At 33.2% G+C, this 110,746-nt stretch overlaps 1 protein-coding gene across 1 annotated transcript; it reads right to left on the bottom strand.

Annotated features, from left to right (window-relative positions):
* Positions 1 to 5,439: 5,439 nt before the first annotated feature.
* Positions 5,440 to 82,946, bottom strand: LOC132754036 (uncharacterized). The gene is made up of 9 exons (XM_060744625.1): positions 82,786 to 82,946; positions 69,244 to 69,495; positions 68,613 to 68,831; positions 67,720 to 67,843; positions 53,669 to 54,273; positions 53,087 to 53,389; positions 52,718 to 52,942; positions 7,028 to 7,187; positions 5,440 to 5,622 (listed from the first exon to the last, which is right to left on the bottom strand). The coding sequence occupies exons 1-9, from the start codon at positions 82,786 to 82,788 to the stop codon at positions 5,456 to 5,458; spliced, it is 2,058 nt and encodes a 685-aa protein (XP_060600608.1). The 5' UTR covers positions 82,789 to 82,946; the 3' UTR covers positions 5,440 to 5,455.
* Positions 82,947 to 110,746: the final 27,800 nt, after the last annotated feature.

The raw sequence follows: 110,746 nt of genomic DNA, 5'->3' as shown, positions 1-110,746 counted from the left end.
TTGAAAAAACTAATTGAAGTAGCCTGATAACTTTAAAATCTTGAGATATTCATTTTTCTAGCTTTTAACCGTTATTTAAATTCCCCTGATATCAAAACAATCATTATGAATACATATAAAACGAACAAGTAATTTGCAGGAAGAAGGGAAAAGACATTTATTAATGGCATTCTCAATTTTTACTTAATTATTCTAGTTTCTTATGGAGGCAGTGTGAGCTGATAAAACATAAACGATTAGAAGATAGCAAAACATTTTATTTTTCTGGTTCTCATATATATTTTTTGGCTCATAAATACATATTAAGTTTTAAATTATCATGAGTCCTAAATGATTAAAATCTCATAATGATGTTCCCCATATCTGTAAAAGAATTTTTTAAATTTGATTTTCAAATTGACATCTAAATTAATGGCGACGTCGAGTTTTTTATTTGATATATCCAAATGTCAGAAAAATCTAAGGATAATCTTTGTTTTTACAAGTTTGAGGTTCATTTTTCAATTATTAAAAAAAGAACATTAATATGCTAAACACTAAACTTGTTATATCACAACAAACTCCATTAAAAGAACATCGAATTTCCTTTAACAAAGTCTTAATACATACAGAATGAACTATTTGGCCGCTAGACATTAAAAACATATGCAGATCAACCATGTCAATTTGGCTACGATAATAAAACTAACTATTGCTTGAAGCAAATGCAAATTGTAAATTCAATTGCGCAATTAATGCTTTACTACAATACTTTTTTTCGCGAAATACAATTATTCAAATAAGTAAAATTAATGAAAATGCTGATAAAATAATTATAACAATTATAATCAAAATTTTTCAAAATATGTTTAATACTAAACAACAGGCAACTGTCGTTAACTCCATGACCAAACTATAACCATTGAATTATCTTAAACAAATGTGCAATTGTTACAACTTTTGCTATTTGCCTGTCACTCAAAAACAAAATCCTATTGTTTGTGAATAAGTATTTCTCAGTATACTGATGACTAAATAATGAATACATACATAAATTTGTTTTATCTGACCTTTGACCCCTGCCTGTGCTTCCCAGGGCGAAACAAGTCTGCAATAAAGGTAATCTTTTATGGCCTGATTTTATTAAAAATTGCTTTCTTTCTTACGAATCTCATAAGTTTGACCCTTAACCTATGATCTGGATATCACATGATGTACCTATTGAACGGAAGAATCAATAATTCTATACAAGATGCTTTTTAGGTGGGTCATTCCTAATATTAATTTTTTAGCAATTGTAAAACCTTTATTAATCGTTATAAATACTTCTGACAGAATGAGTTGCGCATAAAAATATTTCAACTTAATTACTTGTTTGTGGCCTCATGTGCCAAATGTCAGCAACGGAAAGGCCAGTGCAAAGGCGAAGAACAAAGGAAAAGCTTTTCAATAAGCATAACATTTGGTAAATTCAATATAAAGCAGACTTATCTACAAAATGGATTCTAAATAATAATAAAATATCCTTAAAACATTCTGATTATGGCAAAGACCCGTTCAGTTATCTTTTTAACAAACATAAAAGAGTAAAAAAATAAGATGATCAAAAAACAAAATTCAAGTATCGTGTTTAAAAAATCAGAGGTATCCAGTGAAATATAATTGAACTTGTAATCAATTTAATTTCCCACGACAATTGGGTTTAGAGATGGGATAATCCGACAAAGTGGATCTTGGACAAAATTGTTTTGAAATGAATATTACAAACGCATAGACTGAAAACCGATAAAAACACCCAAGCAAAGAAACCCTAGTATAGATACATGTAATTGTGTTTAAAAAAAAACTACCTTTTAAATATCTTTATTCCATATTTTCATTTTCTTTTCCAACGGAATCCAATTATATTGTGGGTGAATTATGTAAGTCTCAGTAACATGATGAATAAATAATTAATACATACATAAATTTGTTTTATCTGACCTTTGACCTCTGCCTGTGACTATGACCTTTGCTTCAAGGGCTTATTGTTTGGCATGTAACACTTTGGTCTCATAAAGGTAATATTTTATGTTTGGTTATATTAAATGCTTTTTTCTAACAATGTTCTTAGTTTGACCTTAACATATAACCTGGGATATCACAACATGAAACAGATAGATCAATATTTCTAAAAATATGCTTTTAGGTGGTCATTCCTATTATTCTTTTTTAGCAATGTAAAATCCTTTAATTAGCCGTATAATACTCTGAAACGTAACGAGTCGCATAAAAATATTCTATTACCTGTTGTGGTCACATTGCCAAATGTCACAACGGAAGGCCAAATGCAAGGCGAAGAAAAAAGGAAGCTTTTCAATAAGGCAATAACATTTTGGTAAATCAAAATCAAGCAGACATATCATATCTATAAAATGATTCTTTATAATAATATCCTTAAATACATTCTGATTATGCAGAGTCGTTCAGTTAATCTTTTAAAAAACACTAAAGAGTAAACAATAAGATGATCAAAAACAAAGTTCAAAGTATCTTGTAAACATTTTCAGTAAAATAAATGACTTTGTTATCAATAATTTTCCACGACATCGTTTAGTGATGGGATAATCGACAAAATTATTTTGGACAAAATTATTTTGAATGAATATTACAAAAAGCACAAAACGAACCGATTAAAAATACCCCGACCCTAGTATAAATAATTGTGTTAAAGGCTACCTAAAATTTGTTTGATTCTACATTTCATTTCTTTTCCAACGGAATCCAATCATATTGTGGTGAAATATGTAGTCTCAGTACATGATGACTAAATAATGAATACATACATAAATTTGTTTTATCTGATCTTTGACCTCTGCCTGTGACTATGACCTTTGCTTTTCAAGGGCTTATTGCTTGGCGTAACACTTGGTCTCATAAAGGTAATATTTTAATGCCTGGTTATATTCAATGCTTTTTCAACGATCTCTTAGTTTGACCTAAGCTTTATGACCTGGATATCACACATGAACGGATAGATCAAATATTCTAACAATATGCCTTTAGGTGGCCATTCCTATTATTCTTTTTAGGCAAATGTAAAACCTTATTAAGCCGTATAATACTTTGACAGAATGAGTCGCATAAAAATCTTATATTACCTGTTGTGTCTCATTGCCAAATGTCAGCACGGAAGGCCAGTGCAAAGGCGAAGAACAAAGAAAGCTTATCAATAAGCATAACATTGGTAATCAAATATAAAAGCAGACGTACCAATAAAATGATTCTATGTAATAATATCGTTATATACATTCTGATTAAGCAGAATCGTTCAAATATAAAAGAGAAAACAATAAGATGCTGAAAAAGAAAATTCATTTAGTATCGTGTAAAAATCAAACGTATCTAGTGAAAATAAATGACGTTTTGTAAAAAAAAAAGTGTATGACATCGTTTAGAGAGATGTGATAATCAACTGAAGAAATTACAAAACAATTAAAGATAAACAAAAAAGTTTCCCTAATATAGTTAATTGTCTTAAAACAGTACCTTAAGTTACATTTCAGTACTTCTCCAACCGAAATTACTCATTAAACTGGAAAAAAATTATCTGTTACAAAAAATCGGTCTGAAGCTGATCATTACAATTAGCTTATAACGATTGGTAAATTAGTATTTTTCTATAAATAAATCACCGGGATAGAATCATAAACAGCTCTAACAATAGATATTTACGGTACAGCTGATCATATTCTTCCGTAACAATAGTTAAGAATATTAATATAAGATACATTTCTTTATTTAGAGGTAAATACACGTTCGATTTAGGGCGGAAGGTTATTAATTATCAGCCTTAGAGTATTATTCATTTCAGGTCTGAGTATCAACCTTCAGACCCGTCGTCTAACGTGTATAAAGAAGAGATTAATTTTTACAGTAGAGTAGGACCGGGAAGAAATAATCGGCCCACAAATAAATAATTGTTTGATGACGTAAAATGTGACGTCATTGTTCTAGTTATTTGCAAGTGCTCGTGCTCAGCGGGCCGGAAATGATTAATGAGTTTTCTATTCAGTCCCAGTTCGCAAACTCATTACCGTCACACTGACACTCATAATCAGTTTTAATTTTGTTCCTGTATATAGTTAACAAGTGTATTAAATGATTCAAAATCATTGTGACATTACAGTCTTCTAATTTTAACCAAATTCTTTCTCATATTTTTAAGGACCTTTTCCAAACATTCATTTTCTTAAAACTTTAAAAACCTAAATGGAGATGTAATGATAATTTTTTTATTTTAAGTTTTATAGTTGCATGTGCTGCAAATGTCAGGTTTCGAAAAACCAGGTGTTAAATGTTGTGTCGCAGCTTGTAATCCTTCTGTTTAGTGTTGTAATTTCTGGGCCCTTAGTGAATACTGACTCCATTAATTTCAGCAGTTATCATTGTTGTTTTATCTCATGCATAACTGGAAAAAGCAATCGATTAAATAGTCCGTATAAACATATTAAAGCACTCGATTTTTAATTTGTTCGTTAAAAAAGTTATACATGTATACACAAAATATTGTAAAGGTTGTCTAAACAACAAACTGTTACTGTCTATCCGAGAAAAATCAATGGTTGCGTGTGTTTCTTTGCCCGTTTTTATTTCTTTAGCTGCAATAACGATTTCTGTACAGCTAAATGAAAGTGCTACTTCAATTTCCGGTCAAGTTCACCGGCGTCGCTCAAATCTACAGTCATCATTCCAACGAAATCACAGTCTTGGTCCGTATATTTCTGGGTTTTGACTTCTCAGAAGCATAAACTGATATGGTTGCATATTTTTGTGTCTTGTACAAAGGAGAATAAACACTCCAAACCTGTGTCTCACCAACATTGACTACCTGGTCTTTCTCAACATGCTTGTCAAATACATCACTACATTGGTCACCAGCATCTGAATGTATGCGTTTGCTCTCTGGGTGTTTTCCCTTTAAAAAAAATTATTTGTCACTCGCACGCCATATGTATACTTCAAGACACGTTTTGATATAATTGTCGGTATGAAGCCAAATATAACCCGTCCTCTCATAACGGTGTATGAGGTTTCTTCCGGGACAACAATCTCAATTTTCGGAAAATTGGTTTTCACGGCTTCTTGCAGCAAAACGGACTCTGAGTATCCACCAACCAATGAGAATTGCTGCGACAGGTTTACTTTTAAGTATTGTTCTAAACAAACGGTATGATAATGTTTATAGAATTGTCGAAAAAAATGACTTCATCATGTTTGCTGAAATTGCCATTTTGTTGCCGAAACTTTATCTCGATATCTTTAGCATATTGTGATTTGGAAATAGCTTCCGTCAAGTTTTTATTTGTTGTATCTTTTGAATGTTTCAATAAAAGATAAAGGATGGGAATTGTGGTTGCTCGATTGCTTGATGGTGCAATTACTCTTTTTTTCACTTCAAAAGTTTCTCCAAAATTCGAGGTTATCTTCCATGTTTTCAATTCTTGAAACGTTGAAAGAGCTGCGTACCTACCAATTCAAGAATTACAGCTTCAAATTCCTTGTCAACAGATGTTCCACCCCAATCTCCCCCACAGGCAGCATGTACTTCTTTTATTTTACCATTCTCACAGACTTCATGAATTGTTATATCAACTGTTCCACCTAAAATGAGACACATAAATATAAAATATTACAATTGGAACTTGTTCAATTTAAATACTATAACAAGACGTGGTAAATCTTTTGAATGTGACAATGAAACCAAAACAGGCTTTGTTTATATGCATGATAGCGTCTTCGTTATGTTTGATATAAACGATAGGAGTGCAGATATTCAATTACTCATAAGTCAATATTCTGCACAAATCATTTTGAAATGACAATAGCCCTTTAAAAATTTGGACCTTTCATAATATGTATATTTTTTCCTGTATGCATGATAGCAGCTCTATTTTGAAAGAAATATAGTTGAAAAAAAAACTTTCAAAGAACGTAGATCTTGAACACATTAAAATTTAGCATATTCCCCGCTACGGCCAGTTGCAGGATAACAATTGTTTTGCGTCATATAGATGTTTTACATTCGCAATTAACGGGAAGATTGCTTTTTCTTTCTTTAAACAGCCTGATACCGTCTTGCTTTGAGAAATTGTGATTTTCAGGAATGTATCACGTTTCTCGTGAATGATAATCAACTAAAAAAGGTTTGTATATATTGCAGCAGTTTCTATGCCGTGCATAAAAAAGGAAGCGCATAACATATTTACACACGCGTCTTTCTGCGTGTCGATTTTTATAAATAGGGAAAAATAAAGTAGATCAACCGTCTAAATTTTGTTTGTTTGTTTGTGTCATTTAACGCCTTTTCCCAACAGTAATTCAGTCATATAGGCGGGTAGTTTCCTAACCATCGTTCCTGGAGAGTTACACCAGTACTAGACTACCTCCCTCCCCGCTAAACTACCAAAGCATCTCCAGGGATCGAACCCACGCCAGAGAGGTAACTGGATTAGAAGTCATCGACTTTACAACCGTCTAAATATGAAAAATGTGTATTAAATTCGGGGGAAAATAGAGAAACGAACAAAAAAGACTTCTCTAAAAATGATCAAGGTCTAAGATTCTGATGTTATTGTATTCGTGAAATCAGCTAAGAGTCAGAAATGGCATCAGTTTTATATAAACTTATTCAGTGATATTTTTGACAATAACCAGAAAGCTTACATACAAAATTGATGAATGACAGTGAGCATAAACAAATAGTCACACGGTTTGTTCAAATAAAAATGTGCCAGAATTTCGGATTATTTCTTTCCTTGCACTTAAATTTTAGAATTGTTTATGTTGATTCAAAATCACTTTCGTGACATTTGAATATGAGAACATTTTACTGCATATATTCCGATTCATTATCGATTGATTGATTTTAACCTTAATACAATTTCGCAATTGACATCAACCTTTGGCCATGGAAAACCAATAAAATGGCTCAGTACCAAAAACATAAAGACCTTGTCTAGAAAAAGTTAAAGAACCAAGAAAATCGTGACCCTATTGTTTCTAATACCTCCTGCATCAATGACCATGTATCTAGTTCCTTCTTTAAAGCAAGAAATATCTTTGTCTCCTGTTTCTTTGTTCCCTGCTGATATATTTTGATGGCGACAGTATATCGACGCAGACTCCGGTTCTAAAGCTATAGTTAATCTTCTGCCTTCTATACCTGCCTGGAAGATTGAACATATTGTTATTGCAATCGCTTTTTTAATAAAGTGATAACACTGGTCAGTATCAAGGTTAAATTGAAGCCTATAGATTATAGTGTGTCTTATAAATTTACAATTTTCGCTTTCAAGAAATTCTTGAGTGACTGCAAATATACGGAAGGATACAATTCCGTTGAATATTTAATGATAGACAGATCTTTAAATCGTTTTAATTATCCAAGAATATCTCAACGAACGTTCTTTGTTGTGTTTCGTAAAGTTCGCTTCATAAAAATATTACAGTAACAATCTTTTGAAATAACATGTGCTGAAAATCGTGAAAATATTAAAAAGATAACAAAAATAGCATAACGTTAGAGTAAGAATAAGCTTAAAGATCATAACTAGTAATTAACATAATAATTGATAATATTTAAAGTTTAAGCATAGTTTAACCATAAGTGCAAGAATAAAAATAGTTTCAGCCATTTAAAAACAATGCTTCAGCAAGGTAGCATTAGCATAGAAAACGAATACTGCAGTAGTATTGTATTGTGATTTTTTATCAAACAAAGAACTCATTACCTAAACGGATCATAAAATAAACAAATGTAAAACAAGGTTATGCATATCAGAAAACATTCTTTGTCTTGTCAATAACGATCTAAATGAAAACAAGAGCACCGCTAGGCGGAGCATTATATGCCCGAAAGTATTTTTTTTTAGTAAGGATGACCTTAACCGTTGACCTTTTGACCCCAAAATCAATAGGGGTCTTCTACCCAATATGGACAATCATCCTATGAAGTTTGAACATTGTGGGCCAAATGGAACTTAACATATGCTCCGGCAACTGTTTTCAGTATCAAGGTAATAGGGACCTTCACCTTTGACCTTTTGACCCCAAAATCAACCGGGGTCTTCTACCCAATATGGACAATCATCCTATGAAGTTTGAACATTGTGGGTCAAATGGAACTTAAGTTATGCACGGAAACATATTTTTCAGTATCAATGTAATAGTGACTTTCACCTTCGATCTTGTAACCCCAAAATCAATAGGAGTCTTCTACCCAATATGGACAATCATCCTATGAAGTTTGAACAGTGTGAATCGAATGGAACTTAAGTTATGCTCTGGAAACTGTTTTCAGTTATAAGGTAATAGTGACCTTGACCTTTGACCTTTTGACCCCAAAATCAATAGGGGTCTTCTACCCAATATGGACAATCATCCTATGAAGTTTGAACATTGTGGGTCGAATGGAACTTAAGTTATGCTCTAGAAACTGTTTTCAGTTATAAGGTAATAGTGACCTTGACCTTTGACCTTTTGACCCCAAAATCAATAGGGGTCTTCTACCCAATATGGACAATCATCCTATGAAGTTTGAGCATTGTGGGCCAATTGGAACTTAAGTTATGCTCCGGAAACTGTTTTCAGTATCAAGGTCATAGTGACCTTGACCTTTGACCTTGTGATCCCAAAATCAATAGGGGTCTTCTGCCCAATATGGACAATCATCCTATGAAGTTTGAACATTGTGGGTCGAATGGAACTTAAGTTATGCTCCGGAAACCGTTTTCAGTTTTAAGGTAATAGTGACCTTGACCTTTGACCTTCTGACCCCAAAATCAATAGGGGTCTTCTACCCAATATGGACAATCATCCTATGAAGTTTTAACATAGTGGGCCAAATGGAACTTAAGTTATGCTCCGGAAACCAAATTGCTAACGGACGGACGAACGTACGGACGGACGGACGGACAGACAGACAGACGGACGCCAGGGGGTATAACATAATATGCCCTTTCGGGCATATAATAATAAAAAGTGTGTATGCATCACTTTGAATTTCAAAGGACTGGGCATTTTACTTCGAGAGAAACGAAATTCGAGTAACATGGTTCTGCTGCCATTATGTTTTTACATTCGTACATGTAATATTTAACCGTTGAAAAGACAGTTAATTATAATCACTTACAAGTACAAATTATAAATTAACAGAACAGAACAGATTTTATTACACGTAAACTGAACAGTTTCTAGTGTTTAACAATGAATAATACATATAAATGATATAATATTGAACAATACATATGGGATAAAAGAGAATGAAATAATTATGTATAACACAATAATGGATGAACTAATATTTTCATTAAGAAACAACATGCATACGTTATATCATGAAAAAAAAGCAACATGTAATTGCATGTTAAAGATTAAGAACAAAGAAAAACACACATTTTTGCATTATGTGATCATGTTTGAATTCAACAGATACTTAAAGGGAAAGTAGGAACTATAACATAATACCTTAACAGTTCGAAAAGGGAATCATAAAAATGTGAATATAATATCATTGAAAATGAATTACCATAATTCAAACAGTTACATTGGCACATTTGAAAGAATTTGATTTCTAATTTTAAAAGCGTCGGAAATATATTTGCTAAACGTTAGTAATTCTGAAACATTTTGACAATTAGAAGGTTAACAAATTTAAACATTCTTGTTTTTTTTGTCTGTAAAATTTCTTTATATATTTTTGACGAATTACATTGTATTGTGCACAAACAAGAACAAAATGGTATTCATCTTAAATTACGTTTAAGTTACAGATTTAACAATAACATTGATCTCTATATATTTGATTATTTGCGAACCTTTCAGTTTTGATACGAAGACTATGGGCTGAAAAACGTAGTGTTGTAAAAGTTATCTTATCTAATTATGGTCCAAAAACAAACGAATCTTTAATATTTTTTATAAACTAATAGAGAACTACTTCTCTCCAAAACTCTTTTACAATCCTGCCCAAATTCATCAATCAATCTCTGCTGAAATGAAATTAGGTAAAAACAGGTCCAAATCTTCTACTAATGAAGAAAACATAACTTGCGAAATTATCTCCCCTTGTCTTAGACCTATTTCTTTGATAAAACTCCCCCCCCCCCCCTTCCCCCGGTCTCCTGTCCACTTTCCCTGTGCCCTTTGACTTTGTTGGCCTATTATTCAATCATTTATTTGTTTTCTTTGAATTCCTTATCAGTTACAAATTATTTATCATTTAGTGATTAATCTGTCCGTGCTCTGTCTTGTGCCCTGTCCTGTTTTTGTTTAGGCTCCGCCTGGGTTCCTTGCCACTGGTTCTTGTTGCTGGGTCGTATGGGGGTTGCGTTCATTGAACGCCGCCTTTCCTTGTTGATCTTGTTTATCTTATTCTATTCAAATATCAGAAAAATCAGAATAACTATTACAAGACTTAACACACGATTTTACATACTGGTACGTATTTCGTATTATAGGTTACGTTTTCCCATTCACCCCACTTTTGTAAAGCTTCGACCAAAGAGCATTTCTATAAATTGAATCAAAGCAACGTTTTAAATCAATAAAACTGCAATATAATCTGTTATTGTCATTTATAATTTTTTGTATGAGAGAGTGTAAAATAAAACAGCATCAGTATTTGAACGACCCCTTCTTAAACCAAATTGTGCGTCAGATATGACGTGATTTTCATAGCACCTGGCAGCGTTTTACTAACATTGGGTAAGTATTTCGTAAGTATTTTCGTATCTTTACGCTTACGTAAATCGTAAGTGTGTTTCACAAAACGTTCGTAAGTTTTTTCTTAAACTTACGTTAAAATAGTGCGTAACTTTTCAGAATAAGTCCATAAGGAGGCGTTTTAGTAATATTTAATAACCGCAAACATTTTTAAAAAGGCTAAACTGGTATTTCGTAGAGTCATCTACGAACTCTCATGAATGTTGCTGAGCAATTCGTATTTTTAAGTGCATATTGTGCCAACGGCCATCTTTCACACCAGGGTTTCTCCCGAATTTCAATACATTTATAGAGTAGAAAGGACACCCCATATGATCCATCATGGAAGATATTGAAAGGGTTTTAGTTTGCTTTGAGAAGTAAAAAACTGTAATATCCGCAAGTGAAAATGTGGATTTTTTTTCTCATTTTTATATGAAATATTTAAGCTTATTCACATAGCCAACATTTAATAAAAATATATATTTTTTTTCTATTTAATTATTTTTATTTTATTTATTTATTTTATGTCTATCAAGTAAAGAAAACCCTTTGATTTTTAAAGATTTTACGCTGAAACATGCAAAAAACATGCGTAAGAAAGATGACACAAAAACGCCACATGCAAACAAAAGATATTCACGATTCTATCTTAGTGAAGTAATGATATCTGAATATTTGCAATAAAAAACAATTGCAACAGATAATTTCATGTACATTTTCAAATCATACTATTTAATAAACATATATAGAGGATATTCAAGTTTTTACTATAAATACAGGATTTATTTTCATCGAGTGGTATGAAAATAAATATTTTATGAGTGACGTTAGCCACGAGTTATATATAATATTTTTCATACCACAAGATGAAAATAAATCCTGTATTTATAGAAAGAACTTGAATTTTCTGTTTATTATATACATTTTTCTCTTTTCTGACATCACATTTAAAAAGAATTTCCCTTAAATTTTGTATATTGGCTGAATTAAGCCCAGCAAGACACCTGTGAAAATATGGAAAATATGCTTCACAGCAGTGAAAATACGGAAAATGAAAATATCCATTTTATTCATCAATATTTCTCAATATTTAATTTAAAAGTATATAATGAAAAACTTTTCTGAGTTTCAATCAATATTATATATCATTTATAAAATTCTCAATAAATCTACATATAGCATCAAAAGCTCGTGAAGTTGAAATAATAAAAAACACAACATAAATAACTGATTTATAATACTTTGGGTCGAGGTCAATCACGACTTAGGGCGGTATAGGGTACCAATATATTTTTGGAGAAGAAGATAGTAATTAAAAGACTTTAAGCTGATAGGAAGACTTCCATATTCGTATATGTTTTTTACTAAATCTAATTTTTAATAGGCCCGTAAAGCTACATTACCCTTTCCTTACTTAGACTTAGAGCCGCTTTCCCCATTTAAATATATTACAAATCACACCCGCCTCTAAAATTTTCGCTTTCCTGCTCTGCCATTATTCATAGATGATGTCAGTCTTACTTACGTTAGTTTTAAGTCAACAAATTTTAAGCGTAACTTTACGTAAAAACTTACGAAATTCTTACTTTTTAGTAAGACTTTTTAGTAAAACGCCTTTACGTAAAAAAATCAGACGTAAGTTAAAACTTACGTAAATCTTAGGCGTAAGTACGTTAGTAAAACGCTGCCCCGGGAGAATTTTGTATTTTCTGATCGCAAGATCAGTAAATACATAGCTAACATCCACGGTCTAACACAAAATTTCCTAACAGTCCTAACAACGCAAAGAAGTTCTCACTCAAAACTGCTAAAAAAACCAGCAATTTAAAAGAAAGAACAATTTTTTGTTACAAGTGTCCAACAAATTACTACACATTCAAACTTTAAAAGTAGCGTTGGCTTATAGAATTGTCAATAAATGCACACTCACAAATTACGCGGATGAATATGATTTTAATCAATGAAAATGCTATTTTTAGCGATGTCGATTACCGAATACTACACAAATAAATCTGACTGCCGAGTAGTTGAATATATAGTTTCTACATGTTGGACTGTTTGGGCGAGAAGATTTTTGCTAAATTATTTACTTCAATTTTAAACAACAGGTTTACCCTGAACAAAATACCTCGAAATTACCCTAACCCGAAATGCAATGGAAATTCTAAATTAAGAATGACTTGAATTTATTCAGCCTCTGTTTTTATAACTTCTCCGTGGTGCAGGGGTAACGCGCTCGTTTAATGTGTGAGAGGTCTGGAGTTCAAATCCCAGTCGAGTCAACATTTTTTTAATTCTTTTTTTTTAGTGCCTTTGTTAAGGAAATAGCCACGATATGCAAGGATAAAGTGTGGCTATCATAAAAAATGAACATAAATGATTTTTATCAACGGATAAGCATGTATACAATCATTTATAATCCAAATTTGTAATGCATGATCAACACCACACTTGTGTAATTGTCCCTTAGTATGTTATCGCTATTAGCGAAGACCCCCTCTAAAGGTATCTGTTCACACTTACTAACAATATGACACTGGTTACATTACCATGTTGATCATGTTGAGCATAATTGTTTATTATACAATAATTGTAATATCTATTTTAATAAAAAAAATACAGATTTTATGAATATTGTTTTCTTTTCTTTTTTGTGTTTTATGTGCTATTTTAATACTGAGTTTTTACGTTTACTACTATTTTAAGAATTCAATTGTCAAATTGACCGACGATTATAAGTAAAAACTTAACTGGAAAAAGTCAGTAAATTATGGTTAAACTTTTAATATATAATATTGTTTATTCTTAAAACATATACATGTACATTTGTATTTTTCTTTATCATTTTTTTAAATTATCAATCAATTGAATAATTCATAAAATCTAATTTGTAACTTTGAATAATTACTCGGCATCTTTACTAACACGAATAACAAATTAAACAAAATGTTTCAAAGTTGATAGTGTCATATTAATACCATAAAAATGTACCTTTTTTCTCAATTATTGTACATATTTATTGTTTTTATCTCAAATAGATAAAATAAAACATGTTATTGTTGTTGTTGGGTTTTTTTCGAATTGTATGTTTATGTATAATAATAATCAATAAATTTGAGAGTTGATCTGTGTTTATTAATTATTGTAACCAAACTAAGTGACAAACATTCATTTTGAAAAAAACTTATATAACTGTAAATATTTGTTCTGTTCTGTAACGATATCAAACATCTACTCCAAAACCGGGAGAGACCGGACAATAAACGTGTGGTACTATTCGCCGGTCACTAGTAAATTCCGGTCAAAATAGACCAGGAGAGACCGGGAATTACCGATAGGAATACATCCCTCTATAAATAGATTTTCGGAATATATAGGTCACCAACTCATCATTCTATTCAGCTTTCGGATACATGTACCATAATAACCCACTGTGTACTACAAAATGATAAATAAAAATACCCCGAAGAGCGCGATTTATTGACGGAAAAGGTTATTTCATTTGAAAATGTTTGCATTGCGAAATTCTCCAGTTCGCTATTCATTGTATATATCGCGACATTTCATTTTTAATTAATAACAAGTAAAATGGTTTCCTGCGGGGAACGTTTTTAATGATATAAATATATTTCATTTAACTATTTTCAATGGGGGGGGGGGGCGAGGATAAATAAACGTTTGTATCAGGAATATAGTTGACAGTAATCGATTAATATAGAAGAAGGTCTTTGGAAACTGGTGACCGTTGATGACCGGAGAAGGTCGAACATAAAACAAGTATTTCTTTTTTAAGAAAATAATTAAATAGGCCTTCCAATTTATGAATAATTCCGAGCAAAAAATAATAATAAAGTAAACACACAAGTATTTAATATGGCAGATGCCACTACGAATATTTTAATTTTGTAGATTTTCAGTATAAACAATTTATTGTTTGTAACATTTTGAGATACATATTAAAGAAACATTGATAATTTTCAAACACATCATTCAAGTTTTTCCACCTTAAACGGTAACATAATTATAGAAAATTAAAAATATCACGTAATAGTTTTTTGTTCTTAATTAGGTGTCTTTTTCCCTAGAGGATTATCCGTAACGTACCGGCAAACAGTATTTATCCAGGTTTCCGAAAAGGTCAATTAACCAATCATGTACGGTTTACAGATCACATGCTCCTCCATGTACCGAAAACAGGTCACGTGCTCCTCCATGCCTCAAAAGTTAAACGCGTACCAATACCCTGCGGTCTCCAGACCGCAGGGAATCAAGCACCCTCATACTGATCGGAATGATCGGCTTTTATTATGTCCGACTGAAAGGCTCGAGAAGTTGCTGTCGCCCTTTCTCATTCCATAAGAGGCGCCGCGCCGAGGACGCCAAAAATACAGGAAAACAAATACAGATATACAGTACGATTTAGATTGCAAAGATCAGAAAATACGAAAGAGCTTGCAGCCCTTTGATTTACATTTCAGTAACCAAATTGCTTTACAAACTTTTTCAAATGTAATATTTCTATCTAAACAATCAAAATTAAAATTTACATCATCAAAATTATGAGAAGCGTTAAATTCTTCCGCGTCAGTATGTTGTATATGATTAACATCATAAATTATGGATTCAAATGCAATTTAAAGTCTTCCAAAGGTACATCCGGGCTAACACAGTCTCTCTTATTACGAAAGTAACGCCAGCAATCTCTTGGTTTAGATTTTTTAAGTGACTCAAAATCTTGCAATCTTTTAATTCATATTGTCTCTGTTTTGTTTTGACAATGTTTTTTTATAATTTTGTTTTAATCTACATAATCCTAACCTGTCAACATCTCTGTGTGTATCATTATAAATAACTAATGCATTTCTGTACAATCTTTTTGCTTCTCTTCACTTAGATTCAAACTATTTACTGCTATCTTCTACTTCATATTTTTCTAATTTACGTGATGATGTGACATGTTTAACAAATAATGGATCTGCAACATTTGTAATCAATGTGGTAAAGAACTCAATGGTAGTATTTACATCTTCATTTCTCCCTTATAAGGAATTTATATCAGTTTTTCTGTAAGGCCTGTCCTGAATAACTCTTTATTTTCGTGATATCATTTAACATATTCAAAATTAAAATAGTTTGGCGTAGCTAAATCGATTTGACATAAAATATTGAATGTCAAAGGTGCGTGGTCACTTAATTCATTAAATGACATAATAGAAAATTTTTCAATCAAATCAAAATATTTTTCGTTTAACAATAAATAATCGATTACACTAGCGCCATTTTGATTATAACAAGTATATGCTCCTATACGAAAATCTGCGCCAAAACGACTATTTTCAATTTTAACTGAAGTTGATTCAAAATATAACCAAAGTTTTTTTAAGTTCCTTGTCAAATCCGTCCACCTTTTTCTCTAAACAATCAAGGGTATTAAGTCTTTCATCTAATTGATTTAATTTTGTGTTCATTTTACCTAAAAGGGCGACAATGTCCGAATTTGTAGGCCCAACATCATCATGACATTTTTGTTCTCCATAGTCTTAATACCTTCACATGACCTAGAATTCAACCCCTGACCCTGATCACTGTCGTTAACATCGCTCAAAATTTCGAACACATTGCTTGTCGATACATTGATATCTTCGTTATATAATACCGAGTTAGCTTTATTCAATAATTGACTGATTGAATTCGAGCCTTCGGGCGAATTTCGTAAATCTAACCTTTTTGGTCCGCAATTTTCATCGTCTCCTTCACTTCTTTTTTTCTTATTTCTTCTTTTCGCAGAGTTCATTATTATTCCATTTTATTATCTTCATAAAGCACTTTAAATTCTCACCTCTGCGGGTTCGAATCCAGACAGGGACTTTGGATTCTTTCATGTGAGGAAGCTATCCAGCTAGCTTACGGAACGTCGGTGGTTCTACTCAGGTACCCGTTCGTGCCTGAAATAATGCACGGAAGGGCACCTGAGGTCTTCCTCCACCAGTAAAGCTGGAACGTCGCGATATGACCTATACTGTGTCGATGTGACGTAAAACCCAAAACAAACAAACAAAAAACACTTTAAATTCCCTTCGTGCACATATAAAAACTGATTCACTTTCTAGTTTTTAACTTAATGAATTTCTAGATTTTGTCACAGCGACTAAAACACGTCTTCACCCTACGAATATCGTTCATACAAGATATTATTTAAAATTGAATACATATATATTAATAGTAAAACATAAACACAAACATTCCCGGCAATGACATCAAGTTAGTCAGTATTCATCAGTAATAAAGTCAAGCACATCTTTACAATAAGCACTCATGACAATTCAGTAATATAGAAACAATTATTTAAAGCTGCACGCCTCCAGATGATCCAAAATATTTCAAGAAAATCAATATTGAGAAAAATGCACTAAACTTTTAAGAAAGGTAAAAACATACAAGATCCAAGCTATATTGAACATCACTGCGGATGATCACGTGACCAAAATCGTACAATGGGCTGATAAAATGGCAGCTAGAACGCTCGGTAAAAGCAGTAAAATTGAAGTAGGCATACAGTTAACGTTAAGTTTATATGTAAAACTATGCCGCACGGAACCCCTGCATAATCAAAGCACAGAAGGCGCTGAATTTGTTTGGGTCTCAGAATGTCAGAAAGGTGAAGGTTGTGAGATTAAAAAACAATTTGTTTTTGTATAGTGCCACCAATGTTTTCCAGTGTTTTAATTGCAGTAGATTGGCTATTAGACTAATTGCAACACTGATATGCAATCCAATGTTTATTTGATTTGAACAATTTGAAAAAAAAATGAGTTTCCTTAACTGGGATTTGAACTCCAGACCTCTCGCTTCCTAAGCGAGCGCGGAAACCCCTCGGCCACGGTGAATTTATATGATAACGGCTTGAAGAAAATCATATTATTCTAAATTAGGGTTTGTAACGACGCTAACTGGTTAACTTGTTTAACACTTGTGTAAATAATCATGGCGTTTACTATAAGTATGTATATATATAAAGAATAAAACAATGTTAGAAATCTTCCACCATTCGGGAATTATTTTGCTTGAAAATTAATGCGCCTGTCATGTGACCATATTTACGCAGTGATCTCCCCTGAATTTTTCGGACTTAGTGTTACATATAAAGGGAAGTAACCGCTTCAAAAAAGCGGACTACTTTCGGCATTTGCAATTAACAGCATTAGAGTCTGAAATTTCGCTACCATTTTTTGTTTGGTCTGACGACCCAAACGAATAAAAACCAGGTACTATTCTGTTATTAGTTATTTTGTAGATCTTTCTGTTTAGGATTGAAAGTCGAAAAGTTGTTTCGGTAATGAGTACAATGGACGAACAGGTACTAAAATGCGCTGTTTTCAGTAAAAGCAACGCATTTTGAGCAAAATTAGCAATGACATTTTGTTCACAATTGCAAGTTTGCCCGTCATGATTAATTTCCATCCTTTGTAAAATTGCATAACAAGGTTGTGCATCTTTTTTTTTTTCTTTTTTTTTTTAAAAGAGTACAAACAAAATTAAATGAGCACAATGGTCGAACGATTTTATTGCCTGTCCTATTTCTTCATATTTTTCATTTAATTATGCTTGTGTTAGCTTCTTGTCTTTCAAATTATACAACCATAATATTTGAAAGTGAAAAGTAGGAAGAAGAATTAAATTAATGAATTCAATTTGCTAACTATTAATTCTCATCTCAGTAGTATTCTGCTTTGATAAAACAGTGTTAATCAGCTTAAAATCTCTTAAAATAACAAAAATAAAATACAAACATGTACATTATATAGAATTTATTTCACCAGCAAAATATCAGTTTCAATTATATACATAAAATGTCATTCCATTTTGACAATTATTTTGGAAAAAAGTCAATTTTTTGTTTTGTTTTTGTTGTTTTGGTTTTTTTTTGTATTTCAGACGCAGAAAAAGGTGTTCCTTCAAATGAAAAAGCATGTTTACGTATATCTATGGAATATATACATGTATTGTATATTCTACATTTTAATATTGCGCTTATATTATCGTTAAATACCTCATCCATATTAAGTAATTGAATATCTTACAGGAATCGGAAATCCTGATGTGTTTATTTGTCGGCATTATGGCAAATCGTATAGAAGACGATCAGATTTATGTCGTCACGAGCAGGTACACAAGGGGATGGTACCCCATAAATGCTGAGGGACATAGTTTCCTAAAATTCGGCAAATTGCAAAGACATAGGTTTGTAAATTGCATATCGTACATGAAGTACATAGTTGTCTGATATTTCAACAGACGGCTTAAGTCTAAGATGTAAAGAACACAAAGAAATGGTAACACTGTCATAATTGGTCCAACACCGTTTAACACAACATGGAGGCCATATTGACATAAATAATTTGATAGTATTTTTAAAATTCTAATGTGTTTCAGTGCAAAGAATGTGGCAGTTCGTTTGCGACAAAATCTGAACTTGGGCAACACAAGTTATTCCATAAAACCCACTCTAACTTGCAACATCTGCCTAAAGCTTTTCGAACGCGGGTAATGCTGATAGATCACCTTTCTTCCCATTCCGGCAAAAAGAAACACAAATGTACTTGTGGAAGAGCCTACATATATAGTCAGGGTTTGAGTTATCACTGATTAAAGTGTATAAGCAAACTCAATGAAAATTAATTGTTTGTTCTAGTCATTGTCACAAAAGTGCCTCTTCTTAGGTCACCAGACTTTGTTTTGGCAATATCATGATATTTTTGTCACGTGCGAAACGTCAATAAAGTTAATTGGCTGAATAACTTGTGTTGCCTAAGTTCAGATTTTGTCGCGAACTGACTGCCTGATGCAGATTTGATCCATCATGGTTATTTGCTCTGAAACAACTGAAACACATTAGAATTTTAAAAATATTATCAGATAATCTATGTAAATATGGCTTTCATGTTGTTGTGTTTAACGGTGTTGGACCAATTATAACCGGGTTTCATAATATTTGTCCTCATAAGAAATTTTGTACTTAAATTGTATCATTTTAGGAACATATGGAATGCGTTCATTTCTCAACACACAGGATACATTGTAAGCCGCTGCAAATAATAGGGCCATATATTGCTCTCCAGTATTATCTTATTTCGTTTTCTTAGTATTTTTTCTTTATGTAACCATTTCTTTGTGTTCTTTTCATCTTTTCAACACAAGCCGTTTGTAGAAATATCAGACAGCTATGTACTTCATGTATGATATGTAATTTTCAAAACCCATGTCTTCGCAATTTGCCAAAACTTAGAAACTATGTCCCTCAGCATTAATGGGGTGCCTACCCCTTGTGTACCTGCTTGTGACGACATGAAGTTGATCGTCTTCTATACGATTTGCCATAATGCCGGCAAATAAACACATAAGAAACTTCCAAATCCTGCGAAGATATTGAATAACTTGATATGGTGTGATGAAGTATTTAACGATAATATAAGCACAACATTAAAATCAAAAATATACATTGCATGTATATATTCCATAGATATACGTAAACATGCTTTTCATTTTTACTGCGTCTGAAATACAAAATAAACTGACTTTTTTCAAACATAATTGACAATATTATGTATGTAACTGAAACATATATTTTGCTGGTGAAATATATTCTACAATGTACATGTTTGCATTTTATTTTTGTATTGTAAGTACCTTTAAGCTGTTGTACACGTGTGTTATCAAAGCAGAATACTGTTAAGATGAGAATTTATAGCAAGCAAACTGAATTCCATTAATTTTATACTTCTTCCTACTTTTCACTTTCAAATATTATATTTGTATATGATTTGAAAGACAGGAAGCGAGAAACAAGCATAATTAAATAAAAAATGACGAAATAGGACAGGCAATAATATCGTTCGACCATTGTTCTTATTAAATCTGTTTCGACCATTGTACTCATTTTGTATGTTTGTTTGTTTGTTTCATTTTAGGCCTTTTTCCAACAGTATTTCAGTCACATAGGCGGGTAGTTTCCTAACCATCGTTCCTGGAGGGTTACACCAGTACTAGACTACCTTCCTCCGTGCTCAACTACCAAAGCATCTCCCGGGGATCGAACCAACACCAGAGAGGTAACTGGATTAGAAGTCATCGACTCTAACCCCTCGACCACGGAGGCGGTACTCTTTTGTAAAAAGATGCACAACTTCGTTGAGCAACTCTACAAAGGATGGAAATTGTTATGACGGGAAAACTTGCAATTGTGAACAAAATGTCATTGCTAATTTAGCTCAAAATGCGTTGCTTTTACTGAAAACAACGCATTTTCGCCCATTGTACTCATCACCCAAAACAACTTTTTCGACTTTCATGCCTAAACAGAGCTACAAAGTAACCAATAACAGAACAGTACGTGTTTTTTGTATTTTCTGACCGAAGGTCAGTAAATACAAAGCGGACATTCAATCTCTGACACAGAATTTCACGACAAACCTAACAACAAGTAGTTCTCAAAACAGCTTAAAACTAGCGATTTAAAAGAAAGAAATATTTTTATTTTGTTACAAGTATCCAACAAATTACAACGCATTCAAAGTTTAAAAGTAGCGTTGTCTTAAAGAATTGTCAATAAATGCACAATCACAAATTACGCGGATGAATTTGATTTTAATCAATGGAAATGCTATTTTTAGCGATGTTTATTACCGAATACTACACAAATAAATCTGACTGCCGAGTAGTGGAATATATAGATTCTACATGTCGGACTTTTTCGGCGAGAAGATTTTCGCTAAATTATTTACTTCAATTTTTAACAACAGGTTTATCCTGAACATAATACTTCGAAATTAGTAAGGATTACAAACCCGGAATGCAATTGAAGTTCTAAATTAAGAATGACTAGATTTTATTCAGGCGTCGTTTATATAACTTCTCCGTGGTGCAGGGGTAACGCGCTCGTCTGGTGTGTGAGAGGTCTGGAGATCAAATTCCAGTAGAGGCAAGTTTTTTTAAAATTCTTTTTTAAGTGTCTTTGTTAGGAAGTAGCCATGATATGCAAGGATAAAGTGTTGCTGTCATAAAAAATGAACATAAATGATTTTTTGATGCAACTCTACTGTAGTTATGCAAAATTCCGTATGTGTCAAACTCTGGTGCCTTGCAAGATGAATTATAGTACATAAAAATAAACTTATACAGGAAAATACATACAGATATACAGTACGATTTAGATTGCAAAGATCAGAAAATACCACAGAGCTTGCAGCCCTTTGATTATACAGTGGTTCTGTGCGGCATAGTTTTGCTTATCTAAATTTCACTGTTTAGGCCGACATTTTATGAGCCCATTGTACGATTTTGGTCACGTGATCATCTGCAGTGGTACATGTCATGTGCGGTTTAACACTGATTTGGCAATGTTTTATCACCATATTTCTACTGTGTTACTAACACAGTAAGGGCTGTTTTTGCATATGTTGACCACTTTTTGGTAATTTTCTTAGATTGTTAGTGCCGATTGCAATACGTGTTCACCTCACATTATATTACTTTTGAATACATTTCCAATAAAATATGAAAATTAACATGAATCTGGAGGCATGCTGCTTTAAACAACAATGTGTTATACCGTGAAGAATGAAAATGAATCATCAGACGAAAACGAAAGTAAATATCGTGAACCAGATGTATAATCACTTTAGTTATCTAACTGTTAAAACCAATTAAGTTCTTATACAGCTTAAAGTCACTTTAACGACATGTTTATATTACATGATGACCGGCAATTAAAATTACTATGGAACAACAAGTACAACAAAATATTACTTTAAATTGCAGAATAGGTTTGAATGAGTCTGTACATGAGGGATATTGACAAAGTGCAACATCTCTCATGGTAGAAGCAAAACAAATCGATCAACCTTCTTGAATACGCGAATGTTCAAATTTTGATTTCGGAAATAAACTTAAGTAAAATAACGAAACGATCTGCAAAAAAAGAAAACCCCTCGATTTTATTCAAAAGTATTTGTTTAAATCAATTTCCAAATAAAAGGTTTTTGCTGATGTTTGTTTGATTGTTTATTTGCGTGCTTGTTCAATTGTTTATGTGCTGGATTCTAAGTAATGATAACAATGTAAAGGTGAATACTGCACTGGTGACGAAATACATTTAATCACATACTCTCCGTAAAGATAATGTAGAACACGGTCGTGCTTATATATTGACGTTATGTCATTTACGTCATTAAATAAAGCGTTTAATTTGCTAAACGTTACACTTAAAGCGAATGAATGAAAAACTGTAAAGTAAAAAATTCTCTTTTTCGGATTTTGATGAATAGAATATTACATTCGTGTAGATTCATTACTAAATTAATGGAACTCGATGAATAGAATAGAATAATATGATGCTTGTCAGAGTCTCGCAATAATAAAATTTGATTCAACTGCTTCATTAAATTCAGTATTGAACCTAAGCTCAATATCCTCTATTTAACATATATACGTGCATTTTTCTGGCATCAGCGGGAATTTTCATAGATCCCCTGACCTTTCTTAAGATATCCTTATAGCTTCTTTACATAAACGAATACAATGTCCTTCACAGGAGGTGAGAGGCAAGTGATTTGAGGCCGGCAACTAGTATGACTCCGGTTATATATGTAGCTCCCCAGATTTTTTCTTCACGCCCTTTTTCAATTCTTTTATTTTAAGCTCCACTTTTCGAAGTCATAATTATTTCGTGGGCGTTTCCAAAGACCCACGCGTTCATTTGGTTACCTTATTGTTAAGGTCCATTTTTCAGATACTTTAACAACTATTCACACCAAACATGGTATAAATGTCGCGTCCGCTGTCAATTTTTTAAAAAACATTTTCAATTGAAATCACTTGGTCACATTTGGTACAATTTTCATGGGATATTTCTAGCATGAAGGCCTAAAATATCTCTAAAAGTTCAGGACTAGAGCTAAGATATTTAGCATAAGGCCGCTATTCCATTTATACGTGATCAGTGGTCCGCGTCAGTGATCCGTGTCCGGGCATGTCCGTGGGTATTATTCCATAGGTACGTTATTTTCTATATACTTTTAATTGAAGTATAGCGAACAGAGGATAATTATTGGTAGAATATGATATAATTTCATTCTAATACCAAAAACAGTTGTAACATCAAAGAATTAGGTAACAAACATTGAATATCAGTTAGGTTTTCAAATAACATCTCTTTAGCAACCGATGACCAGATGTTGTTTTTTTTTAATCTGCATCATAAATTATATGTTCTCCTACACTATTTTGGTGACTTCTTTAGTATTTTCTTTCGAAATCGATAAAGTATTTAATTTCGTTCGAGGCATTTTGTAGGGATGAGACATGTCAGTGACTGTCAGCGTCCGTAAAAAATCGCTCACTCTGCGAAACGTCGCGGATGCCGTCGCGGAAGCGGATGGTAAACGGACAAAAGGAATAGATTCAACGTATTCTTTGATTAGCGAATCGGTAACGGATGCGGATGACGGACGCGGACCACTGATCACGTATAAATGGAATAGCGGCCTAAAACAGTGTCTATGTCTTACATCTGGTCCAATATTCACGGATAACGCCACGGAAAAACTACGGTCTAAGGCCGCTATTCCATTGATACGTGATCAGTGGTCCGCGTCCGTCATCCGCGTCCGCTACCGATTCGCTAATCAAAGGATACGTTGAATCTATTCCTTTCGTCCGTTTACCATCCGCTTCCGCGACGGCATCAGTGACGTTTCGCAGGATGAGCGATTTTTTACGGACTCGGACAGTCACGGACTTGTCTCATCCCTACAAAATACCTTGAACTTCATCGATTTTGAAAGAAAATACTAAAGAGCTCACTAAAATAGTGTGGTAGAACCTATAAGTCTATGATGCACCAATGACAGATTAAAAAAAACAACATCTGGTCTTCGGTTGCTTAAGAGATGTTATCCAAAGACATAACTGGTATTCAATGTTTATTACCTAATTCTTTAATGTTACAACTGTTTTTGGTATTAGAATGCACGTATATCATTTTCTACAAATAATTATCCTCTGTTCGCTTTACTTCAATTAAAAGTATATAGAAAAAAACGTACCTATAGAATAATACCCACGGACATGCCCCGGACACGGATCACGGACGCGGGTCACGGATCCCGTACCAATGGAATAGCGGCCTAATTGTTCACAATGTCAAAAAACGTAGTACGTTACGATTCCAGTTAGGAAACACAAAGGTATGAGTGCAGACTCCGGCGGATCTACCGCCAAAATGTAGGTAAAAGTCCCGGAAGAGACACGTATTAGTAAGGTCTGATACGGTTTGATACAGAGCCACACGCACAGCGGATACACTACGCTCTGGAACGGTATAAGCACGGGTTAGTACACGAATCTGATACGGAGAAGAACGAATCGCCACGATTCTATACGAACCTATTATATCCGTCTACAACATCTTGCATGCTCATTTTCAAAATGGTCCCAAAAAGGAGCATCTATAAACAGCTGTGATTCTTCGTTATCCTCGGACCAATAACCTGTAAAAGTTCTTGAAACATATAGTAAAGTTCCTGTAGGACCCCGGATGCCAGCAACAAGATCGGCCATGACATGAGAGATTTATACTGGCCATGAAAGGGGGCTTTCGTAAATGCCAATTTCTAGTCCACCATCTGCTCTCCCTTCTTTTACCTGTAGTCATTAATCAAAAATGTTGACCAAAACTGCTTCTCTTTAAGGGGGCAGGGGACATATTCGAATGATGGCCCCGGTCAAATTTTTTTTATAACTCAGACATGGTGTTTTGAAGGTACTGATAACTTCTGATATTTCTCTGTCATTGTAATTCTTTCTTGTTTGTGTGTAGGAAATGAGAAGTATTTTTGTGTTTTTTACCCGAAACTAAGCATTTTGGTAGCTTTATATGTATTTCTGACTCTCCGAATGGAGGTGAAAAAGTTAAAAATCAAGCTTTGACAGTTGGCGCCAAACAAGTAAGAAATTTCAGATAAATTTTGTGAAAAATCTAAACGTATGACAGACACTTTATTGGTCATTTCTGAAAATGCCATAGCTTGCACTGCGTGTTACTGATATTTTTAAAGGAATCGGGCGGATTCTCGAGTATGCTGCACCTTCATGAAGATTGCCCATATTTGTATATTTTAGGTGTGATTTTGGCTGGGTGGGGGTAAATATAAATTGCTGTCAGTCATTTTTTGAAGGAGCAATGCATGCAAACTATTATTTTCTTCAATGTATGTCATATATCATTGAATAATGCTGTGCAACTGGTTATCTGCCTGTGAAACAGATTTTGAAATATTTGGAATTGTGTTTCTGGTCACACTGAAATACAAAATTGTTCATTTTTAGGTCCCCTGCCCCCTTAAGGAAATTTTCAAATTTATAAAATGTGTTGGAATTGAACCAAATGTGCCCATAAACATTCCTTCTACACTTATTAGTCAAAATTTGAAGTGACTGGTAGGATTTATCAAGTTGTGTAAAGTAAGTAGACTTTCAAGTCAAGGGAGGTAATAAAAATTTGGAATTTTGGCAAAAACTGTACTTCACAGAATGTGCACATTTATCAAGATTAAACAGTTATATAATGTGCAAATTGACAAAATAATGCATAATTGAGTACTTTCAAATGTTACAAATGTATATAATGTCATATAAGTCAACAGTGGTATCTTTACTGCACTTTTAGCTGTATGCCAAAGTAAATGGGGTCTGGTTTGCTGTAAAATTCATTTTGGGACATTAAATGTGGCTGTAATATTGTTTTTCTTGCTAGAATCTCCTTCCAAAAGACTTTAAATACTCTGAAAATACTTAATGGTATTTAAATGAAGGTGGAATACAGAAAAATGACCATCTCACAGGTTCCTGGCACTTGATATTAAGTAAATCATATAACAGGCATGGTCATTGTAATAGTTACTTCCCCTGAAGTAGGGTCTTTTTTTAAATCTTTGATTAAATACAAAGTAACCGCAGTACACACTTTTCGAAGTTAACGTTTAATGCGAAAAACTTCATATTTTAAGAAAATAAAAGGAAACGCTTTAATGCGGATCACATAAAAAAATCTTAAGGGGGCAGGGGACATATTCGAATGATGGCCCCGGTCAAATTTTTTTATAACTCAGACATGGTGTTTTGAAGGTACTGATAACTTCTGATATTTCTCTGTCATTGTAATTCTTTCTTGTTTGTGTGTAGGAAATGAGAAGTATTTTTGTGTTTTTTACCCGAAACTAAGCATTTTGGTAGCTTTATATGTATTTCTGACTCTCCGAATGGAGGTGAAAAAGTTAAAAATCAAGCTTTGACAGTTGGCGCCAAACAAGTAAGAAATTTCAGATAAATTTTGTGAAAAAATCTAAAACGTATGACAGACACTTTATTGGTCATTTCTGAAAATGCCATAGCTTGCACTGCGTGTTACTGATATTTTTAAAGGAATCGGGCGGATTCTCGAGTATGCTGCACCTTCATGAAGATTGCCCATATTTGTATATTTTAGGTGTGATTTTGGCTGGGTGGGGGTAAATATAAATTGCTGTCAGTCATTTTTTTGAAGGAGCAATGTATGCAAACTATTATTTTCTTCAATGTATGTCATATATCATTGAATAATGCTGTGCAACTGGTTATCTGCCTGTGAAACAGATTTTGAAATATTTGGAATTGTGTTTCTGGTCACACTGAAATACAAAATTGTTCATTTTTAGGTCCCCTGCCCCCTTTGATTTAAAAATTGGCTGTTCATTCTACAATGAGGGACAGTAGTGAATAACCTCCCCTGAGTACTCCCTATAAATAGATAGGTCCTAAGCTATTGGATTACTCGGACTTTATCGCCTATTTCTTTGTAGCAAAACTAAATTAATTAGGGCTAATTATGATCGGTTGTAATATTCAGATTAGATTTTGCAATAAGATGTAGAATCTGTTGACATAAATGAAACATTTTTTCCTTAAGGTTTACATATTTGTTGATGCATGTGTAGATAATTGATTAAGACATATCAACCTGTCTTATATAAAACTCAACGATAAAAGCAAAGGATTCCAAATATTTGGACCTACTTACATTTTGGTTAACCTCGGTTTTTATCAAGGGAAGATAATCCACTACTGTCCCCCATTACATTAATTATCGTGAATGTTTATGTTTTAGTTTTTTCAATATAATGTTTATGTTTTAAGAATAAGTTAACAGTTTGTGAATCTTGTATGTGTGTTTTTAACAAGAAGGTAGTAAAAAAGTACATGATACATATTTATCCGCACTGTTTCGTGACCGTAAAAGACCATGCTAATCCAGTCCTCTCCGTAGTTCAACGTATTACGACCGTGGCTTTCCGTGACAATGCCTTATTTATCCTTATTAAAACTTAAATACGTAGGGAAACCGTACAAAAACGTAGGTCTCCGTATCAAACCGTGGAAATCCTTTACAAGTATAGACCTTTTTACAATACGATTTTCCATAGCAACGAATGTTGCATTTCGCGCATGCGCATTCTGCGTAGGGCAGAAAGCAATAACGATGCCTACAGTTTAACATACTTTAAGGCTTTAATAGATGCTGTTTCATATTATGTCACCCAAAAAATATTTATTTTGGGATGACTTAAGGCGGTAAGTACAGAAAACGTGAATTTATTTTTTAAGAGATCTACGAAAATGTGCGGGAGTAATAATTCAATGGTCAAAACGGGCACACACATATCTTTGTTTAAGGTATCATTAGACGACTTTTCCATCAGTAATTTAAATTGAAACAGCAGGGTGTTAAAGATAAAATTTTATTTCCCCTGTATTACATAATATTACACAATTTGTATTGTACACTTCCTTTAAATAACTGGATTGGTCAGGCGGCAAGTGTCAAACAGATTGGCACCCGAACGTTTGTTCATTGAACCGGGACGTTTAAATATCATGATATACATGTAGTTAATCAGTTACGCTTATTAAAATGGTAATTTATGTAACTTTTAAATATACCGATCAATGTTTATGGATTTTGAGAAGAGAAAAATTGTGTCACATGCATAATTAAAAATAACATGTATTACGAAGAAGCGGATAAAATATGTGTGATATATTTTCCAAACAACCCATCTTAACATGTCAAGATTTTGAAAAAAAAAATCAATTTTTTAAAATCTATTTATGTGACTTAAATTTTTCTGTTTGCATCACAGGCAAATCGGTTAAAGGATAAAATCAGGCATATTGAACACTAAAAATGCATTATCACCTGTTCTGATATTTTTCTGAATGATAATTTATCTCCATTTCATGTTATATAATTTCTTTTGTTTTTAAATGAACTATTTCAACAGCAAATAAGATGACGTTTCATTTGCTAATAGATATATTTCCACATCTTCTTTAAAAAATGATCTCAGTGTCAGTTCCGTGATCGCTGGGATATACGTATGTCCCAGGTGATCGTAAATTCTTAAACAAGTATCTTATTCATGCCTTTTTATGGCATTCTTCGTCACAAAGCTATAAAGTCATCTTTTCTATATTTGTTAAAAGCTATTTTATATAATTTTCTACCGTTTACCTTGAACTAACTCGGAATTGTCTATAAACTTTTACTATATTTCTATGTAGGGCGAAGGATTTCTTGCCCTACGCAGATTGCGCATGCGCGAGAAAATTCTTATTCCGGTCGATTTTTCATAGCAACGGACCGCGTCGTAAAAAGGTCTATTGGCCTACGAATCAGTACGGACCAATACGGTTTTTGTATTTTCTGATCGTAAGATCAGTAAATACATAGCTAACATCCACGGTCTAACACAAAATTTCCTCACAGTCCTAACAAAGCAAAGTAGTTCTCAGTCAAAACTGCTTAAAAACCAGCAATTTAAAAGAAAGAATAATTTTTGATGTAGGCATTTAACGAATTACAGTGCATTAAAAGTTTAGATTAGTCAATAGAAATATGAGGTTACAATCACAAATTTCGCGGATGAATATCTTTTTTACCCAATGAAAAATGTTCGGCTATTTCCGTAAAGCTTCGGATTATCATGAATATCATTTTAATCAATGAAAATGCTATTTTTAGCAATGTCGATTACCGAATACTTCAGAGCGTAGTACACAAATAAATCTGACTGTCGAGTAGTGGAATATATACATGTCGGACTGTTTTGGTGAGAAGATTTTCGCTAAATTATTTTCATCAGTGTTAAACAACAAGTTTATCGTGAACAAAATACCTCGAAATTAATAAGGATTGCAAACACGAAATGGAAATTCTCAATTTAGAATTACATAATGTATTCGTGTGGTGCAGAGGTAAGCGGTCTAGTTGAGGGTGTGAGAGGCCTATGGTTCAAATCCTAGTCGAGGCAATTCTATTTTTTTTTCATGCAAAATTCCATATGTATCAATCTGAAACTGTTATAGAAGAAAATCAAAACGCTGTCGTTGCGTAAGATGAATTATAGTATATAAAAATAAACTTATACAGGAAAGTACATACAGATAGTCAGTATGATTTAGATTGCAAAGATCAGAAAATACCATAGAGCTGCAGCCCTTTGATTTTCGTATGGACCAGTACGTATCTGTAGGATTTAATACGGACTAGAAGGGATACGCTTTAGCTTTTTTTTCCCGTAATGAAGTTTTGTGCATGGTCAAAAAGTCAAGGATCGCCACGATATACAAGGACTTCTACGATTGATTATGGTTACAAAACGGAGAGCTACTGACCAGTACGGGCAGCTACAATCATTGCCGGAAATCATTCCTCGACTCTTCCGTGGTCGCCTCCCGTGAATATGTGACCGGGGTATATTTGAATTAGGCCGCTATTCCATTTATACGTAATCAGTGGTCCGCGTCCGTCATCTGCTACCGATTCGCTTATCAAAGAATACGTTGAATATATTCCTTTTGTCCGTTTACAATCCGCTTCCGCGACGGCATCCGCGACGTTTCGCAGGATGAGTGATTTTTTACGGACGCGGACAGGTCTCGTCACGACAAAATGCCTCGAACGAAATTAAATACTTCATCGATTTCGAAAGAAAATACTAAAAAGCTCACCAAAATAGTGTTGGAAAACCTATAAGTTTATGATGCACCAATGACAGATTAAAAAAAAATCTGGTCTTCGGTTGCTAAAGAGATGTTATTAAAAAACCTAATTGGTATTCAATGTTTTTCCTTTTTCTTTTTACCTAATTCTTTGGTGTTACAACTGGTTTTGGTATAAGAATGAAATTATATCATATTCTACAAATAATTATCCTCTGTTCGCTATACTATAATTAAAAGTATATAAAAAATAACGTACCTATGGAATAATACTCACGGACATGCACCGGACACGGATCACGGACGCGGGTCACGGATTGCGTACCAATGGAATAGCGGCCTTATAGTCATTTGGTTGAAATTTGCTCAAGCTCGAGCGTCTTCCTGATGTATGTAGTATAAACAACACTACACAAAAAATTATTTTTCTGTACACCTGGTAGCTAAAGCTTGCATATTTGACATGAAACATGTTGCAGTAGATCTTACAAAGTTTGTTCAAATTATAGTCCTTGGGTCAAAACTGGCCTACCCTGGGCGTCTTCATATGTATATGTATATATGTATGTAGCAAAAGCAAAAACTTTAAAATATTTCATCTCTATAAATATGAAAGCAAAATGATTTGATATTTGTCATGAAACATTATCTACTGAACGTTTGCAAAGATTGTTCAAATGCAGCCTTGGTGATAAATTTACCGCATATTGGAGGTAATTGACGTTTCTAATTTGTACTGTGAAACTCGGTTATAAGGAACTCGTTCGGACAATGACGCTTAGTTCGCTATATTCGAGGTTTCTTATTAACAATATAAGGGAATTGTTGTATCCCTCATGTACAGACTCAATCAAACCGAGTCTGCAATTCTCTTGTAATTTTGTGGTGATTAATGCTTCCGAGGGATCACTTTGTTTCCAGATTTTTATAAACATCTTATATATGGCGAACTAAAATATATCACGAACAGCTTACATGTTCGACAACTTAATAGATATAATTGTTATTTATTCTTGTCATTATAAATGTATAGTCAAATCATACGTTCATATACTTAAAAATTCTGAATAAGTATGTGTGTAGGTTTTTAAATTCATAAATGAAAATCCGATATATGTTTCTCACGCCATTCTTGTTATCTTTATTGAAGTCACATGCTACTTCCTCTTTTGCCGTTACAACGCACACACTAGTTCTACTTTTTTAATCTAATTATGAAATGTAAAGGTCTTGCTTATTATAGTGTCACCCCTACTGAAAGGGCCAGCCATTTCTGACTTATGAGACACATTTTGCTTGAATACCATATACCTCCCATCTCCTACCACTATGTCAGGCGCCAGGAGGATAGAAATCGGTAACCATCAATTTTAATTACCTCGCGGTCCACGAAGCGGCCATTTAGGAACGAGTGCCACGAGAAACATTCATCCTTGAAATAACGCTCCCCGTGGGGCTCGAACCTTCGACATCCCGATCCGAAGGCGGACGTCTTAACCACAAGCCCAACGAAATCGATAAATCACACATTTCATTTCGGGAACAGGTATTATTATTAAGGCGACATCAGACACTTTTCGTGGTACTAAAATAAATGTCATTTGGATATCTGGAAAAAGAGTGATCCCTCGGAAGCATTTATCACAACTTATTTAGTAATAATTGTTATTTATTTAAACTGTGTGCATTATATGTCTTTGACCTTCATAGAAAATAACATTATTGAAAAAAATGCCTTTGTAAATACATGTAAATGATTTTGAACAAAATGGTATTTTAAATCGACATATCAGAGTTATTTGTGTGTCTTTTTGTCATCAAACTTACGGAATATAAACAAAATCATCATGCCTGGGTTTCATTTTTTTTCTATCTTTTCTCAAAAAATATTACATAACGTCAAACATTTTATGCAACTTTTTTCACGATGCGAAGTCGGTGCGACCCGCATCAAACGAAGTGTCATAAATCAGCTGTCCTTCTCAGACCCCTACGTTTCACGCCAGATTAATGCATGACACGCAAATATCGCACCAAAAGCTTAAATATGCGGTTACATACTCTATCAACAATTAATGACCCAGTGATATCGCTACTGATTAGTATCATTTTATAGTACTTTTTTCAAATCTTAGGCGAAAGAATAACTCGATGAAGACTGCATAGAAATCCAATACAAAAATGCGTAATTTAGAGGAGAGTCAGGAGGGTAGAATCACATTTCGATTTTCTTAAAAATAACGTTTGTATTTTATATAACTGTTTAAAAAGTTTAAAACTTACCCTGCGATTGACCTAATTACACATTCACATCTGGTGTGATGCTTTACATTTGGATGAGCGAAAATTCATATATACTTTTTACCGATGCTCAATTGTGAGATCCATATGGGGTTCCATCCCCGTTTATATAGTGTTGAGATATTCAAAAAAGATTTACAGTATTTATATGATACTACGAGTAATATCGACTAATAACAATAACACCGGTAATGCACTACCAATTTCCCCTATTTTTGCCTCAACAGGGGCGGAGTGTTATCGATAAGTGACAGGTTGCGCGTATAGCAAAGGTATCGATAACGTATGTTTTGGACTTACTTCTTCCAAAAATAAATCACAGGTGTGTGAAAATGTTGATAATTCTACTAAGCAAAGAATTTAAAGTAATGTTCTCATTTTCTCAGATAGTTTTCTAGTAATGCTCCGTACGTTTTTTTTAAAAGAGAGATAATTCAAGAATGGGGGGGGGGGAGTTACGGCTCTTTGGTACTGAACTACGTCTCAATGCCCTCAACCACTATGTGAAGTTTAAACAAATTTGTCCAAGGGTTTTCAGGTTCAACTCCGGACAAGATTTTTCTAAAAGGGGAGATCATTCAAACACGGGGCAAAACAATGGTATGATTATTTGGCACTGAACTCCGTCTCAATGCCATCTACCACTGTAAGCAGTTTTAACAAATCATTTCCAAGGGTTTTCAGGTTATGCTCCGGACAAAACTTTACTAAGATGGGAGATAATTCAAAAACGGGGAAAATATTAGTTATGGTTCTTTGGCACTGCACTCCACATCTACCACTGTGTAGAGTTTAAACAAATTCTGTCCAATGGTCTTCAAGCTATGCTCCGGACAACGGACTAACAGACTGACAGATGGACAGACGGACAAGGCGGCGACTATATGCTCTCCCTTCGGGGAGCAAAGTAAACAATATACAGTGAAAACTTAAAAGGGCTTAAGCTTAGATATTTGGCATAAAACATTCTACTGAGTTTGGCTACTACAATTATAGTATGAAATCCAAATTTGCTTCACCCATGAGGAGAGGGGGATCATGTGTTTTCCTTTAATGTATATCAGTTGCAATTATTAACTTTCCAAAGCAACCACTATAATTCTACAGCAATCACCGACTTTCGATTAAAAGCGACAACAAGTACTTTAGAAACCTGTGGCTTATTTAGTGACTAGAGGTATCTTTAAAAACGATACCCAGCCGACTAGTGACTATTAACTCTCCATAGCAATCAGTGATTTCCATAACTTAAATAGCAACAATTGACTTTAAACAGTGACTTACATAGAACAAAACAGAACAGATATTTTATGTCTTGGTTTAAGCATAAAAAGCTCATCATCATACAACGTATACAATTACAATATAAAATAATATAAATGACACATGACACGAACATATATAATTAAAAAATAATGGTTTCCGAACTGTGAGAATGTTTTATGAGATAAGAAATTACTTGAAAGCATATGAATACATGTACATCTGTATAATATTCAAACATTTATCAATCTTAACCTAACATTATCAAAATTATAATAGAAACATTTGAAATACTCAAAATTAAGCTACAATACATTTTGTTTTATGTTCGAGAAATTCGGAAATGGATATCAATAGAATCCACAAAAAGAAAATCACAGCTTTAATTAAGACAGTGATTGAGGAATAGTTTATGACATTTTATGTAACAAATATTTTAGCATTTACTTCCCTTTAATAATTCATGATCAATAACAATAATTGAACTCATTTCTGTTTTATAAATGAAATACGTTTACTGATTTTCTACAAATTTTCTAAAAAATTCAAATAAATTTAGACTTAATTATAAAGATTATTTTAGTCAAAACATTTCATCTTGGTATCTATATTTAATTTTGCTATGTGTTGGAAAACAGACAGACACGCGTATTTCATTGTGATATACATAGAGGATATTAAATGAGTGTAGTTTAATACTTAATTTATTGAACGAGTTGAATAAAATCATATTATGCGAGCCTCTATAGTGTAATATCGTTTTTGTATTTTCTGATCGCAAGATCAGTAAATACATAGCTAACATCCACGGTCTAACACAAAATTTCCTCACAGACCTAACAACGCAAAGTAGTTCTCACTCAAAACTGCTTAAAAACCAGCAATTTAAAAGAAAGAATTATTTTTAATGTAGGCATTAAACGAATTACAGTGCATTTACCCAATGAAAAATGTTCGACTATTTCCGTAAAGCTTAATCAATGAAAATGCTATTTTTAGCTATGTCGATTACCGAATACTCCAGAGCGTAGTACACAAATAAATCTGACTGGCGAGTAATGGAATATATACATGTCGGACTGTTTTGGCGAGAAGATTTTCGCTAAATTATTTTCATCAGTGTTTAACAACAGGTTTATCGTGAACTAAATACCTCGAAATTAATAAGGATTACAAATACGAAATGAAAATTCTCAATTTTAGAATTACAATATATTTGTTTTTATTCACGATACATACGTATTACTTCACTGTGGTGCAGAGGTAGCGCGCTCGTTTAGGGTGTGAGAGGCCTAAGGTTAAAATCCTTGTCGACGCAACATTTTTTTTTTGAAGTGTCTTTTTAAGGAAGTAGCCACGATATGCAAGGATAAAGTGTGGCTGTAATAAAAAATGAAAAATGATTTTTGATGCAACTCTAGGCATGCAAAATTCCATATGTATCAATCACAAACTGTTAAACGCAGTCGCTGCGTAAGATGAATAATAGTATATAAAAATAAACTTATACAGGAAAGATCAGAAAATACCACAGAGCATGCAGCCCTTTGATTATTAAATGGCTTTATTACACTCCTGCGCCGCGGTTTATGTGATAAACATGTATATGTATGTTTCATTGGTGTTATTGCTAGTAATTATCATAGTATTATTCCTGCAGTTTGTGACAAGTGTAATTAACATAATGTGTAATAGAAATAAATATTTTTGATCTCAGAAATATAACATCAGTCCTGTATATCATCTTTAAGCGTGGACTTTAATGCCAGTTTTCAAGAAAATATATTTGTTTTCATCAAAGGACCACATTGGAAATAAGTTCTCTATTAAATAGTGAATTTTCATGGGTTATCCTGTGTTGTATATATTGTCTTGAAGTCAACTAGATCTTTGATTTAATGTGAATGTTAAGTTATTATTTTTCAATCAATTATTGTGTTACAAATAATGTGATAGATATTTATGTGATAAATTGTCTTTAATGTATTGTTATATTGTAAAAGTAATTAATGTATTGTAAAGTATTGTAAAGACAATATGTACACACATAAATAAATCAATCATTTGAGAGGATACAAATATAAAAAAAAATATCATATTAACATATAACTTAACAAATCTACATGATGAATGTACATTAAGTATTTAACAGTGACAATGATAGTTATGTAAATGAATTCTTTCCAAAAAATACCAGACACAAAAAACAGAGAAAGAGAGCAAAACTTACACGTCAGAATATTATAACAAAGTATCCCTCAATTTAAAAGTTTTCTGACAGAATACAGCTAAATTTTTGAGTTCCTTCTTACGACCAGTTTGCATTAATGGAATGAATTTAAACATACTTGTGTTGCAATAATCGTATCTTTGAATGTATTGTTTTCTTAGCTCAGAATATATTGAACATTTAAGGATAAAATGCAATTCGTCTTCTATATCATTCAGTTATGTAACAATTATATGTCATTTGATGCATGTGTGATTTGTATATTTATTGTAGTTTGTCAACCATAGCAAAAGGCATTTTGTATGCTGATAATTGCAAGTAAAATATTGAATTAAATTGAATTGAATCATATAACAAAAAGTGCACTTTCGTTCACCCTTGGTACATTATTTTATGGGACAATAGCAAGTTTTGAGTTTCAATTGTATCTTGACATTTTACTGTAAACAAAGTGTGTGTCAGGCTATTGTAGGATTACGAGTTTTATCTCATAGGCTACAAATAGAGGCTGGACGTTGGCCCAGACATACAAGAACTCCTGTTAATGACGTGTAATGTTTTAGATGATCACTGCGGCTGAAGGCCTATCTGATTTCAGTTTGACTTCCTGTTAATTTTACAGCGAAGAACTGAATATAAGATGAGTTTTCGTTGGTCAATTTAAAATCACATAATGAAATCTAGGAATCTAATTGACCATTCTGAAGTAAAATGTAAAGAATAGTTCTTTGTCATTCTAAGATAACTAAAATATATAGTTCTTGTCATTATTTCATGTAAAGGATAGTTCTAAAATAAAATGTACATGATAATTCTTTAACTTTCTAGTTAGATTGCTCAGACAATCAGATCTCATTACTAGTGAACCGTTTATTTTACGTATGAACTTACTGAGTTTAAAGTACACAAGATCTAATTTTAAATTGAGTCCAAAATAACGAGAATAATATCAGAACTTATCAGGTACCCTTAGTTTATGATGTTTAATAAGTGTCTAATATACGAGTATATATTCACGTTTTCCATTGTTATTTCATTCCAATTCATACTTCAGTTTATGCTTTGATAAGTCTACAGCATATTTTGATTGATGCATATCTTTATTACATTGCACGGTTTTCATGTGTTTTGTACTATACAGTATATTCTGTTTTAATATTGTTTCTCACTCAAGGCAGTAGTCAGGATTTATTAGGAGTTATAGTAATTCCCTCTTCCCGTCCTCCCAGTTTCTTAGAAAGGATGTTATTTCGCGGTTTTCATTTTTGTCGAGTACAAAGAATCGTTATAAATAGTTCTGTTTTCATTTATTGTTATAAATATATGTCAGTATTTATCAGGTTTATCGTTAGACGGATATTTATATGGCTTTCTGTATTCAAGAATATAAGATACTATCTACAGGATCCGGTGTTACTGTTGTTTACTAGAGGAAATTTTAGCACGATCCAAACTAGATGCATTTATTTGTCGAAAGTTGTCAAATACAATTCCTAAATCCGACTTTGTTGTTTTGGTTTCTTTCTAGTAAGATTATTAATAATATCTGTCATATGTTGCGGTTCGGACTGGAATATCCGTCCCGAGGGGACCCGCCCATTGGGCGGTAACGAGGCTGGACGAGTCGCGTGTCAAACAACAACGTCATTTTAGCGCACTTTATGAATGAACCGCGTTAAAATGACCTCGTTTTAGAATGGAAATATGTGCTTAGGATGACGTCATTTCGCCGTTGTTATTTAAGTTGTAAGTTCACACGCTATTGTAAGAAAATAGTTATTGATGAAATGACTTTAATTTCCATGAACATATATCATATTGAGGTAAACCATTTTAAATATGAAATATTATGGCAGAATATGCAAGAAAAAATATTTTTCATATGTTTGCGATTCGGATCGGAATGTCCGTCCCTCGGGAACCCGCCCATGGGCGGTAACTCGGCAAGCATCGTTACCGCCAAGTTGGCAGGTGCCCCCGGGACGGATATTCCGCTTCGAACCGCATCATATGACATATATTATAATTAAAAAAAAAACGTGCATCTGGTTAAAATAAAAAACATGAGGAAAATTAATATTTTAACACATTTATGTTTCATGCTTAATATGATCGATGATACCCGTCTTGCATTTCGTTTTTTGTTTTCTGTTTGTGTTTTTTTTTTGTGTGTGTTTTGTCTGTCTGTCTGTCTGTATGTATGTATGTATGTAGTACCATCATGGGCCAAAAGCCTTCTGGAATAAAAGAAATAAACTCTAAACTTTATTATTATGTCTTCCTACCTCGATATTAAGTTTGTATGAGGATTGTGGAATTTTGGCTAAACATTTCTATAGTTTACATATATATATTTCAATATTTTATATATATACAACGATTGTAAAAATGTGATCTTATATTCCCTCTATACATCTAACAATGATGGAGATTGAATACCATCTTTTTCATTCATTATCATACATAAATCGGTGTGAAAAGATGAATTAGACCTTTTGAAGTTCATTCCGTTCCGCATTTTATCATTCAAACGCATTGCCTTGTATATAACGGAATACGGTATTAAGTGTGGTGCTCCAATCTTTTTTTTCTAGCCTCACTCAAACTTAACTGGTTTGCGACATTGAAATAGCGTTCTTGTTTTGACTGTTTTTGCACGCGCTGATTGGCGCTACATCATGACGTCACGTAAACAACAATTTTAAACGTTCGCATAGTGTTAATTAATGACTGAATGAAAGATATTGGTGTCAGGATTTATTTTGTTAGTTGGACCATTTTCTATCATTCTAGATTGTTTTCAGAACAAAATTCGACAAAAAGTTGTTTTTTATTTATCAGATTTTTCAAATTAAATGGCGGCGCCAATGTGTCGGTTTAAAAAATACAGAGGTAGGATATAAGAACGGCGAGTGCATTGTTCTGAAATATATCAGGCTTCTGGTCTTTTTTGTTTATAGAAGAGAAATCTCCGATAGCGTTAGAATGAACAATTTACCACCTCAACATCATATATAGAATTTACTACCTCAATTACTTAATTATCATAAAACCATTTTGCATATCAATTAGAAATCTACAAAAAAAATATGGTAAAGAAGATGAACAAGGAAAGACGGTGTTGAAAGAACGCAACCCCCGCACGACCAAGCAACAAGAACCAGCGGCAAGGTGCGCAGGAGGACCGAAACAAAAACAGGACAGGACACAAGGCAGAGCTAGGACAGGAAAGTCACTTAATAATACATGAAAGGAAAAAGTAACCGATAAGGAAATCAAATACAATTGACTGATTAATAGGCCCATGAAGTAAAAGGGCACAGGGGAAGGGGACTTGAAGTACGGGGAACGGGAGGGGCAAAATTAATAAAATAAAATAAAATAGGGGCAAAAGGGAAGATACTTACCGTAGACGAGATAACAACAAGGGACACAAACAAAAGTGTCACCAAAACAGTATGAAACAATAAACGACATACATCCGAGGAACACAGAGGGGCGCCGCCTTGGAACAGTCAGCAGCAAAAATACTGCTGGGGAGTTTAAAACAGGTTATTGATGCACCAAACCTCGCTCATGGCCCCACCATGTTCCTATAAACGAGACAGTGTAAATAAAATGAATCGCCGCCGAATGAAATTATAACAGTTGTCTGGTTACAAAAGGTGAAATAAGTGAAACACTGAAATGATCATGTAGAAGCATATAAAGGAAAACCCAATGACCATAAAAAGTACTCAATGTCTTAAAGGAAGACAGAGCAATAAGGAAATCACCAACAAGGACCCGACGAAGCAAGGCAGAAGACGAACATTAAGGCAATTCACTCCCAAGGGGCTTTAAGAAATGTCCATCATAGAGTCTCAGTCTCAGTGATATGCAGGCTTCATAACCTCTGATCCCCTTTCAAAATTCTTTTTTTTTCAGTTCCGTCCATTGTTTTCTCAGTTAGGGCACACGCATTCTTTTACTTGGGGACCATACGCCGCTTTTCATGGAATGACACTACTGTGTCACATTGACGGTTCCATGATAACCGCCGTATGAACATATCTGCAGATGGTTTTAAATTCAAATTTCACCATTTTTGTGTTTATATGTTAAATTCTGCTTAAGCCGGTGCTAGGGGCCGTGGACGGTAACTTGCACTTTCCAGTACCGTCCATGAACAGGCTTAATAAACCGAGCCTGCAACATTTTACAATTTTGTCGTGTTGGGCTTTCTTTGGTGATTCTGTTTTCCACTATTTCATTGTCACACCCGTGTTATTATTCCCGTGTGGCGGCTGTAAAAAGTCTCCCAGTACATTTAATCAATGATGTTACATTTTCGATCATTGAAGATCGTTCAGCACGACATTATTGTTGTGTATACATATTTGATGGTATTTTTAGTTTCTTGTATTTGGCATTTTTCAATTTGGGTCGTTCCAGTATTCCTACTTGAATACTGTATAATCACCCTTAGGATATGTTGCCTGCTTTTAAATTTGTATTTTGACGTCTTGTCTGTGATATGCAGGCTTCATAACCTCTGATCCCCTTTCAAAATTATATTTTATTCAGTTCCGCTCATTGTTTTCTCGTTTAGGGCACACGCATTCCTTAACTTGGGGACCATACGCTTTTCATGGAATGACACTACTGTGTCACATTGAAGGTTCCATAATAACCGCCGTACGAACACATCTGCGGATGTTTCAAAATTCACCATTTTTGTATTCTGCTTAAGCCGGTACTAGGGGGCGTGGACGGTAACTTGCACTTTCCAGTACCGTCCATGAACAGGTTCAGTCAAACCGACCCTGCAACATTTTACAATTTTGACTTGTTGGGCTTTCTTTAGGGAATCTGTTTTTCACTATTTCAGATGTAATAAAAAGAGGAAAGCGTAGCGTCCAACTGTAAAAGGGTTGAACACTTGGTATGCGGTATAACCTCTTTTAATAAAACGTTTAATATTTTTAGTAAAGACAACAGAAAAATTTCTTAATAACATTAACATAAAATTCAGGCTGGCTAATCCCTTGTCACAGAAGTGTTTAAGGTCACTTCTGAATTTTGAAATTTAATCAAAGTTACGATTGTAGAATTTTGTAAAATATAATATTAACGTACGTAATTTATAATTATATATTGTAGCGGTAGCCTTGTTTGAGTAGCTTGCTAGTAATGAAAATCTAATTAACTGAGAAATATGAAACCCGTAAGATGTTGCATGTGGTACGTCTCCATCTAAATGTGGATTATTTACTATACCAAAATCAAAGTCATCTCTTTTATTATAGATTTTCGTGTGAATAGAATTGTTTTTGATACTAACATGAAGATCCAAAAAATGATGATGTACTAAAATTTCAAGAATTCGTTTTATTAAGTTTTAGCTCCTTAAGATAAATATAAGTCACCATTTGATTAAAATAAGAATTATCTAAATTACAAATGTCATCAAGGTATCTGGAAGTGTTATTAAATGATAAGTGATAATGTAAATGATGCCTGGAATATATTTAAACAGTTACTTTTATTTGTGATAGACAATATACGAGCACCTGTGAAACAGACCAGAATTAATCAGAGAACAGAACCATGGATTGACTCAGACATTATTAATGTGATTAATGAAAGGCATAAAGCTTTTAATAAATATAAATGTGATAGAAACTGTGATAATTATCACTCATTTAAGACTCTCAAGAACAAAGTTCAGTATCTTGGTGCCAAAGCAAAAAAGGAATATTTTACTAACACACTTGAAGATAACAAAAATGACTCGACCTCTTTATGGAAAACTGTTGAAAATCTTGGTTTGCCTTCCAAGAAAGGTTCATCTTCAACCGGTTCAAATATTTGTTTAAATATTGATGATGATGTGTGTTTTGAAAAAATACTTATTGCTGAATCATTTAACAAATTTTATACAACAGTTGCATGCAAACTTGTTGAAAAAGTTGCCAGAAAGTGTGCATAAATTTGGTACGAATTTTTGTTTATACTTTTTATGCAAATAAAAGTGTTTTTAAACAGTTTTTCTTTTTCCTTTGTTTCTGATAGTAAAGTTCTTAAATGCTTAACTTCATAAGGTGTCAAAAAAGCTACTGGATTAGATTGTATACCTTCACGTTTTATTAGAGATGGATCCCCAGTTATTCCTAGTCCATAAACTTATCCCTTATCCAAGGTCAAGTCCCTGATGATCTTAAATCTGCAAGAGTTGTTTCTCTCTATAAAAAGAACGACAAATTGTCTGTTGGTAATTACCGGTCTGTGGCCATTTTATATGTTGTATCTAAAATCCTTTAAAAGGTGGTTTATGACCAGGTTGCTTTTATATGCTGATGATTCTGGTATCCTTGTATCTGGTAAAAGTTTATCTGTTGTTGATGATATGGAATTGGTCAGCCAATGGTTAGTGGACAATAAGTTTACATTGCACTTGGGTAAAACCGAGTCAATTTTATGTCGGTCCAGGCAAAAGCTTAGATCACAATCTTACCTGCATATAACCTGTTCTGGTACATCCATTGAATCAACTTGATTTATCAAGTATCTTGGGATTACTATAGATACCAAAATATGTCATTTTGCTCCATGGCCGAGTCTGTTCTTAAGAAGGCCAACTCTCGGTTAAAATTTCCTTACCGCAAGAAAGAGTTTCTTACTCAGAATACCTAGAAACTTCTGGTTATGTCTCTTATTCTGTGTCACTATGATTACGCATGCTCTGTTTGGTATAATCGCTTGACACAGTCTTTAAAAAATAAGTTACAAACTTGTCAAAATAAAAGAATGAGATTTGTACTTAAGCCCATATTGACCCATCCCACTATAAGTCCCTAAGCTGGTTACCGGTCCACAGAAGAATTGAACAGATGATGTTGTGTCATGTTTTTAAGATAAAAAATGGCCTGTCTCCGGATTACATGTCTGAACACTTTATTTCGCAAGATTCCGTACATAATTATAGTACAAGACTTAGTCAAAAGGGTGGGTATTGTCTACCTAAGGTCATAGGTCGGGGTTCTAAATCCTTTGCTTTCTCTGGATTTAAATTATGAAATAATTTACCTGTAGAGTTAACGGAGATCAACAGGTTACAAAGTTTTAAGGTTTCCATCAAAAGTCATCTTATGAACAGTATTTAATTTTTTTTACTATGTTTTTACATATTTTGGCTCAGGAATTTAAATTGTCTGCTAATTATCTTTTTACAATTTTAGTAATGTGTTTTAAATCCTAGCTGTAAACAGGAGTGTCATTAACTCGAGATTTGACTGTGATATACATTTTTATTATTTATTAGTATTTTTAAACATGATTATAATTATTTAGGTCTGCTTCTCTATGTCATGCCGCCAATACAAAGGACCACAATAGAAATAACAGCTTTTTTGCCCTTTTTTGTGTTATCTTTGGTGTTGGTGAGCATGTCATAGTTTTCTCGTATGTGATATAGTATTTAACTAGAAATGTGTCCATAGGACACGGGTGCCCCCACCGCGCCACTGTTCTGTCAATCTTATGACTCTAGGTCAAATATTTTTTGAAAACTAAAAATCTTTTCCTAAGTAAAGGGCAAGAACTTAAGAAATACTGAATAAATCCACAAGCAAACCCGAAGGTGCGTAAGTACACATGCTGACCAACATTCTTGTAAACTTTCAGGCCTACAAGTGAAATACTTTTTGAGCTATGCATGAACTAGTTGAAAATTGCAAATTTATACTACTGTAAGTCAAAGGCAAAACTCTAACAAAACTGAAAAAAATCCAAATGCAAAGTCCCAGGTGCATTGATTCACAGTGATGTGAATCATTATTCCTGTAATTTAGTGATGTTGATCATTATTCCTGTAAAGTTGGTTGATTCTAACTCAAGCACTCAAGGAACAAATAACAACATAATGAAACGGTTTTTACTAAGTCAAGGGAAATAACTCTACAAATACTGGATAAATCCACAAGCGAAACCCCAGGTGCAAAACTAAATATGCTGAGCAACCTTCCCGTAAGGTTTTTAATGACTCTATGCCAAATCCTTTTTGAGTTACATGCGACATAAGTTGAAAATTGCAAAACAAATCTAAGTCAAGGGCAATAACTCTAAAAATACTAAATAAATCCAGACGAAAATACCCAGGTGCACAACTACACATGCTGATCAATATTCCTGTAGGGGCGTCCGTGGCCGAGTGGTTAAGGTCGTTGACTTCAAATCACTTGCCCCTCACCGCTGTAGGTTCGAATCCCGACAGATACTTTGGATTCTTTTATGTTAGGAAGCTATCCAGCTAGCTTACGGAACGTCGGTGGTTCTACTCAGGTGCCCGTTCGTGCCTGAAATATGCACGGAAGGGCACCTGAGGTCTTCCTTCACCAGTAAAGCTGGAACGTCGCGATATGACCTATACTGTGTCGATGTGACGTAAAACCCCAAAACAAACAAAACAAAAATATTCCTGTAAAGTTTCATGAGTCTATGTCAAATCCTTTTTGAGTTACATGTGACACAAGTGGAAAATTGCAAAATTTTACTAAATCAAGGGCAATAACTCTAAAAATACAAAAAATATCCAGACGAGAATACTTAGGTGCACAATTACATATGCTGAGCAACATTCCTGTAAAGTTTCATGACTATAGGTGAAATACTTTTTTGAGTTACATGCGACACAAGTTGAAAATTGCAAAATTTTACTAAGTCAAGGGCAATTACTCTAAAAATACTAAAAATATCCAGACAAAAATACCCAGGTGCACAACTACACATGCTGATCAACATTCCTGTAAAGTTTCATGACTCTAGGTCAAATACTTTTTGAGTTACGTGCGACACAAAAGAGAACGGAAGGACGGACGGACAAGGGTAAATCTAAATGTCCGCCACTAAAGTGCTCATTATTTTATCCTATGTTATGTTGTCAACTATGTTTATGCTTCCTATGCCGAAATAAATATATCTATCTATAACAACTTGTTGTGTATTTTCAGAGAGACTCAACATAAAGTCTTTTTCATAGCAATATAAAAATAACTCGGCGACCAGAGGTGCAGAATTAGTACCCATCGATATTCCTATGATTTTTTTTAAATAGGGTATTACCAAACCTGATATAAATATTGTCTAAAAGAAAAAAGAGTGCTCTACAAACTTCGTCACAGTCCCACATAATATACTGTTATATAATACAGTTTTGTAAGAAACGTAACTTTTTCCCGTCAAAGGTTTTCTGAATAAGGGAAATTAGTTTATCATTAATTAAATTATTTGGCAGTGTAGTATCTCTGAAATCGAGTCCGAGTGGGAGCAGTTTCCATTTTTACAACAAAAAAAATAAGAAAAACTGACTTTTGAATAGAAATATTTGAAACCAATCTAGAAAAATGTGTAAACATGACTTGGTTTATGTTCCGGTACGCTAAAAATAATTTTCAACAAGGTTTTCAACCTTACTTATTATATGTTTCGGGAAAAGTCCGTGTGGGAGCATTCAGAGAAAAACACTTATCCCGTTTTCAGGCCTAAACCAGGCAATAAATCTATAAACTATTTTTACAATTATCTCAAGTTCGTTCTATAGCCATTGTATGGTGCGTTCCATGATTTTTTACTATTCTTACTATTTCTTTTGATAAAATTGTATTTTACCTTCGAGTCGACGGATTTTCTGCAAAAATGGCCCGAGTAGGATCATTCAGCAGATGCGCGATGACGAAGTATCCTACCATTGAATATAAATATTTTTGAAATACTTATCCCCATGCTCACACTCCAAATTAGTAAAAAGAGAAGTGAGTTAATCAACATTGTTTTCGCCATTATTTTAGAACATAAATCACTTTCAAGTGAATTCAAATTCTGGGATATATTTCCCAAAAAAAAATCTTGGTATCTTTTATCAAACTTAAAACGTGTATTAGTACTACTTGCAGACTCACATAATCGTTCAATATTGTTTTAAATGAAAACAACAAAAAGGACATGATTGGAAAAAAATATTGAATTCTCCGACATCAATATTGTCAAATAAGGAAACATTATCTTCATGCGTAAACAATTCAATCTACTACACTAGTTCCATTATGCTTGAGACGGAAAACCTGGCCAGCGACCGTTAACTCTCGCTGATTGACGTAGTATCCTAAGAAATTCGAGGCATGGGATTCTCAACAGTAATTAAGTCACCAGGTCAAACTGAATAAAATCATCTTTACAACCAGTTCTACTTTTAAGATCAACTACTACAAATATTTTGCCTAGCAACTTTTTAATAGTCTATAATATCTTGTTATCTTGTTTTAATGCTACCGCATTAATACAACACTAAATAGTAATGTAGGAACAGAATATTTTGCTTCTATAAAAATCTTTTGTTATTCAAATAAAAGATCTGAGTAGGAATCTATCAATGCAGTTGAGTCTAGTGAAATTGGTGGTGAAGGTCATATTTCACATGGCCAAAATTCCATGACTGTACATCAAAGACAACACAGTAAGACACTTTGTCAAAATCTAGGCCAGCTGATATCAAAGTTCACTTTACATCTTAATATGTGCACATGGTTCAAATTTCATAGCTGCACATCAAAGGACAAGAAAGTAGGTCACAGCATCAAAATCTAGGTCACCTGATATCAAAGTACAATTTTACAACTAAAACTGTGCACATAGTCCAAATTTCATGGCTGTACATCAAAAGACAAGAAAGTAGGTCATTGTCCCCTTGGGCAAGGCAAAATTTCGACCCAAGGTTTAATTCAAACAATCTTGATACAGGTCCATCAAACAACATTTTAAGGCAAATATCTAAGCTGTAGCTTTCTCCAATTCAGAAAATATTTGTTTAAGTTTCTGTTTTTACTTTGTGTATATAATGAAAATCAATGCCACCGGGCAGGGCCAATTTGGACACCAGGGGCAAAATTTGAACAAATTTGGTAAACATCAAAGCTCTAAGCCTTGTACCTTCAGACAAGAAGATTGTTTATTTTTTTAAAATATGTACATGGTGAAAGTCAATGACCCCCGGGGCGGGGCCAATTTTGATCCCAGGGCTATAATTTGAACAATCTTGTTAGAGGTTTACTACCCAAAATATCTAACCTCTAGCCTTTGTCAATTTCAAGAAGATGATTTTTTAAGTTTTTACTATATGTATATACTTAAAAGGAAAACCTATGACCCCCGGAACGGGGCTCATTTTGACGCTAGAGGCAAATTTTTAACAACTTTGGTAGAGTACCTATAGATGATATCATATACCAAATATCAAAGCTCTAAGCCTTGTACCTTCAGACGAGAATGTGTTTTAAGATTTTACTATATGTACATATAGTGAAAATAAATGAGCCCTGGGGCTGGGCCAATTTTGACCCCAGGGCTATAATTTGAACAATCTTGGTAGAGGTCTACCAGGCAGTGCCTTATGCAAAATATCTACGCTCTAGGCCTTGTTGGTCTTTACAAAAAGATTTTTTTTTTAAATTATTCTTAATATTTCTTTTGGTTGCCATGGCAACCAGATTTCTGCATGGAACTTTGGAAGCCCTTCACCCAAGGATCAATCCTGCTAAGTTTGGTTGAAATTTGACCAGTGGTTTTTCACAATAAGATATTTTAAGGTCACTAAATAATCTATATAACACACACACGCGCACACACACACGCACACACACACACACACACACACACACTTACACACAGGTCAATCGTTATATGCCACAGTATCGCAGATGCTGCGGTGACATAAAAATATCAATATGTTATATCATGCTTTCCATTTTTTATGCTCCCCGATGGGAGAGCATATAGTCGTCACATTGTCCGTTTGTCCGTCCGTTGTCTTGTCCGGTGCATAACTTGAAAACCCTCGGAGATAATTTGTTTAAACTTCATACAGTGGTAGAGGGCATTGAGGGGGAGTGCAGTGTCAAAGAACCATAACTCTATTTTTCCCGGTTTTTGAATTATCCCCCCTGTTAGAAAAATCTTGTTCTGGACATAACTCTAAAACTATAAGAGATATCAACATTAAACTTTGTAGGTAAATAGATCTCAATGGGTAGATGTGCAGTGCATAAGAACCATAACCCTTTTTTGTCTAATTTTGGAGTTATTGCCCTTTGTTAATTTTAACGCTTTGAACTTTGTTCGGAACATAACTCTAAAACTACTAAAATTGTAAGAGATATCAACATGAAACATTGTAGGTAGCTAGATCTTATTTAGGGGGAGTGCAGTGTCAAAGAACCATTACTTTATTTTGCCCGGTTTTTAAATTATCTCCCCTTTTTGAAAAATCTTGTCCGGGACATAACTCTCAAACTATAAGGGATATCAACATGAAACTTTGTAGGTAAAAAGATCTCAATGGGTAGATGTGCAATGCAAAAGAACCATAACTCTTTTTTGCCTAATTTTTGGAGTTATTTCCCTTTGTTAATTTTAACACTTTGAACTTTGTCCGGAATATAACTCTAAAACTATAAGAGATATCAACATGAAACATTGTAGGTAAAAAGATCTCAATGGGTAGATGTGCAATGTTTAAGAACCATAAGTCTATTTTGCCCGGTTCCTTTTAGAAAAATCTTGTCCGGGACATAACTCTTAAACCATAAGAGATATCAACATGAAACTTTGTAGGTAGATAGATCTCAATGGGTAGATGTGCAGTGCTTAAGAACTTGAACTCCGCCTTGCCAAATTTTGTAGTTATTGCACTTTGATCATTTTTACATTTTGAACTTTGTCCCGATCATAACTCAGAAACCATAAGAGGTATCAACATGAAACTTTGTAGGTTGATAGATGGCATTGATTAAAAGTGAAGTGCAAAGAACAGTTACTTTGCCTTGCCTAATGTTGAAATCATTGCACTTTGAACCTTTTCAAGGGACATAACTCTGAAACTTCAAGAGGTGTACTTTCCTCTATCCAAAACCTATTCGGGGAGCATCACTTCACTCAAACCGGGTTCTTGTTTACTGAAAATATCAGATGATTATATTCTGATAGTGAAATGTATCAAATAAAATTTTCACTGTAGCCGGACTTTATCTAAAAGCGGATGCAAAGAATATCAGAACTAAATGGAATAACAGGTATAAATGCCGTCATACGTAAGTTTTCTTCTTTGGAAAAAAAGTCGATGTCATCATAAATCATGTTAAAATGTAACAAAATTAGAGAAATTTAACAGAACTATATTTTTCAAAACTGATGATGTGACACCATGATGTGAATGCGCGAACGTTAAGCGGTAAACCCAGTAAATAAATTCTTAAAATCACGAAAAGCATGAAATGGAAAAAAATATTTGTTAAAGATATAATCATTGAAATATATTTCATTCGTGAACACAGCTGTTCTATGTTCACTCATGCCCACGCCACTCCTTTAGAATATTGCATCTGGTGTTCACTCGGAATAATATATTTCAATATTATATAAAAAAAAACTATCTATGTAAACGTTATGCACAGGGGAAGTTTCAGGTGCGATGTAGGTAAAACAAATATATCATCTCAAATATTAAACAATTCTGTTCTGTCTGTTCTAATATTAAAAACTGTTCTATCTTTTTTTAACCAAATTATACAGTCTGTAGTATTTAAACAATTTTTTATTTCTTGCCTTATAGTGTCTTTTATATAAACCACAAGTCTGACACTTGACCGCTTTGACCTACGGTGCTGATATGTACAATATTAAAGTATTGGGTTTGAATACCTTTTAAGCTCAGTATTTAACGATTCGTTTTACCATGATTCAATTAGACAAATGATGTTTTTTACATAATATTTCTGAAAAATCCTTGCATTGTTTTTTTGTTCCGCATATAAGTCCTTCTATGTTCCATGATAAACATTGTAAAACATTCCCACTTGGTTCCTAACACGACTCTCTTTAAAGCTGATTACTAATGTAAAGCTTATCCATCTTAATGTAATTCTTTCCATTTCTGCTGGCTTGTTATATGACAGGGATTAACTTTCAGCACTGATCTACTACTTCTTTCTGGTACTGTTCTGATTACCACAGATCCCTTCAGTTCCTGGGCAGCTTGTCGAACCCGATCACGATCAGGGAAGTCCTGAATTTAGCGACAATCTGTTGTGTTTTGTATTTTGTGAAACAATAAATTATCCTACAGAGTACGAATAATGATTTCAAATCTTGTATTTCTGTATTCAATGCAATTTCTAAGCTTTTATTTTCGACATTTTATTGGCAAAACTATCTAACTCTTTGTGGTGTTTATTCATCGCCAACAATCTTTGACTTGAAATAGAGAAAAACAGAATCCCTAAAGAAAGGCCAACACGGCAAAATTGTAAAATGTTGCAGGCTGGGTTTGATTGAGCCTGTTCATAGACGGTACTGGAAAGTGCAGGCTATCATTCACGCCCTCTAGCACCGGCTTCAGCAGAATTCAACATATAAACACAAAAGGGTGAAATTTTGAATTTAGAAGCATTTTGAAGCCGCGGTACGCTCTAAAGCATTTACTTTATTATCGGGTTCACTGACCTTTCATTCCATTGTTTGGATACGCATGTTTGTGCTGTCAACAATACATTGAAGTTTACAACACTACAATCTAATCTGGAAAATTTATTGTCCATACTATCCAACCGTTTCATGATCATTGTCTCACCGGATGAGTCTGTCGAGGCGGTCAAATGAAATTAGATAAGTTACATGCACCAATTTGCCCCATAATTGGGTAGGGGCTTGCGCTAATATTCATAGGAGGGGGGGGGTTGTGTATCCAAAGTTCGATCAAATCTGCAATTGAGGGGTATGAGATTGTGTTTGTTTAAACGATGAGTCAGTACTAAGCATTTGTCCTTTTTCCTTGTCCATGTTTTGCCTTTGTTTACTTTCCCGCCTTTTTACTTGTGTTTGATGTTTTTCTTCTCAAGGTTTAGACATTTTCGCTTTATGGTCACATGGTCCCAATATTAACCTTTTTTCTCACCAAATTATATATACAAATTTTATAATGAAATATATTTTCTATCACACTGATTTAAAATTTCCACATAGCAAACCATGATTTTTTCAGCCACCAGTGATATCCATAGCAACTATTTAGTACCTTAGCAAAAAGTGACTTCCAAAGCAATCGTTCAAAAGCAATAAGTAGCTTCCATAGAAACCATTGACATAGCAAATAGTAACTTCCATAAAAACTGATTACGTTCAATAGCAAACAGTGATTGTAAATAGTATAGGGTGACATCCATAGCAATAATTGAATTTCAATGTATTATTGACTTTCCATAGAAACAAACCAGTCACTTCTGTAGCAAAACCTGACTTTCCATTGCAACAAATAATTTTCATTTCAACCATTGACATTCCATAGCCAGCGTCGTATACTTCAGTCAAGTTAGCATAATAACCCTCTTGATCTACTTCCATTTTTAGCCATGGTTAACCTTTCTGTTAAGGTCAATTATCTCAGAAACAAACAATGAAATTCACTTTAAACTTGATATACACGTTAAGTATCAAAACATAACACCATGTCAAAAGAGCAGATATCAAATATGATAAACAAGATCAACAAGGAAAGGCGGCGTTCATCTATCACTGAGGAAAGTGGAGCGCCCAAAATTATAAATTGATACTGCAATTGCCCAATTACGACAAACTTAAATATGCGTTTCACTCTGTCAGATTTTATTTCGACTAAGCTCTCCTTTTTTCAGATGAACCAACTACATTACACCAACCGTTTCTTTGTGCAAATTGGCCTTTTATAATTAAGTTATTTTAAACTAAGATAAAAACGTCAAAGCGGCGAGCTAATCAGATTACTTTCATCGATGGCACTATGTTTTTCTCATCATAGATATTTTTTATGATAACCACATTAATTCTATTACTTTATAAGGTCATTACCGCCCATAAATGAATATATATGAAAGGGAAAAGGCATAAAAAATAGCTCTCCTCTTGTCGAATTGAGTATATCCATTTATGTAAATACAGCGCGAAAACAGTTTTTTAAAGAAATATCAAAACAGAATCATTTTGCAATATAAATGTTTGATTGAAATAAATTGTAAATTTTCTCAATATGCATGTCCTTACCTTCAAAGCTGATTCCCGCATGAATTGTTTTGCGCCATCATTCCAAATCGCAGGCACTGTTAACACCCATTGAACGTCCTGTGTAACAATCTTAATACCAGCACGTCCTTTGTTGCAGTTTTCTAGCACATCGTCTTTTAGGAATCGAATACTCATCGCAAATACATCAATAGCAGGAAGTGATCGGCCCATTTCATCTTTCAGCATAAGGTTTCTGTTGATTTTCTGCATCGATTAAAACAGTGAGTTTATCATTTTATTTCCAAAGTAAATGAACAATATCAAATAGAATACAAATCAACAATAAGAAGTGTATATGAAATATTTAGGGTACAAACAGCTGCTGTCAGAGCTAGTACTTTTACATACCTCGCTTAGTTTTCTGTATAACATCATTTTGAATTGACGAAAGAAATAGTAAGACGTATGCATATTATCTTCTATTAATTCCCTATATCTGTTTTCAGCTTCATAGCCAAAAGCCTCCACCGTTTTGCCGTCGGGTTTTACTAGTACGCATGTTGGAGTTTTAGCTGTCTGTATTGAACCTGAATTCCAGCTGCGTGCATATATTTTCGTCCGATTTGTTTTGAATTCTTCGAAGTACGAGTAGGAACAACCTGAATACGCGGTACCAATGTCAAGGGATGCCACCATTATTGTTCGTGGGGCCTGTAATTAATGAAATTGAACATGTTTTTGGAGACAGCCCCCATAATAAATTAAACGTTCAAAATTTCCGGTCTAAATTGGGCTTTTCACACTCATTTTGAAGGTTTTTGAAGTAATTTTAACAATGATTATGGTCCATGTATCCTACATATTATTATATGTTTAATCTTCAACTACTTAGACATAAATATTGGACTTTCGAAACAAAACTTTAAATTGATTTGAAAGGAAAAAATTGCATTTTGTTTTCATATGAAATATGAAAAAATAATATCTTACCAATTTTATAAGTTGTCCAGGTGTGCGAATTTTGCCAACAATAACAGCGCCTGACATAATGTCTGCATCACTTATTTCTTTTGTATTTTGATGCAACAAATTTACTTCTTCCTGTATAACTTTGGTTTGGGCAAACTCGCCAAACACCAGGATACTGTTCATATTTTCATTTTCTAGTTCTGCTTTTATATGTGACAGTACGCATATTTTTGCCTTTTCAAGAGGGTCTATAAATTGGCTTGCAGGTATTTTTATTTTATCACGAACCATTGCTAATTCTCGAAATTTACATAAATCATCTTGAAATTCTTGTTTGGTAATATTTTTGTACATGTCTAATAGCGAAGTGGGTATTCTGAGATGCACCTTTTCAGTATGACTTGAAACATTTCTGAGCTTAATTGCAATACAATGTTTCATGTCCAAATAATCAGTAAATTCAATCGCCTTGAACTTTTCGAATACGTCTTTACGGAATACTTTAATCATGAAGTTTTCTATAGCTTCTTTGACTTGTATCATACCATCTTGAAAGCTACTGACAGTTGGGCCGCTTTTTGACCCGTCCTTTTGTTTGCAACCGTGCTTCATAATTTCCATTGTATCTGAAAACAAAAGGCAGTCGTGAAATGGTTCAAGATAATTTGAATGCATATAGCACTGATAGAATTAAATAACATAGAATATTTGAAATAAAAAAGCCCTTTACTTATTTAAACTAATGCGACCTTTTATGTAATCAGTGTAGCAAAACCACAAAACTCTGACGTCAGTTTCTGTATAATTATTTAAGACAACCATGGCTCAGTTCGAAAAAGAAATTTACTTTCACGGAAAATGGTATTTCCTCAGGAAACTGAAAGTTGTTTCACAACCATGGCTGCGAGGAAGCCAACCAATGTCTCGTTACCGAAACAAATACTGGTATTATGATTTTCAAAATTATTTGTAGTACATGCAGCGAGTGAAACAAATATGCATGCGCTTTTTGAATTTCTGTCGTAAATTTAAACATGGTTTTGATGGTTTACATAGTACTACAAAGAGAACTTAAAGCAAGTTGATTGGCATTTGCAGTAAATATGCAAACCAAACTGCTTTTAAACAGTCCAAATATTTTGGCTTGGAACTTGTAAATTGAAGATTAAAAAAACTTGATAGATTGACGCCATCAATTAAAACAATAAAGAATATTTTGGAAGGACTTTGACTTCGATAGTCCGGTTTGATAAAATAGAAAGAACGGAATCCTTAAAAATGATAATGTTGCACGCTCGTTTTGAATTAGTCTGTTTATGAACGGCCCTGAACGTGGAAATTAAACGTTTTCTCAGTTTCCCCGTTATCACAGTTACTTTGGGAACTGGTATTTAAAGAATTATACAAAAAGTGCATATTGTTACATTGCTTCTTATTCTTCCCAAAGCCTGCAACATTTTCAATTTTGTCGTTTTGGGCTTTCTTTAGGGATTCTTATTTTCTCTATTTTAGAACAACATACAACGTCTTGCACCACCGGTTCCGCCACTGAAACTGAATCACCACACATACAAAGAGAAATTGACAGTGTAAATCACACAAATGCACCACTAGTACAAGAAATATTTATCGGAAGTCGAAATGTTCATACCACACAACCTGCTACATGTACCATACCAAATGCCATCGCCTTGAATACAAATAGTCTTGTTCCAGAATCAGTTATTTCGGGAAGAGTGAACCATACAGGTATTACTCTTATTAATTTATTGGTAACCTATAATTAAATACCGGGCGCTCTCATTCCAGACAAAATGAAACAAACAATATAGAGTAATGAGTTTGTCGAACTACATAGTCTGCTGAAAACTCAACCGTCATGATGCCGAAGTCATCAGCTAAAGCTATGTCGACAGATTCTTGGATTTAAGCATTTATCATTCACATGGACATTTATGTCTCACCCCTTTTTACTTAAATGAATACCATTAGAGATCTGGAAAGAGGGTATGGGAAATTTCTAGAACAGGTCCTTTGGCTCACAAGTCGATAAAAATACCATGGGTTACTATCTATTGCGAATTTTGGGTTAAAGCGACTTCTTTGCCTCTTCGCACTCAAAACGATGATATCTTCACAAGGAACGCTTTTAAGCTCATAACAAAAGAAAGGGATGCACAAATATAAATTTATAATTGTTTCGCACTACAAACTGGTCAACATAACACAAAAGCTGTCTCACCCTCCTTCCACTGCAGCTCCATCACAGAGTAATGTAATTGAACAATATTCCTTTCGTAACAACCCCAATAAGAAGTAAAATATAAGAAGTATATCTTCAACGTTATGCTTCACAAGAAAAACAATTTTTAATTCAAGGTTTTCAATTTGGCTTCCATATCCAGCTTAAAAACAATCCTACATTTAATTTTAATGAACGCAACCATCCATCAGCTCTCTCAAACAAAGCTGATGTACATGCTAAAATAAATGAGGAACTTGAAGCGGGAAGAATCATGGGACCGTTTTTCTATTAACCTCCTAATTTAATAAGATTTCCTTTAGCATTAATCCCCTAATAAAAGAACAAAATACTTTTCGACTTATTCATAACTTATCATACCCAAATTCAATTAATTCAAGCATTGATAGTGCATTCATAGCTGTTCAACATGATAGCGTTGATGATATGGTTGCAAAGTTAATAATTGTATGGTCGCAACTGTTAAATGGCCAAAACATATTGGGCATGTTTGGCTTATTGCGATTCATCCCTCGGATCGTCATTTTCTAGGCTGTCCCTAGAATAATAATGGTCAAAGAGCTTTATTATGGGTGCTTATTTAGCATAGGGCTGAAACATAACTTGTCAATTATTCAACAGCTTTAGCAATGTATTACAATGGATAATGGAATACAACTATAATACACATATTATCTTAATTCTTGATGATTTTTTCTTTGTAGGTCCTTCGCAATCATCATTGTGTCAGAATAATCTTGATATTTTTTTACGATTTGTAAAGAGATAAATGTTTCAATTCAAATGGACAAAACACAATCCCTACCTCTTGTATTATCATTTACGGTATTGAAATAGATTCCAAGGATATGACCGCTCCTCTACCACAGGATAAAGTTATAAAGATATGCCAACTGCTTAAAGCTTTAAAAATGTTGCAAAAAAGTAACATTAGAGCAAAAACATCTCTTTAAGGCTTGCTCAATTTCGCTACATATTGTATTTCGTGCATTTTTACGGCGACTTTATGAATTGACAATATGTGTGTCATGACCTTTTTATATTAGGTTAACTAAGGAAGCCAGAGCGGACTTTAAATGTGGGATAAATTAATGAAAACTTTAAATGGCCGATGCATGTTCTTAAATGACAATTGGCTGTCTTCCGAATCCGTAAATTTTTTAACCGATGCCGCATCCACTATATATTGTGCAGGTATATTTGGTTCAAAGTGGATTGCACACAAATCAATTTGGATTTCCAGTCCTTTCATATAAATATTTTGGAGCTATTTCCAATAGTTTTTGCAGAACTTAATAAACAATCTACTAACGATCCCTACATGATGAAACTAATTCGTAGGGCTGTTTTGTTTTCACTGCGATTTAATATTTTATTACGCGCATGTTGCATTCAATGGGTTCGAAATGTTACAGCTGATCTGCATAGGAAAACAGTCATCAAATGGACATTTTCAAATAATGCAGGCTCCACATATAGGTGGGTATCATAGAACCGCCGTGAAAATGTAATTTTATTTTTAAATGACGAAAGTAAAATATGCATAGGAAAACAGTTATCAAATGGACATTTTCAAATAATGCAGGCTCCACACGTAGGTGGGTAACATAAAACCGCATACAAACAACCGCCACATAGGTGTATGTGGTCACCATAATATGCAACGTAAAATGACATTAGTGTATCTACATATATTACTAACATGTAAAACATTTTGACAAATTGCAACAATATAATAATTGATTTTGTCATGACAAAGGAGGCTGGCGGGAAGACTTTGTTGCTGATGATTTTTCTGTTGTGTCCACGCTTAAACATTACTGTTGTGTCCACATCACGTAACTGAATGATCGATAATTAGTTTTAGTTTAAACATATTTTTTCCCGAAAGTATATATAATGTACATACAAATATATAACAAACAAAACATTTTTCACAATGGAAAAGGATGAGAATGAAAGACAAGTCTTATAGAATTCTTCTCCTTTGGCGAACTATATGGTTTGTCTTAAATAAGTTTATAGTTAGTATATACTAGACAAGGGAATAAGTATTAATTATACACACATAAAAATATATATTTATATATAAACTTATATAGAATAGATTAACTACAAGTAGATGTCTAAAATGTAAGAATATATGTAAAAGAAGAAAACAAAATAGTGGAAAGGAGAAGAAAGAGGGTGAGAAAGGATTATAGTCTCAATAAGAATGGATCTAAGTAAATCTTTTCGTTTTTTCTATATAATTTTGTACATTTGTAAATATAATAACGTTGTCCTGGTATGTAAGAGATGGGTTACCATAGAGAAGTTTATGAAGGTTTGTGCTGAAGTCTTGCAAGTTAAGGAGGAGTGTTCTGCGGACGGCATCGTATGCACAGCACTCATAAAAGAAATGTTGGGTAGTTTCAATTTGCCCACAATTACACAAAGGGGTAGGAGAAATGTTTTTCAAAACCAGGTGGTGATTTAATGCGCTGCAGTTCGTTCGAAGCCGAGTGTGAAGGACCTGCAGTTTACGACTACCTGTATATTTGGTGTATATTTTCTGTCCTTGTTTAAGAAAGTTTTAAATGAAGATATTGTAGGGCTGTTTCGTATTATAACAGGCAAGTTGTTCCAATCACGAATAACTGATGGCAAGAACGAATTGTGGTACATTGTGGAATTGTAGTCCTTGATGTAATTCCTCTGATATCTTCAGAGTTTCGTAAGCTGTATCGGGATTGATCTGGATTTGGTATTAATGATGAGAGATAATCTGGAGTTTTGTTCGACTGCATATTGTAAAACATAATAAGTTTGTGTTTATATCTTCTTTCGGATAACGATTCCCAATTAAATTCTTTCTGCAGAGTATCTAGTGAAATAAGCTTGGTTGCACCAGTTGCAATGCGTGCACATTCATTTTGAATCTTATCAAGCTGTTCGAGTTCATATTGGGTACAATTACACCAAATTACTTCACTATATTCCAAAATAGGTCTAATGAATGCTATATACATAATTTCCAAAGATTTACGATCCAGAGAGAATTTCAGTTTATGCATTATATTAACCCTTTTCCAAGCTTTATCAGTTATGTATTCAATATGTTTGTGCCATTTGCAGTCAGAAAAAAGAAAGATGCCTAAATGTTTGTGTTCAGAAACTTCTGGAATTTGTTGGTTAACATATGCAATGAAGGGTGATGCTGACGCTTTCACTTTCTGGTTACAAGTACGGATTCCGATTTTGAAGGATTGAAGGTGACTAACCACCTTTCTGCCCATAAAGATATTTTTTGGATGTCAGGCTGAAGAAGTGTGGCTGCTGTGTTAGGATGTTCAACTATAACATAAAGATTGGTATCATCAGCAAAGAGGTTTATGCAAGATTCGATTTCATTAACAATATCATTTATAAAGATCAAAAATAATAGGGGACCAAGTTTAGAGCATTGAGGGACTCCTGCTTTTCCAAAAGCCCATGATGAGTAAGCGCCAGATAGTATGACCCTTTGTTTTCTATCAGTAAGGTAACTATTGAACCAAGATAACAAAGATCCAGATATACCTGCGTGCTTTAGTTTCGAAAGTAGGCCTTTATGCCAAACCTTGTCAAACGCTTTACTGATATCAAAGAAAACCACACGAACTTCAAGGCCATTGTCAAGTGATCTACAAAGGGTACCATAAATGAAGGTCAGCTGATTAACTGTAGAATCACCAGGGATAAAACCAGACTGAGCAGTAGACAGAAAATTATTTACTTTGAGAAAGTTAAAGATGTGTTTAAATACAAGTCGCTCAAATACTTTTTCTGTAGTGTTCAAAAGTGATATGGGTCTGTAGATATTTGGGAGAGATTTATCGCCCTTTTTGTGAACTGCAGTGACATTTGCCTCTTTCCATGTGTTGGAACTTCACAACATCGTAGAGAAGCATTGAATAAGTCACACAAGGGGAAAGATAGTTCATGAGACGCCTCGTGTAAAATTCTATTACTTATACCATCTGGACCTACTGCTTTGTCAACTTGTAACGAAAGAAGAACATCTCTTACTTCATGAGGGCTAAGCACAATATCGTTGAGACAGGAATGTGGTGAACTAAGGTAAGGTGGATCTCTGTTCTCATCGTTAATAGACATTTGTTCTACGAAGAAGTTATTCAGAAGATTAGCCTTATCGTTATTTAAGTAAACAATATTTCTGTTTAAGGGATCTCTCATTGGTGGAATGCTACTATTATTTGTTGATGAAATAAAAGACTCTTCCACCAGTCTTTAGACGAAAGTGATTCATTTTTCAATTTATTTGAGAGTTTACAAAAATAGTTTGACTTGGCTTCCCGTATCAATAATATTGTTTCATTACGAATGGATTTGCCAGTAATATTGTGAATTTGTCATTTTAGCTTTTTTATACAGACGTTTTCGTTTACGGATATTAACTCTGATTAAATTTGTCATCCATGGAACATCTAATGGTCTTACATTTATCAATTTGTTAGGGATGTTATTTTTAGCAATTGTTTGTATCTGATTTATTACGTTATTCGCATATATGTTAACATCTGCATCAAAACAGTTTTCCCATGCAAATGTATTTATATCTTCACGTACTGCTTCGTAGTCAGCATGTTCATATTCCAAAACAATGCGGTCAAAACACATTTGTCGCGGTTAACGGATTTTCAGAAAACCAAATATAGGAACGTGGTACCTTAGTTCTTGTTCTAGAAAGTGATCACCAACACCAGAATGAATAACATTGTTTTTGTTTGAAACAAATATACGGTCGATCAAAGAATTTGAATGTTCAGTGTAATGTGTTGGTTCATCAATTAGTTGTTCTAGATTGAATTGTTGAGTGATGGATGTAATTTTGCGGTTTGATGAATAACAGTTTACATTTATATTGAAATCACCCATAATGATGATGTCAGGTATATTAGTGTCAATGGCTAGACCAATAGAATCTTCAATTAGATTGTTGTATATGACATCTGAGTTAGGCGGGCGATAGAAGATACTAAATAGAATAGGACGATTGTTACAAAGAATCAACTTGATCCAAATACATTCTAACCTGTTTAATTCTAGATCTGTTCTACGTTTGTAGTGTATATTGTCTTTAATGTACAAAATAACACCACCGTGAGCATCCCCAATGCGATCTTTGCGTTCAGGGGAATGATACGAGGAAAGTAATAAGTCTTCTGTTGATACAGAACTTTTGAGCCAAGTTTCGGAGAAAGCAAGAATATCAAAATCGCAGAGTTCTGAAAAAAGGATATCGAGTTTATGTTCAATACTCTGAACATTTAAATGTACGAAAGAAAGATGATTTTAAATATGTTTAATTTCCGATGGGGTAGAGGTCATGGGTGAGATTGAGGAAGTAGCTGAGATTGGACCAGGATTCGGATGAATGTCTCCAGATACATGCAAGAGTACTGCTAGCCAGGAATAGTACACCAATTCAAATAGCAAAGTTAAAGTATTACTGGTAAATTGTATGTTATTATAAACTCTAGTGGTGAATGTCATTACCTTTTTGAAGAGAATCTGACGATAAACAGTTTATTTGAGGATAACCAATATAATGCATCGAAAACACAATGGGATACTACAGATAAATACCCAAAGCAAAATATGAAAAGTGATTGGAAAATGAAGTGACCTATATATTTTGTATGATTTAATGAAGGCTTCGCAAGTGTTTCGTTTCATATAAGACTTATGAGATAGCTATTATGGCGAGTAAGAACTTTTGCAAAGCCAACATTGACAACTTGTATGTACAAGGGACAGAAAAGCATAGGTATGCAGAGTGATGGATAACTAAAAAGAAATGTGGATATCAGACTGATAAAAAACATAGAGTTAGGAAAACAAAAGAAAAAGAAAGTACTAGTATAATGATCGATAATTGAAGGGGCGCCTCAAAATATTAATTTTAATCTTTTCATGGGCGACTCAAAAACATTTATCTGCTTTGAATAGTCCCTTCCAGTACTAGAGAACCACTTCTGATGTGAAGTTTATATGCGAGAGACTAAATATAATACCAACACCATATTATGAAAATGTTTTTTTTTATTTCAAACGTTATCAATGAATATTTTAAATAATGGAGGCTCCACACATAGGTGGGTAACATAAAACCGCAAAAAGCAACAGGTGTTATGTGAATAACTCATGATGCGTACCCATCCGAAATATTGCTTTTGAAGATTGTTAAGGCAATATGTCTTTCAAATTATGAGAGAAAATTGCTTGTTTGAAATGCGATATGTTACAAAATAGTTTCAGAATTGAATTAAACTATTTATGTTACAATATACATGTAGTTTTTTAAGTTTATATAACTACAATTCTACATAACATAATCCCATTGTAGTTGTAAAATATAGTACTTGAAAATCTAGAAAAACGTTTAATTGAAAACATAAAGATTGTTTTCAAATATCACCGAATAATTGATTGATTGGTATTTTGGTTTCTTATTCATAATGTTAATACAATAAAATGAGATAACGCATCTTCGAACTACAGACAGGTCAATTCAATATGTAACATTGATTAAGTAGATATGTAAAATTATTATTATGTATGAATAAACATGAAATGCACACAACGTGCAAAAACAAAATTAAAAGAAACAAATATATTATTACTGCTATGTTGCAATGCTACTTAACTATTGTTTTGCTATGCAACATGATTAAATGAATTACACCATGTTGCTTTATTGCTTTCGTTTTAGTTTTGTTATGAAAATAATTAAAACATATAGAGGATATTTCTTTGCATTGAAATATATTTCACAGAGTGAACACCATAATTATACAATATTTTCACGAATGGCGTAGCCACGAGTTAAAATAGAATAGCTGGTGATCACGGATTATTTATATTTCAATTTTATAATTATGTAACACAAATAAATTTTCTTTTTAATTCATGCTTTTAAAGTGAATTTGAATATATTTTTTATTGATTTTGCAGCGTAATGTTGCGCGCATTCTCCTTTATGACGTCAAAGCATCTTTTGAAAATATTGTTCTGATATACTTCTCTAATTTTTTTAAAGTTTTAACATGATGTATGATTGACTTTCTTTTCCGAAAGAAGCAAAATGTTAGTATGACGGCATGTATTTTTTTCCTGTTATTCCATTTATTAATGATATTCCTTTCATCCGTATTCAGATATAGTTCGGCTAAAGTAAGAATTAAATTTTCTAAATTTCAATAGTGGTTTATCAGAATATAATCATTTGATATAGCACTGGAAAGCATTCAATAATTGGAAATATTAGTTATTAAACCTTTTGCTCGAATATCTATGCTTCTAAAGTACAAAATATAGTGGTCAAAATATTTTAGCCACTAGAGGTCGAAAAGTCATATAAAAAGGGGCCTAAGTGTCAAGGGGTCTAGAAGTCATTTTAATACCAAAAGGGGTCGGTCGAGAAGTCAAGGTGACTAAGTGTCATACTAGCTTATAAAATATGTAATGAGTAGTGTAAACTGATTGAATAAATATCCTGGATTCTCTGTTGATTACGACTATCTAAAAGAAATTTAAAACGCTGAAAAAAACACCGTGGAGAACATCTAAGATCAAAAGTGTTTGAAGCGTTTCGAGCAAAATTGTTGGTAGACAGTTGGCTGATTCATGATGAATTTCACAGTTGGAATTTGTACGTAAATTACAAAAGAATGACAAATACATGTGAAATTGGCTAAACTACATATAGTCATCAAATGCAGGATCAAACTTGCCCTTCTGTAGTACATTTATCTATAATTGTCGCACGTACAATATGGCTACACAGTAATGTAGTTAATGAGTTACCCGTTCCCATCTGAGTACGCCCCATTCATGAACGGACAGCAATTTTAGCTCACTGATAAAAGCAGGCCAGACTTCACAAACGGTAAACTCGGAATGCAGCAAATTTACAAATATACTCACCATATAATATCTATCAAGAACAGTAACAGTACCGGATTATCAGATATGCCGAACATGTGTTAAATGCAAGCAGTTTTCGCAAAAGGGAGACACAAAGCGAATATTGGTCACCATACATTTGTGAGCAGACAAAACATGTTGAGAACTCGGAGTTTGGTAACCATTTTCTTTGCTATGAAAGACTTCTTAATTCCTAGTGCAAAATGATTGTAAAAATATCAGTCCTGTTGAAAAATGATACTCATTCTCAAAATCAGTATAACTTTCGGAAATTGCTATCAGACAATATGCATTCAGATAGTCAGACATGCCAAGTGGCTCACATGTATCTCGTACAAAAGATCGTACTTTGCGACGAAAACATTCCGCCAGCCCATATAGACGCGATTTGACAGCTGTCAGAAATGGGAATTCTCCTATTACTATTTATAGAAACGAAGATCACACAGATGCACAAAATCGCGTGCGCGAGATTAAATCTTAGTGCTTACATGAACATTAACGGGCTATGTAGTAAAAGAACTGACACATTGAAATCTGAGTATACAAGTACAAATGTTGCTGCAATGCAGCAATTGAGAAGCTCCGAGCAAAAAAATGCGCTCATTACAGATACCTTACCAAATTATTCCTACGCACAGGTCATGTTATATTCAGATTAAGTACTATTGTAGATTTTTTCCGAATGTTTTGTAAACCATTTTTTGCATAATTATACTTATGTACTGTCCATAATTAAAAAGAGGGGCGAATACAAACAAGACTTACAAGACTTGTAAATGTTATGTGACATGACTGTACTGAGTTTGTGTCACTACTGTAGTCCGTAACATAAGATGATAAAAATATCAAAGTCTGTTTTTTAATTATTATAATTATAACAAATATACAAATAGTAACAAAAGGGACTAATATTATAATATAATAATATTATATGCATTTTTTTCATGTTAAATTAAAAAAAAGTGCCCATGTTCAAACTGCAGATCAAAGTTTCTGTTACAAATGATGCGATCTATCAATTTATAGTGTATGCCTAATGAGGGTCCACAAAATGCAGTACGGACCCGGGACATGTCACAAGTCATGCCCTTAAAGAGTTAATTTTGAAGCACATAATGTTGATAATTTACCTTCGTGCATTACCAATCATATGTATGTATGTTAATGCTTAATGAGGGTCCATCCGCCCTTCTGGGCACAAAAAGCAGCTTTCGCTGTCGAGTACGGACCCCGGACATGTCACCATTCATGCCCTTAAAGTATGTTATAGTTCTAAAATGGTGACCTATTTGAATAAATTACCAATCATATCAATGAAATGTAACTTTATATACTAAAGTTATAATTATTTCAAAACAACCACAGTATCAACATGTTATTATTAAACATTTAGTTTCATAAATATCAATAAAGAATAATTATCAAAAGCAAAATTATTAAAGTCTTATGCCTGAAATCTTCTTTATATTGACAAATTCAATCACTAATAGTATACTTGATATGCTTTGTGTAAATATAATTAAAAATGTAATAAATTATAATTTCATGTACTACTTAAAAGAGGAAATAACAAATTTATAACCTTAGTGTCAAAAATCAGAATATTTATAGCTATTTATAGCTTTCGAATTCATGTACAGCAGAACTGCTTTTCGGTTCTCATTCATTAATATGACATGCTACGCATCACCGAAAGGGGAACCAATATAATAATCGAAAGGATTTGTTGAATCCGAATTTATTTTTAGCTGTAAATCGAAGGGATTAATTGATAAAATCCGGGTCCATGGACAAAAAAGTAAACACAAATAGCTCCGGGGCAATAATCACGCGGTCAAGTAAGGCATGCACGCAAAAATTTACCTTCTGAGTAAAATGTATGTAAATGGATTTATAAGTTGTTGAAAGGATACTATATTAGATATTTTGTGATATGTTTTAAGTTTGATTGCAGTATTCATGTCGGATAAAAGATAAACAGAAAATAGCAAGAAAAATAAACAAAAAGCGAATTCGCCATTGGATAAAAGTTGCCAAAAAGGTTAATGCAAAGTTCGTACACGTAAACTTAACACACCAGAGGTTACAAACGGGTCAATATCGGCCAATGTATTGGATATAGTGGACCGACAACAAGTCACGGTTGAAGTGAGAATTTTACAAATATGAGTACTATAATAAGTTAAATGTTGATGCTGCACATTAAAGACGCCGCCAACTGATTTGAACAGTTATGTAACAAAATCAGCCTTGACAATTGTTCTCTACTTTCGCACTTGTTGTTTAGTTAAGTTGCATATTTTTGTGGAAAAGTAGAACCGAATGCATAAATTAACAAAGTTATGCCATATTTGAAATTATGAAATGTTTGATTGTTGCGACCTGGTCGAAGCAAATTAAATTGGATAACAATTAAGTACAAATGAAATGAATGGTATATTTAAATTAAATTCAAGACAAAGACAGAGGTTCATAAAAAATATCTCCGTTGCGCCTAGAATATGGCCATTTAAATATTGGTTGGAATTGCATAATGTTCAAATGATTTCAAGAACGAACTGTTCTTGTATTTAGGTATATTTTGGTATTTCGTTTCCCAGCTGTTTGTTATTTTACATATAGCAAAAAAATATGTCTTTAATATCAAACAACAGTTATGAATAAATTGTTAAATATAGTCAATTCTTTTCAAAATTATATCATAGGTTTTTCTTATATGTATATATAGTAAAAAATTTCCTCTGAATTGACAAAGGCTAGAGGTTAGATATTTAGCATGAAGCATTATGAAGTGAAACTGTACCAGGATTGTTCAAATTATAGCCCTTGGGTCAAAATTTGTGCCGCCACCGGATCATAGGTTTCCCTTATATGTATATAGCAAAACCTTTAAAAAAATCTTTCCTTGAATTGACAAAGGCTGGAGGTAAGATATTTGGCATGAAACATTTTGTAGTGGACCTCTACCAAGATTGTACAAATAATAGCTTTGGGATCAAATTGGCCCTCTCCCGGGGGTCATAGGTTTTCGTTTTGTGTATGTAGTAAAAATTTTAAAAAATCTTCTCTGAATTGAGAAAGGCTAGACGTAAGATATTTGGCTTGAAGCATTTTCTAGTGGAACTCTATCAAGATAGATGAAATTATAGTCCTGGGGTCATAATTTGCCCTGCCACGTTTAGGGTTTTTATATGTATGATAGTAATAACTTCTTGTCTGAAGGTACAATGCTGAGTGCTTATAGCTTCGGTATATAATATCATCTATAGGTCCTCTATTATACTTGTTTAAAGTTTGCCCGTATTGTTAAAATTGGCCCCTACACAAATAACAGGATGTCTTAAGCCCTTGGATATAAATCGCGTTTTGCCCTGTTAACGGTGTTTGTGTCTTCTGCTACACAGTAGCTGCAACATGCACTTGGCTGCTATCATATGATAATACAGGTGATCACTTGTCGCTCTTATTACTATAATGTTCTATACAATTTCTGCATTTTTAGGACAATAGGGGAACTTAAAGGGAACTTATTTAAGTATGATAAACTTCTTGAAATGTCCAATATGTGAGAGAATAAACAGATCTTGTCGCAAAGCACCTTGATCTGTTTACTCACAGTATTCGGGGTTTCTCCTTAACATAACTTCTTTGAGTTGTCATTCATTAAGAATGAGGGAATGTACTGTTTCTTCATTTGATTGATTAATAAGTATGAGTGATCACAAAAATATATTACTTGTTTGATGGACATTGTGGTAGCATATTTTTCTACTTGTAACTTATTTAAAAATGCAAATTAAAACTATGTCTTCATAAAGAATAAAAGAATACCTACCACCTAGTCTAACAAAAAGGTATTTATCTTCATCTGAAAAACCATGAGAGGAAGCAAACTGACAAAAAAATGAGACTACAACTATGTCCGTGACAACAGATACCATTTTATCTTCAATTTCCGCCTGAAATTTAAGAACATGGCATTGTATTTCACATGATAAGAACAAAATTTACAATTTACTTGCAAACTTATAAGATGCATCGAGATTTATGTAAAATGTTTTACTTCTGACCGTCTTCCTTCCATGTCGTACAATGTTGCGAACTCGTGCTTCGAAAGATACATGTAATAAGAATTGATATTTTGAATACTAGTAATATTTCAATGAAAGGCACTCACCAATCCTGCGTACTAGAATAAATAAAATATAACATATTACATCTTGCAAGGCATATTTACGTATCAACTAGCTTTATGTCTTTAATGCATTCTTACAAGTCATAATTAGTATCCATCCGCCGTTTAAGGGACAGAAAGGTTATTTCTTTTGGCTATAGAATACAGACCCCAGACATTTCACCAGTGATGTTTAATTTTGAAGCACAACGTGTTGATAATTAAACTACATGGTGTTTTCACAGACTATAAGCCAAAGACAAAACGAAAGCTCCCTGCACGGCTACCATTGGTACCTACAACGTAAAGTAACTCGTGACAATACTACTGCTTAGATACGTTGCTCTCGGTTTCACTCAAGGCATCGACTATCTTTTGCCGATGTCATTTACCTCTCAACAACATTATGTAACGAGGGGAAGAGTAAATATGATAAAGCCCTTGTATAAAAAAATCAGTTTAACGACAGGTAGAAAAAACACTTTTAAACATTTTCTCTTTAGACTCAACACCTTGAGCTTAATGATAAGCAGAAAAAATGAAGACAACAATACCTTTATCGCGGCCTTTGTTATGAGATTCACTTCCCGGCTTTCTTGCAAAAATGCTGGAACAACTATGACATAGTAAAGATCTTTTTTGACATCAAATGTATACCGAGGTGAAAGTTGACGTTTCATTTCATCAATCAATGATTGAATAATCATTGTAAAGACATTTACAGCTGGAAGGCTTTTTCCTGTAACATCCTCGATAAGTACTTCGTTCTCGTCCTGAAATAATCGTTATTAATAATTGAATATCATTTAAATATTGATTTGTCACACACCAAAATCGATCTTATGAATCATACATACCGAAAGTATTTCGAAACTGTGGTTAAAATATGTAATAATTAGCAAAATATGTGAGTTGGTGAGTGAGTGAGTGAGTGTGTGAGTGAGTGAGTGAGTGAGTGAGTGAGTGAGTGAGTGAGTGAGTGAGTGAGTGAGTGAGTGAGTGAGTGAGTGAGTGAGTGAGTGAGTGAGTGAGTGAGTGAGTGAGTGAGTGAGTGAGTGAGTGAGTGAGTGAGTGAGTGAGTGGTTACCATTTGGAGAAAGGGATTTTTCAAGACTCTGTTAGACCATTTAATTAGATACGTTTTGTTATCCTACACATGCCAAACAAGTTCAAGAAAGTACATACCACATTCTTTTTTAAGGTTTTCGTCAGCAAAGGAACAATATTCATAAAGAAATATTGTTCTGTTTGAGTGCTATCATATTTTAGCACAGCCGTGTGCCCTATATACGTTTTCTTGTCATCGCCAGGCTCATAAAACAGTTGAAGTGGCATTGGAGCAGATTTTTCAATTACATCTTTGTTACTTGCATCTCCATATGATAATGCCCATCCTGTTGAATTCTCATCAATACGTAAAACAGCTATATACGATGCCTGAAAAAGTAAAATTGTTCGTAAACAGTTCATGCCCTTTGTTCAAAATAAATAGTGGCTATATGTGGACAGATAACACTGAACTAAAGAATATCGAGTGTTAGCAATCAGGGAGAAGAAGATTCGATGGTATTCCATGTGAACCAGCTTATTTGTTATTATCTGATTAAAGCTAGGCACATCAAGGTTATTATGATATGAACTTTTTAGTGTAATTCAGCTTTGTGATCGGCTATTTTCATGTTGAAGTGTCTGTTAAAAAATAAAATGATATATGGGTACTTTGTTTGTTTATTTAGGTTTAACAGCCCATTAACTCAAAAATGGTTTTACCGCCCCGAACATTATAATTGTTAACAAAAGATAATATAACCTAATAGCGGTTAGTGCAAGCTTAAAAAAATAAACAAGTTTACTCTTAGAATTTCTTTTAAATTGTCGTAAATTTGTTTTGGAAAAATAACTGATTAAAAAGTTTCTGACAGTGAATTTACTGTGTAATATCTATGACGACCTGTGCTGGAAAATGACATACAAGTAGGAAATGTTTGACATTTAAATATTCATTGCAACCTAAACGAAAAGGAGAACCATCGCCTGTGTAACTCTTGTGTGTCCTTTTCAACATCTAAGAAGAACTACATAATATTTTCTCAAGATATAGAGATGGCGACACGTTAAGGAAGGGGTTTATTTCATGAAGTTTGTTAGATATTATTTTGTCCCAATTTCATTTCTATTTAGATCATATAAGTTTACTTATGGAAAGTTAAAAAACACTATTTGATAACAGTATATCTAATGGTTGAGTATTTAAAATATTATTTAGCCAATGCATATACTTTTTCATTTTGCCGTATTTCTGTGTGGCTTTGGATAAAACATAATTTTACTTCGTTTTTAGCACCAACAAGAGTTGCTTTGGGAATAAATAATCTACATACTACTTTTTGTTATCAGTATGCTGAGAAAAATGTATGTCAAGGCGAAATTATTAGCTTTTGCTTCTGCAGTAAAATTAATGCATTATAAAGTAGTCTCATTTTAGACAGATAAAATCTTCATGTACTTCTTTGAAGTTTGAAGAAAAAATGTTTCCTGAAATATTTCAGGATTATTGGATAACTTTTTTTTTAAATTTGAAAGACTAACATTTACTTCTGGAAATTTGAAATTCCGCCATTTTGAAGGATATATGTTTGGGTATATTTTAAGTGTGTTTTTTTTTAAGATTTATTTTTACATAAAGGCCTAATGGGTTAATTATCATAATCTCACTATGATTGAATACTTATTCAATGACTTCTGTTTAATGTTAATAAAGAAGAGGAATTGTATCTCGAGTCTGAACTAAATAAAACCTTCAATAAACTCAAAGCTGTAATATATAAGATTTTAGCTTTTAGCATAAATAACATCAGATATCAAATATAACTCCATGAAAGTTTTTTTTTCAATACCAACAGGGATTTTATAACCAGAAAAGGAAAGTTCATGGCCATTATAATATTTCCGTAATCTACAGAAATGAACACAATGAATTCTTCATTTTTAAATTTACATCCATTTTCTGTTGCCCATTTTTGACTGAGGTGAAGTTTTTTAGATTTATGCTGCAAAAGAATGTTTGAAAAATTAACATAAGAAGGGTTTTTGGCAATTTGTTTTTCTAATGTTTCAGAAATATCTCTTTGTTTTTGAAGATCTATGCCATTCTTAATTTTAAGATAAACAGTGGTTAGTCTTTTTTACATTCACCTTTTATGTTTACTAGAAACATCCTGTATGTATCTCATACTTTAATTATATGTGTATTTGAATTTATATTGGAGATATTTGACTGCTGTGGCTTGTGTTTAGGTTGAATAAAATATGTAATATGGAATGTACTTGCAAGCAATCATGTATAGTGTAGAAGGAAATGCATCAGCTTTTTTAGGCAGAACTAAAATCAAATTCGGTCTTTTTCAGATCTTAAGAAAAGAGCCTTGAAAATGTTTCAGAATCTTTCATTTCAAGTAAGTATCAATGGAATATGGTTACTGCTGTTTTATTCACCTAAAACTGCCTTATCGAAGTCGAAGTATAGAGTGAGGTGGACTAGTGAAAGATTGATGCAAGAAAAAGTGCCTGTAGCAGGTGGTAAGTATGTGGGTGAATTTTTAATTAATAGACACAGTTGACATATATTTACTTCTTAGTTACATTACCCTTGTTATTAGTAGATTGGCTGCAACACTTTGGGTAATGGGCATTAAAGTCTACAAAATAAAAGGTGATGAAAGTTCTTTAACAATATTTTTCAAAATCATCAATTGTGACTGTAAAATTTCTAGGAAGATGATTATATGGAACAAACTGTTTTGGGGTCGGTGTAAGGTAACCAAAACAGCTATTGCTTGCAAGACTAATTCAATATCATCTTACTTTGATTAACATAGTTTACAACAACAATTGAAGAACCAACTGATGTCCTAGAGTTACTTGTGCAGTTCTGACTATAATGAGTATGACATTTTAAAATAATTTTTGATTATTTAGGAATTTTTTTAGGACTTCTAACTTGTCCTTATGCTTCATCGTTTAGGCATTTCCCGGTTTGAAGTATTAATTGGGTTTCGTCTTCAACCGTTCAGTGATGACAAGCCGCTCTTTTGGCGACAATTTCTCAGGAGATGCAATTTTGGCTGATGCAGCTGCCTTCTTCAGTAAACAGTTTACATAACGGAAACTCAGTTTAGGTAGCAAAGGGGCTCAAGAGAAGGAGATATACATGTATAAAATTTCAAAAGATGACAATTTACACAATAAGCCCATTAGCCACCGCCTTCTTGGATATGCATTATTTTATGCATAACATTACAAAAGGTAGAAGACAATATTATCATTCAAAGTATTTTATAAATTGCTGAATTAAATCTGCTGAACACAACTAACTATTTTAAGTGACACTATGCCAATTAAGGTGCAAACAGTGAATACTTGGGTCAAGTCGAATTTTTTTTAATTAACTCATGTTGTATTTTGATTTGCGGATATATACTTAAAAAACCCATGTAATTATGACAAAATTTATAAATAATCATTCAGAAAGTACCTGTAACCTTTAGTTGATTAAAAAAGCGGAGCAGTCTTTTTATATTTTTTTTCATTTTCTTTAATATGTTTTGTAATTACAAACCCATCAACATCACATTCTGAAAGACATAAACATGACCATATTTATACGTAAGATTGTAAGACACTATACTGGTAAAGAATATAATTACAGATAAAGTACCTCAGACAAGCGTGTTTATTGTATTTGCATGTATGTATGGCTAATTTGTTTGGTTGATATCACATGTATGTACTGAACCTTTTTCTCAGTTGATGTTTATTGATTTGTTAGAAAAGCACCAAAACAAATTAACTTCTTGTCGATTGTTTTGATCGGTTTTATTTCATCAAAAGCAGCAAAGCGGAACGTGCCGGTATTGTGCACAACTAAATAAAAACACACACATGTCACCTTTGTGCCACCGTACTCTTTCTATACATAGAACTTTTCAACCCTGATACACTGTCTGTGCCGTTTTATCTGAAAAAAATTGTTGAAGCAATGCTAGCGTAGAATTTTCAGTTCCTCTAACGTCACGAAGGAGCCTTGGGGCAATTCCTAATTTGTTTAATGTGTCCTTATAGTATGACACAATCACTGCGGGCGAGTTGTCGCTGTTTGATACTTCGAGCTATAAAATGATTCGACTGTACAGATCTCTCCTTGGATGCAGAATCAACATGGCTTGAACTTACCGTAACCATTTAAATGCAACACAAAGTTAATCAGTTCTACTCTTGTTAAATGCACCCCTCTGAGAATGACAGCTAAATCTGATTTTAACACTTGTTACTGGTGTAATAATAAACAGCCAAATTCCAAACCTCCATGCCCATTTAGAGACGTTTTTTATCTTCCGGAAAAGGGATTAAGAAGATTCTGCAAAAGAAAACATTATTTTAATACACATTAGAAAACCGACATTTTTAATTATTATAAAACAGATACACAATTGGGGAATTACACAAATACAGGCAACATATATTAGTTTCAATGCCTGTGTCCCTCGGCGTATTTTTCGAAAAAATAGGATTTCAAAAATGAAATAAATAATTTGGCGTAGATCTATCAACACATTCGAAGCTGCTAATTGATTCTATATACATGCTTAGGATGTTACCTAATTCGATTATGTGTTACCTATTTCGAAAATGTGTATACAATCAAAGGTTATGAGAGAAGGGAGCAAGCACATATGAGCAAATTTATTATATTGCATGTATATATCAAACGGAAGCCATTTTAGAGAGGATTATTCTATCGCTGTATAAGACTGGAAGCCGAATAATCAAAGTTCTTAAGGAGGCATGGTTGAATTATCTTAAGATTCCAATGCGATTCTATAAAGGATGAGACTTTTAAACTTAGAAAACAAAATGCTCAGCCTTTGTACAGAGCCTCGGAGCGACGTACACAATGTATAAATATGATATTAACATTTTGCTTGGAAAATTCTCTCTTTTATTTCAGATTGAATTATGCTTTGAATAATCAATGTTATTATGCTCGTCAAAAGCCAAATTATGATAAGAAAATGTCCAATTTTATTACACTCCTCTTTTTAGCAGAATCAAGATTAGTGAAAATAAAACATTTATTTCATTTTTTTACATGTATAGACAAAATTAAGTCTTGTCTGCAACTTGGCGTTTGTTTGTTGCACAATGGAAGGGAGTTGGTCATATGGTATTATTTTTAATATTTAACATTGTAGTTACAAGTCAGTACATTATGTCTAAGTAAATAACATTCATTCATCTTATATTCATAACAATTCAAACTTTGTACAACAATTTGGGCCCTATGAAAGCGAACCATTGCCCATATCTATCATCACAAACCATACACAACTTTTTGCTTATTTGACCGTAAAAAGAATTTTTACAAATATATCATTATAGAAAGTTATTTTTACTGTCTTATTTGATCGAGTATAGAAATAAATTGCATACTTCTGCAAACATGACATATATTCTTTATTATACGCAGTCTCATACGGAAGCGTCCTGGTGCCAATTCATAATGTTCTATAAAAAAATAAACTCCTACGTAGGAGATAAAAAAGCCTAATTAGGAGTTTGTAACTCCTACGTAGGACTTTTTAACTCCTACGTAGGACTTTTTAACTCCTACGTAGGACTTTATAACTCCTACGTAGGAGATAAAAAAGCCTAATTAGGAGTTTATAAGTCCTACGTAGGACTTTTAAACTCCTACGTAGGACTTTTTAACTCCTACGTAGGACTTTATAACTCCTACGTAGGAGATAAAAAAGCCTAATTAGGAGTTTATAACTCCTACGTAGGACTTTATAAGTCCTACGTAGGACTTTATAACTCCTACGTAGGACTTTATAACTCCTACGTAGGACTTTAAAACTCCTACGTAGGAGATAAAAAAGCCTAATTAGGAGTTTATAACTCCTACGTAGGACTTTTAAACTCCTACGTAGGACTTTTTAACTCCTACGTAGGACTTTATAACTCCTACGTAGGACTTTATGACTTTATAAGAAATGCAAATCTCAACATTCCGGACCGGTATATCGGCGAAGGAACAAGACACTTACCCCCCCCCTCCCCTCAAATCTTAAATATAGAGGACATTTCACCTTTGGTTCATACAGAATTTATTTAAGTTTGATTGTGTAGGAAGCTATAAGCTTATAGACACACTTTTGAATCCGTTCCTGGAACCAACCAGTACGTACTTAGCAATGAGTGTAAAGTTTCTTGCTCAAGGAAACAACGGCTTGCGCCTAACGGGGTTTGAACCCATGCAGCTAGCGATCATTAGGCTACTAGTCACACGGCCATGCCGCAACACTTCACCTTTTAATAAAGTGTCTCAGGTTTCTAGAGAGTACAGTGTCTTAGGGTGAGGTGTCTGTAAGCATTTGCGATGTATCCCGAAAAATTGCTTTACAGCTATTCGAAAAAAAACTTACTCGACATCAAGCATATATATCAAAATTTTAAAAGGCTTTAATGATTACGATTTCAATACGAACTAGCTGAACAAAACGAGCAATTTATCCATTTTCGGCCGTTTCAAATGATTAAATCCTTATAGGGGGCAGGGGGGGGGGGGTAGTGAAGTGTCTTGTTCCTGCTCCGTAAAGTTTAAGAAGATAACGGTTTGCGGAGCATTATACATGCATATGTTTAATAATGAATTACATTGTATATCCTACTTTGAACAAAGTTTAACCCATACATTTTGTGAACATGTGTATAATAAATATAACTAAACGTACATAATACAGAATCATCGTTTAATATATGCAGAGAATGACAAAATCATCTCTGGCTACAGACTAAAGGTATTTACTAAAGTGGCTTGCGACAATTACAACTTGACACATATGAGCCGCGCCATGACAAAACCAACATAATGGGTTTGCGACCAGCATGGATCCAGACCAGCCTGCGCTTCCACGCAGTCTGATCAGGATCCATGCCATTCGCTATCAGTTTCTCTACTTGTAATAGGGTTTGTAAGCGAACAGCATGGATCCTGATCAGACTGCGCGGATGCGCAGGCTGGTCTGGATCCATGCTGGTCGCAAATGCACTATGTTGGTTTTGTCATGGCGCGGCTCATAAAATTTATTTTCCTACATTATATGCTATCTTAAGTTATACTCTAGCATACATGTCCGTCGAATTCTGTGCTTTCAGTTCTTTGATATGTATTCTACGTAGGAGTTATAAAGTCCTACGTAGGAGTTTAAAAGTCCTACGTAGGAGTTTAAAAGTCCTACGTAGGAGTTACAAACTCCTAATTAGGTTTTTTTATCTCCTACGTAGGAGTTATAAAGTCCTACGTAGGACTTAGAAAGTCCTATGTAGGAGTTATAAAGTCCTACGTAGGAGTTATAAACTCCTAATTAGGCTTTTTTATCTCCTACGTAGGAGTTATAAAGTCCTACGTAGGACTTATAAAGTCCTACGTAGGAGTTATAAAGTCCTACGTAGGAGTTTAAAAGTCCTACGTAGGAGTTATAAACTCCTAATTAGGTTTTTTTATCTCCTACGTAGGAGTTATGAAGTCCTACGTAGGACTTATAAAGTCCTACGTAGGACTTACAAAGTCCTACGTAGGAGTTTAAAAGTCCTACGTAGGAGTTACAAACTCCTACGTAGGAGTTTATTTTTTTTATAGAACATTATGAATTGGCACCAGGACGCTTCCGTAGTACTAGTCTCATCAATACACTTGAAATACAACGAGAACAATATATAGCCATGTCCCAATTCTTTTATTTTCGCCGACTTTAGGTAACAAGTTGGCGAGTCTTTACACCAACATGCTTTTATGTGCGTTAGACAATAAGTAATAAAATAACTTAAATATTTCGAATGAACATTAAAAGAGTAGAAGAAATAATTATTTTCCTTTAAATTGAAATAATACGCATTTTAAAAATATTTTTATGGGACCTTAATGATCGTGCGATACTACAATTTAGCTGAAAATACAATCACGTATTGTTACACTAAAACATTTAAGGTGTTGTGTTTGTACTATCGTTATACAGATCATTTTAAAGGAGCTTTTCCTTGATTATATCTCATAAAACGAAAGAAAAATAACAAAGAAAACAATCTTGTTTAAAGCAAATAAAGCCCATCTTGAATATATTGGCGACACCTGGCTATGTTCGGGTTTTGTAGTAGTAAATAAGTTTTGAACTATTTAAAACAGTATACGCGTTAGACTTTGTGCAATTTCTCTTACATCCAATACATGTTCTTGATGTTATTTTTAGAACTATGTTATGATAAAGACAGTAGTACAATTAAATGACTTTTTATCGTTTAGATATCCCCTAAATCCCCGGTATACCACTGCACAGCTAGCTAGAGCTATATTTGGTATAAGTCTATGGCAAGTCTTTGGCAACCCTTCTGCCAAAGACCTGGACTTGGCGTATACTCAAATAAAGCTGAAGTACCCCACTGTCTTATATATAAAGATATAATCACTTTTTTAACGTATTAGCTATATTTTGAATTAAGATTAAATTAAAGAAATATGATAAAAAGTTTATAAATTTCACTTACATTTCTTGTCCACTTTGCAGGTAATATAGCGTTGTCACGCCTTTACGGGACCTCTAAGTTCTAAGAGCTAAGACCTAAGTTCTAGGATCTAAGTTTTAAGATCTAAGTTCTAATTTCTAACTCAAAACGGCCTCAGTGGGCTTCCGTATGTTTCATATCAAGATACTAGTTTTATAACAATGAAAACTTGACTAGGATATTCAATGTATTTTGTATTTGACTGGCTGACTCATTTATTATTTTCAAAATGTTGATGTAATTGTTTGTATTTGTCTTTTATTGATTATTGGTTCTATAGCAGCATGCTCCAGATACATGCCAATTTTTACCAAAAAAAAATGAAAATGTATTTAAAAGTTAAAATAGTTTGAAGTGAGAAAAGAAAAAAAGTTACACACTGCAACGGCACTTACAATCCAATTAAAATTACTAAATAGATGTCCAAAATTATGCAAAACAATAACCCTAATGCGTTTGTCATTAAGTAGAAATATGGTGATTAAATATTGCAAAATCAGTCATTATTCCAATATAATTATTAAAGAAATCTTGCATCTTTTTACTTTTCATAAAATCTTAGTACCTTTTTCTCAAGTGTGGTTTTCTAATATTTTGGCTATTATATCTGGAGGCATGCAGCTTTAATATTTTAGTATTTTTTCTAACTGCCCGATCATTGTAATTGATTCACGGTCTCACATTCGTTAACGTATATTTACAGCACTTCCATCTTGAAAAAAGGGTATAAAATGAAGAAAAAGATTACGGACCGCGGACATGACATCATCATCCCCTTTATGAACACAAAATAGAATTAATCTCTATGTTATTTCTATAGAGTATTAGCCAAACAAATTAATTTTAAGCCAAAAAGTACGAGTTGTGAACCATGTATTTAAAGATTTTAGTTTTGGTGGATGTATATCTTTATTTTTTTAACAAACTTCCTTCAGTATGCACTTTTCCCGGTGATATAAAAGGTTTTCAATGCACATTTAAGAAAATCTTTTTCTTGGCATGTATCACATCTTTTTACAGACAATTGGAAGCTGATCTTGCCTTCTTCAATGATGAAAAAGATAAACGCCTGATGGAGCGAGTTCAAGTGAATAAAGCAGATTCTCAATACATTTAAAGCTACTCTCCTACACAAAACGGGTCTAAAATCAACATTTGTTTACAATTATTAAATATGATAGGAGTAAAATTTGCAGTTTCAATGAGATACTGGTGTGTATCTGATCAGCTCAAAAAAAGTTTTAGTAATCAACAGACTAAGAGCTTTTTCTAGAAAGATCTTCCGTATCAATCAATCTTACACTTTCATGTGTGAAATCTGAACCGTAATGGCTATATATAACTAGGTATAATATTATCAGGGCTGAGAATCAAAACTACGTCGTATCCTACAAAATGTGAACAAACACCGCCATCTTGGAAAGAAAAACGTATGTTTTTGATTATAACTCTTTTTGTTGGATATGACTGGAAACCAGATATATGTATTAACACGCTACACTATTTACCGCTTCGTTCGGTATATTTTGCTTGCACAACTATTTTGTAAAACAAAAGTTATAGCGAACTTGCAACTCGAAGCGGAGCAGAATTTTTGTGAAAATTGTGTGGATACGACGCAGTTCATATTGCTTTATCTATCTTTTTTTCCTTCAAATCAATTGTATACTCGTTTTTAAGTTCAACATAAACTTCAAAATATGATTTTGCATCATTAACTAAAATTTCATTAAAAAGAGATGCTTATTTTCCAAGAAAATAATGTTTTTTACGAAATGATACGACGCAGTTGAAAATAAAATATGATACGACGCAGTTGTATTTTCATTGCAGGCTGCATTTTGGTTCAGCTTTTAAATTATGTGCTAGGTATGCTAATAACGTTCACAAACATTTCTTGTTTACAACTAAAGTCAAAAGCAGAGGTCACTCATTGGTTGAAAAAGTAATAAAAATTCTATTAAGGCTTTATTTTTCGGTCGCATTTTCAGTTCCTGTCATAAGCATCTACAAATTCCGAAAAGCTGTATCAAATGCAATATACATTGAAACACGTGATCGCACACCCATATGACAAAATGTTCTAGTGTTGCCTTAGCATGCTTATAAACTTGTTCCTGTGAGTTCGAAATTGGGGTGGTTACTTTTTTCATTTACAGAATTTTCATACAAAATTCAATATTCCAGGGTAACCTCTCCTGGACCCTGTATCAATCAGGAATAACCTTTGTTGTTGTTTTTTTTTTCCCTAAAAAACAAAATTAAAGAATTACACATTTTGTAAAGGTCTCTTGCTATCTGAAGAGAAGTATGCACAAATTGCATGACTAATTTTGTTACTTATAATTAGCAACAATTTCCGTCAATTCCGTTATTATGTCTTTTACGTGCAAATTTTATTGTATTCATTTTGTTAACAATCGGTGAGAACAGATGAGCTTTATTATTTGAAACTGAATGTTATATTTTTTAAAATTATATCATAAATGGTTAAGCTACGATAGATTTTTACAAGTATGCGTTCAGTCATTTTATGTTCATCGCCGCAGAACTTTACCGCTGATTTTGTCGTATTGCATTTCTTTATCGCCGATGAGAACAGGTCTACGGAATGTATTTTCTATTTTAGCACTAAAGTATCATTCTTCTCCATTTACAAACTTTAAATTTTCAAAATCGAGTTACAAATGATAAAACTACAAATTATTTTGTTAAGAAGATGTCCGTTTTGACCCAAGGGCTTTTATTTGAACAATCTTTGTAGACACTTACTAGACAATGTTTCATGCTTAATATCTGAACTCTAACAATTCAGGTTTTTTCAAAGAAGATTTTTAAGTTTTTGTCATACACATATAAGGAAAATAAATGACCCCGGAGCGGGGCCAATTTTGACCCATGGGCTTTTATTTGAACAAACTTGGTAGACATCCAATAGAACATGTTTCATGCTAAATATCTTAGCTCTAGCTCTTTGCATTCTTTAAAAGATTTTTTTTTAAAGTTTTTACTATATGCATTTAGGGAAAATCAATGACCGCCTGGGGCGGGGCCAATTTTGATCCCAGGGCTTTTATTTGAACAAACTTGGTAGATACTCACTAGAAGATATTTCATGCTTAATATCTAAACTCTAGCTATTTGGGTTTTTTCAAAGAAGATTTTTTAAGTTTTTGCTATACACATATTAGGAAAATCAATGAACCCCGGGGCGGGGCCAATTTTGACCCCAGGGCTTTTATTTCAACAAACTTGGTAGACACCAATTAGAACATGTTTCATGCTAAATATCTAACCTGTAGCCTTTACAAATTCAGAGAAGTAGAGTTTTTTAGGTTTTACAATATACATATAAGGAAAAACCTATGACCCCCAGGGCGGGGCCCATTTTAATTCTAGGAACAAAATTTGATCAACTTTGGTTTTGGACCTATAGATGATACCATAGACCAAATATCAAAGCGCTAGGCCATTTACTTTCAGACCAGAAGATTTTTCAAGTTTTCACTATATGTATGTAATGAAAATCAATGACCCACGGGGCGGGGCCAATTTTGACCCTAGGGCCATTATTTGAATAATCTTGATAGAGGTCTACTACACAATGTTTCATGCCAAATATCTAATCTGTAGCCTTTGCCAAATCAGAGAAGAAGATTTTTTTAGATTTTACTATATACATATAAGGAAAAACCTATGACCCCCAGGGCGGGGCCAATTTTGACACTAGGGACAAAATTTGAACAACTTTGGTAGAGGACCCATAGATGATACCATATACCAAAAATCAAAGCTCTGGCCCATGTACTTTCAGACAAGAAGATTTCTAATTTTGTGTTTTTTGAAATCCTTTTCTGTCCCTATGACCTACATATGCAACAGACCGGAACCATTTGAACAACTTTGAAAGGGGACCACCCAAGGATCATTTCTGTAAAGTTTGGTTGATGTGCAGTCATTGGTTTCAGAGGAGATGTTGTTTATGTTAAAAGTTGACGACGCACGACGACGGACGACGAACACAGGGCCATCACAATAGATCATCCTGAGCATTGCTCAGGTGAGCTAAAAGTACATTCATTACCCAGAACATGCAGAACCACAATTTACTTAGAGCGTAGCTAGCTAAAATAAATTCAGGTTCATATACTTCTATATTTTTTGACAAAAAATAGGGATAATATTGAACATACAGGAAAATATAAGAAATTATTTAGAAAAATTATGATAAATTAAGTAACATGGTCATGTTTAACTGTAAAGTAGCCTCCGCAATGTAAAAAATGTTATATACTGTACATGACACAATGTATTTTAATAATCAAAAGCAACAGAACATCGCTATTCACCGCAAATAATCAGGGTTTTTTATCTAGCGCAAGTGATTATTTCATAAAATAGACATATATTGCCAAAATTACCCCTGTTGAAAAGACTGCCTTACAAGCTGAACCAATATGCAGCATGCAATGAAAATACAACTGCGTCGTATCATATTTTATTTTCAACAGCGTCGTATCATTTAGTAAAAATCATTATTTTTTAAAAAAAATAAACATCTCTTTTTAATGAAATTTTAGTAAATGATGCAAAATTATATTTCGAAGTTAATGGTTTACTCTGAAATGAGTATATAATTTATTTGAAGGAAAAAACGATACATAAAGCAATATGAACTGCGTAGTATCCACACATTATCATAAAAATTCTGCTCCGCTTCGAGTTGCAAGTTCGCTATAACTTTTGTTCTACAAAATAGTTGTGCAAGCAAAATATACCGAACGAAGCGGAAAATAGTGTAGCGTGTTAATACATATATCTGGTTTCCAGTCATATCCAACAAAAAGAGTTATAAACAAAAACATACGTTTTTCGTTCCAAGATGGCGGCGTTTGTTTACATTTTGTAGGATACGACGCAGTTTTGATTCCCAGCCCTGTGCATGCCACCATTAACTTCTTCCGCCCATTTCTTTCACGGTAGTATCTGAGTTACAAACATTTAAAATCTTTCATATAAAACATGTACATATGTTTCGTATGTAGGCCTACTCATCTAAAATAAAGTCATGTTTTAAAAAATAGAATATTAATTTAAAAAACTTACCATTATCTGTTTTATCTTTTTTCAATACCTGAATTGTTTAACACAGTGCATATTGTCAAAATAAATCAGCTTATTGAGATTTTCGATAATTTTGTATCCTAGGCATTACATGCAATGTTTATGTCAAAATAAAACTGATAAACACCACTATATATGCTATATTGTAGTCCTACATTCTTCAAGGAAGTTGAATTCATATTGATCATCCGACCATGACCGACTCATAATCGACGCGAGTGAAAAATATTTTTAGTGTTCTAGCTGTATTTCTGAAAACTTTGATTAATTGCGAATAGAAGAGGAGATTAGAAATTTATTTTTTGAAAATCATGTGCAATATAGCTTGAATTACGGTATTAGAAATGTAGCGGATTCTTCATACCCACAAATGACAAATGAACATCATTGTCATTTTTATTTTACCCTCACCCCCCAGTGATTTTCCCCTTGTATTTTACAGCCGAATAAAGGCTGTTTCCCCTAGCTCAAGATAGGTATATTGTCCCCTAAAAATGCTAATATTTTCCCCTAAAACGCCTGTGCACATTCTTCACCAGAATGATGACTAAACATCAGCTTCCGAGGGATCACTTTGTTTCCCGATTTTTATATCAGTTAGAAGACAGAAAGCTGTCCGTATAGATAGCCTCTGCTAGTAGCATGCATGGTAAATTGAATTAAAATTGATTTTTCATTTAATGTATGGGTAAATTCCATTCTCACAAGTTGGAATTTGATTTTCCCGCTATATTTTCCCCTTCAGAAAGCCACAGGTTGTTTTGAAAATTGAAGAAAAATCACTGCCACCATGATCATTGTTAACCTGCAAAATCTTCACCCACTGAAAAGGATTTGATCCCAAGACCAATTGATTACAAGACAGACACACAACGAAAAGATCAACACAACAGCAAGGCTGTCGGAAATGTATGGAACAGAATTAGTGCATTTATTCAATCTTGCTTGATGATATTTGGACTTACATTATGCTTGCTTCCATACTTCTTTATGACAATGGAAACCTACGTTTTGCTGAATACAATCATGCATTATGATTACTGAATGCACTATCATGTAATTGCAACTTCATGTGTTCCTTTCTGAACCATCAAACTCACATATTTTAATATGCTATATGTTTAATTGCATCTTATTTAAGGACATCGTATTATGTTTGGTGTTTAAGATAACATTCTTTGCTTGTTCTTGATATAACTAGATGTAAAATGGTAAGTTCCTGTAAGTACCTTTAATTTGCTCTAAATCTGCCACTTACATTGTCGACACTTGTTCACAATAAATAATTGATTTTGATCAATACTTGGCGAATTTGACATGTCTTAGCATTTATATGGTTCAATATATTAACTGCTTACAAATATAAAGCAATACATGATCAATGCGCATCGAAAACGAAGATGACAACGATAGCAATATTATAGTCGCATGTTACAGTACGCATAAGCAGTTGGCGATAAGCATAGTGCGAGTTGCAATATTTTGTTTACATATTATGACAGCAGGTGTCGCTTTGTCGGTACACCTCGTTATTTTGGCACGTGAAGTAAACAAAGTTGCGTCCCCTTTATATAGGGGCGTATACCGAACAGTGATATAGTGGGGGGTGACATATAAGTGGAAGATTTTGAGAAAATCAATAGAAAACGACGCGACAGTCGAAAAGTGGTGTTTTTGAAGATTTGGCCAGCATGTGATAAAAATGTAATAGATTTCTCATATAACTCATCCTACAAGTGACAAAACACCTCTTTTGCATTATTTATACAACATTTTGAGCGTGTGCCGTAGTCGTATGTGCAATAGAATTTAAAGATATACTATATATATATATATGCTCAAAGTTGATATTTGAAAATACTGATTGTTGCTTCACAGTCTTTTTGTAATATCAAAAAAATATAATTTTGCTTCACACAAATATTTTTGCTTTAAACCCTATACACTATAATTACGTGGACAGTATGAATATAATTATATAGTGTTATTAAAAGAATATGGCATTTTTTTAAGAAAGGCACTACTTTTCTTGACCCGTAATAAGGAACGCAGATTCCTATACATTGTGTGTATTTGATTTTATTTAGATAAGACATATTCAGTAAGAGTTTAATAGATTTCAATAAATTTCTGTAATAAAAATATATTACTGAAAGATGCGCATAGTATATCTTTATGTGTGGTGGTGTGTGAGAGGTGTCTGTGACACAGTAAATTGGTGACTTATAAGCCCATTGGGCCCGTTTACTATAATTATACACATATGCTCATTATTTGTTGTTGGCTATGCACATGTCACAATAATAAAGAACTTCCTTCTTTCCGTATTATATATTGTACTGCGTAACACACCTATTCGCCACTATTTGTGACTCTGAGACATAAAATTTAATTTTACTTTTTTGTGACATTCGACCGTACCTCAGTGGAGCACCTTTAACTTTACTTTACTTTAATTTTTACTTTACTTTATATTACTTGACTTTACTTACTTTACTTACCTTACCTTACCTTACCCTACTTTACCTTACTTTACTTACTTACTTACTTACTTACTTATTTACTCAGCCCAAAGATACGTTCATGAGCTGGGATGGAATATATACGTGTCAGTTTTATGCAATGGTATTCATAGTGTACTCCCTTATCAAGCTGTCATCCAGTTTTTAAGCACCTGCCTAGGTGCTACAAAGGTCTGCTACAAAGGTCTTTTTCTAATGACTTGATTATTAAAAAGTAAAATTAATTTCACGAACCGATAAGTAAGTAAGTAAGTGAAGTCTTTATTTACTGAGGATACACATTTGGTTACCCAATCTTCCATGTGGGCCTCAACTAAGCTGGGGGTGCAGCCCTTAAGCCAGGGTCTGACGCCGCCACTGTATAACTGCCCCATTAAATAACCGTTCACGAATATATTTTTTTCTATTAGACCATGTAGACTGTATACATATGTAAAATTTTATCGCATAATCTTTTCTACTTATATTTATATTCTTTTCTGGGTAATTTTTTTATTTAGTGATTGGTACGTATTTATATATACGCAAAAGAATACCGCAGTTTATATACGGAAAATTCCGATGATAGGCGAAATGTTGAAAAATTCCGTTGATCTCGATAACCCCTTAACAGTTCACAATCGCCAGACATCGTTTAAATTGTTAATATATATTGTAAGATGATCAAACATAATCCACAAGACACCGAGCTTTATTTAGCATAAACGCTGAATAATAGAAATAAGCGTAAGCTAATAGTAATCACGCCATGCGAGCGATAAATCATATAAGTCACACTTTAACAAAATCCATCGTATAATTTTAGGTGTACAAAAGGAAGCAGGGCAAGGAATACAAATAGTCGATTTTAAATGAATTCTACATAAAAGTAATACAAAAAAGAACTAAACCGTAAATAGTTTGTATAGAGCATGAAGAAAAGTAGCTTATAATACATTAAACAGGACAATGAATACCGCACGCCCGCACATAATAATGCATTTTATTACATAAAACAGAAACAAGCTAACGTACTCCAATTGAGTAATGTTATATATCATAACTTCAATAACAAAAAGAGACAAACTTAAACACTGAAGAATAATTCAAACATGTTTAAAATCAAATGTACAACGCAATTAATCAAGAAGAACTTAGTGTGACAATACCGACGCCAAGAATTATCACTTTATTCATGCACAGCGGATAAGTGCAAACTATAACAAAGGGAAGTAGAAGCATAAATGAAAATGCCAAAACTATAAAAGTACACTCATAATCGTACTTGTATATATTCGAGTAATGTCATACCGCTTTGCGGGAAGCGTCGAGTGCAGCTCGAATCTTTTAGAAACGGACAATATCTCTCGCAGTCAGTGTTTCTTACATATGTACATCGTCGCCTCATAACCTTACGGGTGCGGATAGACTCGCCTGTGGAATCTGACGCCTTTCGGGGCTGAAGTATAGTGCGAAAGCGCTGGTGAAGCCGAGAAATTGTAGACCGATGGACACCGTAAAAGCGGTTGCTGCGCTTTGATAATACACACATTTTGATTGTAAGATAGACCAGACTGAATCTGTCGCTAAAATCTACCCAGCGGTTAATTCTTTGTAGAACCATTGCATAACAATTTGCTAGCAAATCTTTCAGTATTGTTTTGAAATTAAGCACCTTTAATAGAGGAAAAGTGTGTATAATTGATGCAATTTCAATGTGAGTTTTTTAACGATTTCTGAACAAACTGACCATTTTTGGCATAGTTTAGATATTCATTTTCCTAAAAAAATTATTGCTCATCATTGTGCTTCTAACATTTCCTACGAAAGGTGTGGGAAAAAACAATTATAATGTTAAACAGGTTAAAAAATAAGACATTTCATTTCATAAGTAACCATGCCATTGATTAAATCTGTTTTCTGTTGTGATCTTTATCCCCAAATTAGTCAATAAAGCGGCTGATAGCACCTGATGTATTTGCTGCGAGGGGCAGTTATACAAGCATAGTCTTACTAAAGCAACATTGCAATTGGTAAAGGAATCAGGAATAGGGCCATGAATTACAGATCATTAAAATCTGATAGAGACAATTAACCACTGGTTGTTGAAATAATGATATTGAACAGAGGATAGAAGTCAGAATAAACTAAATTGAGAACAACTTTATTACATTATCTAAGTGGTACAAATAAAATATACATCCAAAAATATGAATGCATGCAGTTCATTCACATGACTAGATCCTTAGACATGATGAGAGAATTATGTTTATAATGAATACCTAGAATACTATATTGCTATAAAAGCTTCAAATGTAATGACAGACAGATTACCTAGCTAAAGCATTTCAGTTTTTTCACATGATGAAAAGTGAAACTTGGAACATGTTAATTTCATTGAAATTTAAGAAGAAAATATAGGTATTTTTGTAAAATACTTAAATTTTAAAATTTCTGAGATTAAAAAAATACAAAAAAGTACTTTTAATAGTTTGCGTATTTATATTTTTTAAATAGCCTGTAACAGTCAAAAATAAATTTTAAAATTCTGTTATTTACTTTTTTGCAAAGAAACATTACAAATGGAATGGGACCATGAGGAAATGGCTTTAATAATGCAAAAACAAGCAAAATGGGACAATAAGAGAAAAGGATGGTTGTAATATCTAATCTTTTTTTACCTACTGTGACCTTATCATGAAAAAGACCAAATTAATTTAAAGCGCTCTTGCACACAGTAAATGAGAATTTTTGACGTTTTCAAACTAATATGACATTACTGAAATATGGATGACTGACAGACCAGGAATCATTGACTGTCTGTAATAGCTGAGCTTTTGCTAATGTGAGCTAAAAAAATGAGAAAACTGATGTCAAGGATGATTCAATAATATCCATATTCAAGAAAACACAGCTTTAAAACCAATTGCAATATTGATAAAAAAAGTAAACAATGTATATTTTCTATGCCCCTGGTTAAAACATGATAGAAATATCCCCAGAACCTTTTTACTCACAATAATAATACATGTAATTATAACAGCATTAATAAGTACATCGCCTTATCTAATAGTCTGAATCTTACACAATTTAATGTTGCATGACAAACATTCTATTATAAAGCTTTCAATATTTCAGTTACTTCATACATAATCAGTGTTCTTTTCTAATTAAAGCATATATACAGAACTTGCTAATATGAAAAACAAATTTGGTCACGATAAGTTTATCTCAAGTATAAAATTGCAACTTGCTTGCAATTTAAGTAATTTTTTTTTTAAGATTCTTATGCTAGAAAGTATGGTGATTGCTCAATTTTAAGTCATTTGTTAAAAACATTTTCATAAAATCGGAAAGCACACTGTATAAATGGCTTTGGTACTTCATATCAATTGTGAAATTTCTTTTATTAAGAATATACTACTGATAAATGTTTACAAAATTGCAAATACACTGTAAATCTAAAAAACAATGCTACTATAATTAAGGGTATAATCAAGTTATATAATGATTAAGACAAATGGATTGAATGATAGAAAAACAAGCAAATGTAAAATGAACAAAAAAAAATATATTCATGTAACACTATTGACCATAAGAAACAGTTAAGTCAAACAAATTTAATATAGTTATTATGCATTCAAATTTGGGTGTAGTTTCATGTTTCTTCGGAAATTGAAGTCAAAATAGTTCTCAGAAGTCAAATATTTTCTCTGACAAAAGATAGAAATGTTATGAGCATGTAAAGCTCCCACAAACTTCTGATATAACTCTAGTGCAATCACTGTTTGTCAAATTTCAATAGATAAATAATGAACACATGCAAAATATTTTATACTTTGAACTAGAATCAAAAATGATACTTTGTTTACAGTTTTTGTCGCACAATGATAATAGCATATAAATAAATATTATCATGTCACTTGTGCCTGGTTCATATAAAAAAACAATTCTAATAAAGGAATGTACAAGTTTGTTTTGCGCGTATGTTAAGAACAACTTAAGCATGTAAATAAAAAGTACTGGGAACATGGTATTTTAAAGGTATTATAAGTAGATTTCAAACAATAATAAATGAATGATTTCAAAATTTAAAGAAACAAAAAAATTGGTCAAAGAGACAGAAAAGGCCAGGTTGCATTTCTATACCAAATATCATGATGCTGTAATGTTTTGAAAAATTTACACTGACCTTTAATGTGGACACAATTTAACTAAGTCAGTTAACAGAAGTGGATGAGTGAAAAGACTTGAAATCGAATCCCACAGTATGAATCCATGTGTCAATGCTGTTTGTGCAAATATCAAGAGCCTGTGATAAGTAGTTGCTAAAAAAACTGTTACGAAAATTTCCTACCATTAATTGTTGAAAATTTAACGGTAAACAGGGCGTGGTGAGCGACCGAGCCTGAAATCAAATCCGACGGTATGGGACCACGTCAATACTGTATACCAAATATCAAGAGGCTGAGATAAGTTGGTATGGAAGACAAACTTATGAACATTTGTTTACATATATTCCATAAATAAGTTCAAGGTGGGGGGGGGGGGTAATTCTGGAAATAGTCATGCTTGTCGCACAACATATGTGTAATGATAAGAAATATTAAAAAGTAAATAAATTAATTATAATATCTCTTTAAAAAAATCCTAAGTTCAAAGGGATATTAACCTGAAAATATTGCTTTAAGAGTTATGAACCTAGTCACATAAGATGTAATTGATGATAAGGAATATGTATTTTGAAGTAAGACGATAGATGCCCTTTGAAACTAAAAGAAGTCATAGTAAAAAACAATATTTTTTGAAGTAAAAAAAATCTAAGTTCATGGAAGGTAATTCTTGCAATATTGGTGCTAGCGTTAACAACCTTGTCACATAACATCTTGGTTATGATAAGGAAGCATATATTTGAAATATGAAGTTGACATCCCCTTAAGAAATAAGATAGAGTAACCAGTAAATAATGAGCTGTCTGCTAGGACAGCAAACGCTCTAGCCCTATTCTAAGTGCTGATAGAAAAAGAGCCTTGATAATGTAGAAATGTTAAACAAAAGGGCCAAATTTCTTCCCTTTAAATCCATGTTACTGGTTATAGGGGGCAAATTTTCCTTTAAATTTCAGTGTTACTGTTATAGGCCTTGAAGAGAGTCCTATTTATGCTCTCTCAAAGAAGAAGTATAAAATTTCAACTTGTTCCTAGCAGATGTCAATAGTATAGCATGAATATATCATGAGGTGGTTGATATGCAAAACTTTAAATAACATAAAATCTAAGTCAGAAAAGGGGCATAATTCTGTCAAAATGCTTTGATCCAGTTATCTCCTCCTGTCTACAGGTTGGGGTCATGATGGTGAACATATGTGTGCAAAGTTTCAAAGCCATATATCAATGGACTTTGAATATTTGAGATAGTTACAAAAACTTTAACATAAGTTATTACACCTTACGCTGACACAGACGCCGACACCAAACACTGACGCACTGGTGACTACAATAGCTCCACTTATATTCTAATCGACGGTAGTCGAGCTAAAAATAACTTTTTTTTAGGAAAATTCTATCTTCAAGAGGAGATAAATTTGAAAATATTGGTGGAACTCTAGAGTAATGAATAGAGACTTGTCACATAAGATGTGGTTGATGATAAGGTGAACATATATTTGAAGTATGAAGTTGATCCCTTAGGAAAATAAGGAAGTAACACGATAGGAAATAAAATATTTTTTAAGGAAAATTTTAAGCTTCAAGGGGAGATAAAACTCTGAAATAGTGGTGCTAGAGAAGTATGAAAGCCTTGTCACATAAGATGTGGTTGATGATTATGGAAAACCAAAAATTTAATCTAAATAAGGGACGCGGACGCCGGGGCATCAGAAGGAGCGGCTCTCCATATACTGTTGTATTGTCTAGCTAAAAATGAAAAGTAAGAAAGTGTTTTATGCAGTAAACATAAATATAGAATAAAAAGTGATATGGCACTTTTTGTACTAAGAAGCGAGGAATGATATTTATTCTTTTTTTTCTTGCAAATTCCTAAAATCTACTAGAGTAAATGATATTTTACCGTACCTTTCTTGCCTTTTTAAATGTATGGTATGTAGCTAACAAGTATGTGCTTTAGCAATGATGTTCCAGGGTTTTCAACATGTTGGTTTACACAAAATATCCATACATATATCTAATTTCTATTATAATACATTTATACATTAAATCTTTACATGCTTTAAAAAAAAATAGAACTTTTTACAACATTACCATTAGAGCAGGATTAATTTTTTGACCGCAGTGACACTACTGAAGTTTTCCAGCATTGTATGTAAAATGATAAGCAGACTGGAAATCTATACACCATGACAATATCTATTTTTCCTTTCTTTGAATTTTTCCTTGAATATGTGACCATGAAGGCTTTGAAATTTTTTAACAACATACAATATCTGAGGTATATGCAAATGCATTTCTCTGCTTAACTTCAGCTAGAAACTTTTTAAAAGGAAAGTTTTTTCACATATTTTCCAATACAATTTAGGTAAAACATGTAGGCTGCTCATTGGCATTCAGAATGCTGAGGCTTCGCATTCAAGATTCAAAATTTGGCAGTCAAAGACTGGCGAAACATGTCTTGACATTCGGACAAGTCAGAAAATATGGTATAAGAGCAGTTGTAGAAAGAAGCGTTAAAATTCGGAAGTTCGACAGAGTGCCAATAGTTCTAAGTGTAGATGATCAGCGTGCACAATACTCCCAAACTCCATAAAGAGCCTGCCATTAACTTATGGAAATGGTAGCCTGATGTTTCATGCTACAAAAAAGTGTTTATAGCCTTGATCATTCAAACAAAGAAAAGTTCTATGCTCGACCCAAAATTCGGTGTTTCTCTTCTAAACCAAACAACATTTGCACATTTCAACATCTGTACACTTCACATATATTTGTCTTAAGGGGTTCCACTGATAGCCACAAGACCTATTAGCTTACCTTGTCCATATGGATGAGGAAAGCTCAGAAAATAGTTGATATGTACAGATTCAGGAATCCAGCGGTGCGCTTATCGGTAATAAATCGAGATGATTTCACCTACTAGTCCCGATTGAAGACTCGCACTCTGATATGGTTCGCAGAGTTAAGGACCGGCGGAGTGAGCGATATCATAGAACTACTGTTAGCATGAGCGACATTGTGTTTAGGTGGAGAGAGGTATAGACTCATGTGTGGAAAAGTGATGTATAGGTACAAGCCTCAATGTTCTCTTAAAACTTCAATATGGCGGGTATTTTATGTCTATACTATGTAATCACGAGAGATGCGATACAAATCTGGAAAATACGAAAAGAACACATGATAAGCTTTCGTTAGAATCAACTCCAATAGAACACTGGAATTAAACTGTTATGAAACGCTCTAATTACTATCTCCATCTATATTAAAGCTCCATGACATGTCCAATCAATCAAGTTAAATTCAAGCTAAGTTGATTGATCATACAACATTCAACTCGCAATTCAAAAATCATCAATCGCAGAGCAATGTAATCATCGAGTCAATGAAATCGAGTGAAATCAACACTTCTGAAATTAAACAAATTACAGTCAACATAAAAATAGAGTTAAATCAATTTCCTAGTCTGAATGCATAATTATTTCGATTTTAAATAAAAACGTCAACATTTATGGTCAATTACAATTAAAACGCTATTAACACTTTCTATAATGATCTACGTAAATAACCGAGGATATATCGAGTGAAAAAAATACGAAGTTTGGCTTTATGACTTTAAGCGAGGATTTTAGTCAAGAATATTTAATTTTTAGAGATTAATCGCCGTGTTGGCTACAGTAAAGAATGTACTTTTGTCATCTCAAAGACTCGAGAAAAAATAGCGTTTGGTTGCAGTTAAATAACATCAATTGATAATAAGTTTAGCAAATTTGATATATCCTTATTTTGTTTCATTAAGGTTTAATTTTTAAATTGGAAAAAAAATCACCAGAAAATAATTGTAGGGCTCTGATAAATTGCGTCAATTACTCGACGTATAGCGAAGTTTGTTCCATCGTCCATCATTAAAGGAAAGTTTGCATTATTCATTAATTTTCCCTTTTCACCGGTTTTTTTTTTTTTAATATTTAATTCTTTTTATTTATTTCTTTCCCTCGCGATCATTATTTATTCGATCACTGGCTTAATGATAAATCAAACAGATTAAATCATTCATCTTTCATACTCTTAAAACAATAAATCATAAGGCATGAAAATCAAGGACGTTATAACATGGCAACTTGACACTTTTATTCAAGCATAGATTTACTACGTATAAGGATCAAACGCTTGTTCGTTATACCACAATTCATTTTTTTGTTGTTGTAAATTGCGGAGCACTTTTATTGAGAAGTTGAACACACTTAGGACAAGATGTGCGGAGATTGTGACTTAAAAGTCGTTGTTTAAAGACACAAAATAATACATAGTGCATTTTCATTTCCATATAATTTGTGAAAAGTGCCTGTACGGCTAGCCAATACGGCGTGTCCTGGCTAGAACTTTTTGGCTAGCCCATACGGGTAGGTGTACGGGCTAGCAGCCACTTCCCATTAAATATTTACAACACTGTTGAACAGCTTACTTAACCTGTAGGTAATTAAATGATAATATATACATAGGCTATAGCTGCTTCTACTGGCCGCCAACAATCATTAAGTTCATTTAAATGAAGGTTATTTATAAAATACATTATAATTCATAGAATTAAGAAATTTAAACTCAGACCAGTTCGTGGAATTGAATTGAATGTATCCAATAATAGGCATTTATTCTTCAAACACGCATACTGTCAAACTCTCTCTCTGCTGTAACTTCTGCAAAATATAAATAACACAATGTGCAAAGTGATAGGAATGAAATGTGAGATTAAGTAAACCAGAGAGCTAGATTAACGGATTTTTCTGAAAACAATTCTCAAAGGTTCAAATCACGAAAACTGATGACATTCAAATCAGACCACACTCATTACTTAATTAAAAAATCATCTTTGACATACACTCTATAAACACACTAATTTAAACCAAATGCAACTCAAAATAATACTGACCAACTATCAATAATCCATATTTCAATAAATTAAGAACCAACTTTGAACTTTTTCACAAACAAAGCCGCTTAAACATAGACAAACTAGTGATATTGCGGAAAACCAAGGGAAACAACTCAAACACAAAAAATATATCAAGACACCTGAATTATCAACACTGTTAGTTTACACATCATGAAATCCAAATAAGAATTCCAAAACAGATTACATTAGGTTTAAATAATATTGGTAAGTTTTCTGTACCTACTTTTAGAAAATGATGAGATCAGCTTTCACATACAAAAATAGCGTCGAAAACTTTGTTTTGGTACTACTTCCTTACTTAAAGTTAACGCGAATGAATACTAATGATATTTTTTACTGATTATATCCTGAAAACATGCAAATAATATACGATAGAAATAAATAACACAATCAAAAATGAACTACTGACAATTCAAAATCTTATCACTTGACAAGAAAATCTATGTAACTACTTTGCGTTGTTAGGTACCCATTCTTATATTGTAATCCCGCAAATTGTGATAGAACTGTATTCACTGCTTACGCAGCGAATACAAAAAGGCTTGTGCAAGTTTAATAGTTATCACTGAATGAAAGAATTAGCACTACGAAAGTTTACTGAAATAATGAAAAATGGAATAGTTTAAATATCATAAAGCAAGATGGAATCAAGCAAAATGCAAGTTCCAATGCCATCAAGAAAGATATGTAGTTTTAGAATTTTCTCCGTTTATATAATTTCATGATACTTGTTCGGAGAGAGGATTAAAATATTGAAGAAAAAGTGAGACGGTTAAAATATTGAAGGAATTTGATTGAAACTTCACACAGTGAAAGAGATTAGCATGAGAAGTGCAGTGTACAAAAGCCATCATCAGTTTAAATGACATGGCCATATATATATATATATATATATATAATATATATATATATATATATATATATATATTATATATAATATATATAATATATTATATATATAATATATATATATATATAATATATATATATATGTGTTGTGTGTGTGTGTGATGCAAAAGTATTGACCATTGAGTGCTTTCTTGATACTGATACAGAAATATATTGATATCATAATTGATTATTTTTTCATAGTTTTGTCTCCCTTTATTATGTAATGTGTTAGAAATAGTCCAGCTAGCAGTTTCCTCTGTCAGCTCTTACTTCACCTGTTGCTTTTGTCAAAAAGGCCAATAACAGTTTGTGATGGACCTACATGTACATGTGACCTAAATATTATATTTGAACATGTATGTCATATAATAATTGTATCAACTTCTGTTAATTTACTGAATTGTGCACTTTATATTTATAAACTAACAACACCCTTCACTCTTTGAATTATCTGCACCCGAAAAAGTAAACAAGAGGGCCAAGATGGCCCTAGATCGCTCACCTGACCCATCGAACTCATCCAAACAATAACCTAGACCAAGTTTCATGACAGGTGAGTCAAAAATGTGACCACTAACGTTAACAAGGATTATACATATTTGAGCAGTGTGACCTAGATTTTGACCCCAGGTGACCCATATTCAAACTTGACCAAGAAATCATCAAAACAAACTTTCAGACCATTTCCAGGATATTTGGATTAAAACAGTAGCCACTAGAATGTTAAAAAGATTTTTCTATTTTTAGTTCCTGTGACCTAGTTTTCATCCAAGATTACCCATATTCAAACTCATCCGAGCAATTACAAAAATGTATCTAGACAAGCATCCTGACCAAGTTTGATGATACTTGCGTCAAAAACGTGACCACTAGAGTGTTAACAAGGTTTCTCCATATTTGGGCGGTGTGACCTAGTTTTTGAACCCAGGTGACACATATTCAAGCTTGACCTAGAAATCATCAAAACAAACTTTCAGACTAATTTCCAGGATATTTGGATCATAACAGTAGCCACTAGAGTGTTTACAAGATTTTTCTATTTTTAGCTCCTGTGACCTAGTTTTTCATCCGAGATGACCCATGTTTAAACTCATCCGAGCATTTACCTAGACGAGCATTCTGACCAAGTTTGATGATAATTGAGTTAAAAATGTGACCACTAGAGTGTTAACAAGGTTTTTTTCTATGTTTAGCTCCTGTGTAAGCATCCTGACAAAGTTTGATGATGATTGAGGCAAAAATGTGACTGCTAGAGTGTTCACGAACAAGTGTGGACGGACGACAGACGACGGACATTCAACGATCATAAAAGCTCACCCTGAGCTAGCTCAGGTGAGCCAAAAAATGGTAATTTTGATCTTTCAAGTACGTCCCATCTTACCATCTCTACCGGACTTTGTCCTCATATGCTGATATTTTCCGACCAATCGACAGCCTCCGTTAAGTCTCTTCGCCATAAACTTCCCATCATAACAAAAGACCCCAAGACAGAGTTACTCAAAGCGCTAGAAGCACTTGGGTATTCATTGTGTTTAAATAGATGTTAAACTCTTAAAACTTTCCGGAAGGCATTCGTGACATATATGATTACCCTTTTTTTTCCTAAAAACTTGGTTGAAAGTAAAAAAGAAAAGAAATCTTAAGCCTTCTGGGGACAACTATGCATGTTTCATGTTGGGTAAAAACGTAGTATTCAAGTTGGTTCGAAGCACAATATCAAAATCATAAGTTTACTCACCATCTAACATTTATGTAACAACACTTCATTGACCTAAAACAAAATTATATGCAGGATCTGACACAAGTTGTCATTTGATAAAACTTTTATATTAAATGGTTTTAGGATAATATTCTTAAGCGAGCCTCTGGCTCTAGTTTATACCAATGATAAAAAGTGGTAAATTCTTTTATCACATTATTAAATTGAACAAAATAATACATAAACATATTTACTGAAAATAAACAAATGCTTTAATAAAATAAGCAGCCGTTAAGATTTGAAACATAATTAAATCATTTTCAACCTTGTTAAGCTGGTAATTGGTGAAAAGAACAACAAGACGTTTGACATTTACAAAATGCTGTGCGTTACTGATCGAGCGCAAAGAAGTATTGTATTTGTTTCAATCCTATTTTTTGTTTAATCTTCAAGTCTTTTTTGGCTTGCAGCCACGGCTGCAAGCCATTTCATATGGAAAACTTGTTCCGGTTTGGTGGTTTCCTGCTTACATCTGTTGGTGCATGATTGAACGGGAAACCAGCTGCAATCGTGCCAATCGCAACTTTTCGGCCTTTTCCGTCACTCTTCGGATTAATGATAATAGCCGATGTAGTTCCGATTGCAATCGTGACAATTCGGGCGATTCCGTCATACTGCGGAATAAGACGAAGTAATATTACGGAAATCTAAGCTATTTTAGTTACTTCGGTAATCCCAGTTTGTTTATATAAATAGGATTTCCTTTTTTACTTGATTTATCGGTTTAAACCGTAATAATTATAAACGAAATGTTCCGTTTCAATTGTTTTTCAAGACGCAAAAGTTAGTTTCTTTTATAATTGTTTTTTGTCTGTATTAGTTTTATACGCTGTAGTAGTATTCAGTCTTCAAAGGGTGGTTCGCTTACCAAATCACGCATGATCGAGTTATATTTAGATCTATCCGAACTTCTTGGTGAGGTAATCTAAAAATAGCCCATGCATATCACGTGCTGATCCAAATCCTCGCAGCGGTTACTTCCCCTGGTCTGTACAGTTAAAGTAGCAAAGCGTGACGTAACAGCTGTGAGGAGTTTGGTGCTGATATCGTCTATTTGTGATCGTTGATACATGCTTATTAATTGGTACCACGTAAGTGCATTTACTTGTCTATAAAGCAAAGGAATGATTTCGCTGCGAAAAAGGGGAAATGAAATGTGCACACTTGTTTTCCTTCAGTATCACGTTAGTATTTTTACGATTGATCATTTTCTTTATTAGTTTTATACAATAGAGAATAGATTTCAAATCGTTTTGACAAAAAATATCCGGTTTTCCAAAAAAAAACCCAACTAAATAAACCCTTTATGATATACAAATACCATAATTAAAAAAAATGTGATAATAAATTGAAACCAAAAAAACACACAATTTTAAAGGATTGGGATGAAGGCACAACTGTGCAAGCCTTTCCTTTTAAAAGGAAACTTTATTCTAAATTATGATGCACATAACCGTCAGATGCGTAATCAGATTTCCTTGTACCATGTTTTTGAACATTCTCAAATCTACCGGGGTTGAACTGTTAGCTAAGGCGGAAGAGCCTCCACTTCGTAGACTGTGTAACCCAAACTTAGATTTGTCTTCCCCTATACTTTGATCTAAAGCGTCTCTGAAAATTTCTCTAGCTGAAGTGTACGAAAGTGGAGTGCTAGACTCTGCTATGACGTACCGACTGGTTTTCTTCAAATATCTAACCTTAGTAAATAAAAGTTCTTCGGAATGAAAATTGAGCCCGGCAGCAGCATAAACTTTAAAATCCAAGATACCGGACAGTGCTTTGTTTGTAATTTTGCAATACTGACCTTAGAACCTAGTTTTTTTCTGATCTGTTTTGGTATTTGTTACTTTAACACTAACATGAGTACATGAGTATCGTGCAAAGATAAATGATTCATTTTAAGATAGCTTAATTCATCATATCTAAAAACTCCTGAAAATCCAAGAATGCACATAGTACAAAGTCTAAGACTTTTCAAGCTATTACTATCACCGCCACAATGTTTCACTGCTAACTTTTCAACAACAGGTTGACAAAACAAACTTCTACGGTAAGTTGCACTTTCTAGTACCGTCCATGAACAGGCTCAATCAAACCGGAACTGCAACATTTTCAATTTTGTTGTGTTGGACCTTCTTTAGGGATTCTTTTTTTCTCTATTCTATTCTAAAGTGTGGTTATTTTCAGACAAAGTTCACGAAAAGTAAAGCTTCCACAGGGCCAGAAATTTGTCAGCATGATCCTTTGGATATAGACATTGATTTACTCGAACACAATTGGGATATGTTAAAAATAGATCAATACTTACCGTCCGTCAATTGTGTTTTTTACACCGATATGTTTATACTAGTACGACTGTCGTCGGTTGAACGTCTGCCCATTTAAATTGTACGGTGTGTTACTCCTTTACCTAAGATGTCACTAAGAAATAAGCTTACTGTGGTGTCCATGTCGGCGAATAGGTATTCAAACTTTTGTAACTTACACCATGATTTTATAAATTACCCTGCCCGTTCTCGGAACTTCTTCTCGGGTCTACGGGGGACTGGTGGGGGAACTTCTGGGGGGTTAAAGGGGTAGGGCTGAGGGTTTGGACGAGGGAAAAAGGTGTGCTTAGCGGTGCGGTGAACGCCTATTAAACAGGGGTTAGCGGCTTGGGTATGGGACAGACATTGCTTGGGGGCAACAAACAGCCCTTTAAGGGGCCTGCCTCCCTTTCATTATTGTCTCAGGTTACTGTAAACTTAATGCGTTCGGGATTGGGACTCGCCGGGGTACAGTGGGTACAGTGACCTACTTTTGAGTCTCAAAATTCAGGATCTTTGGCTAATTACTCCGTAGGAATTGCATGGGGGGGAATTATCCCACTTTGGCTTCAAAATTAAACCCCTTAAGGGGGGGGGGGATGGGGGGGGGGGAAGGGGGGCCCCTTGTCCGGGGGATCGGGCGGGGAAACCGGGCTTTTTTGGGGGGGGCAACGGGGGGGGGATAAACCCTTCTATAACTAGACTACTACTTTTCTAAAAACTTGGATTTTGGAAAAAATTTTCCAGCCCCCAAAATTTTCAAATACTAAACTATTATTTCTTTTTTATATTTCTATTATAGTACGAAAGAGAACCCCTGTTTTTTTTAAAAAAAATGGAGGGTACGGCCCTCAACCCAAAGGGGCCTTTGCAGGGCAAGAGCTTTGAACCCGAATTTCGTTTGTCCGAAATTGTACTTTGAAGATGTTTGTTGCAGACAAAATTTTGATTGATCTATTTTTAAGGGTATTAAGGATTGGAATAGTAAAATGGCTGAAATTAAATCCTTTAAATTTTCTCACCAAAATTTTATTCTTTGTTTAAATAAACAATGGAAATAGCTGTCTGTCATTTATGCTACCTGCAAAATTGTTACTTAATTTAATCTGATAGTTTGATAAAAGAACAAAATAAAGATGCATAAACAATAACAAAATGTAATAGCGCCAAAACATTTTTTTGAATGCCTTTTTTAAAGGCTGCTCAACCGTAAAAATAGCATAAAATACATATTATTGATTGAATCGTTAAATTGCAAATTTGTTAAATAATAAACTTTTTAACAATTAAAAACAAAAAATTTCCCCAACTCGAAATGTTTGTTTTCAAAAATTTCTATTTAAATTTTGTTAATGATAAGGGTTTCCAAATTATGATAACATTTTATGATCATTGATCAAATGACAATTAACGTATTTTCATAAGAAAACGAATGAAATGATTCTTAAGAGATCCAACAGGAAAATTTTTGCCCATTTAACATTAAGTTTTGTGTCACTTTTTTTCCCAGTTTACCAAAATATTCATCACCAGCTTTACCTCAAGTCTTCTGACAACTGGAAAATTTACACAGCTGATTTAATTTTAATACAAATATAAATTCTTAAAATATTTCAAGTTTAAGCTGTATCTGTCATTCCAACTAAAGTTAAAAAAATTCTGACTGGCTGGTGTACTTCGTTAATCGAAGATAAAAAAAATCGCAAAACATTATTTAAAGTTCTTTTAAAGATAAACTGTAAAGTTTGGGGTTAATTAAATTTTCAAAACAAAATTTCAAAAATTGTAACAACACCAGATTTGTGGAACCCGTTTAATTACAAAAGATGAGACTTTTGAACTACGGGTTAAAAGATTGTTCCAAAGGTACGAATCTTGTCAGAAAAACGCTTTGTGATCTAAGAATGAAATTGTTCGTTTAATGATATGTATAGAGACCTACAATGTAAACTTAAGACTTTTGAAATGCCAAAAAAAATGTACCTAAACACTACCTGCATTGAAGGGCTCAGCCCCTTTAAACTGAACATTGGCTGATTGTAAATCCACTCAATTCCTTTAATGAAATTAACTAAAAATATAATAACTACAATAAAAATGATTCTGTGTTTGCTATTTAATGTCGAAGCATTCCCAAAATTACTTTAACTTTATTATTTCAATGGGGCATTATCCAGAGCCAATAAATGATATATCGTTAAACAAATTTCAGGTAAAATGTTCCTCCTTTCATTGAATAAGTTTAATAACCTATTTATATTAATTTCCAACAACCTGTTGGAAACCGGAAACTGAATAGTAATTGCAGTCTTGACCAGGCTTTCTCTCATTTGTATTTTTGTTATTTTTGATACTGGTATCCCTTAAACTTGGAATGGACTGTTCCAAATTCAAAGCTTGGCAATTCCATAACAAAAATTCTGGAAGTTTAGGGTTAAAATCGACAAATTATAGTGCCGTTCATAACTGATTCACCAAAGTGTTTTCGTAAGTATACTCTTGTTAGAGCGAAATTGTTATTTTTAACGCAGCATTAATAGAAGATCCTGGAAAACTTACATGCGCAAATTTCTTTCGGTAACTTCTCTCTTGGCAAATTTTACATTTTTTGTTTTTCATTCTCATTCGTTTTATGTCTGCACACACTTCCACTGAAATCAAAAAAAATAAATTAACTAATTAAACCCCTTTATCCTATTAATAATGAAAATGATTTTTATTCATTTTTACTAAACGCCTCAAAATAATTTTTTGCTTGTAGAAAAACAAAATATGTGTGTTATGGGTTTTTGTCCGCCTTGTTTTTCACCGGGGGTTTTTTGTCCGCCCTGTTTTTTTTACCAGAAGGGCGCGTGAAGAAAAAACGGTCGTGTAATGTTTGGTACTTTGTATGGAAAATAATGTGAAAAAGCATTTGTAATATTGCGGGCAATCAGTAATCCCCTACGGTCCCCCAAAAAAGTTTCTTTAAATTGTCTCCACTCCTGTGTTTGCCTTTATAATGAATTTGAGGAATGAAGTCTGTATTGAAAAATTCGACCACAAACATAATAAAAAGTTTTATATCACAGTAATGTGTTAAGTTTCATGCTTAGTGAAGGAAATTATGTTTTATACAAACCCTTGTCATTTTACGATGTGGGATTTTAAAGTAAATCCTAATAGGAATGAAAGGAAGTTGGAGGGAAAATACCAGTTTCTCGAAAAAAATCTAAGTTCAAGGGGGAATCAATTCTGGAAAAAATAGTCTTGCTAGAGTATTTAAACCTTCTAAAAAATGTCGGTGATAATAAGAAACATTATATGAAAGTTTTTGGTAGTACTTTTAGATAAAGAAAAGTTATTTAAAAAACACAACATTTTTTTCCCCTAAAAAATCTAAGTTTAAAAGGGAGGTAATATTAAAATTTTTTGTGCTAGAGTTATAAACCTTGTAAATGATTGGTTGTGCAGGAACTTTATTTTAAAGTTTGAAGGTAAAACACCTAAGAAAAGCATTAGTGAAAAGCTGAAAAAAATTTTAAATCAGAAATCTTGAAATTCGGCATTGTTGCATAGCACCAGAATTTTCAACATAGGAAGAAAATAAAAAAAGATGTGTAATCCCAGACTGCCATCCTACCCATATTTAATTTCATAAAAATATTTTCGTACTTTTTGAGTTATCCCTGGATCCAGTTTATGTGTTAAAATTTGCATATTTTGACTTTTTTGCCATACAACCAGAATTTTCACAAACATAGGAAGAAAAAAAAAAGAACGTGCCAAATAATCTCCTAGCCATCTATCATATATCAAGTTTCATAAAAATTTTTCAGTCTTTTTTTTGTTATCGCGGGATCCGTTTTGTGGACGGCGGACTGACGGTGACACGACTGACAAGACAGATCAGACCCAGACGGACAGAAAAAACCCAAAGAACGGAAAAAAAAAAAAAAAGACAGACAGACGGACAGACGGACGGAGGGTAAACCTAAAGTCCCTCCGGTTAAAACCGGTAGGGGATTAATAGAAAATATTTAGAACACCATGAAGAAACATGTCTGTCGGTTCCTGTAATGTTTAGTATTTTATGGACATAGTCAATGCATATAGTCATTGACTATAAACTAGACAATATTAAGTTACAGAGATCATGGGAGTAGTAGACTTGGATAAGTGTGACTATGAATTTTAGTTTTTCTAAAGTTTTACGGACTAATTAATTACGAAAGCATTTTTATGATTGCTATCGCTGGATGTTTAGTCTCTTTTTTGAATTGTATGTTTTCTTTGCAGTACTTTTACTTGATAGACTTTAATCCAAGTTTTTGCAGGAACAGAATTTTTGTTACACTGAATTTTTACTATACGGTGTGTAATGTTTGGTCTTTGTTATGACTTTGATGTCGATGTCGAATAGTTACTTCATGTATATATTTGTGAACAATGTATGATTTAATCTATATGACCTTTTCTTTAATAACGCGCAAAAAAAAATACGAAACCTGAGCTTAGTATGACAAAACTAATCGTATTTTATTGGACGATTTCTAATTTACTGAAATGGTTTCTTGTGATAATGCCGTATTGTAACATTATGTAGCAATACATGTATTATTGCATGCGTTTTTTTTACCGTGATTTATGCTATTTTTTCTTTTCAGTTAAGCTGGAATTGACTACTACATTTCATTGAGATTGTCTATTCTGGTGAATGACCAACAGGTATATTACAAATATTTGATAGATATAAACTTAGCCTAAAATAAAAGATGACCCTCTTTTAATTTGAACACAGGTATTTTATGGATTTTTTAGAAATTTTCATGGGCACTATGGGTTATCAATAGTTTTATGAAAAATTTACTATTGTATCCAGGAATTAGGGGCAAAATGAAAGACTAATTTTGACTTTTCATACGTTTAAGCTCGCATTACCTTAGATGAGCATTCAGCTTTGCGAACACGGAATGCGCGCTGTACGGACTGTGTAATGATACATGGGGGGGGGGGGGGGTGGGGGGGGGACCCTTTTTTTTTTTGATATTTGTGAGGGTATCGTTATGATTTTATTGTGCAATGATATTCGTATGTTGTCTGTATTGTTTAACACAAACAAAAAATGAGCAAACTCTAATCTTAAAAGATATACTAAATGCTCCAATATTATAATATGTGATTATTGCTACAGTTATGAAGAAGGACCAATTTTTCTTGACTGAATAGGGAATTGCAGCTTCCCTATATAGTTTATCCATTCTTTATTCACTTAGAATATCGAGTAGAATTTTTTATAAGATTTCATAATGTTCTGTGATAAAATATTTAACTTCGGATGAGTAGTATCTTTAAAATAAGATTATATCGAATTAACTAGGAGTAATTTAATATTTAAAGTACCTCTCTTGTATTTTGCTGCGGCGAATGATTTACGATTGTGGTTTGGTAAATTCTTGTGGAAAGCCCAGCACTGTTCACCACAGAAAATGTCCCAAGCCACAATCATTCAAATTGTGAGCTTTCTTTGAATATTCGATTGGTACAATTGCACACGTGTTAATATGTTCTCAGGTCCCCTCAAGGGGCTTCCGCAGACGATTCTGTCCATCCTTCGTCATCAATCTGCTTTAGAAGATCTGACTCGTCGTCGGGAATAGGTCTCGAACACTTAACATTTGATACGTGTAGGAGTCGCTTACCGAGGATAGTCAGGGAGTTTGGGGAAACTAAAGTTTCTTCAATCAAAGTTTCCTGGTTTGATTGTAAATATCATTTTTAACCCGTTTCAAATGCTCTATTACTTTTTATCATTTTATAGTAAGACTGTCTGTAATTTGAACGTTTTACGCAGTTTGGATATCAAAACAAACGAACTTCCTATTAATTTAAGGTACTATCAGATAAGTTGTATTTAATTTTAGGGTATATTACATTTTGTATGTAAATACGTTTTCGTTTTTGGCAAGTATACTGATTTTTGAAGACGACTTTGGATCTGTTACATTTGTGATAAGATATATTGTCACCGACTGAGATCAAATCTTTGATCATTATTTCACAATTTTTATATTTGTTTACAGACATATTGCTTTTTTGTGCCAGCTTTTTCTGTTGATGATGATCCTGTGTTAGTCTCTTATTGTTAGCTTGTACAGGTATTATTCTCCAATCACAAAGATCCCATCTCAATGTTGTGTCTAATTATACATTGCATGAAAAAGAAAAAAACATGCATTTTTAAAGGGGATTTTATCTTAAAAGTTAAAATTTTGAAATAATATTCCAAATTGAATTTAAATAATTAAAATAATTATTTCTTTTACAGTGATGTTAATTCGTCATGAAGTAGAAAACTGGAAGAGAAGGACACTGCGTACAGTCGTTTTTTTTTTTTTTCCATCCATCCTGCTTTTTAAACTTTTTTTTTTTCTCTTTCTGTTTAATTTTGACATAGTGGAGACATATAAATTAAGTGCTGTATTTCCAAGTTGGCGGTTGTAAATAAACTATTTTTAAAGATGCATCTACAAATTACTTAAGTCTCTTTGCCTTTATTTGTTTGTTTGTAAGCTAAATTATTTTGTTTTACTACATTTAAGGAACTTTAACTAACTAGACAACATTTGTTCGCAATTACGCTGTCACAAAGTGTTGACAAATATGTGGGCTTATAGATATGTATAGGAGATTGCTCTGGGAATATCCGGAAGATATCTGGAATTTTTTATCATCCTTAGTGACCTGTCCATGCATATTACCTAATTACATGTGTACACTTGCTGTCTGATATTTATTCATTTGTGTTATAATCATGATATTGAGATAATGTCGCGTTCACAACGTTTGACCTCTCTATTTGACCTTGACTTTGGTAGCTGGGAACTGGTTTATGTGGCCAAATAAGTCTCACTATGGTGCCATTGTGTCAGTTACATTACATCCCCCCGTGACGAGAAGTTTATAGCGCATGCATTTTATCTGACTCTAAGTGTGCCTTAACCTTATAACTAGGGACTATTCATGCAATGACACTGCTTCTATGTGGTGAACATTTTCTATGAGCTTCAATTTAGAATCCACCATGCGTGGAGAAGTATGTCTGGACAAATTTCTTATTTTATTCTTTAGTGACTTACTTGCATTTATTTTACCTATTACATGTTTCACACCAGTGGTTATGATTTAATAACCTTTGTGTTTATTCTCAATAAATGATTTACTAATTGTTCCATACATATTTTAATTTGTTATCTGAACTTTGCCCTGTGTGTTGATTTGACCTTGGCTGCATGGACTTAATTTACACGCACACTCTGCCTCTGAATGGTGATATTATGTGCCAAGTTATATTGAAATCCTCTAAGCATGTGGTTTTGTCGGACAGTGTTTTTCATGACTCTAAGTGTGACTTGACTTTGACCTAAGACTAGTTCATGTGCATTGATGATTTCTCGTGGTTGAACATGGTATGAAGCTTTATTAGAGCCTCCATAATATGTGGAGAAAGGCTTTGGACAAAATATCTATTTTATCTCTTTTAATGACTTTACTCATTTCTTTTTGTGACCTGTGACCTTCTATAATAACCTAAGATCAAATGTTTCTCACAGTAGGTCATGATATTTGACCATGTAGATTCAATTTCTCATATTTATGATAAAAAATTTTTTTTTTTCTTAACTTTGACCTCTATGTTTGACCTTGCCCTTGGCCGCAGGGACCTTAATTTTGCACGCAACACTTAACCTCACAATGGTGAACACATGTGTAAAGTTATATTGAAATCCCTCTATGTATGTAGAAGTTTTGCCCAGACAATGTTTTTCAATGACATCCATGTGCCTTTCTTTGCTAAGGTTGCTTCGGCGCGGGGACAGTTTCTCACAGTGGTGATTATTTCTATGAAAGTTTCGATTAAGATTCCTCCATGTGGTGTAGAATATGCTCCGGACAAAACTAGGAGCTGTCAACCAGCTGCGCTAGGGGGGTGAGAAACTATAATATGACTTGTTTTTCAAATGTGTATAAAAATGCAGATGTTTTTTTCTGGTTATGTCTTTAAGTATATTATTGTTACGCCTGTATAACATCACTTATGCTCACAACAAATGTATTTCCAATGCATTTCTATATTAAATGTTTCCTTAAGAGTATGGTCTCTTTTTTCAGATAGGTATCAAAATCGTTTAGAAGGATTATTTTTTTATTACGATATCATTTATATTTTGTACTAGTCGATGGGGTATTACTAAAGCACCAAGTGTTATTTTTCTATTTCTCCTGGGCGTTTGAATTTTATGATGAAAGTCTACGTATTTTCCGAAGTTCCTCTATTTTGTCATTATTTCTGTCATTGATCTGTATTTTTGAGCAAAAAATAAACATATAGAATTACGTTACATAGTTTATTTTTTTTTATAAATGCACTTTGTTATTAGTTCATTCACAATTTGCTGTAAATCATTTTTATCATTTACTATCATGTCTGTTTGAACAGTTACGCCCTTTTTAATTTAATCTTGTTCAATAGAACAAACTTACATGCAGTTTTTCTGAAGTTCAAATTTTCCTTTCTTGGCGTTTTACTCTTGTGTCAGTAGTCCAAGGGGAGGTAATTTACAAACACATTTTATTACTCCTGTCATGGAGTTAGCAGATGTATTGTCTTCTTTTCTAATTAAGTTAGTTTTCAGTGGTTTTGTGGGTGTAATCAGTATCTAGTAGAAATATACCCGATAATGGTTATTTAATAACATTGTAAAAAATCTCACTTGATAACTTTGAGTTCAAAATAATACCTACATGTTTACATTTATCCCTTTCGAATCCAAAACAAAGGCCTTAATTTTAATTTGTCAGCAATAAACCTAAACTGTTGCTAACAGAATTCTAACTAAAGGGTTTTCTTGCCAAATATTGAAAAGCACTTTAACAAATACAACTTATAAAAGCCCGACAGTGTCCCAACTTTCTTCTAATTCTTTTTCAAAATGACTATAAAATGTATCATTTTAATGGTTGATATAATCAAATAAGTACTTCGGCAAGGCACTTTGTGCAGAATTATTTTAATGTTAAAATTACCATATTTAAGTTTTTTTTATATGAATGACTTCAAATGCTACATGAAATACACTATTTATGATATTATTTCAATATTACTTTTTTAAGTTAATCAAAATGCACATGGACAGCAATGCCAATAAACAAAGCTTATAAGCTTTTAAACACAATCAAACTAAAATAAATTCAAATGCGTATAATCTAAAACTTGTATCCAAATCAAGTACAACAGGTACAGTATTTTTGACAATATAAACAACAACATCTGTTACTCATAACAAAACCAAACATATGTCCTTGATTATTTTTTTAAAATAACGTGTACACAGGATCTATGCACATAAAGTTATTATGCAAATGCACTTACAAAATGATATAATTGTTTTATCAATAATAATACAGAGTTATTTTTTTGCACCAATTAGCGTGGATATGTCCATTTAATGATGCAGGGACATTTACAGGGATTTACAGCAGAACTGTTACTGCAGGACAGGTTTTTACAGGGTTATATTGACTGCTGATAATTCTGAAAAATTTTAAAAATATTTAATAAGAATAGAGTTGTTTACAATAAAACCAAAATAAAATTATACTTTCCTCAGACACCTGATTCTTATAATTATAGTATATGGTATTGAAATAAGGTGGTATTTTCAAGTCTTTTTAATATAGTCTATACAAATGTAAATTATCTAAGTCAATTTGGCTATTTACTAGCACATGACCTCTGTGTAATAAAGCATTTAATTAAGAAAGACATTTTTTATGTGTGTATTTGTGAAATGCCTGTGCAAACATTGCTGATGATTAATTAACATGATAACAGCTTTACTGGTAATTATGAATCTAAGACACTGGCCCCTACCCACAAACTAAGATACCCAGAGTTTAAAAATGTACCATATCCCTCTGTCCCTCCCCACCCCCTGTTAAGTTGAAATGCAAATGTGAATATTTGATATAACTCTGTATGATAAAAAACATGTACAGTACTTAGTTTGCATTTCTAGAATGTTTAACAGGTTGTTTGATCTACATGTATTATCTAACACTTTTATATGTGACACTGACACTGGTGAGGATGGGGGCAGGAGTAAGTAGGGACAAATGATGAATACATACATTTTTATTTCATTTTATTTAATTACTTTTGGGGGGGGTAGAAAATTTCTGGGTAAAGTCTAAAAACATTCATTCTATGAAAAATTCAAGGATTCGATAAACACTAATGTACTTCTAAAAATTATATTATTTAAAAGTTTTTGTTTTTTTTTTTCAAAAAAACAATTGTTTTTATGTACAAAGTCTATCCCCAAAAAATTTTCCCCCTTTTTTTGCATAATTTAATCCTTATATAAAATTTTTTATTTAAAATACAAAGAAGAGACCGCATGCGGTGTTAACGCTGGGTCTTTTTGGGGAAATGACTGTATTGATAAATTGACAAGTTAAAAAGGGTATAACTAAAAATATATTTTTTTAAAAATTATGTCCCCCCTTTGCCTACAACTGCACCTTGTCATGATAAACGTATTCCAGTTTCATGCATGATAAAAACTTTTAAAAATGTATAATAATGGCCGCATTCAAATTTTTGCCAACAAAGACTCATGTAAAATAGCTTACTTTCTCGTTGAAAACAGACAAGCTTACAAAGGAAGCAAAACCCAAATTTTTTCATAAACCCCCAAAAATAAAATATAAAACCCTTTTTTACATAAATTACAAAAGAAAAACCTCTAATAAAACCCTTAGAAAAAATAACAAGTAATGCCCTTTAGAACCCCTTTTTTAAAAATTAAGCAAAAAATTGCAAAAAAAAACCCAAAAAAAACAAAAACCCAAAACCCGATTTAATGTATTTAACATTTATGTTAAAACTAAATACAGCGAAGTTGGTTGTTTTTCACATATAAAAATTTTTGGCTATCTTTTAGAATGATGTGGTTTTTGCCCAACTGTAAACTCAAAAACCATTTTAAAATTTTTATAAAATTCAAGAACTCTCATTATAGAAATGGTTTTAAAATTGCAAAATCTATTTTTTTTTTCCTTCAAATAAAATTATAAATCGATTTTGGAAAAAAATTTCGATAGAAAATAAGAAAAAAAAAGAGTTTACAGTAGGACGCATGCTTTATATTTCCCTGTTATAAAAAAAGAGCCCGGTTTTGTTTATTTTGTAAATTCAAAAACTTGAAAAAGGGGCCCAAATTCCCGTCAAATCTTGTTAGCCCACCTTTTGGCAGTGAAAAACCCAAATGTGTGAAAAACAAACCCATTCCTTCAGTAGTTTTTAATTATGAAAATTGCACATAAAA

The sequence above is a fragment of the Ruditapes philippinarum genome, unplaced genomic scaffold, assembly GCF_026571515.1.
Source record: "Ruditapes philippinarum isolate M1 unplaced genomic scaffold, ASM2657151v2 ctg2288_1_1_1_1, whole genome shotgun sequence".
Taxonomy (NCBI): domain Eukaryota; kingdom Metazoa; phylum Mollusca; class Bivalvia; order Venerida; family Veneridae; genus Ruditapes; species Ruditapes philippinarum.
Note: the sequence above shows the minus strand (reverse complement) of the source record. Positions and strands in the feature narration are given on the sequence as shown.

What these genes read in the sequence shown, in the direction of transcription:
- LOC132754036 (XM_060744625.1), bottom strand. An exon ending in AAACCTTAAAAAAGAATGTG is followed by an intron (nt 68,832 to 69,243) that starts GTATGTACTTTC and finishes CGATTATTTCAG; the next exon opens with GACGAGAACGAAGTACTTAT. An exon ending in CATGGTCATTGATGCAGGAG is followed by an intron (nt 5,623 to 7,027) that starts GTATTAGAAACA and finishes GTCTCATTTTAG; the next exon opens with GTGGAACAGTTGATATAACA.